This window comes from Sturnus vulgaris, chromosome 20, assembly GCF_052056855.1.
Source record: "Sturnus vulgaris isolate bStuVul1 chromosome 20, bStuVul1.hap1, whole genome shotgun sequence".
Classification (NCBI taxonomy): domain Eukaryota; kingdom Metazoa; phylum Chordata; class Aves; order Passeriformes; family Sturnidae; genus Sturnus; species Sturnus vulgaris.
In genome coordinates, this window is record NC_142262.1 from 7592397 (window position 1) to 7724211 (window position 131815).

The 131815-nt window shown below is 52.1% G+C and overlaps 1 protein-coding gene, 1 long non-coding RNA gene and 1 other non-coding gene across 4 annotated transcripts; all 3 read left to right on the forward strand.

Annotated features, from left to right (window-relative positions):
- Positions 1–227: 227 nt before the first annotated feature.
- On the forward strand, positions 228–66033 carry MGAT5B (alpha-1,6-mannosylglycoprotein 6-beta-N-acetylglucosaminyltransferase B). 2 transcript variants are annotated; one of them, XM_014889131.2, is made up of 17 exons: positions 228–366; positions 6412–6524; positions 23705–23849; positions 34772–34884; positions 35907–35980; positions 37388–37558; positions 38329–38493; positions 39066–39235; positions 48116–48247; positions 50027–50160; positions 51233–51363; positions 53623–53778; positions 55310–55456; positions 57508–57624; positions 63564–63638; positions 64061–64335; positions 65424–66033. In XM_014889131.2, the coding sequence occupies exons 1-17, from the start codon at positions 299–301 to the stop codon at positions 65620–65622; spliced, it is 2385 nt and encodes a 794-aa protein (XP_014744617.1). In that variant the 5' UTR covers positions 228–298; the 3' UTR covers positions 65623–66033. The 2 variants fall into 2 exon arrangements, with proteins under 2 accessions (XP_014744617.1, XP_088032481.1); XM_088176355.1 differs by lacking the exon at positions 228–366 and adding an exon at positions 1831–1886.
- A 52719-nt stretch (positions 66034–118752) lies between these two features.
- LOC148221577 (uncharacterized) lies at positions 118753–120679 on the forward strand. The gene is made up of 2 exons (XR_015807806.1): positions 118753–119418; positions 120246–120679. It is a non-coding gene; the product is annotated as an uncharacterized LOC148221577 (long non-coding RNA).
- LOC148221578 (small Cajal body-specific RNA 16) lies at positions 119466–119621 on the forward strand. The gene has a single exon (XR_015807868.1).
- Positions 120680–131815: the final 11136 nt, after the last annotated feature.

The following is a 131815-nucleotide window of genomic DNA, read 5'->3' on the forward strand; positions in this document are numbered from 1 at the left end:
GTCGCCGCTAGATGGCACGCGGAGCCCGGCGGAGCCCGGCGGAGGCTCCGCGGGGCGGTGCGGGGCGGAGCGGAGCCGCAGCGCGGGGTGCGCGGAGCGGAGCGGAGCCGAGGGGCCCGGCCATGGGCTCGGCCGGCAGCGGGCAGGGGCAAGGGTAGGGCAGGGGGGCCGTGTCCCCCCGGTGCCCCCGCCATGCGCCCCCGCGCAGCCCCGCGCCCCGCCCGCTGAGCCCCGCTCGCTGCCGCCCTCGCTGCCTCTGGGGGGGTGCGGGGCCGCCCCCTGCCCGCAACTTCGAACGATGATCACTGTCAACGCGGATGGCAAGATAATGGTCAGAAGATGCCTCGTCACCTTGAGACCCTTTAGGTAAAGTTGGTGTTTCTCCCTGGCCGCTGCCGCCTCGCCCGGCTCCTGCGCTGGCTGCGGGGGCTGCGGCTGGCCGGGCTCTGTGTGTGTGCCTGGGGCTGCGTGTGTGGGGATGGAGCCCGGCTGGGCACGGCGGGGATCAGGCGGGGATCCAGGCGGGGATCCAGGCAGGGATCCAGGCGGGGATCCAGCAGGGCTGCCCGCGGGGCAGAGTGCGGCTCCTGCAGCTCTCTCTGTGCCGGCTCCCGCTTCCCCCGCCGCCGCTGTCTCCGGGATTATCGCACGGCTGCTCGCCGCCGGCTTTTTTGGGTACCGCTCTCGGAAATGTTGATACTGGGGGGATTCGGTTCCTCTGGTTTAAGCCTGGGGATTTCAGAGCCCACCCTGAACTGTCAGTGGGGCTAGGGTGGATAACCAAACCCGAACCCCTCCGGCTCCGGCACATCCGCACCCACCCATTGCTTTTCCCCTTGCTGTAACTCCCCATTTTTGCTTCCGTACATTCGCTTCCCCTCTCTGGCTTCTTTGCTTCACTGGAGATGTGCATGGGTTGCTCCCGAGACACACGGGAGGTGTTGGCAGGTACGTGGTTTTTGATGGGGAGAGGGACCAAAACCCCTTGGAGATGGAGGGGAACGTGCCAGGGGATGAAGCTCAAGCTGGGGCGAGCCCAGCCCAGCGGTTTCCAGCGCTCCCCGCTGTGTTTGGAGGTTTGGGGTCACCGGAGGGATCTGCTCGCTGCCTTTTTGCTCAGCCCAGGCTGCAGCCCGGCGTGGAGAAGGAGGAACAGGCTGGGCTCGCACGCTCGCCTGCACTCAGGTGTGGAGATGTTGTCTGTCTGTCTGTCCTCGGGAGCTGCTCGGCTCTGCTTTCCTGGAGCGATTCTTGCTGCCGGATCCCTGCTGCCCTGGCACTGGGGAACTTGGCCAAGGGGATGCCACAAAGCGGTGGCCGAGGTGTGAGGGCTCCCACAGCTCAGGTTGGCTCCGGGTTGAGCAGGGAGTGACGCGAGAAGGGCACACTCGCCCCGGGGAATGCTCTTTGCCTGGCTGTTTGCTTTCTCAACTGGGTTTGAATTCCACGGTGAGGAAGTGACTGGAGCATCCCTGTGCCCTGGGCATCGCCCTTGAGACAGGGGAGCCCCATCTCCAGCAGTGGCCTGGGATCAGGGTGGGAGAGCACAGGGAGTGCAGTCCAGGGTGACCACAAAGTCCCGTTAGGGGTGAGGGGTTTGTGGTGGCTGGATGGTCTTTGGTGTCCAGGTGGAGAACTTGCACTGTCCTGGCCGTGTGCCTTGGACTGCTCTCCGGCCAGTACAGACCAGTATTGGTGCCACTGGAACCAGCAGGGTAACCTTGCTAACAGTCAGGCTCCCCCTGTGCAAGAGGAGGAATTCCCAGGACCCTCTCCTTACTGTCCCACAGTGTCCAGGACCTCTGCACCTCCTCCATGCTGCTGTCACGCTGAGTGTGACCCCTGATGTCACAGTCCTGTGTCACCTTGATGCCAGCCCAGCATGGGTGAGTGTTGGCACTGCCCAGCTCCAGCTGTAACCCGTGCAAACCAGCTCTGCTCCCCTAAAAGCAGCACCCCACATCCTCAGCTGAGGGTCAGGGATAACTCCAGGACTGGGAGAAGATCCTGGCAGTCAGGGTGGGTCCTGTAAATCGCTTCCCTGCTGCTGGCTGGGCAAAGCCTCGCTGCTCCAGGGAATCCCGTGGTGCAATCCCCTGCCTGATGTGGATTGCTGCCATCGGAGGAGAGGTGCCGTCGGCAAACAGCACTCAGGAAAGCTGATCCTGTGCACCAAAACATTTCATTAACCACCCTCCAGACACGCTTAGCAAAGCAATGCAGAGCCCTGAGCTGGGAGAGCGCCTGCCGAGAGGGAAGGGGAGAGGGAGCAGATCGGTCTGGAAAAGCACAGGAATGTCCAAGGGTGGCTCTGACTTCATCTCAGCAGAAAAGGGGGGTCTCATTTGTGGTGGTGCCAGTCCAGGCAAGAACTCACCCCGGAGCCCTGGTCCAGCTCGCCCAGCTCTTGGCTCTGTTGTTCTGTTTGCCAGCTGGAAACCAAAGCCAGGCTCTCCGTGGGATGTAACAGTGGTCAGTGAGAGAGTTCACCCTGGTCCCCTGCACGGATCAGGATGCACATGGCTGAGCATTAGTTTGACAGCACTACAGCCCTGTTGGGCTCTGAGCAAAAAGGGTTTGAGGGAGAGGAATCATTTCTTAACCTGACTTCTGCTGTAGGAAAGGTGGCTCAGCTTTTGGGAGTTGAAAACTTGTCTAATAAAAGATGTTACCTGACTCTGTAACCCTTGGCTTTCCCCTGCATCTATGTAGGATTCTCCCTGTTAGTCCCAGCTGGGTGATGTGTCACCATGAGCACAGTCCCAGTGTCACATTCCCAGTGTCACAGTCCCATCCTGCTGAGTGCTGCTGGCCTTCCTCCCCCCACCACATCCCAGCTCAGCACTCACACCCTCCTGGTCACATCCAACTTTCTGTTCCTTGGGCCAAAAATCCTCCATGGCTGGGGCATCACTTGCAATTTTCATTTAAGACTTGAGGAATTTCGCTTTCTTCTCTTTTGGGCACTGAGCCAGAGCCCAGAACTGTGAACATTTCAGTTTGGGGAGGATGTGGAGAGGGACTTGGCACCAGAATTGTGCCTGAGCGATGAATTAAATGTGACATTGGATGACAGGCAAAGCCAGCATCCAGGATAGATATTATTTGGTCCTTGGAACTTCACAGTCTTCAGGGAGTTAGTCTTGACTTTGGGAGAGAGGACCCAGTGCATTTGGACCATCTGAGATCTGTTATGTTTCACCTGTTTTGTATAAATTTGTTTTCTGTATAAGGAGTTTCCACTCAGCTGAGGCTGGGCCAGGCATTTTTATTCACCTGGAGAACATGAGCAAAAGCAAAGGAGTTGGGTTTCTCAGGCTGAGAGTGCAGCCCTGTATCCCCCCCTGCTCCCCGGAGCACTGCTCTGGGCTGGGTCCACTGATCTCCCAAGGACAGCAATTCCAGTAAGGCTCCAAGTCCTACTTTTTTTTCTTTTTCTTTTTCTTTTTTTTTTTTTTAAGGAAAAAAGCATCTTGCATCTCCCCTACTCTCTCTGTAATCCAGTCAAAATGAAAAAGGTTTAGTTTCCTAGGGAGGTGGTAGAGCACAGATTACCTTTGTCTCTTTTTCTTCCCTTCCCCTTTTTCTTTCTGCTCAGTGTTTAACGATCCCTCCTTGCCAGACTATAATTATGAAGATTAAAAAGCATCAACAAGGTGTCGCATAATGATGAAGATATTGTCGATAGGAGCGTGAGAGCAGGATCAGGTCTGAGTATTTATTCAGGTGATGCTTTGTTAAAATGCCCCTTGGGGGAGGGGATACCAGGACAGGGCCATGGTGGGTTTTGTACCAGGAGGACCCTGGGGTGCAGGACTTGGACCCCCTTCAATTTGTTTCTTCTCTTGTCCTCTCCTGCCAGGGAAGTGCCATGGCAGACAGAGTTCCCCAAGGGCAAATTCAGCCCTCCAAAGCCAAGCTGGGTGCAGCAATCCCCTCCAGTGTGTTCCTGAGAGCCTTTCCCAGACCCAGCACTGCACTGGGCTCAGGCTGTGATAATGGCAGTGCACTAATGTCCCCAGATCACCCTCTCTCCAAGCTATTTATGGGACACCACGCTGCTTTGCAGCATCAGGGACGCTCTGCTGCCTCCACAATCACCTCCCTGCTGGAGCTGGACCACAGCTCTCTGAAAACCCTCCTCCCAGGTCTGCTTTGGGCAGGGGCTGAGGTCTGTGTCATGTCTGTGTGCAGATTGCACAGCTCGATGGTTCATCAGCATCTGCTGGGGAGGGGGTGGCTCTGCTCCTCTCTGCTCGTGGGGCTCACCAGCTGTGCCCATAGCCAGGCCTTTAGGGGTGGGAGCCTGGATTAGTGAGTGCACAGTGGTTTATATATCCTGTAGAAACTGCTTTGCACCCCTCCAGAGTGGGAATTTCCCTCATTTGGAAATTAAAGGGACCTGAGCTGGTCCATGCCTGCACAGGGGTGTCAGTGTTTTGATGATGCATCCCCTCTCCCAGGTGGGTCAGCTCTGTCAGGGAGTGTTTGTGGCAGAGCTCCTTAGTGCTGACAAGCCCAGGGTGTTGCTTTTCCCCTTGATTAGGTGGGAGGTGAGAGGGGTGGGGAGCTGTGCTGTGCTGCTTGTCCAGAGCCCAAGGCCAGGTGCCCCTGATCCATGGGGATGGGCAGGAGTTGGGGGCCTGTCTGCTGTGAGCTGATCCTCGTAGAACAGGCAAAGGAAACCTTTTGTTCTTGAGCTGGCTGCTGCTGAGAGCGAGGCTGCCCTGGGTCTGGGCTCAGGTGTGCTGTCTGTGTGACAGCAGCGTCAGAGCTGCCTGGATGGAGGGAGGGAGCTCGTGGGATCCCCTCTGATGCCATGTCTTGCCCAGGAGTCTTTCCAGGCAAGGAAAGCCTGGCCATGCTGTGCTGGGATCTGCCCTGGGAGCTCCTCCACTAGATCTCCCTGGGAAAGCCCAGCCCTTCTTGAGCTGCTTAACCCGGTGCTTGAGCTCCCCACAACATCTCCCAGTCACTAGTGAGGGTTTTGAAGCAGGTCACGATATTGGTTAACCCTCTCCAGCAGCAGATAATTGCAGTGCTGGAGCCCAGAGTTGAAGGTTGGTTCCTACTCCTCTTTGGCTCTGTAGGAATGCTTAGGTGGAGAGCTGTGGGCTCCTTTACACGTGGAAAAGCCTGGTGGCTGTGCTGTGTCTGTGCTGTGTCTGTGTGCAGCTCCGGAGTCCTTAGAGGACGCTGTGAGCTTGTAAAGGGAGTTGGAGGCTCCTGTCCTCTGTGGTTTGTTTCCCTTTGGCTCAGGGATGCTGAGAGGCACCCCAAGGGCTTCCTCAGCTCCCTGTCCCACACAGGATTTACCTGTTGGAAGACAAACCTGGCTGGCTGGGGCTTGTCTTTCCTCTGTCTCCTCCTCGAGATTTCCCCTGGGTTTGGTGGCTGAGATCAAGCTGCTGCTCTGGGAGCTGTCACACTGACACCTGGCACTGGATCTGCCAGGGCTTTTCCCGTGTGTCTGCTGGAGGCTGCTGCACCTCCACGAAGTCTCAGGGATCATGGCAGCGTCTCTGAGCAGTGGAAGGAGGCCAGACATCCATCCCTTGGCACAGAGCACTCTGCTTTACACTCCCTGCTGCACAACCAGGCTGGCACAGAGCTCTTGCCTTCAGCCCTTCCACCCCCAAATGAGTGACTGGCCTGAATTTAGCAGGAGCAGTGCTGGGAGCTCCTGTCCCTCACTGGAGGTGACGTGCAGATGACATCGTGCCCAGTGTGTCCCCTGGCAGCCACTTCCCTGCCAGCCCTGGGGTGGCCCCAGGCCAACTGAGTGCTGTGGGGCAGGTCCCTCCTTGTCCCCTTGTGCACAGGGGACACAATGACACTGCCGGTGGCCCAGTTACAGGGAACAAAAGGCTTTATTTAAAAAACTGAAAGGGTTTTTTTTTAGATCTTTGGGAGGAAAGGAAGGTAAAGATCTCTCTTGAGTCCTCTCTCCCAGAGGAATACAGGTATTGTTTATTGTGGTTCCTGCAGTCTGGGTTGTTGGGCTGGACTTGGTGGAGCAGCCTACAGGCTCTGGCTCAGCTTCCCACAGAAGATGCAAACCCACCCTTGAGTGCAGAGGAGGAGTCCTCAGGGCCTGCCCACTGGAGCAGGCTGCAGGGATTTCAGAGGGGGCTCTCAGGCAAAACCCCCTGCTCAGTGCCAGGGTTTGGGCAGAAGCGTCCTGGGCTCTTGGTGAAGCACACGTGAGGCTGGGGCTGCACAGATGGTCTCTGCCAGGGCTGGGTGGGGTGGGCCAGAAGGATGGAGCTGGGATTGTCCCACACACCCAAAGCCTCTCCTGCTGCTGTGCAAAGGAATTACTCCAGGGGCAGAGGGTGGCGGGGCTGGCCCACCAGGGAGGAGCTGGCTCCTCATCACACTTTGCTCCAGCTCTGCTTTTCTCTCCCGCAGGATTTTCGTGCTGGGCATCGGATTTTTCACCCTGTGCTTCCTGATGACCTCCCTGGGAGGGCAGTTCTCAGCCAAGCGCCTGGGGGACTCCCCCTTCACCATCCGCACCGAAGGTGAGCACGGCGCCGAGCCCAGCCTGTGCCTGGGGCTGCTCCATGGAGCGCCAGGGATGCGGGAGGATGGGGCTCGGATCCTCCATTCCCACAGGTCCTTCCTGGCCCTTTTTTGGGATTATCAGGATGGCTCAGGGTTCTGCTAGCCTCTCTTGCCATGGCAGGGAAGTTTTGCTGTGTGGCTCAAACCTGGCTGTGCTTTCATCCAGAGGTGTGACGTGGTGGGGATGGATGCTGGGATGTAGATGAATGTTGGGATGTGGATGCTGAGCCTGGCTGACAGCACAAAATGGGGAAGCAGTGGGATCAGCCCCTCAGCTGGCAGCACTGTGGGTTGTGTGGGCTGCCCCTGGTCTCATGTGTGGAGGATTTAGCTCAGGTGCTTGGAGGTCTCAGTGGGTTTGAGCACTTGTGGTCTGCAGGGCGTGGAAATTGCTCCTTAGGAAAAGGAAATTAAAAGGCCTTTGTGGGTTTATGCAGGTTTGTAGAAATGTAGAAGAGAGATATTCTAATTTATAACAAGTGTGTGTTATGTTGCATTTAACACCTCTTTTGGCAAGACACGAAGTCAGCTCAGGAGACACTCCTGTGGTGGGACAGCCACGTCCCTTTCTCTGAGAGGACACTGCTGCCATGGATTGAGCTTCCCCTGATTTTTCTCTGAGGTTTCAGTCACCTGAAATGCACAGAAGGAACTGCCCAGCTTGAACTCCCCTGAGCAGGGTGAGATGGGCTTGGTCAGGCCACCGTGGTCTTCTCCTCCTCCATACCAAAACCATGGAAGGATCTGAGCTCCACAGCCTCACCTAGACCTGAGTTTTACAGCCACACCTAGGATGTGATTTTGGAGCATTAAATCCTTTCCTTGGGGTGCTGGAAGAAGTGCCAACTGCTTCCCTACAGGAGGAGAGGGATGGTGTGGTGGTTTCCAGAAGCTGGGTGGTGTTAAACTGCTTACTGACTTTCCCAGAGATGGATTTGCAGCCTGTGGCAGCTGGATTTGTGTTCTCCCTATGGATGGAGGACACTGTGGCTGATTTTCCTCCCCCTCTGCTCCCCTAAGTGTTTCCATCACCAGCTCCATTAAACCCTTTGCTGAGGATTGGTGTTTTCCTGGTGACCTCAGCCTGGAGCAGGTGGCAGGGTCAGTGCTTTTCAGTGTTTCTGCACTTGGTCAGGGTACATGTTCCCATGGGGAAGGTGGGTTTTGTGTTCCTGTCCCCAAGCCAAGCACACATTCCAGGATGGCTGGTGAGTGAAGCCTGGTTTTAGGGGATTTCTTCCTTCTTGGGATAAGAAACAGCAGGAGGAAAGTGGATAGAAGCCCCCAGAACCTTCTCCAAACCTTCTCCAGACCTGTCTTTTGAGGAGATGGGTTGTGAAAAGATTGCTGGGTTTGAAATTAAAGGTGTCACTGTTACAGCTGCCCTCTGTCCAGAGGAGTCCCAGTGCCCCTGAAAAGTTTGTAGAGCACTGAAAGAAGGGCAGAGACACTGACTGGCTGTGGGGCAGCTGAGGTGTGGGGCAGGTTGTGCTGCAAAGAGCAGCAAAGGTTTCCAGAAACCTGCAGAAGCACCTGGGGCCCAGAGGGCTCTAAAGTTGGAGTGAAATAATGGCAAAAAGATCATTACTCAGCTCTTTACCCCCTTCCTGGATGCCTTGGAGTGGCTTTTCCCATCTTGATCCTTGTTATCAATTTAACCCAGTCCTTTGAATCCACTGGCTGCATCCTTGCCTGTCTCGTTTACTGGGAGCAGTGTCAGCACAGCCCTGGAGCTGGGTCAAAACAAATCTCCTTTTTCAGGCCCTCACACCTCAAACCCTCCACACTTAGGGGTTCAGGTGATTAAATCAAGGTGTGTAGATGGGTTCACCCTCTTGCCTGACCCTCTGTGGCTCTGCTGAGAGCTGTGGGCACCAGCCTTGCTGCTTGGGACAGATGCTGCTGTGCTCAGAGCTGGTGCAGGTTGAATGTTGCTTCTGGTAATGCCTGACTGGCCTCATTTAAAGAAGAAAAGAAGTAAATTATGACCTAGGTCCTCTAATTTTTCAAGATTTTGGTCTCTTAGCTTTCTAACTGGGTAAGGCAAATCCTACTTTGTTAGAAAGCTCAAAAATTCGATGCAAATCCAATTTTTTTCCTATATTCAGTGGCTTTGCCAAACAAACTATTGCTTCCAGATGAATTGCTGCACATTTGGCTGTTGCTGTGCTGCTTATTGGGGAAGATGAGCTTCATTCATGGCCTCACACACTGGTTTTAAACACAAAGCATCCTCTCTCCTGCCTCAGGAGGAAGATGCTGGGGGAAGGTTGTGTTCTTTGTCCCTAAAGCTTGGCAGGCACACCCTGAGAGGCTTTTTGTCACTCTTTAACACCTGGTTCAGGCTTTTGGGGTTCAGCCTTTCCTGTCACACTGGTTTGTAGGGACTGGCTGTGCCCCAGGGTGATGTTGCTGCTCCCAGGGGGGAGTAACCCCCAAAGCAGAGTGGGACCAAGACCTCAGGGAATGAGCTGGCCAGGGTCACCACAGACCTCCCTGGGTCACCTGGGAAAGGCTGTGGCTGTTGTGGGGAGGATGTGATGGCTGGAAGGATCAGCTCTCCCAGCCATGGGAAGGGCAGGAGGGGTGATGGCTCCTGGGCCACTGGAGATGGGGAGTCACAGCCCCTGGGGCTGGGGAGTCAAATCCATCCCTGCAGATGTGAGAGCACACCCAGCTGTGGCAGCTGTGGGCAGGTCTGACCCCTCTGTTTGGGAGTCCAGAGGTGTCTCCTGGCCAAGGGGAGGCAGAGCTCCCCTGGAGGAGCGTGGAATGAACATCCAAGTGGGGAGGTGGGAGCAGGAATGGATGTGCTGCTTGTTAGTGCTGTGAATTCTCCAAAGGTCTGTTTGAATAACAAACTGGCATTTAATTAACATGTGTTCTGGATCCCAGGAAACCCGGGAAATATTCCTGGCAGTTATGGTTGCTGTTAAGCACACAGAGCTGGGCTGGAGGGGAGCTCAGAGCAGGTTAATTGTGCTGGGCTGACGAGCTCTGGGTGTGATAGGGAAGGGGAATCTGCACGAACCTGAGCAGGTTCATGGCCAGAGGCTTGGGAAGAGTTCCTGGGTGTGTGGCCTCAGGTCTGCCATGCCCAGGCCTGAGTGTTTCCCTGGAATGGGCTCCTGGTGGGGAAGGAGCCTGGTCCCTGCTGCTGTTCCCTGCTCCACCTGCACTCCTGGAGGTGTCCTTTGGAGCATTATTCATTAATTAATGGATGTGGCAGGGAAACTGCCAACATCCTCCTCCCTGTGCTCTGGGGTGGCTGCTCTGCAGTGGAGCTGGAGAATAAATGGGGTGGGTTTGTGGTGAGTGAGAGTCAGCTCCTGCAGTCCTTCCTGGGGCTGATCCCAGCTTTTGTGGCTGTCTGTGCTGCTCCTTGTCCTGCCAGACCCAGCTCAGGAGAAGCTGCCCATGCCCTTCAGTGCCTGCGGGGTTGGGGTGGCTGCAGAGAGCTGGGGGATGTAAAAAATTAATTTATTTTAAAATCATCTGCATCCAAAAAATCCTTTGGGTTGTGGTTTAATGCTGAAGTTCATAGTTCCTGGTCCAGTTTAGGCTGGGGCTGTTCCTGTTTCTCCCTGAGTGACCTGCCCAGCCCAGCCTTGAGCCTCAGCTATTGCAATTCAAAGGGAGACATGAGAACGCCCCAGCCCTGCCCAGAGCTTTCCTGGCTCCTGAACTGTGAGAGCAGCCAATCATAACCAAAATAAACATAGATGTGAGGCAGGAGCATGAAAAGGAGAAATTGATAATGTCACAGTCCAGAAGTTAATACGATTTAGAATTTGATTTTTGTATGTGAATACCTTTCTTGGAGATTCTCTCCAAAAGCCAAGTTTCTCGGTGTGTGCCAGAAATCATTCCTCAGATGGATTCTCTGCTTGATGATTCGCTGCAGTAGAGGCTTTGCATCTTAACAATAAATAAAAAAAACCCTTCTGAAATGCAAGTTATTTTATCCTAATCCGCTGCTGTCAAGTAAACACAGACAAAGGTTCCTTTGTTTTGAAATGGCCACTGAGAGAATTTGTTCTGCAAACAAAGATGTAGATAAAAAAGGGAAACAGAGAAGTCTATAAATTTTGAATGTGGGAGATGCTTTGGGAAGGGCTCTAAACTCAAGAGATTGAGTTTTCTGTGCCCTCTTCTCTCCTCTTATTTAGAATGTAATATGTTTGATGTTCCTTTTTTTTTCCCCAATCAGCTTTCTTGCAGTTGTTTCACTGCTGGAGTCAGGGGGCAGGAGGCTGATGCTCAAAAAATACCAAATTCTGTAATCATGGTGCTGGGAGGGATTTGGCCCATGGCTGTGCCCCAGGCTGGATTTGGTGGGATGTACATCCCGCTGGTGGAGCTTGCTGCTGTAGGGGATTAGCAGGGGAAAAATAGGTTATTAAGTGTTAAAATGTGATTAGATGTGGCTGGAATATTGCCTGCAGCTGCTGGAGCTGGTTCAAAGAATCAAAAGCCTTTGGATTCCTCTTGCTGTTGGTTCCTGTGGGGTTGGGTATGAGGTGCTGGAGGGATTGGCTGCAAACCCAGGGGAGGTGTAGGACAGGTCCTGATACCCTGAAAGGGCTGGAGCTGAGCTCTGCCCTCGTGCTGGGCTGCTGGTTGTCGTGAGAGGGCTCTGGTTTGATTGCAGCTGACCTTGCTGGGACTTTGCCAGCAGCATTTGAAGCTGTTCACAGGTATCTCTGTGCTTGGGGTCACTGCTGCAGCAGTTCTGGTGCTGAGGTCCTTGAATCCTGCTGCCTTTGGGAAGTGGGGCTTTGCTGAGCGGCTGGAGTTGTGTGTTTGCTGTTCCCATAACTCTTTTTTTTCAACCTGTTCTCAAGAGTTTCCTGCTGCTCAGCTGCAGAGCTCAACACCTGCCTCTCCCCCCCTCCAAAGCGAGCTCCCAGCAGCATCTCCAGCTGCTTTCCTGTGGCTGGCCACAGCTGGGCTCCTGAGCTGGGTTTCCTGCTCTGCTTTGGGAGCAGGATCCCTGGGAATGGGATGAAGGAAGGACAAGGGTGGGGGAGAGCTGATTGCAGAGCACAAGCTGGAAAAGAGAAGCAAGGAGGGGTGAAGCTCAGCCTCTGCAAGGCTGTTGCACCTTGTCCTAGGTTGCTGAGATGTGTTTTGGGGCCTGATCTCAGGGCTGCAGGATATGGACCCTGATGGGGGGGTGATAAGCAGCTTGTGGGCTAGAACAGAGGTTTTCCCAGTCCTACAGCACTGGGACATTGCAGCTGGGCAATGATAACTCAACCTGGAATCTGTCTGGAGGTGGGCAGTGCACCAGCCCCTGCAGGGACTCCCTGTGGCCTGTGACCCAGCAGAGTTGCAGGTCACCAAAGAACAGCTTCTGCTGCAAAAAGATTTGGTCATTCAAGTTCAGGGAATAAAAATAAATGTGGAAAAGAAAAAAAAAACAACGTGGAAGCCTCCCCTTGCTGGCTTGGGGTGTCTTGTCCCACATGCAGACCATGGGGAGCTGAGCACTGGGGCTTCCTTGTGCTGTCAGAATGGCTCTGAATTGCCACGTTGGGCTACAGGACTCTCAGGAGAGATCCAGAGCCAACAGCCGAGGCGTGTGGTGCTGGAGATGGTGTTTAATGTCACCTGGCAGGAATCCTGCCCTGCTCTCCTCAAACCCTCTCAGTAATGCAGCTCCTGGAGTGCTCTGCCTCCCCTGCTGCTGTTGTTGCTCCAGTTCCTGTAGTCTTACCTGCTTAAAGCGATTTCTTCCATCAGTGAGCACAGAAGAGGAGAGAGGGAGATGTTTAGGGCCGTGCAGCACAGCTGAAAGCTTTGATATTTGTGGTTTCTGTTTCTCTCCAGAGCAGGGATGTTGTGGAGGGGTGGGAATAGTGCTGCAGATGACAGTGCTGAAGGTTGCTCAGGGTTTTGTAGGGCATTTTCACCATTTCAGAGCCACAGCACCGTGAAGCAATGGGATCTCTTGTTATTTCAATGCCTTGGATTGCTCCCTGAGGAGCAGAGCAGAGAGGCCAAATAGAAATGTGAGAACCTACATGATCTCCTCAGAGGGGTCCTTTGCTCCTGCTCCCGGCTCTGCTGCTTTTCCTTCTGCTCCAGCAGCGTCCCAGCTGGGTTAGCAGGGCCAGGTAACATCACCATTTGTTCTCACAGAGGATGCAGAAAGGTCAGGCTCGGATTTGCAAACGATCAGAGTGAGCTTGAGTAACTCTGGCATCCCCCCTCGCACTCAGCTGTGCTGGGAGGGGAGGAGGAGGAGGAGGAGGAGGATCGGGATGTGTCCATGATCCTGACCCACTGTGTGCTCTCTCCTTGTGAGGGCTGACAGCAGAGGAGGGCACAGCTCAGTGCAGCTCTATCCTGGCTGCACTGAGATGCTGTTCAGCCCCAGAGAGCTTTAAAATAAAACGCAGATGTGTCACCCTCCCTCCTTCTGGGGATAGGTAATCTTCAGGACCCATTTGCAAATTTGGGTCTCTGCCACTCAGTCTGTGACAGATCCCAGTCTGCTTCTGGGCAGAGCACACAATTCCTCTGAGAGGAGCTTGGGTTGGGCAGAATTTGGGCCAAAAGTTGCTTTGTGGCTTTGGGAACCCCTTTTATTATCTGCTCTGGCTGGAGAGAGCACTCAGGAGCGAGGTCTTGGACTGCTGCCTCCTTGAGACACAGCCCACAGGCTTGTGTTTCCAGGGATGTTCGTGCTCCCTTTGCTTTCAAGAAGTCATGTGAGTTATAAATTTATCTTGCTGCCTTTAACGCTCAGCAGAGGCGACAGGAGAACCAGTTGTGAAGACTCGTGTAAGCAAGTGACAGTGACAGGGGAGGGAGGGAGGGAGCAAGCCGGGCAGGCTCTGCTCAGCAAACTCGCTGCTAATTATTCCCAGTTTCTTCCTGAGTGAGTTCTAACCCTCTCCTGGGCTGCTGGTGTCATGTTTTGATGTTTGCTGAGCAGCCCTGGGTAACTGCAGCTGCTGCAGGAGGAGGGACGAGACTCCTGGCAGGGTTTGCTTGTGTAGAACTCCCTCAAAAGACAGGAGGTTCCCCTGTGGCATCCCCTCTCCCCTCTCTGCCTGTGGGGTTGTTATCAGGCTGTTTTCCCGGGTGCCAGGTGTGGGTCAGTGTGGTGTCACCCCCTCGGCACCAGCTGGGACCTGCAGATCCTGCACATCCCCAGAGCTTCATCCTCCTGCTGCTGCATCCCGAGCTGGGTTAGACTCTCCTGGAGCCTGTGGGTGCCAGCCAGGGGGAAGCCCTGTGGAGGAGCGTGCTGGGCAGCTCTGCAGTGCTTGGGGCTCACTTCCAGCCTCTCTGCATCCGTCCCTTCCAAAGGCACTCCATGAATCCTGGAGCAGCCAGCTGATGCTGGAAGAAGTTGTTTGGTTGGTGCCAAGTGGAGCTGGCTGGTGCTGGGAGCATCTCCTTGGTGAAGAGCTTTGCTGGGAGCTGATGGGTTTTTGATTTCTCCTGGAGCAGCAGGGTTGGCTCTGGGGCTCCCCTGGCAAGGCAGAGCTCCAGCAGCTCCTTCCATTCCCTTCCTTCCTTGTCCAAGCATTGGTGGTGAGGAAAGAGTTCAGGGGGACACCAAAGCCAGGTAGAGGCCAGAGGCAGGGTGAGGGCTTTCTGCCCCAAACATTGCTTTTTGGCAGCTCCTGCTGGATGCTCAGCTGCCCCGAGGGCTCTTTGAAGGAGGTGACACAACACCCACGAGTGACACAGGGGTGTCCTTAACCTGCAGGTTTTTGGGAGCAGACCATTGTTTTGCCTGGGTGGAGGAAATGAGGGTTGACTAAAAGCATGTGGCCTCTCCTTCTTCTGCTGGTGTCCCCACTTCAGCCCCAAGCTCTGCATCCATCCTTAAGTGCACTGTGCTCCCATCCTCAACCCACTCGTGGAAAGGGAGTTAAAGTGGAAAACTTTGCTGCCTTTATTAAATTTGGTGTTGCAGGCAGGGAAATGAGACCTGCTGAAATAATGAAAATAAAAGCGTCCCTGGGGTTCCACATGCCACTGGGGGTTCCTGCCCACTGTGTGGGGATATGCTGGGGGAGCAAAATGCAGTTTGGTGCTTTGCAGGGCACAGAGGGGTAAAGAGAAGTGTCAGGGCTGCTGCTGTAATGGTTAAAGCTTAATCCACCCTGGGAAAATGTCTCTTCCTGAAGAAGTGCCTGTTTCATGCAATTACTGCTCAGAATTGAATGCCTGCAGGCTTAAAGAGAAGAAAAAAATTATGCCACCAAACTTATTGGAAAATGAAAGTGTGAATTCACACGTTTTGAAGTGGGGCAGCAGTGATGAGGACCTTGGAGCAGGGAGGTGTGCTGGCTCCTTCCCTGCTGGCCCTGTGTCAGAGGAGGCAGGAGCAGCATCCTGCTGCCCTGGCACTCTGTTATCTCCATAAGCAGGGACACCCAGGGAATGATTAAATCAATTAATTGATTTTCTATAGCTCATAAGGAAGTCAAATGGCATTTCCATCAACTTGTGATGAGCCTACACCCCACCATGGCCAGGAGGAATGTTAATGGCTCTTTATTCTTTTATTACCCCTTTTCACTCCTAAATCAAAATTCATCCTGAGCCCGGGAGGCAGCAGGTACTTCAGAAAATAAAACTAGCACAGTGGGAACCATAGCAGCCTCTGTAAAAGCTGGGTTTTCCCATTGATTTATTTGTTTCTCTGGCTTAAACGAGAGAGCAGGGCTCAGTTCAGCTTGAGCAGAGATTAGCTGAGGCTCATCCTGCAGCTCTGCCATTGCCCCCCAGCTCTGGGGGCCCTGCTTTGGGCTCTGCTGCTGCTTGGAGGATCCAGCCCCTGGAGATTGATGTGTTTGGAGGAAGGAGATGATTTATCTGCCCCTGGAAGCAGAGTGGCAGGATGCTCAGCACTGTTTGGCCAATCCTTTTGGCTGAAGGATCATTTTGGAAGTGTTAAATGAGTGAGTTCTGCTCTTTCTGAAGCTGAACCCTTTGGGGCAGCTGTGATGTGGCTGTGGGCTCGAGCACTGGATGTGCAGGGCTGGAGGATTGATGGAGCATCCTGGAGCCTTCACTGGCTGGCCTGGGGCTGTGCAAGTGCTGGGTGCATCCTTCCTTTCCTGCCATCCATGGGGCACTCTTGGTAATAGAATTTCCCCTGGATGAGCAATGGGGACCATTAGGAGGAGAACCAGCTGAGTTAAATGCTGGTGCCCTTGGAGACACCTCTTGTAAACACCAAGAACCCAAGTGAAGGTTGGTCCCTGGCTTGTGGCTTTGTGGAGTCACTCTGGGGCTGTCCCTGTCCTGTGGGACCCGTGTGTGCTGCTTTTCCCCTGAAACTGGGGGTCTCAGCTGCAAACCCAGGCTCCAGTTTGCCCCTATCCCAACAGCATCCACCCCAGTGTGGGGTCCAGCCATGCTCTGGTGTCCTCTGGGCTTTGCTACAGCAGCTCCCCTCCATCCATCCCTGTGCTGGAGCCCTTGTGTTTTAGGAAGCAATTTCAAATCGATGTTAATCTTGTAATTTGGAAGCCTGTCCTGCAGTGTGAGGTGTTTGAAGTGCTGCAGAACAGCTTAAAATGCAATTTAAAATCGTGCTGGCTGACAATAGAGAAGCAGCTAAAAACTCCCTGCTGCTGCTTTTTAAAAGAAAAAGTGAAAGGGGGATGAGAAGGAGGAAGAAAGCTGCATTAAAAATACATACTAAAACAAATAAAAGCTGAACTGCAGCATATGCTGGGCTTGTGTGTATTCTTCTCTTCTCCCCCAGCTTCCCAACTCCCCCAGCCCATTTCTAGGGAGCTGATCCAGCTCCTTTTACCTGCAGTGATGGCTCATGGCAGGACTGGTGGCACTGTCCCCATGTCCCAGAGGGGATATTGGATCTCTGGTGTGTGTGTGGTGGGATAAGAAATAATAAAAGTTGGGGGGAACAGCCCTGGGCTCTCCCTTGCAGCAATGAAACGCTCCTGACTGGAAGTATGAGTGTATTGTTCGTTTTCCTGCCTTTTCTAATTTGTATGGAAATAGGGAGCAGACGTGTTTGGGTGGAGCTGCAGGCTGTTCCTGCAGAGTTTCCTTTGGGATGGAAGGGGCAGGGGGAGCTGGATGGATGGAGGAGCATCAGGACCCTCTTCTGCAGGCTCAGCTCAGGGTCCTGCAGCTGCAGAAGGGAGGAACGAGACCCCAGAGCCAGCAGGGCTGGGACAGGGACACCTCAGGGGGGTTTTCTGTAACCAGCCTCCTCCAGGAACCCTCTTGGGGCGTGATGCCAGCAGGAGAAGCTGCAGTGTGTGGGGCAGGGGCTGCAGGAGGGCAGCACAGATGCAGCTCCGTGCTCCTGAGGCTGCTGGTGATGGATCCCAGGGATGTGGCCTGGGATTTGTCCCATTTGTCCCCCTGCTGCCAGGGACCCCAGGAACTGCTGGTGCGAGGGGAAGCAGGGATTTCTCCTGAGCCCAGGGAAAGGTTGCAATTGCTGCTGTCACACCAGCAGGTCCTGCCTGGCCAGGTTGTGGCAGTGTTGGAACCAGTCCCGCAGGGCACAGAGGGTCTGACAGGCTGTGCCTGCCCATGGATACAGAGAGAGAGAGGGAAAACACCCCTGAGGCTGCACATTTACACAGCAGTGCACCGGGGCATGGATAAACCCAGGAGTAGGTGATAGCAGGCAGGTGGGACATAATCTACTTTAGCAGGCAGTGACTTAAGGCTGCCTAATTTGGCTGATGACCAGCGAGCTGCTTTGCTGGCAGGGCTCAGCAGATCGATGGTGCAGCTGCAGCTCTGCTGGGGTGTCCTCTTCACCAGCAGCCCCTGAGCTGCTGCATGGGCACCTCCAGCTCCAGGACAGCTCCCCGTGTGCCTCGTGGTGCTCTCTTCCTTTGGGGCACTGGATAAGCAGGTCTGTGTTTTCTCTGTATAACTCCAGTGAATAAATCTGTAGCAGTTTAACGGCAGATGTGGGTGGATTTGCTGGCAGCAGGAACTGGCTGGGAGCCCATGCTGGGGAATGGGTGCCCTCAAGGGGTGCAGCCACCCCGTGGGACCCTGGAGCAGCTTCCCCAAAGGGATGGAGACAGGAGGTGCCCATTGCTGCCAACCTGAGCCTGGCCTTGGGCTCTCTTGTTTCCAGTTAGTGCTGGGTCTCTGGGCTGTAATTGCAATGGATTATGTGTCAGAGTTAGTCCTTGGCTAGTTGGCTCTTTGGTCTTTTAATCTACTTGAATCAAAATCGATAGTGAAAGTAAATAGAGGAACATCAGAGGGGCAGACAATCGAAGGGCTGGGCTTTGCTCCCTGGGAAAATGCCAGGGTGAGTGTCCTCAGGGGAGGATGGGATCCCCAGGACAGCCCTGGGTACCACCCCGAGGAGCTGGGCACTGAGCTCTGGGGCTGCCTCAGCCCCACTGGAGATCCTCTGCTTTCCTCTGCAATAAATCTGTCCAGATTGTGCTGCCCTTTGGAGGGGTTTAAGTAGCCTGGAGTCGTCCTTTAAAGGAGAAAACCAAAGCAAATTGTGCTTTAGATTGAAATTAATTCCACTGGTATTTTCAATGGACATAGGTAAAATCTCCCTTTCTCTGAGCTGCAGTACCAGCAGGGAATTTGCTGCTGGGGGATGGCCAGGCAGGGCTGGGACAGGCCACAGAAGGGAGGGGGCCAAAAGCCAACTAGGCAGGTTATGGATATTGGGAATAGAGTGTGGGATTGTGCTTTCAGTGTCAGGGAGATGCTTTGGTGCTGTTCACGGGTCTGTGGAGATGTGGGTTGAGGCTGTGCCTTGGTCTCCCCACAGGAGGGCAAGAGAGGCTTTCACTGCCCCTGAAACCACTTGGCTTTGGGTGGAAATGTGTATTTCCCCCCATTTTCTCAGCACGAAGCTGCTGCTGAGCAGGATGGGGCTGAGTGACCCAGGGAGGGGAGCTGCCATCAGGGAGGTTTCAGTCGCTCCAAGTGGCTCAAGGGATGTCGTGGTTTAAGGCCAGATGGAAATGAAGCACCACAAGGCCACTCTGTCCACCCTGCTCCCCCACCCCTGTGGAATGGGGAGGAGGAGTGGAGTAAAACTTGTATGTGGAGAAAAGAAAAGTTTATTAATTGAAAATAAAGTACGATACATTAATAATGGTAAATTATAATGATAACAACAAGGAAATTAGTGATGCACAGTGCAATTGCTCACCACCTACTGACTGATGCCAAAACCCCCTTCTTCCTTCTCTCTCTACTTTATACTCTTACCATGATGTTGTAGGGTCTGGAATATCCCTTTGGTCAGTCTGGGTCCCCTGTCCTGGCTGTGCCACCTCCCAAGCTTCCTCAGCAGCCTGGCAGAGTGAAGAGCAGCAAAGGCCTTGGCTCTGTGTGAGCCCTGCTCAGCAATAACAAAAACATCTCTGTAAAATCAACCCTGTGCTCAGCACAATTCCAAAACACAGCCCCACACCAGCCACTGGGAAAACATTAACTCTACCCCAGCTGAAACCAGCACAAGGGGACATGCACCAAAGTGCTCTTTTTATTTTCCTGAGGGGTTTAACTCCTTTTGAACACCTCAGCCCAGAGCCTGTGTGACAGGGTGACATCCCCCACCCTCCATCCGTGCTTGGGAAGTGCTGGGTGGAGAGGGCTCCCAACGTGAGCAGTGGTGGAGGATGCTCAGGATCCCAAAACATGGGAAAACACAAGGAAATGCCTTCGTGTCTGCTCCTTTCCCTGTGGCACAACCTGGGCTTTGCCAGCACCACTTCACATCACCCTCACTGGTCCCTGTGCTGGACTGCCCAGCAGTGTCCCCTGCCCTGGAGATTTTCCTTTCCCAGCTGCTCCCCACTCCTGCATGGTCAGGGAATCATAGAAATACAGAATATCCTGCCCTGGGAGGGATCCACAAGGATCACTGAGTTCCAGTGAACCTCACCTTTGAATTCAGGTTGGCTCACGGAGCAAAATTCCCCTGAATGCTCATCCTGGCTCCTGTTGTGGAGGTTCCAGTGGCAGCTGCTGGCAGGGGGTGATGCCTGCTCATGGCTGCTTTCACTCCAAGGAGGTATTTTAAAAACAAGTGCATCATTAGTGAGTTCCCTTGGGTTTCAACCCATCCAAATTTGAGCATATTTGTTGTTGACTATTCCACTGGTTTCACAGAGAAGCTATTCCTTCTTCCACAAGATATCACCCTTAGGGGCTGCTTTCCTTTTTTCCCCTGATTTCATCCAATTACTTAGCTGTGTGCTCTTCAGAAGCCCCATAAATAATTCTCCTCCCTCTACTGTGTTTACCAGCGTGTCTCATGAAATCCGGTAAGATATGATTGATTGCAATCATTATTTCCTAGTGCTGCTATGAAAACCTCTGTCAGTTCAGTGATTGCCTGGAAAGCGTGGCTGCCACTCAGGAAAACTGTCAAAACCTTTCATACTTTAACAAACTCCAATTAATCTGTCGGTTGGGTTTACTTGTATTTGCTGTCCCATCATTGCTGATTATCAGGGGAAATTAGAATATTTTTCCTTTCTAATTAGCAGCTTGGTGGCTTTGTTTTTTTTTTTTTAAAGGAAGTGGTTTTCATCACTGTTTAATTTTTCAGAGCTGTTTTACTGGGTTTTTGTGCTGTTAAGGTGGGTTTGGGTTTATCCTGGCTGCCTGCTGTGCTGTGGGTAAAGTCTCCTTGGGGATCTTCATCTCTGGCTTTAGGGAGAAGCCTGAGGTCCTGGGCAGGATCTCCTCCATGCTCTGGATCCCCGTGCCTGGCTCAGGCAGCTGAGCAGCCCTGGGTGGGAGTCTGAGCCTCTGTTTCAGGTTAACAAATTAATCCTGGCTCTTGCATTTTTAAAAGAGTCGCTTCAGCACTTTCCCTCCTTTCTTCTCGTTTTAATGAGACACACTTTCCAAGAGATGTAATAATCATTGCCAAAAATGTCAGGTTGTTGTTAGCTTCCTTAAGCTGTGGAAAAACAACAACAACAACAACAAAGCCCAGGAACAGAAAGAGAGAGGTGTTGATGTGGAAAAGCTTCGACTTCATCTCCGAGTGCCAGGGGAGGGCTGGGGGAGATGTGTCCTGTTTCCTGGCAGGCTGCCCCAAAAGGGAAAGCTGGGATATTTTTTAAATTACTATTTTTAGCTAATATTTGGGATTTTTAAATTTCTTTATTTGAGAAGGAATATCTCAGCTCACTGCTGACAGCAGAGCTCAGAGGTTTTGTTGGAAAGCATCTTGCAATGGCTGGAAACCAGCTGGGAATTGGATGGTGGCAGTGACAGGAGGGGAGATCTCAGGGAAATTTGGGGAAGCCACTGGGAATGTCAGGGGCCAGGCTGGTGGTGGGGTGCAGAGCTGGAGCTTGTGCCTCCAGTTACTGCTGGCTTCTCTGGGATCCACAGGGAAATGGATTTGTGCCCTGGTGGGAATATCCTCATCCCTCATCAGTGATTGGGGAGCAGAGCTGTCTTGTCAGCTGTGCTTCTGTGATGAAATCTTGGAGCAGGTGGCCTTACCTGGACTCTCCATCTCCAGGATTTCCTGCCAGGAAATCTCCATCTCCATCATCTCCATCTCCATCTCCATCTCCATCTCCATCTCCATCTCCATCACCTTCCCAGGCACAATCCTTGTGTCTTCCTAGCAAACCATCACAACCTGACCTCCCCAAACTAGCTGGGATCCAAATCCCCAGGCCAGGATGGATTCCACCCATGGGAATCTGGTGGTTGTGGTTTCAGCTTTTCTGGCCAGCTGTAGGGGTTGGGTCAGGTCCTTTTCCTGACTCCAGCCTCACCCACTGCAGCACAGGAGCATCCAGGAGGGATCAGTAACCACTGCCTTGCTCAAAAACTGAGTTTAAGGTCCAAGCCCTGCCCTACTGGCCATGCTGGCATGTCAGAACAGGAGCAAATTCTGAGTAGAAATCCTCATTTGGGGGATGGTCAGTCCTGGGATGGACAGAGAGTGCTGGGGGCTGCAACCCATGAACACAGCCCAGCTGTGGGAGGGATGTTACTGGAATGGGCTCAGTCTATGGACAGTGGATTTTCTGATTTAAGTGGATTTTTCTGATTTAAGGTCATGTCAGAGCTATTTCCCTTGGCTGTGCCTTTTCCTCATTTCTCAGCTGTGTTTGGGGCAGCCCTTGTCAAAACGGAGCTCCAGCTTCCAAGATTCCATTTTTTTACCCCCATAGCATCTTTTAATTGCAGGTTCGTTAGCGCTGCTGCTGTTCAGTGGGACAGGCTGTGACTTTTCTATCACCCAGGGGACAGGGTGACCTTCCTGGTGGGATGGACAGATGGCTCCTGTGTTCCCAAACCCACCCAGGAAGGTCTGAGGCTGCACAAGACCTTCGAGCAGAAATCACTGATTTCTTACGATGGAACTGAGGGAATGTTTGGGGAATAGCCCAGTTTCAATCTCCATGAATGGTGGTTTGTCCTCTTTTTTTGAGGAATCGCTTTTGCTCTCAATGTTTCTTCTGTTTTGTTAGATAGCGTCAGGAAAAATAATGTGCTGCTGATAATCTCAGCCAAGTGTGGAAGGCAGCCTTTGGCGAGCTCTGGCTGGCCCAGTGTCAGCTCCTTGCAGGGGTTAAGGGCTGGCTCATAACCCTGTGTTGGTGTGCTGTGCAGCTGACAGAGCTGCAGTGATCCGAGGTGATCCCAGAGCCCTGGGCTGAGAGCCTGGCACAGGAGCGTGGGGCTGCAGCTCCAGTGCAGCCTTCCCTGGGAAGCAGCTCCTGGGAGCTGTGGCTGAAGAGTGGGTGGGTGAATTCCTGGGCACTGGGGATGGAGCTGTGCAGCAGCAGGAGCTGTCACTGTGTCCCTGATCCCACCGTGGCCATACCCTGCTCCCATCTGAGCACCCAAACCACCCAGACCCCACACTGAGGCCTCTGTGCTGTTTCATGTGCTCAGTCAGCTCAGAAGCCCGTGCCAGGGCTGTCCCTGGCACTCAATGCCATTGGGATTCCCTGATCCATCCCAGTGCCCTGGCTGTGCCAGGGTAGGGCATCCCAAATTCAATCTGGCTTTGCAAGACTGGTTGTGCATCTGTTTGGGGGTGCATGAGGTGTCCCTAAGTCCTGATGGCCACCCTATGGCCATCTTATGGCCACCCAGGACATCCAGCAGCCCCTCACCTTCCTGGTGCTGCCCCCCTGGCTCCTGCTGCTCCCTAAATTAAATATGTGCTGCCTCTTGGAAAGCCCATGTGAGTGGAACGGCAGAGATAAGCTAAACGGAAGAGGTTCAGGGGATTATGCACTGATTAAGTTATTACCAACGTGAAATGAGCCGAGCTGAGATGAAACAGGAGCTTTATTTTCTGTTCCCTGGCTCTGGGCTCAGGCTGCCTGTCACTAGATGGCAAATCAGGCTGGGAGCTCCAGGATCCCCCTGTGCTTTCCATGTGGCAGCAGGTCAGTGCTGTGCTAACCCATAGGAAACTGTGTTAAATAGAGCTGGGAACTGGGGGCCTTCCCTGCTGGGAGGGGGTTGAGATGCAGCACTCGAGCTATTTCCAGTGCGGGGTCACTCACCCCATTGCAGATCTGGGCAGAAAATTTCTTCTTTTCTGTAACAGGAAAATCTGGTGCTGCTGGGAGGATGTGTTGGGGGAAGACCACATGTTTGATTAGCTTCCCATGCTTTTCCTTAAGCATCCCCTGCAGGCTGCTCTCAAAGGCAGGATGCTGGGCTAGGTGGAGAGTGAAAAATAGAAGTGCCACATGAAAGGCTGTTTGGGTGGTGCGTGGGAATAAAGTCAGTTAGTTTGCCATAAGCCCTTGGGGCAGGCTGGATCAGGTGGATAAGTCAAGAGTTCATGCCTGGTGAGGGGGCTGGATCCAGGCCTGAGATAACCAGTGGCTATCCCGAGCTGGAGCTGGGTTTGGGCAGGGATTTACCCTGCTTGGGCAGGAGGATGGGACTGTGGGGCAGAGCCAGGGAGAGGACACTGGGGACAGCAGGGCACAGAGATCGTCCCCACAGCACCGAGCCCAGCTGTGGGGCTGGGAGCACAGGGGCACGGGCAGCTCTGGGGCTGGAGCCGGGGCAGGGGGTGCCATGGGTGGGGTCTGTCAGTGCCACCCTGGCCGTGTCTCTGTTCTCTGGCTCTGTCAGTGCCACCCTGTCCGTGTGTCTGAGCAGAGCTGCTCTCTGTGTGCTGCAGTGATGGGTGCTCTGGAGTCCCGAGGGCTGCTGCGGAGGATGAGCGACATGCTGGAGATGCTGATGAAGAGGATGGACATCCTGGCCAGGCTGGAGAACAGCACTGACTTCCACAAAGGGGATGAAGCACGATTCCCTCTGGACAGGTCAGTCAGACCCTGTGGAGCAGTGCTGGGAGTGGGAGTTGCAGGAGCAGAATGCCCCAATGTGCTGAGCTGCTCTTGGGGGGGGTGGAGGGGCCCAACGGGACATGGGGCTGGGCAAGATCGTTTTTAGTGTCATTTGCCATGTTTGGAACCTTTTATTTTGGGATTTCTGAACTGAATGTGATTTTTAGGATTAGTGGTCACAGCCCTCTGCTTGCCAGAGCTCAAGAAGCATTTGCACTACACTCTCAGGCACACTGTGTGATTTTTGGGGCTGTCCTGTGCAGGGCCAGGAGCTGGACTCAGTGATCCTTGTGGGTCTCTTCTTATTTGGGATATTCTATGATTCCACGATTTCCTGAAGCAGCTGTCCCAGCTGGAAGTGTGGCAGTGTCTGCACCGAGGGCTGGGGCAGCACCTGGTGTGTGGGATGTGCTCCCTGAGCTCAGGACACTTCTCTGTGGAGCTGGTGGTTGTTTGGAATCCAGGGCTAGCCTTGGAGTTGAGCGAGATTTAAAATGTGCAGAAGGGCTTAAAATGATGCCCTGGCTCCCTGTGGTGCACATCTCAGCTGGCAGTGTGAGAGATGCCATCAGACCTTCCTGTTGTGGCACACTGATTCACTAAAGAGACATTTCCCTGTGCTCTGAGAGACTTTAAACATTCATTGATACTAATTTGAGTGTCAGGCCAAGAGCTGCACGAATGGTAACTGGTGGTGGGGGAGCAGAGATGAAAAACCACAGGGGCAGCACTTGGGACAAACTTGGCGGTGTGGAAAAGATGCCAGTGTGGATTTTGCTCAGGTGGAGCCTCGGGTGACACAGGAGAGGTGGATGGCAGGGGTGTGACATGCAGGGGTCACCCCTGCCCTGTTCTGTGCTGACAGCACAGGAGCTGTGGTGATCCTGCTGGATCCCACATAACATTCCCAGCTCCTGCCATCACTGTGCTTTTCCCTGTTCCCATCAGCATTTCCATCCCTCTCCTTCGCCTTCCTCACAAGCCTCTTTTGTGCCTGTAATGGAAAACAGAGTAAGTGAGCCTGTAATTAAAGGCTGAGCTCTGCCACAGTACCTGCACACCTGAGTTAGAGCTGCACAGGCAGCCGTGGAATGCGTGGTCCTGCCTTTTATGTAGCATCATTTCCAGAACTGAGAAAATATAATTTGCCTCAGCCATGGAAGGTGCTGGGGATTTTGTAATTCCGAGGCTGGCTGGTACCCAAGCGAATGAGATCAGCAATAATCCCAGAGAGGAGTGGACAGGACTATTACAGCCAGCCACTGGAAGGCACTTGTTCACATTTAATGATTTTCTTGGCCAATCTTGTGTTAAAAGAACCAGTAATTTCAGGTGATGGTTGTTTCTCTACACCAGCAGCCAAGAGATAAAAGCATTTCTGTGGGCTGGCAGCAATGGCTGCAGGTGGGGATTTGGTGTTTCAGATCTGCTGTGTAAATGATGACTCCGGGACCATTGCTTTGAGAGACCAGAGAGGGCGGGAGCTGATGGACCCAATCAAAAGAGCCTCAGGTTCTGTGTGTGTGCTCAGAGGGGCCTGAGTGGCTGAGATTACAGATGTCTTAATTTTCAGGAATGGAACGTCAGGGGCAATGAGTTTATCACCTTTTGTTCCTTAGAAACACCCTTAAAGAGAAATCAATTCTCTTCACTTGATTCTGCATCCAAACCCATCTGTGTCCTCCCCTTGTTCTCACCTGGCCTCTGAAGATCTGGTTCTGGTCACAGGGCAGAGATCTCCAGGTGAAGCAGCCACCATGAGGGAGTTTCTGGTGGTTGGGATTTTGCTGTGACAGTCCCTAATGAAGCTCTGGCAGCATTTTCCAAACCTGGAAAGCATCTCCCGAGTTCTCCCTTCCTTCCCTGCAGCCCTGGGTCTGGCTGAGGGCTGTGGCCACAGGAGATGTGGATGTGTTGGAAGTGTTACAGCTCTTCTGGGTCTCACAGGTTTGAGTGGCTCCAGCTCTGCTGCCACATGTGCTGCCTCATCCAGGGTGACCTTTCTTGGCTTGTCCTGGTCCCTGCTGCCCTTTGAGGGGTGCATGAAGCAGCTGGAAGGGCACAGAGCTGCTCTGAGCAGAGCCTGACTCTGTGCTGATTTCACAGCTTCGGGTGCCCTCTGGAGCTGGGCAGAGCATCCCAGGGGGAGTCCAAAGGGATTTGGTGTGGAACCCTGTGGAGTCTGAGTGCTGAGGTCTCTGTCCTTTGAGGATAGCCAGCTGCAGTGCTGGGGACCCCTGTGCTAGGGTGGGATTGGCACCTCCAGCAACTGGGGACCCAGCAGTGACTCCTGAACCCAGACCAGCCCCACAGACACAGCCGGGGGCTGCTCCCCCTTAGCATCCCAGGATTCCACAAGGGCTTGTCTCCTTCCCTCGCTGTCTCTGTCTCTTTGATCACCAGTGACCGACTTGAGGCTGTCAGGGGAAGATAATACAATTAAAGGGTGCTAATTTCAAAGGGATTTTAGTCTTCAAAGCGTCCCTGCTTGGCACGGCTGCTGCCTTCCCGCTCAGAGTGGGCTTTGCGGTTCCAGTTGCCCAAAAGTGGATTAATTCTTGTTTTTACAAAGTGCTCTCCTGCTTAAGGCTGGATCTCCAATGGAATCAGGAGGGCTGGGCTTTGCAGAGCCCCAGTTGAGAGGAAGGAGGTGAAGGCTTTGCTGAGCTTTATGGAATAACCTGTGAGCACTGGACCACTGCAGCAGAGGCTTGGGGGGGCTTTACCCCTTGGAAAGTGCAAGGACAATCTGTAAATACAGGGTGGAATTAATAGCCTGCCTTGGAAAGCCTCCCAGCTTTCCAAGCTGAATGTTGCTCCAAAATCTTTCTTGCTCCCTAAGGTCTGTCTGATCAAATATTCCACAGGTGCCTCCATCTCTAGCCCTCCAGCCCCTCACAATTCTTTAGATAAAACTCTCAGAAAACCCAAATGTCCCAGTCTAATTTTCTTCCCCTTAAAAGAGCTGCCCGAAGGATTTGTGGGATGTCACGCTGGGTAAGGACACAGGCTGCACCTGTGAACCCCAGGTGTTGCTGGATCCCTTCTCCAGCCCTGCCTGGGCTCCCTCCATCCTGTCCACACCCTGCAAGTGCTGGGAAGGGAAGGATGGATTCCCTAACGAGGGCGAGCAGCCTGCCAGTCAGCTGCGGGAAAATCAATACTGCTGTTAATTGAATGCAACCCTCGTAAATCATCCGAGGGGAAGGAAATTAGGAGTACTTATGGAAACCTCCTGGAGAGCTGTTTACTGGGCAAGGGAAACATTAGTTTGCAGGGGAAGTGTTGATCTCTCTCTGAAAAGTGCTTGGGAGGGGAGGAGGGGTTCTGAAGTGCTGACCCAAGTTGGCACCATAACCCAGCAGTGCTGGGCTTTGGAGAAATCCTTTTCCAGGAGCTGGGCTGCCCCTGGCCACCTCATCCCACTGGGATGTGGCAGAGGGGAAGGCTGGGGTCTGCAGCACTGCTATCCCTGGTCATCCCTCTCCCCCACACGGTGGTTAGACTGCAAAGGGTGTTATTTGCTAACGACTGATTAATCTTCAAGCTTAATTACTGCCAAGGCTCAGTTAATTTCCACACACTTTAAGTATTTGTTCTTGTAATCATTACATGACTCCATATTCCCCCAGTAATTAAAAGTCTCGCAATATGACACTAAATGGATGATGTTCCTGCATCCTGCCAGCCTGGCTCTATTAATTCCTGAATTGTTGCTGCTGGTGAGCTGGCTGCAGTGGAATCGCTGCCAGATGCTGTGGTCTCCTGCTGCCCAGGTGAGCCTGGAGCAGTCTTGGACCCCTCTGTGCATTCCCTCCCCATCTCCTCGGCAAACCGAGGGGCTCGGTGGGGGCTGCAGCAAGGGGAGGGGGTGAGAGCTGCTCAGAGCAGCCCAGGTAGGTAAGACCCATCCTGTGGCCCAGCCTGGCTTTGCTGGGTGCTGTTCTGCTGAGCTGAGCTCTGCTGCAAGAGCAGGGGTGCAGCAGGAGCCTTCCTCCCCAGCACTCACCTTCCTCACTGGTCCCACAGCCTGGTCCGTCCTGGCAGAGGTGATGAGCTCCTTCTTCCAGCTCCTGAGGATGTCTCCAGCCTGGCCCTGGATGATTTCAGTGTTACTTGGAGGGGATGGGCACAGTGTGGGGACTCACTGCTGGTCTGGAGTCCCTGTTAGGATCAGGAGAGAATTCAGGCCAGGGCAGCTGAGAGAAATTGTTTTTCTCTGTCTAAGGCAGAGCAGGGAGGTGGCTGTGTGCTGCTAGCAGCTGAGCAGGGTCCATCCATGCATCCCACATTTCCAGAAGGGCTGTGGCCTCATGGAAGAGCCCTACATCCCAAATGGTGCTGGGCATCACCAGCATAGTGACAGAAGTGGTGCCAAGCTATGCCCAGGTCACTCACACCCTCCCCTCCCTCTCCCAGGCTTGCACCTCCCCCAGCACCTCCTGCTCACTTTGCTGAGTCTAATTCAGGCTTTGCCTTCTGATTATTTTGTTTATTTAATTCTTTTCATTTATAATATTTAATTTTTTATTTTATATCATGCCAAAACATTGGCATACCAGGGACACTGGTGATGTGGGGCTGCCTTTACCCTGCAGGGACAATCAGAGCCTGTTAACCTCCATCAGATTCCCTCATTTTGGAGCAGCTGGGAGCAAACAGAGGGATGGACCAGGGGCTTCCCAGCTTGGGGGGCATGGACATGATGGAGGGGGTAGTGGGCAGTGGAAACACAGGCTGCCAAAATGCCCCTGCTAAAATTAAACAGAGCATGAACATCAAATACACAGCTGGCTGAGGAATGGATCTTGCCCCAGGGGTTCCTCTGCCCCAAAGATTCTGATCAAAACCATTGGTTTGGTCTGTTTTAGGCAGGTTCTTCTTAGTCAAGACTGTGAGGCTGGCACTGCCTTCCCAGCTCACTGAAGGTGGTTTCTCCCACCTGCATCAGGCTACTCAAGCCTGTAGGCAAATATATCTGATTTATGCCCCAGCAAAGTGGTGATCCCATAACCCTCCTTTTCATGACCCCTTGTGTTCCCATAAATAAATCCACAGCTGCCTGGGCCTGTGGCTCAGCCCAGTTCTGCTCTGAGGGTCAGAAGGAAAATGAAGGTTTTGGCTCGAGGCTTCAGCTTAGTGCTCTGCTTGGGTAAGATCTCAAAGCACTTTATAGCATTGATAAAATATTTTAATTAATGGTGTTGGTTATACTTTGCTGGCTGTGCTGGTGAACTAAAGGGTTTGGCTGGAAAGCTGGTTTTCATCTTTTTTTTTTCATGAAGTTTATAGCTAGCTCACTGAAATGTCAGTGTCCTCCCCTGGAGTGTGCAGCCGTGGGCTTTGGGTTAGCTCAGGGTCTCTTGGAAAAGTATTTGTGTGAGAAATAGCACCCACAATCAACTGAAATGAAAATAAATGGAAGTACTTTAGTGACTTAAATGCTCCTGTATTTATTCTGTGATTTATTATGTAACTTGGTGTTGGAGCAGTTCAATCAGGGCTCTGCTCATGCATCATCTGGTATTTGCTTCTAATGAGTTTGCAAGCAATGCTCCCATCCCAAGTCATGTTCTCTGGGATATTTTCCCAGGGTGAATTCCCAGTGAGCACAAACATGGCCAGAGTGAACTCGGCTCTTTACTCAGGTGTTCATGGAGGGGAGACTGAGCTGTTTGTGTCACCCTGAGGTAAAAAACATTGGGATGTACAGAGACCCTAGAAATTACACTGGAAGCAAACACTGTCCTCTGATTATTTAAAAAATATTTTTATTTCATTTTAATTTCTCACCCAGCAGCCTGTGAAGGATAAACCCATTTCTCAGAGGTATTTCTCAGACATCCCTGTCCTTGTGTGATGTCAGGAAAGGCACCAAGGATCCCTGTGACCTGGCAGAGCCCTGTGCCTCAGCCCCTGCACTTTTTTCCTCCAGTATGACTCTGAATTTCTCCTGTGCTGATCATAGGCAGAGCTTTGGGCTTTTGCTCTGCTCCCTGGGGGTCTGAGCCTTTCCCAAGTGGGGCAGGACGTGGAACCCTCCCTGCCCCATCACACCCGGGGTGTGCTGCCCTCCCACCACAGGGACCAGCAGCTCAGTCCAAGGCTGCTCATCCGAGCTCAGGGGAACAGCCCTGGAGTGATGAGGATTAAATCCAGGATTACAAGGCTAATAAATATAAACTGCACAGCTGAACCTCCTGAGCAGGGCACCTGCCCCAGCCACTGCTGCCTCTGCTGCTTCACCTCCTGTGCTGGGCTCGTCGGTGTCAGGGGACTGTGACACAAATTTTAGACAGAGCTTCAGCCACCCAATAACCCCCCTGTGTCTGTGTCCTGCCCTCTCCCACATGGACAGCCCTGGCCTCTGGATTTTTGGATACAAGTCATCTCAGAGAAGATGTGGAGATCCACACAATGGGTATGGATCTTCCAAAAATGTTTTTCCTCCAGCATGGAAAAGTTTTACTTGTATTCTCTTAGGTTAGTGGAGCAAAGCTTTTAATTTCTCCATCTTCTTGGACGTTTAAATGACTTTTTTTAGTTATCCAGCACTTACATGAGGGCTTTTCCCCACATCCCTGGGACCCCTCAGCTTTCCAGGCACCGAGTTGGTGACTTCACAGAGCTGGGTGACTCTGAGTGTTTTCCATTGGAGGGGTTGGGGATGAAGGGACAGATGGATGGATGGGAAGAGCAGCCTGAGCCCTCAGGGTGACCTGCTGGAGATGCCCTTGGGGTTCATTTCTCCTGCAGATATCCCAGCTGCTTTAACAGGCAACACCTCACAAGCTGCAGCAGGAACCTGGAGACCAGGAAAGATCCTTTTCCCTTGGCCATCAGCACTGCCTGTGGGATTCCAGCTCCCTGTCCTGGAGGCTGGTGTGGGGCTGGATGTGATTTGTGTCCCCAGAGCAGTGAAACAGCGAGAGCTCAGCACCAGCCCTGCTGCTTTCTGCTCTGCTTTGGGTCTTTGGGCAAAAACTTTAAAAAAATATTTAAAGAGTCAAATGGCAGCACAGACACTGGATGTGAGCAAGTGGAAATCCTTTGGTAAGCTTCTCTGTGCAAATGCTGAATTTGTTGATGTATCATCTTCAGAACATCTGCTTTTCTCTGTCTGTATTGGTCTTCCCAAAGCCATGGCTTTCACAAGTTAATAGCAAGAAATATCGGATGAGCAAGCAAATATGTTTAGGGCTTGTATTATGAAGACAACACACAAAGAAAAAGAGATTCATCTTTTCATAATGCCACTTTTATAAAAGGCAATAAAAATACAGTGGCTTGTAAAGGGATAAACAGGCTGAAACCAAGCTGGTGCTACAGAGCAGGGGACAAGAGCAAAGTGAAGGGAACCAAATTAATGCATAAAAAAGTGTCGGGAAACCCAACCTCGGGCTATATTCTATGGCAAATGATCTGTCAGTGGGGAAAGATACATCTTAATAGCAGTTTTTGAAAGGAGATGAATACTGTATACAGAGCATTATGAGGCACAGTGTGATCTGAATCTTAATCAACAGGGGGAAATATAAATCTGAAAATAATAAAGACGAAATCTATATTGATGGTTAGGAGTAAAAGTACTGTATTTGCTGTAGTAAACGGTTTTAAGGTCCCAGGGAAAAAATTGTTCTAGAAAAGCTGTGGTAATTTAGTGTAGTTTCAATAGCTGGCACAGTGCCAGCCCGTTTTGGTGGCATTTAGTGTGTCGCTGTGGAAAAATTTAAAAAGCAAGAAGGAAAAGGCAGAAAGCTGCTCCCTGGGCAGTGGTGGTGCTGGAAGAAAAGAGAATTTTTTTTTTTCCCACTGGGCTGGCCATCCTGGCTTGGATACAAGCACGTGGTGGGACATTCCTGCTCTGCTGAGTTATCACTGAGCAGAATAAACCACTTACCTTGTCCTTCCTGCTGTCTCCAGTTACTGAAAACAAGGCATCAAACTCCTGTGAGGCACACAGAACCTTTTCACGTGTGAGACACACCTTTAAACACCTTATTTTCTTTTCCCCTGCCTGGGTGACAAATCGCTGTGCTGATAGTTGATGTAACTTATGCTTAACCTGCTTGTCACCTCCTTAATGCCTTACACGAAATTTGCTGCTCCCGTGATGGCCTTGTCACCCAGCAGACACAAACACTGGGACCTGTCAGCTCTCTCACCTGGGAGCGTGCCTCTTCTCCTCAGGCACGAAATCCCTTGCTCAGAGTCACGAGGGTTTGGAGGCAGCCAGCTTGACATGCAAGGCTGAGGAGCATGGGACATCTGAGCCCGGTTCTGTATTTCAAATGGACTTTTCTACCTTTATCCCTCTCCTTTCATACGTGCCAAGAGTCATGGTGGGCATTTTTAGTGTCACTTTCCAGTAATCCTCTGTGTTTTGGGGAAAGCCTTGTGATGCTCACATGTGGTGCCTGGCTTGTTTGGAGGACTGGAGTGTGATGCTCAGAGATAGATTTTGCACCTTAGGGCTTTGAGGTGAAATCTTTGTGTTTGGGGATCAGTTGTAGCTTCACAAGAGCTGGGCAAGCTGGCACAGAGCCTGGGCCAGCTCCATCACCCAGCACTGTGGCTGCCTGGCAGGACTCAGATGGGAGAAAGTCATTTATTTAGGATAATGATCCTGATTTTTGTTGGAACGTTTTTGTGTCTGCCCAGTGCTCAGCCCTGGCTGAGCTGAGGTCTGGAGGTCATCAGTGAGGAGGAGGGGACTGAGGCTGCTGTTGGTTTTCAGGCTCACCTGGTTCCTTGGGTGTTTGGGAGCAAGTGAGGATTGGGATAGATTCTGGGAAGAGGCAGAAGCCACACTGTGAGCTACTCTAAGTGCTCTGAATGGTGAGAGCACTGCTGCTGTGGCTGTGGTCATCCTCCCTCCTTTCCATGAGTGATGGAGAAACCTGGGGAGCATCTTCACCAAGCCCACATCCTTTTCCTGTGGAAAACAGGAGTTTGGGCTCACTGCCTCCAAATTCACTGCATCCATGTGATGTTTCCTCCTAAATTGCCCATCCCAGGTGTTTACTGAGTGCCTCTGCATCACCTGTGGGGTTTGATGGCTGCTTGCTGGTGGAAAAAGGGTTACAGAAATGGGGGTTTGCGAGCTTTCAGAGCAGGACAATTTTATCTCCTCAGAGCCATGCTGACAAGCAGAGCTTATCTCAGGTTGTTTTTGTGCCCATATTTTCCCAGGGCTTCACAAGCAGCTTGCCTGCTGCAGCAGTTACAGCAGGATACCTGGGGTTTATTCTCTGCAAAGGTTGGAAGTGACTCGGGGGCAATGGTGTCCTCTGCATTTAATTATTATTTCTTAAAAGCCCAAGATCAGTGGCTCCCTGTGGAGATATGCAGCCTGAATATTGATGGTCGTAAACCATGCCAGAAGGAAAAATGTGGGCTGCTCGCTGCTGGCAAATGGACTTTAAATCAACAGCCGAAGCAGTGTCGGTTCATAAAACCAGGATTTTTTTAGCCTTGAGGACAGAGGTACTTTAAATCCCAGCCTTCGGGTTCAGTGATCTGCTGGAGAACAAACATAAAACTTCACCACGAAGGGCCTGACATCAGCACATATTTTTTGTGCCACGAGTATTCAAGGTAGCCCTCTTGGTTTTGCTCACTGCATGTGACATTCCCTTGTATTAGAACGACCTCGGCGGCAGCGGGAGGGAAAACTTACAACCCGAATGCTGCAGAAAGGGAAATTATTTACTGGGATAACTGTTTGTGGTGGAAGTGGCAGGAGAGGTGTTGGAGCAGGAGGGCTCACTCCTTGTCAAGCCTGGATGGAATTCCCTTTGCCCTTTTCCAGGTTATTCCAGGTTTTAATTGACCCCCATCCTCTTTACAGGGCTCTGTTTCCCTTTTCACACAGTGTTCCTTAGGTGAGTTCAGTGGAGCTGTTCACCCAGGACACTGTTGATTCCAGGCTGGATTCCATGGAATCTGTCCAAGCTGCTGGGACCTGACCTCAAGCCCTGCTGGGAGGTGCCCGTGGCCTTTGCTGGGGCTGCAATGCCCAGCTCAGCCCTGGCTCCCTGTCCCTGCACAGCGCTGGCTGCTGCTCCTTGCTGGGGTCCTGGAAATGCACTCAGCTGAGTCTCAGAGTCACTGAGGTTGGGAAACACCTCTGGTGTCATCGAGCCCAACCTTTAACCCAGCACTGCCAAGCCCATCACTAACCCCTGGCCCTAAGAACCACATCTGGGGATTTTGGGAACACTTCCCTGGATGATTCCATCACTTCCCTGGGCAGGCTGTTCCAATGCCTGGCCTCACTTCTTTCAGTGAAGAAATGTTTCCTGATATCCAATCCAAACCTCTCCAGCTGCAACTTGAGGCTGTTTTGTCTTGTTCCTTGGGAGGGGAAACTGATCCCCAACTTTGGTGGATGGGCTGGCTCAGGACATCCACATGTCCTGTGTGCTTCTCATCACTCTGCTCCAAGCCCACAAAGTTCCTCAGCCCTCCTCAGCTTTATCTTCTTTTCTCTGTATTTTTATTTTTTTCACCTTTTTTTTCCCCCCAGCACAGCTTCCTACTGCAAGGCCAATAATCACAGCAGAGGATTTTCAAACACAGCACATCTGAAATAAGAAAACACTTTTTTTTGCCAGTCTGTTTAATATTTTCCCCACATAATATGCACAGGTGAATCCATGTTTGACAGCACACTGTAAAAACCGGCAGAATATGTATAAAATACTGATTTAAATAGGTTTTCAATCAAACCTCCTGGAAGGCAGTGACTTCTTTGTTAAATGCTGCACCAGGCATTTCCATGTTTCATCCTGGAGCTAAGTTCAACCCGCTGGCAGCTTCCAAGGGCATGGATTTCACTCTGAGTGTCACCACTGGGAGACATCAAGTTCTCAGGGTTAATTTGGTTTCTCTGCCAGGTTCCAGCCAGCAGCTGGGTTGATGGAGAGGATCCAGGCCATAGCTCAGAATGTGTCAGACATTGCAATAAAGGTGGATCAGATTCTCCGGAACAGCCTCCTCAATGGGAAAGGTGAGTGGGGGTCCCCATGCCCCAAACCCCCTCTGTGGGTTTTGCTGTGCCCCATGGGAAGATCCAACCGTGACAAATTGGGTAAAAGTCCGAGAAATGGAGGCTGGTCTTGAGGCTGCCTTCCTTGGGAAACTCGTGCTTGCCAGGGGGACGAGTGGTGACAAATCTGAGTGGCTGTCAGGAATAAATGCCAGGGAATTATATGCAAAATTAAAGGTGGGGAGCAGTGCCAGCACAAGCACCTGGATGGAAAAATTTGGTGGTTTGGATCCAAATTCACAGGGGCTGGGATTCAGCACCAGCAGAGACATTGCCATCCCACTGTGGCACTGCTGGGAGGGCAGCTGGGCTCTGCAGATGTTTCCCCACAGGCCCGTGTGGTTCTTGGGGTTTAGGCAGAAGATTCTTCCACTGCCTCTTGCACCTCATGCTTTTCACTTGTGGGCAAAGGAGGGCTTAGAAGAGGGGTGGTGGCTTTTATTGACCCAACCATGGAGGGAGAAAAGATCCTGATGCCTTTTTAGCCACTTTATGGCTTATTCTGGAACTCACTCTGGGGGCTGAGTATTCTTCCAGCAGGACAGTTTTTATTGCAAGTTTATAGTGTAAAGTACTTGCCTAGATCCTGCAGCCTGCTTACAAGAGTGGGGATAGGTGGAACTTGGGGTCTGGACCAGGCAGAGGGCACAGGGAAGTGCTGGAAATGGACCTGCTGAGATTTAGGGAAAGAGAATGTTCCCAGCATTGAAGCAGGGTGGTTTCCTCCCTGATTTGGGAAGGATGCTGAAGATGCTTCACATCTTGATGTCCTGCTCCATCCAGTGGGATGGGGCTGTCTGCCAGCCCAGCTGTAGCACCAATGAACATGCCTGGGGGCTGCCAGCCCCATCCCATCCCATCCCATCCCATCCCATCCCATCCCATCCCATCCCATCCCATCCCATCCCAATCTCCTCACAGCATTTCTAGCTGCTCCTCTGTCATGCCCCAGCTCTCCCCATGCCCAAATTGTCTCTCTGCAGTGATGGAAGGCAGGAGAGATCAGTGTGAGGTGCCCAGGGACCCCAAGTACCCGGACTGTGCTGGGAAGGTGGAGGTGAGTTGGGGTTCCCTGTCTGGGAGAGGGTCTCCAGCTGTTGGGAGGGGAAGGCCCCAAAGAAGTGACCCTGGGGTTTAACCTGGGAAGGGCAATGGGAATGGGATGTTTCCCAGAATAAAATGTTTGTTAATATTGGAAAGGTGCAGCCCATTGAAGGAGGAGGAGCAGAGCCAAAGGTGTGGAAAGCAAAGCAGGGCTGTGCTTTGAAGAGAAAACACAAGGGAGGTGTCCAACCTTCTCTGGCAGCCTTTGCTACAGAAATGGGATTGTTTTCCCCCAGTAATACCCTCCCCAAATGCACCTTTAGCTTGAGTGTACAAAGCACTGAAGCCACAGAACCAGCTGGGAGATCACCCTGCCTGCAGCCCTCCCTGCTGCAGTTTGTGTGTTTAGTGCCAGCAGCACAGTGAGGAGGAAGCTCTGTCACATCATCCCTGAATATCTGGAGCATTCCCTGGTGCCTGGGGAATAAGCCCAGCACTGCCCAGAGCAGCACCTCGTTCAGGTGCCCAGGACCTCCATCTCAAATGGGATGTCCTGCCTGACCCAGCCTGCTCTTCACACCAGAATGCAGCCTGGCACTTGGCCCAGAGTGTGATGGCTTTATCAGAGAGCATATTTACATCAGCTAATTAAAAACTTCACCCTTTTCCCTCCTCTTCCCAATCTGCTTCAAGCCCAGGCTTCTGCAGGGCCCAGTCTCCCTGGAAAGGAGTTGAAGGGTATAAGGAAATGATAGGGGGGGCTGGATTTTTCACTTTCACGGGTGTTAGCCATCCTTTCCTTCCACGATTTGAGTAAATTCAGGATGTAATGCAATTGTGGAAGGCTGTAATCCCATCTCCCCTCCTGGTGATTGCTGTGCTTTACAGATTGGGCACAGCAACCTGTCCCTGAGCAGATTTGTTTTTGTAGTTGAATTAGGAAGAGGCTGGCAATAGCCATCGTGGGGGATGATAAATTGCTGCTCTGGTCCCTGGTTATTCTCCTCCATGTGAAATCGTCCCCGGGGACTGCTGGCAGATCTGTCTCCCTGCCCTGCTGCTCCAGGGGCGATGAGATCAGCAGCTCCCAGCAAAGCCAGCCACAATAAATCCCTGTGCTGCATCATTTCCTGGGGATCAATGGCTGTGCCCCCAGGACAGGCTGGAACCAGTGCTAGAAACCCAGGGACCCCCAGCAAACCCTCCTGGCTCTTCCTCTGCCCCACATTCCCTGGAGGCACCGAGTGGGTGAACATCAGCCCTGTGGCACTGGGGCTGGGCTTGCAGCTCTTTTTCCACCCTCTGCCCTTCATTCTTATCTCCCAGACAGAGAAAGGGGATGGAGATCAGAGGTTTCCCATAGCCAGGGCAGCTGGCAGGGCTGGCACATCTCTGTGACATGTTTCCTTGCTCCTTGCAGTGGATGAGGGCCCGCTGGACCTCTGACCCCTGCTATGCGTTTTTTGGCGTGGATGGCACCGAGTGCTCCTTCCTCATCTACCTCAGCGAGGTCGAGTGGTTCTGTCCCCCCCTGCCCTGGCGAAACAGGACAGTGGCTGTGCCCTCACTGCCACCAAAGCCACGGGCACAGGTAAGGTGGGCCCAGCCTGGATTTTTGGGGGGAGGCATCGGCATCGAGGCTGCTGGAAATAAACGTTCAGTGTCAGCAGGGCTGTGATCCCTCTCGTGGGTTTTCATAGAATCGCAGGGTGGTTGGGGCTGGGAGGGATCTTTATGGGCAGGGACACCTTGCAGTAGAACAGGTTGTTCCTAGCCCTGCCCGACCTGGCCTTGAATGTTTGAAGGGATGGAGCATCCACCAGCTCTCTTTGGAACCTGTGCCAGTGTTTTATCACCCTCACCATGAAAAGTTTCCTCTTTACATCTAGTCTGAGTCAACTCTCTTAGTTCAAAGCCATCACTCCTTGTCCTGTTGCAACAAGCCTTGCTAAAAAGTCTGTCCCTGTCTTCTTATAAGCCCCTGTAAGTATTGAAAGGTTGCAAGAAGATCTCTCTGGAGCCTTCTCTTGTCCCGGCTGAACATCCCCAGCTCCCTCAGTCTCTCCTCAGCACAAATGTTTTATCCCTCTGATCAATTTTGTGCCTCCCCTGCACCCACAGCAAGGTCTGTGCCTTTCCTCTGCTGAGGAATCTGGGTTCTCATGAGAACTGGGTGCAGTGGGATCCCTCTGGGATTTGGGCCACGAAGTGGAGGAGCTGTGACGGCTCCAGGGGAGCAGGAAGGGCTCAGATCAGCTCTGCTGAGATGGACAAACCTCCCCCATGCTGCGGGGCAGCCCGGGGGCTCCTCTGGCAGCTGCTTTCCCTACACTCACCATGCAGAGCGTGCTCCTTCCCTAGGCAGCCTTCAGGAGGGACCTGGCTCGCCTGCTGGAGCTCATTGGCACAGGGAAGGAGTCCCTGAGCTTCATGAAGAAGAGGATCAGGCACCTGGCCCAGCAGTGGCTGCGGGCGGCGCGGCGCCTCGAGCAGAAGCTGGCGGGACGGCAGCGGGACCAGAAACACGTACGGGGGTTCTTGGGGAACAGAGGGAAACTGAGCCTGGGACAGCTGGGCTGGGAGCCAGCTGGGAGGAAAATTCATAGGGCTGGTCTCTTGTCCATGGATGTGGTTCCACAGGTATTTGGGATGTGGCACGACTGGTGTTGCTGAGCAATGGGGTGGATTTTGGACATGGGTCCTGGTGGGTGGGGATGGTGTCCAGCTGCCACTGGAGCCTGACTGGTCTCCTCTGAGGACAAGCTGAGGTTCCTGTTGGTGTTTTTGTCGTGTCTTTTCCTTTGGCCCCTGTGTGCTGGGAAATCCAGCCCGTGGTTCACACTGTGATGGACACGGAGAACACGAGCCAGGCCCCGGGACACAGAGTGGCAGCCACAGGGAGCTGCCAAGCTCTGAGCATTGGGTCTGTGCTAACTGGACATAGGTCATTTGTCTCCACACCTGACTGAGCTCCCTGAGTCTTTACAGCCTGCAAAGGAGCTGGGGGAATCAGGGACCATAAGTCATTCTGGGCTGGAAAACCCAAATTGTCCCTTTCCCCAGTGCCCCAGTGCTAACTCCTCTCCTTGTCTCTGCAGATCTTGATCCACATTGGCTTCCTGACAGAGGAGTCAGGGGATGTTTTCAGCCCACGGGTGCTGAAGGGAGGCCCTCTGGGTGAGATGGTGCAGTGGGCTGACATCCTGGCTGCCCTCTTCATGCTGGGACACAGCCTGAGGGTCACCGTGTCCCTGAAGGAGCTGCAGAGGTGGGTGCTGGGTTACATCGAGGTCTGGGTGGAAGCACCAGGTCTGAAAAGGCTGGGGAGGCTCTTTGCCCACCTGCATCTCAGACAGGGCTGGGGCTGTCCTGCATCGTGGCTGGGAGAGATCCCATCCTTCTACATCCCAGGAAAGTGGGGAGGACTGGTGTAAAGGGATGCTTTGTGTGGAGCAGATGTGGACATATCTGGAGCAGGGCTTCAGTGCTGGATGTGAGCAGAATGGTCCCTGCTGCCAGCACACAGCATCACCTGTGTCCCCTGACACCTGCCTGGGGCTGGCCAGGGAGAGCTCCCTTTCCCACCCGGTTCGTCAGGGATGCTCCCTGCTGGGCTGGTGGCCCTGTGGCTGCAGGATGCCGGTGTCCTGCAGGTCACTGGCTCTTCCCACCATGCATGGCTGCACTCAACCCCCGGGGCTTTGCTGCTGCTGTCTGAGCAGTGATTGTGTTTACTTCCTTCCTCCCTCCCTCCCCACCACACGGCACACAGCTGGGGTGGCTGCCAGGTGGAAGCTGCATCCTTTGCCCTTGGTCACCCCCAAATTGTCCCTCCTCAGGAGGTGCTGGGGGTGACTTGGGGACCTGTGGAGGGGTTTGCTGCTGATGGAGGCACTTCCCACAGAGGGATTGACTCTTTCTACCCTGGGTGAGAGTCTCCAAGATGGAGATTAGATGTATTAGATGGGAAAAGAGGGAGAAGCCAACAGTGAGCCCTGTTCCTCTCTGCTGATGCCATTACTGGGCTGGCACTGCTGCCTTCTGTCACCTCCTAAGGTTTGCTCCCCTCCTCTGAGACATCCCAAGTGGAGGGCAAGTACCAGGGAAATTGCAAATTAGATGGGTTATAAATCAAGAAGAGCCTGAAGCTGCCTCGGGGTCTGGGCAGGCTTTGGGAGATGCTAAGCCAGCATCGGCCACATAATGAGCCATACTGGAAAGGGAGTGAAAAAAACAAACAACCCTGGAGAAAAAACAACAAAAAATCTCCAACCCAGCCCCTGCAGCGTTCAGAATTAATGAATGGAATTAGCTCCTAACTAATTAACTAAAAAAAAAAAAAAAAAAAAAAAAAAAAAAAAAAAAAAAAAAAAAATCAAAAATCCCGGTTTTAATGCAAGAGGCAGCATCTCCTCAAAGAGGTGGGAACGATGTGCTAAATAATACCCGGGTACTCAAGGATGAAAGGAGTTAATGGCTGGGAGGGTTGTGTTGTTGTTGTGTGGCTCTTGTTTGTGTTTTCTAATGCCGAACCTCCAGGTGGTTGTTCAGGGAGGGGAAGGAGCTGTCACCTCTCACGGGGTGGTTCTGCAGCACCCATTTCCCTCTGCCAGTGACTGGAGAGAATTTTGCTGTATCCCTGTAGTATTTTGCCTTTGCAGAAGCCTGGGAGCTTCCACATCACCTGGCAGTGATGAAAGCTCCGCTTCTGATTTGGATCTGGATGTGTCCCTTGGGATGCCTGGGAAGGCAGCTCCGTCTCCTCTCCGTGGCAGCTGACATGGGAAGGGAGCGAGCCGGGCTGGGGCTGCACATCCTGCCCTTCTGTGTGTCCCCGCCTCCCCGAGCACTGCTGCGCCGGGCTTTGGTGATATTTGATGTGCTCGGTGCCGATTTGATGGACTGGGGTGGGTGGAGGCAGGACCGGGGGTGTCACCACGTCCCCTCTGTCCCTTTGGAGACCAAGCCCAGCGCTTGGAGGGTCAGCACTGGCACCTTCGTGCAGCCCATCGAGAGATGGGTTAATGTGGTGACACCAGGGGACAGAGGTTCTGTGCCAGGGGAGGGCTCAGTGGTGCCAGCAGTCGCGGTCCGTGCCTGCAGATCTCTCTCACATCCCTGCTCTGGTGCCTCTAAGGAGTGCTGGGAAAAGCTTTTGCCTGACCAGGAGCGAGTGGGAGGCTTAGCAGAACACGTGTAATTAGTCCCGAGGTGTGCTAAGAGTTAATTTGGGCCCTTCTTTAAAGCCTGGAGGGGGTTTTACCTATAGCCACAGCTTTGGGCAGGGTGTGCAGAGAGCCAGGGATGCACAAAGGGCTGGAGCTGGGCTGCAGGGATGCAGCAAAGCTAAATCCCTGTCCCTGGGGAAGGGGCAGCCCAGGCACTCTGATTCCTTATCCCTCCTGTCCCCTGCACCCTCCCAAAGCAGCAAAGATTTGTGCCTCTGTAAACTGGCCCTGAATTTGTCCTCTCCCATTCTGGGTGTCTCCTGCTGACCTTGCAGCAGGACAGGCAGCAGTGTTGGGGTGGGTTTGGGGATATTTTGCTCCAGCAGTGTGAAACGTTGAATCCATCTTTGTGTATTTTTCTTTGGCAACCCCAGCTCTTTTCATGGCTGGGAGCTGTAGCTGCTCCTACCCAGCAAAGCCTCCACTGGAGCCTATAAATTATTCAGCAGAGATTAACCTCTCTCCTGATTTGGTTTTTCTTTTTTTTTTTTTGTCCCTTCAAATTTCTGAGCTGATTTTTCAGCGTGTATTGATCATTGGCAAAGGATCACTGAAAGATTTGCCTTCATACACTTCAGCCAGTGGTTATCTGAGAGCTGTTCATGATTAGCATCTGTATTGATTGCAATGCAGCAGTGCTGAAATTTGGTCTGGATTGGGTCAGGAATGCTGAGGATCAGGAAAATGGAGGAGTAAGGCCCTGGTCAAAAAAGCTGGTGATGGAGGGCTGGGGGGTGAAAACATTTTGGGAGTGTGACCATGTGTGCTGGGCACCTCTGCCTGCCCAGCAGTGAAGGGCAGGAGTGTCAAATGCTTCTTCCTCTGGTTTAGGGACCAGTGCTAATCTGGAACAAAGATAAGGAGCTCAGGGGATCTGCTCAGGTGGGCACTGTCCAAATGTCCCTGAGAGGTCTGAGATCACAGCCATGGAGCTCAGCCCTGGTTTTCTGGGGCCAGTTTATTTGGGTTATCTTTTACCCTCTGCAGACTCTAAAGATCTGTGAATTCCACTGCCGAGTCCTACCAGGGGTTATTTTTTCTCCTGTAGTTGAGCTAAGTGCAGGTGTTTGTTCTCCTTTGAACTCCCAGTGAATTTTTGAGCTGCTTCTGGTCCCTCTGGAGATACAAAGGGTGAAACATGGGGTTATCTGTTCCCTCCCAACCCAAACCATTCCGTGTTTCTATGTGCATCTTCCCGGGAGGAAAATGAATTACCGAGCTGGAGCAGGGAGCCAGGAGCTGTTTTCTCACTGAGATTTGTGCTGGGTGGGCAGCCAGCAACATTTTGAGCCTTGTCTTGAAGCAGGGAGGGAAGAAACATCCGAAATCTGAACGCCAACACTTGATTATTGCTGAAGACCCCTGGTGCTGTGTTGGTAGCCCAAAAGTGCTTTCAGGGAGGTGAGAATCCAGGCCAGTGTTGGTGTTGTTTCTTGCTAGGGGAGGAGTGGGAAGTGCCTGAAAGCTCTGAGCTGGGTTGTTAATGAGGCAGCTCATGAGTAGATGCTGGAAAATTACAAGCAGCACTTTGGAGCAGTGGCTGTGCCCACAAAAATAATCTTGAATAAGTTGAGGCTTTTCCTCTGGGGCACCCAAGCCCTGGGGTCAGGCAGGATCAGGAAGGATCCTCTCAGCCTTTTTCCTGGGGAGAAGCAGCACAAGGGGCACTCCTGGAATCTCACCCTTGAGCCATGGGAGGGGTCACCTTGGCATGTCCAGCTGCTGTTCTGGGGCTAAGGGAGAGGCTGGGGGAGAAGGGGCTGCAGAGCTGTGAGCTGCTGGGGAGCTCAGAAAAGCACTGAAAGGTGCTTTTCTCAATGGTCCCCTCGAAATTAACTGCTCGTAAAGCAGGACAGAAAGTCGAAGAAAATGGGATTTGATGCCTCTCGGGGTCAGGGCTTTACAAAGTGTTCCCAGAGCTTAATTGCTCCTGTGTCAACTTCTGGACTCTTAATTCTAGTTCTGGCAAAGCGCTGGATTTGAAGCACGTGCCTGTATCAGGTGCTGGCAGCCCTTTCCCTGCTGTGGCCAGCGAGTGGTTCGGGTGCTGAGCCACCCCCCTGTGCTGGGGATGGAGCCCTGGAGCTGGGGTGGGACGAGGCTCTGCTCCCACTGCCCCCACTCTCCTCTCAGAGCGATTTTCCTGCACTTTCCATGCTCACCGAGGTGTGCTCAGGCTGCAAAAAGGGCTGCTCGGATGGAAACACCATGTCCAGAAAGCACATTTCTAATTGTCTCCTGGCAGATAAAAGCCATCTTTCGGTCTTGCATCTGTTCACATGAAAACCTGCACCCTGCCCAGGCTCTGGCTTCACTCCCCTCGCCAGCTGGCAAAACCAGTCCTGCTGTTGTGTGGGAGAGAAAGGAACTGCTTGTGGAAGCAGCCAGAAGTGGCTGTGTCTGTGTGATCCTGATGGAGCTGCATGCAAAGGCTGTGCATTGATCAGCTCTGCACCAGTGGGGAGGAACCTTCAGCCTCAAATGGTCACCACGTGCTCCTGGTACTCGAGTCCAGCCTGGCCTTGGACACTCCCAGGGATGGGGCAGCCACAGCTTCTCTGGGCAGCCTCTGCCAGGGCCTCACCACCCTCACAGAGGAGAAATTCTTCCTTTCTTTGGAGCTGATGGGGCAGTGGGACAGCAGGAGAACAGCCCATCTGTCCCAGGGTCTCTCCAGGAGTGAGTGCTCCGTTACTGCTGCTCCCTGCAGGAATCCAAGTATTGATTTCTCCTTTCCTGGGAAGTTCCTTCATATTTGCTGAATCTGTGACCAGAAGGAAGTGTTTGTTCTGGCACCCTCCTGTGCATCTCCAGGTCTTGGAAATTAATAAATGGATTATTGAACTTCCCCTCTGGATGGGTAGGGCTGTATCATACAAGATCAATGATGGGCCAGAGAAACAGTCCAGGTGAAACCATTGCAGGTGCTGAAATTGCTTGGAAATCCTCATTTCTAGTGAGTGCTCATTCCAGCAGGGGGGAGAGCTGAGGGCAGAGGGCAGGCAGCAGGATGTTCATCTTGTGAGCTTAGATTTGCACTTGTTGCTTGTGATGGGGTTGTCACAGACCTGGCCTGGCTCTGGCACCTTTCAGCCCTGGATAACAGCCCAGTGCCTGCTGGGCTCTTGCAGCCAGGGAGGAGGAGAGGGAGCAGCGAGGACACGATCCCTGCTCTGTTCTCAGCATTGCTGATGGCAGCAGATGTGGGCAGAGAAGATGCAATTAAATATAATACAGACTATTGGTCCAGGCTGCCAGGAGATGCCCACGAGATCCATTTAGTGCTGGACTTCTCAGCACCAGGAGTGATAACACGGAAAGAAACGTTGGGTTAATTTGAAAATAGGTCAATGGCATGTAAAGATAACCCTGCAGTCATCTGACTCCAGAGTGCCTGCACTGGAGGGGAGGGGACGGTCCCCTGGCTGATTAAAGTACCTCTGAGAGGAAAATAGCAGGACAAGAAGCTGCTGGAGATTTATTCTGGAGTAGGCACAGCTGGTGGAGGCAGCTGGCGGAGAGGCGAGCTCGGCATCCACTTGGATCGGAGCCGCTGCGGCTGCTCCCTCCCAGAGAGGAGCCGGGGCTCAGCCCTGGTCCGGGATTTGGGGTGGGATGAGCCCCTGGATCATCACCCACAGCTGATCTGGGAGGGAGGGAGGGGAGGTTTCCCCAGGGGCTGGGGTTGTGGTTTCCACAGCAGACCCCTGGGCTGTGCCGGCGGCGAAGGCGGCGTTTGCGCTCATCAATTTTATTTGCGTAATTTCAAGCGCCATTAATAGTACATGGCACGAGGAAAAATCAGGGAAATTGCACTCCAACCATGAGTGAAATTGGGTTTAGTAGAAAATTAGTTGACTTAACTGGCAAATGATGAAAGCCTGAATAACGAATGTTTAAATAAGGAGGAATAAAAAAAAAAAAAAATTCTCCCCCCCCCGCCCCCATCTCAGAGGTGCAGGCTGGATTTGCATGAGTGGAATATTAAAATCAGTGGTTATAAAGTGTTCAGGGAGGATAAGGGGGGGTAAATGAAGAGCTGTTCTGCTCCTGCTCTCAGAGCTATTCCAGCCACGCAGCCATGGCACAGGGAGCATAAATGGATGTGGCAAGTCCTGAGCACCTGGAGAGAGGATGTGTGGCAGATTGCAGTGCTGATGGGAGCTGGGAGAGCCAGACCTGCTCTCCCCAACTGGTGGAAACTTTTTTGAAGGCTTCAGGATGAGTTACACTAATTGCTGCCTCCTGCAGCCCCTCGTCAAGCTTGGTTAGGGCTTCCTTAAATTACAGATTATTTTGTTGTGCAGTGGCTTGTGTGACACATACCAGCTAGAGGATGGCGTGTGCTGCAAGCACAGTGTAATGGTTTGGGGATTTTTAGTTAAATACAAGGTTTATGGATTGGTTCCACCACAGTGCAGGTTGGTGTAAATCACTGTTTGTCTGATGGCTGAGGAAAAAGCAGTGCTGTGTGAGCAAATGTGTTGTTTAGAATTCCATCTCTACAAAATCCTGGCTTAAAAATTCCCCTCCAGCCTTCCCGGGAGGTTGAGTCTCCTTGGTGCCCTATTTATTGTACCGAGGTGGCTGTGGGAGGTGAGAGCCTTTCTATTCCTGCCAGCTCCCCAATCAGTCCTGTCGTGTAAAATTGTGCATAAAAGTGACAAAACTGCAACCTGTTCCCCCTGCGGCGTCCCCAGCCAGGCTGCCCTGAGCTGATGCTGAGATTCCTTGTGACAAGAGCAATGAAGCAGCTGCAAAAGCAGCTCTTTGTCTTAAACTGAAATTCTCTGTTTTTTTCCTGGCTTTAGCCACCGAGGTTGTTCCATATTTACTCATTTTCTGGAGTTCCTGTCATGGTCAGAAGTTTGGGGTGACCCTTCAGGGGTGTCAGGTTGGGATGGAGCTGGAAGAAGGATCTTGGTGCTCAGTGCTCAAGGATTTGGAACCACATCAGAATCATAGAAAAGTCTGAGTTCAGAGGAACCTTTTAAAGTTCTTCTGGCCCAAACCCCTGCAGTGACTGGGGCATCTTCCACCACATCAGGTTCAGAAAAAGAGGGAGGTGTGGCCAGGAGCCAACCAAGAGCCCTTTATCCTATTTCTTGTGGCCAACAAATTTCTGGCTCTGTGTGGTCCCTTCTGATATGAATGAGAGACTGGAGAAAAAATACTTGTGATAATTGTGTCCCTTGGCCTTTCCTGGATGAGAAAGCCATTGGTTTCCTCTGGAAACAGCCATGGGATTGGTAGGTGAAATGCTGAAGGGCTCAGCAAGGTGAGGACCTTATGGAAGTGCTCCTCAGAGGATGGATCTTGGGGTTGGGGTCCATTTGAGCTTCAGCTGAGGAACAGGTAAACCCCAGGTAGGGCTGGAAAGGAAATTCTCAGGTTCAGAAGGGAAAATGCAGAGAAATTAAGAGAACCAGTAAGAGAGGTCGCAGAGAAGGAACGATTCAAAGTCTAGGAGTGTAAAACCTGACCAGAACTTTTATTCCTTAAAGAAGAGAAAATACCTACAGGCATGGCTGGGATAAATTCCCATCTCCAAATAGGGGTTCAGAGTAAGTGAAGAGCCCAGAAGAAAACAAAGACAGATGTCCTGGCAGGCAGGAGCTAAGGGTGAGATTTCACAGTGTCTGAGCTCAGCCTTGTGAAATAAAACAGGAATTCCTCAGCCTTGTTGGAAGGACTGAGAATGAAACAGGACAACTGCGTGGTGGGAGTGAGACAGCCTGGGTGGACCAAATCAGCTCAGTAGTTTGGTTTTCCATGAGGATGCTGCTGCTTTTTGGGTGTGAGTGGAGTTAGGAGGATGAGGAATTATCATCTTTAGGAGGAAAAACAAAAATACAAGAGCATTAAAACTGCAGGGTGAATCAGCCTCTGAGCAAACTGGCACTGGGAAATCACAAGTACAAGCAACATGGATTTTTGAGAAACCTGCTGAAGCTGGAAGGTGTCACAGGGTTGTTTTTTTTCTGAGAAGGAGGAAACATGGTCCAGACAAGCAGATGGGCTGTCAGGCTGACATCAGTGGTACACTTGGTGGAACAGCTTTGGAGAGAGGGATTCATCAGTTCACAGAGGTAATTGGAAATGGAACAGCACAGGTTTAGCAGCCCTGTATCTTGCTGGATTAATCACATTTCACCCTGGCAGCCAGGTAGCTGATGGTGTTGATAAAGAGATTGCAGTCAGTCGAGTTTATCTGGATTTTTATAATGCATTTTATCCACTGGGGGAGGGAAGAGGGGCTGAGTGTGGCTGTTTGTAAGGAACTGGCTGGAAACCCCCAGAGTGAGACCCAGGGCCCAACTGCCTCTGTTTTATGGAATTATTTCCTAAATGGGACCAAAAGTGAGAAATACAAATGAAATGTGCCCAACATCCAAGGACAGGCATTGCCAGCAGAGTCAAGGAGAAGCTGAGAGTGCTCTGGGATGTGGGGGGTAAGGACTGGAATAAGAGAAACATTCCAGGGTGTGCTGGGAGGGATGTGGAGCTGAGAACAGGGAGCTTTAGGCTCAGCTGGGAGCCTTGCAGACAGAGAGGAGAGGAAAAATGTGGCTTGACAAGTCTGTCACTGGTGTGACTGCAATGAAAGTAAACGAAATCTGGTGTCTTCAACGAGAGAGGTCCCAGGGAGGGTGTGTGGTGACTGGGATGCTGGTGATCCCTGGCTGGGAATGCTGTGTCTCACAGCCCATGTGTGAGGAGCAGAAACTCATCTGGAGCAGGTGCAAAGATGGGGAGGGACCAGGATTCTCCAGATCTTTGGCCTGGGAAATGAAAACTGGGGTGAGGAGAACCATCTGCCTCCCCCTCCATCAAAGAGGAGCTGTTTGATGGCTCCTGCTCAGTGCCCAGCAGGGAAAGGAGTGCTGGTGCTGGGGGCTGATCCCTCCTGTTCTCCCCAGTCACTTAGGGGTGCCTCCAGGACGGGGGAACTGCCCCCTGACCAGTCCCCTGCCTTTTGACCTGATTTACACCGACTACCACGGCCTCCAGCAGATGAAGCAGCACATGGGGCTCTCCTTTAAGAAATACAGGTAAGCAAAGCCACTGCCTGCTCCTCTTCTTCAGTTCATTAATTAGCAAGCAGAGACTAATGCTACTGACCAATCCTAGGAGGCAGACCCTTTGATTTTATGTTTGATTTTTGCCTGGCTGGTGCCTTGCTGTGTCCCCTGCTGCCACAGCACGGGGCATTGTGAGCCTCACGTATTTAGGATGAAACCTCATTAAAAGAGAGAGAGTTGGGGAAAGACCAAACCCTGCATGTGCCTGCAGTGTATTGATGTGTGCCAGGGGTGGGCACAGCATGGAGGGGAGTGTGAGCCTTGGGAATTTGTAAAGGAGCCTGGCCCTGGCTCTTTGAGCATCAAGACAAATGCCATCATCTCCTGGTACATCACCAGCCAGGAAAATCTGTGATTTAATTTAGTGCTGATAGACCTGCTATTTATTATGTTTTTCCCCATCTCTTCCACTATCCTACACAATTTTATTAGAGAGAAAAATGACAAGCTGCGTTATTGCTTTTATTATAAATGCATTTGCTCTCACATCCAGCTTGTTTTGCTCTTCCCTTGCTTGTTGTTCCTCTTCTCTCCTCAGCCTTGTGCTGGTAGTGCCTGCCTCAGCATTCCCAGGATATTGGGAAAAGCATTAATAAGCATTTGGGAGGTTCATCATTCTGGCAGCTGTCAGGGTCCTGCAGAGTGACATTGTCCTGCATGGAGCAGTGTTGGGAAGGATGAATTAGGGAAACCTTATAAATACGAGTGCCTAGCAAAAGACTGAGAATATGGAAAATATAAGCGAAATAGAAATTATAGCAATTTTCAACTGTGTGGCTGAAAGCAACTGAATGCCTGAAGGCCCCTTTGTTTAGACAATGTTAGATGCTGCCAATACCAAAAAGCAAAGAGACATCCTCCCCAGGCATGGCAGGAAGGGTCCCAGATAAAATTTAGAGATAAGAAAAGCAGTAAAACATGGTAATACAGTGATTCCTATAGGTTGCATGCAAATGTTAGAGAATTTGTATCTTGTATTAGATTGGTTAGTGGAAATTAGAATATTGAACATAGAAGAAGATTTCATGTATTGTAAACGGGAAAATCGCTCTCTTATGCTCTTACTCTCTTTGCTCTTGCTTTCTTAAGCTCTCTCCTCTTGCTCTATCCCTCTGTCCATCCTGCTCTGAGCTGTGGGGCAGTTCCCAGCAGGGCCGTATATATACCCACGCCCTACGAAATAAACTGCATGTGGGACACATATTGAGAAAGTAAGAAAATGACAGCCTGAAAAATATTCCAGGCTGGACCTTCTCAGCTCTGTTCCCAGCCCATAAGCTGGTCCAGCTCAAGGCTAGGGAGAATTTCTCCCAGGGTGATCATTTGGTCAAAATAAAAAGAAATTAATAACAAAGATAGAAGCCCTGTTGTGGTGTGCGCCCAGGCCCTGGCAATGGGGTGTCTTCTCTCTGAACCAATCACCTTTTCTCTACTCTTGGAGTTGCAGTCATGCTATAAAACCAAGAGTGTTTCTGAATAAACTTGGCTCTTTCTTCCTGTCATGAAAGACAACCATGTAGCTGTGCTTGCACACACTGCAAGCTGCACTTAAAGGGTTCAAACCCCTTCCCACGGCTACAACTGCAAACTTTAAGACCGGAATAAAGAGAGCGCCCGAGTTTGTCCCGACCGTCGCAAGGCAGCGTTTCCCGCAGAGCAGAGCAGAGCAGGGAAGGGCTCCTTGGGATGTGCTGCTCCTGTCGGGGGGTGCAGGGGTGCAGGTGTGCTGAGGCTGTGCGTGCCCTGCAGGTGCCGTGTGCGGGTCATCGACACGTTTGGCACGGAGCCAGCCTACAACCACGAGGAGTACGCCACGCTGCGCGGCTACCGCACCAACTGGGGCTACTGGAACCTGCAGCCCACGCAGTTCATGACCATGTTCCGTGAGTGGGGATGCCTGCAGAGCCTTTGCCTTTAAAAGGGATGGGTTTCTCTCCCCGGTTTGAATTTGCTGGGCTTGATGTTGGGATCTGGGATTTCCTAGAGGAGAGAATGAAGTAGGGATTTATTAAAGGGCTCCAACACGTACACCTTGGGGAGTGCCAAAAACCTCGCAGAGGCTACGCCCAAGATGGACAAGAGTCACAAGTTTTTCAGACAGATATAAGTTTGATCTATCTGCATATCAGGGATTAATCCTCCAATTGCATCTTCAGGTAATGAAATCACATTCCCCCAGTTTGCTCCCCCACAATTCACTTTTGAGGCCTGAGGCTGTGATGGTGTCCTTGGATCTCAGGCCTGGAAGGATTGTTTAGTCTGACCAAAATGTGAAGAGAGCTTGCTAACACTCTGTATGGAGTTCAGAGTTATACACTAATCCAATACCAGATCAGAAAAATACAAAAGTTAAAACTTAAGGCACCTGCCAGGGCGGTTCTGGGGCTCTGAGATCCTCCACGAGGTGATGCTCAGGCAGTGTCCTCCTCCCTGGCTCTGTTCCTGCTTCCCCTGCCTGCAAGGAGCTCCTGCTGGGCCACAGAAAGATCCAGGGAGAGAGACCAGGCTCCTTCCCCTGGTGCAGCACAGTCAGGGCACAGCCAGCAGCTTCCAGCTGGGGTGGTGCTGGTTGCAGAGCCTGGTTTGAGTTCAGCTGGGATTCTGAAGGTGAGAGCAGCTCAGGGATTGGGATTTGCCTGTGGCATGGATGGGAGATGTGCATGTCTGAAAGGAGCCCCGTGTCCCTCTGGCTGCTGGGTGACTCAAGTGTTGCTTTTTCCTGGCTGGGTAAAGCCCCTCTGGCAGCCTTAAAAGCCCCTCACTGTGTGCAGAGCTGCTCCAGTGGGTTCTGAAGCCTGGATTTCATGACCTGCTTGGATAGGAACTCAAGCTCCATTTTCCTCCATGCTCCAGCAAGGCTCTGGAGCCAGGCTCATCTCAGGCTGTATCCCCAACCCTGGGGACATCCCAAAAAACATCTGTCCAGCCCTTGTCTCCTTCCCTTGGTGCCCACAGCTCACACCCCTGACAACTCCTTCATGGGCTTCGTGTCAGAGGAGCTCAACCAGACTGAGAGGCAGCTCATCAAGGCCAACAAAGTGAGCAGCATGGCTGTGGTGTATGGCAAGGAGGCCAGCATCTGGAAGGTGAGTGTCCTTGGGCTCCTGGGGACAAGCCAGGCAGGCAGGGTAGGGATAGGCAGGGCTGGGAGGCAGCCCCAGCCTCTGGTTCTCCCCCCGAGCTGTTAAGGTGCAGATCTGGGTGTGTTTGTGGAGGATCATCCTTGTCCTGGTCCTGGGGGAGTGATGGGACACATCCAGAGCCTCCATCAAACAGGGAGAGGCTGCTGGGATGCCATTCCCTGCTCCTTGCTCTGGGTGATGCCACCTCCCAGCAGGCTCCGAGGCTGAGGATTTCATATTGATGATTTTATATAATTAATTATAATGATTGCCACTAATTAATTGCAGTGATTGCTGCATTATGATGGGGATAGTTGTGTCTGCTTTCAAGCACTCTGTGAAAAGGGGTCGTGCTCCCCGAGCCTGGAACACCTGGGGGACAGGGGTGGGTCACTGCATGGGGACAGCCCCTCCAGCCCCCAAAACATCCCCTTGCATCTCCAGAGGGGCTGTGCATGCTCCCCCCATCTAATCCAGAGCTAGCAAGCTGCTTTTCCTTCCAGGGCTGTAAAAAGGAGTTAATTCTCATTGTCTGTTGATTTATTTCTATTTTTCCCTCTGTGCACCGCCCGGGGCTGCTCCAGTTGCAGGTACTGTACCACACCAGCTGCTGCTGGGCTTTGCCTCTGCGCCTCTTCTCGGGAGAGAAAAGGTTTTTGTCGGAGTCGACTTTGCCTTGCCGTGGGCTTGGTCCTCTGGAGCTGCTGGGGCCGATGTGGGTTGATGCAGTGGGGGCTCTACCTCCTCCCCTTCGCAGCTTTCCTGATTAGCAGCTGCTAATTAGCAGGGATGCTTGTGGTGAGCCAGGATCCAGCCAAGCCCTCTCCTGTTTACTGGGTTTGTGGGTTTTCCATCACTCCCCAAGTCTGAGAGCGAATCCCCCCCTGCCTCTGCCTGGCTCGGGGGCTCCCTGAAGCCCTCCTGAAACACTAAATCTCATTTGAGGAGAACTGCAACATCTTGTCTTATTTTTCTACCATTCTCCTGCCCTTTCTTACCCAGAAGTTTCCTTGGAGCTTAGTTAAGGTAATTTGGGAAGGCACTGAAGAGAGTTCAAACCCCAGAATGAACATTTCCCTCCACCCCAGCTGCTACAGGCATTTGCTGCTTTGAGTCAGAACTCACAAACAACATCAGCTTTCCCCAAACTGCATATTTGGGGTCATTTATTCCTGGGTGAAGAGGCTGGGGTTGAGCCTTGCTGGTTCTTTGAGGCCAGGCTGCCTGGCCTTTGCTTCCCATCTTGTACCACTCAGTGGAATAAAAAAGGGCCTAGAGGGTTTTTTTTCCTTATTTTGAGTGTTTTTGAGGTGTAGAAAGGCAAAGACCACCTCCATATTCAGGAGCCAGCTTATTTACCAGCCTTGGACCAAACACCCTCTCCAGAGCAGGATGTTTTTGACATTTAGAAACGTTTTATTGAACCTCCCTTCCCTTTATTTCTCATTTCCTACCCCTCTGAACTTCTCGCCTCTGGCTCACAATAGGAGCAGAAGTTTTAATAAACTGGGAAAGCCTCAGAGCCTTGGAGAATTCCAGAGATCCATGACTGAGGGCAGAAATACAACATTTGAGGAGGCTTTAAGGCAACATACAGAGTTTTCTCAAATTCCCTATTTATAACTCCTTATTCTCCCTGGTTTTTGCTCTTTTGGGGATGCTGCAGCACTGGAAAATCCAGCGTCCAAAGGATGGGCCCTTTGTGGTTTTTCCAAGCAAAAAAAAATTCTGCAGTAGAGAAATTGTTAAAATGAAAGTCTGCTTTGGAGCAAAAAGAGGGAAGCCTCCAAGAGAAGAAAATTGATTACCCCCTTCATTTCCCAGGTAGTGAAACAGGATTAAATCTGGATGAGAAAACCCTTGGAACTTGTTACTTGGAATAAGGGGCTATTAGCAAACTCTGGTCTTTGCAGACTTTCTGAACCCTCTGAAACCTTTAATTCAGCAGCTCCAGAGTGGAAGGTGCCCTTGGAGGGGACAGGCAAGGCAGGAAGCTGATGATCAGAGTGATGGATCCTGCAGCCATTCGGGCTCCCCAGGAGCCTGGGGCAGTCCAGGATGTGTTTCCAAGGAATGAGGAGGGGCTGGTGGGGGTTTTGCACTGCCTGAAGCATGGCAGGTGCTCTGGGACAGCAGTTTGACTTAAAACCCTCTCCCCATAACCACGGGTTTGAGGTCGGACCCATCCTTTGGTGTAGTTCACATGTCTGCCCTCCTTCCCAGGGCAAGGAGAAGTTCCTGGCCATCCTCAACAAGTACATGGAGATCCATGGCACGGTTTATTACGAGACACAGAGGCCACCCGAGGTGCCAGCGTTCGTGAAGAACCACGGGCTGCTGCCCCAGCACGAGTTCCAGCAGCTGCTGAGGAAGGCAAAGGTGGGTGAGGGCATCCCAGGACCCTGACCCCATTACCTGTGCTCCTCCCAGCCCGGCAGGCACTCCCAGATGGGATAATTAACCATGAGCCTCTCAGCCACGATAATTAGGCAGGAACCGAGCAGAGCACATTGCAGATCAAGATGTGTCTGATGAGTTTCTCCTTGCAGACAGTCCACAGGCAGAGCACAAAGTTTCCTCATTAATTTATTCATTGCTGAGTGGGGTGGGCTGTGGATTTTTTTGCTTTTCACCTTATAGCTGTGATAAAAATAAACGAGATTGTTGGAGTGTGTGGGTGTTGGGTGCATCCCTGTCGCCTTCAGCTGGTGCCTGGGGGAAATATTCCTGATTTACCAGCCCAAACAGCTTTGGCAAAGCAATGCTGCTCCATGCAGGCCCAAAGTGATGGCTGTGAGCACCACGGGGGAACTTGCTGGACACTCCATGTGCAAAGTGGGCTGTGGTTGATGGAAAAGGGGGAATTTTGAGCCCAGTTTGTTGAAGCCCATTAGAGGCTTAGTGTGCAGGAGCAGACAGCAGAGCAGGGATGCTGGTGGGTTTGTCTGGGAGGTTTCCTCTCGGTGGGACATCCAAATGTCACTGTTAGCTGTGTGATTAGTAATGGAATGATGAAAGTAAGACACAGCGACACGGTCTCCTTTCAAAATAAAAAAAGGACGACTTTATTATAACACTGTATTCCTTTATAAACACTAGATCGCAGAACCAAAAAATAAAATCAAACTCATTGGTCCAAAGAAGACAACACCCCCTGTAAACACGCTTTCACCAAAAAAACATGTTTCTCACACATCCCTGCTGTCACAAGGCCAGATGTTAGCCTGAGAAAACTCAGACTGCTCTTTTCCCTGTACAGCACAGTTTCCCTGTGTGGAAAATCTCTCTCCAGCACTGTGTTTCTGCTTTGCAGCTGTTATAAATGAGAGACAAAAGTCTCGATATTCAGCAAAATTTTAGATTGCTTTATTTGATATAGAAAGAGCAAGCAGGGCTGGGGAACGTGAGGGGTCACCACCCACTCCACGCTCCACCCAACCTCGGTTTGCAGCCTCTTCTTATACTGTGGGTTCTCGTTGTTCACAAATTCACAAAGCCTTCGGGTGATAATCAGTCACAGATTGCCATCCGGCCCTTGTAGGTGACCACCAGGGATGTTCTGGAGGTCTGGTCTTTGTAGATAACCACCAGAGAAGTTCTGGGAGTCAGGTTTTTGGGATAGGCAGCATTGATCAGACAAAGGCAGGAAGGGCTTTTTGGGAAGTCTGATTTCGCAAGCTGGTAGCCGATACAACTTATTTGAAAAACATAACATAATATAACATAATGTAATGTAACATAATACAACATAATACAACATAACATAACAAGGTGATTTTAAACAGAATTATTTAACCATGTAATTTCCTTTATCTAGTGTCCATGCTTCACTTCAGAGCTGAGTATTCTGGTTTATACAAACCCCAACGCTTTTGTGATTAACACCAATCTTTTATCAATTATCACACAGCTCTTCATTGGCTTTGGGTTCCCCTACGAGGGCCCGGCGCCGCTGGAGGCCATCGCCAACGGCTGCGTGTTCCTGCAGGCGCGCTTCAACCCGCCCCACAGCTCCCTCAACCACGAGTTCTTCCGTGGGAAACCCACCTCCAGAGAGGCAAGTGTGCTCCGGGGGCTCCCCCGGGACACCCCCTTTGCACCAGGGCTTGGGACAGCCTGGGGAAGGGCAGCTGCCACGCTGGGGTTGGTTTGTGTTTGGGGTAAGATTTCCTCTGTGGGTGTCTGCAGATGGGGTCTCCTGTAGGAGCTGGGAGGAGGGATGCAGGGCTCCAGACTGGCTCTTTAAAATGCTGTTTATTGTACCCAGAGGATACAGCAATTCAGGGGTCCTGGGTGACAGGAGCCCAGCCCAGCTGGTCAGCCACAGCTGTAGCTGAAGCCCCTCTAGTTCTGGTTCCAATGCATTCTATACTTTTCTTTACAGAGCATCTTAATACACAACAACCAATCAATACCTTTACTATTACCTATAGCCTATCATAACTACTAACATTACCATATCCATGGTACTATTTTCTAATCACAAATAGTTAATATGTTACAGTTTAAGCTAGGAGTTGTTTTTCAGTTTTCTTGCCGTGGAAAATTCTGAGACCTATTTTTCTACTTGCAACATGGCATTTTTGTTTGCCTGTGAAATCTTTTTGCTTGATAAAAACATTTTCTGTTTGAGGTGGATTTATCTTTTGCTCTAAGTCATAAAAACCCCTTCCAACTCACTTACCCTTTGCTTTCTAGTTATCCAGTAAGACTGGCTCAGCAATTCTTTTCTTCTATATCAAAACTATCATTTCCATTCCTTCAGATTCTACATTCAAAGATCTTTCTATTATACATACACATCTCTGAGAGCTTCCTATCAAATCCCTATCCATCCCAACAGTCCCTATTTGGGGATTTGCCTTGAATGGAAGGGGCTCTGCTGTAGGTTTGGGGTTTCCAAGGAGAAGGAGGTGCAGGAGCAGACCCCCAGCTCCTTCCCCACATCCTGCTCCCAACCCAGGCACTGCTGCCCTGCTCATCCCTTTGTCCTCCCAGAGGGACACCAGGACCTGCACAGAGTGGCAGGGCTATGAAATCCCTCCCAGGCTTGCCCATCGCTGGGAATTCAATCTAAGTAGAGCAGGAACTCTTTAAAAGTTAAAGGCTTGAGAAAATTGCCTCTTTTATTATTAATAAAGTGGATAATGCAGTGCAAGGCTCCCTTGTGGAGCAGGGAGAGAGCTGGGGGGGTGCAGCTGGACTGGGCAGTCCTGCCCCCCCGATTGCCCCGTGCACCCCCCAAATTTGGTGTTCACCCCCATTCGGGTGGGGCTGGGGCTCTAGCTCAGCCTGGGGCCGGGGGAGGGCTGTGAAATGCCTCAGGGTGTTTATGTGCCAGAGGGGAAGGAGGTGATCAATCTGCCGGGAAAGAAATGAGGAAGGCCAGCGATGAGGAGGATAAAACACACAGCTCTTCTCCTCCAGCTGGCAGGGGTTCAGGGGTGCCCACAAAACACCTCCTCTGCTCCTCAGCAACCTCTCTCTTCCCTTCCCAGGGGAGATGAGGGCTGGAAAGGCACCTCAGGGCTGGAACAAAAGACGTAGATCCCCAAAAATCACCTGGGTGGGCAGCCCAGGGAAAAGCCAGGACGTCAGTAGCTGTGGAGTGCCAGTGTGTGGGCTGCCTGTGGCACCAGGGTGATGCAGCTTCCAGCACTGCTCTCTCTCAGTGCCAGACTTGCCCAGCCTTCAGTGGCAATGAATTTTCTCCCTGCCTTGTTTCTGGAGCTGGCAAACCTGGACGTGTGGTGTCTTCACACTCCTTTCCTGTTTTGGTGCCTTTTCACCATCCAGACCCACAGAATGGCCCAGGTCAAGATTAAATTGTCAGCGTGTTACAGAGATGGAGACATTCCATGCTGCAAAAGGAATTCAGTGTTGTTGGGAATGGGACATCCCAACCCAGTGGGAATTATTGCACATCGTCCTGAGGCTGGGGAGCCCCTGGATTCAGAGGAAACCTTCCTCCAGCCCTCCCTATTGCAGTGGGTTACACCCCAGTGTGTCCGTGAGGCTGCTGCTCCTCTCTGCCATCCAGCTGCGAGCAGGAAGCAGCAGCCATTGCAGCAGGGATTGCAGGATGCAGCTGGCACTGCTGTGTTTCAGGTGTCCTCCCAACACCCATATGCTGAAGACTTCATAGGGAAGCCCCACGTGTGGACTGTTGACTACAACAACTCCGAGGAGTTCGAGGCTGCCATCAAAACCATCATGAGGACACAGGTATGGCCTGGAGCACTTCTGGGGTGACCTCCCTGCTGCTGGGTTTGGACAAGCAGCAGCAGATTTTGGAGCCTGGCTCTCTTCTTCAGACATTAATTTCTTTTCCTTTCTCCTTTGGATTTTTTCCTGCAGCCCCAGGGGCACACACTTTGCTTTGGCACCGAGCATTGCAGGTGTTTCTCCAGGGCAGAGCTGTGCCTTTGAGGGATCCCCTGGGAATCCTGTGGGTGTGCCTGGAGCAAGGGGAGGCTGAGAGAAGGTTTGGGAGCAGGAGGCTGAGTTTGCTGGAGGTGCAGAGCAGTTCTGGGAGCTGGTGTGATAACAAAGATTAACCCAGAGAGCCACAGCCCTGTGCAGCTGCCTTTCCCCCATTTCACTGATCATTACCTTTGGATGGAGCGAATCGATGGGAATAACTTCAGGAGCTGCCTCTGTGAGGGATGTAAGGGAGGGGAGAAGCCCAGGGAAGGCAGCACTCCTGCTGTGCCCACTCTGGAAACGCTCCCTCATGAATATTTACCTCCCACCCTGTGGCAGGAGCCTTTCAAGTTGTCCAAATTATTAAAGCCAGTTTTCCTGGCGGGGAGGAAAGTGCTGATAGCCATTTTGCTGGCAATTTGCTTCAGCTGGGATGAGCCCTCCTCTCTGGAGGACAGGGATGTGCTGTGGAGCCCAGGCTCAGGGCTCAGGGTGTGATGCTGGTCAGAGAAGGGTCACCCTTGCTTTTCCCTGCATTAGAGGCTGCAGTGGTGGGTGCCTGTGGCAGTCTGGGGACCTGATTCAGGTGATGCCATCACCCTGTGTCTCACCTCCTCGAGGGTGATTACTGCAGCTCTCCACCTCACACTCATTTCCTCTGTGAGTTCGTAAAGACTGATCAGACCCAACTTAGGAAAACAGTTGTTGTTTTGCACATTCATTCCCGTATCTCGATTAGAATTAAATTAAAAATAATGACATCCCTGCTGCTGTGCTGCCAGGCCAGCTGTCAGAGCTTGACCCTCCACCATCTGGGCTGGAGACAGCCCTGAAGTGAAGGAATGGCTGTGGGTGGGAGGCTGGGAGCTGTTTTGGGAGAGAGGAGGAAATTTTCTGTTTTTTCCAGCAGAGAAGGAAGAAAACAGTGAAGCCTGGTGCTGCTAAAATAATTAAAGAATGGCGAGACTGAGGATGGAGGGAAGGGCTGTGCTGCTGCAGTGCTGACTGGATGTGCACCAGGGCATTTCGGTGCTTAATGGTCCGGTTAAAAATCCCAGGATTTTAGGGAAAGGTTTGGTGGCTTGATGGGCACTGGGCACTGGTGGCCAGCACTGGGCACTCACTGGAGTGTGCTGCTGCTGTGCCCATCCCCAAACCAAGCTCCTGTCTCAGCTCTTCTCCTCATTCCCACTCTGGGATCAGGACCCCCACCCTGTAGTGCCCTCCCACAAAGCATCCCAACCTCTGGGATCACCCTCATCTGCTGGAAGTCCTAAATTTGCCTCAGATGGACCCTCCAGTCACTGAGGCCCCATTTGCATTGTGACACCAGGTCACTCTGGAGAGGAGGGATTCCTTCCCACCAAGGAGTTAATCCACAGTTCACCTCTCTGGGGTTTTAAAGATGTGTAAATCCTCCCAGACAGAGCAGGGAGTGAGTGTGAATAACTTACAGCATCCTGTCCCCCCCCACCTCCCTTTTTATCTTTTAAATAGAAAGGTCTGCTTTATTAGAGATGCTGTCAAGGCAATTAAGCCTAAAAATTGACCTACCTTACAGGTTTAAAAGCCTTATTACAGGCTTTGGCTCCAGGAATCCATGGGTACCTTGTCTTTAAAATACTGTTTGTTACAGCAGGAACTGAAACAAGGGCATTAGCAGGAGGAGCAGCAGAAAGAGGGTAGCTGGGCAATTTAGTGTTCCTGTTCCCAGCCTGTTACTGGAGTTTGGAGAAATTATTTTACTGACTCTTTTTTTTCCCCCCCCGAAGGCAAAATGGGGTGTTCTGTTATTGGCATATCTAATAAATTTGTCTGTGTTTCAGAATAACCACCATCAATTTATTTTTTTTTCTGTCAAAACATTTCATTTCAAAATTACTGGAATGAAATAGTATGGTTTTGTTTCCCATCTGCCTGCCTTTGTTTGGAAATACCCTGCCAATTTATTGAAAGGAATGCTGGATCTGAAATGATGCATTTCCCTTTGCTTCACCAACTCAGACAGATTGAACCTGAAACACAACATTTTCCCCCTCCCTGATGGGTGAAAACATTGGAAATTGAAAACTGACCTGAAATTGATTTTATTGAGGGGTTTTTTTTGTCGTCATATGACTGAAAAATCACATACCCCACAGATGTTTTACATCTTCTAGGCCAGTGCTCAGTAAGACATTTTTGGGGATCTTGTGGGAAGACTGGCTCTGCCATTGGGTGGAAGCTGTGCTGAGGACCAGGGACTGGGAGCTGGGAGCCTGGCTGGGAATTTGGGAGCTGCTTCATTACCTGGCAGTAATTCTGGTGTGGTTGAGCTGACAACAAGCTCGCCCTGCTTTGCTCCAAGGGGGAATTTGCTGATTCTCAGCAATATTTCAGTGTCACTGCAGCACCCCGGTTTCTCCTGCTGAGCCCAGGGCTGCAGTTTGGGGCAGGCTGTGCCATCCCACAGCTCCTGCTGGGCTGGCAGAGCTCCCCAAGCTCAGGGCTGGCTGCTGCCTTTGTGCAAGCAGAGCAGTTGGGATGCAGCCTGCGTCCCTCCCAACCTAGTTCTGCCTGAAAGAAACTTCTTCCTTCTGGAGGCAGAGCTGAATCATGCCTGGGACGTGGCTTGGGTTTGCAATCTGTGTTTTTCTCCCCCAAGAACAGTCCTTGTGCTGCCCTCTCTCATCCTTTTGGAGGTGACACCCGTTCCAGGTCACCCTCCAGCTGCTGGGCAAGGTTTTTGGCAGGTTGTGTCTCTGCCATTCGTCTCACTTGGAGCACTTCTGGGTTTCCCTGATGTTTGCATCCCTGACCTATTTATAAGGAGAATTAAAACTAGGGAAGCACCAAACCCCTCTACCCCAGAGATCAAATCTCAGCACAGGGACAAGTGGTGTCCCCTTGGGAAAGGTGATGCTGGAGGCTCGTCCCAGTGATGGATTCCATCTGTTATCCTGGGATTAGAGGCTGGAAAAGGAGAGAGGTTTGCAGGCACCACCATTTTCTGGGCCTTCATCTTTTCCCATTGTCAAAACCAGTCCTCACACAAGCAATTTAATAGACCCAATATTCTGGTGTAGTGAAGGGAGAAGGCTTCATTATATTAAAGTCAAACATACAGGACTATAATGGAAAATTATACATTTCAGACTATGCCTGAAAGAGCGGCACATTAAACATCACAGTGAAAATAGCTGGTTAAAATGTTCCAGCCTGCTGTTACGTGCCAGCACAGAATTGCATTATTTTTCTACTTATTTGTCTGATGACGTTCAGATTTTTTTCTGCCCTGCTCTCTTTCCCTTTTGAATGAAGGAGGCTTCATTCTCCCTTCCAGCTGGAGGCTCTAAACCCGGGGCTCTGTGGTGGCATTCCCATGGGACACCAGTAACTCCTGCTTGGCTGATGGAGGGAGCACTGGGGCTGGGCAGCTCTGGCTCTGTGTTCCCCACCCGAGGAAAGGATGGCAAAGTCCATCTTACCAACCCCTCCATTCCCTCCCCTGATATCCAGTGCATCGTTCTGCAGTGGGATGCAGTGATCCCCACCTCAGAACCCTCCTCTTCTTCCTCCTCCTCCTCCTCCTTCCCAGAGTTCTGGGGACACCCTGAGCTCCCGACGTGAGGAGTGCCATGAACAGCGTGGCTGTTGAGAAGAGGCCGAGCCCGTCAGATTTTAATTAAACAATTATCTTCTCGAAATTGGCATTTTCTCAGTCCTGAGTGCACGAGCTGAATCCTAACAAAACCTGGAGAGGGGAGCAGAGGGAAGTGAGAGCCTTTGGGGGACCCCCTGAGAGGGAGAGGGGCTGGAGGAGCAGGGGCTGCAGTGGGCTCCAGCCCATTCCTGATGCCCAGGGATCCCACAGGGCCCTGGGAGCCTGTGGAGAGCTGGGGTTGCACCCGGAGCATCACCTCTGGGTACAGGTGCAGGCACAAGGAGGCTTTGTGTGATGTGCTGCAGCTTTTTGGGGGATGAGTCTGTTCCTGGAATTATGTCTGCACCATGCCTGGCAAAAGGGGGTCCTGGGAAAAGCCCCCCATGAAAGCAGTGCTGAGACAGCACTGGTGGTGCTGAGCAAGGTTTGTCTCCTCCAAAACGGCTCTGAAACCAAGACAGGCAATTCTGCTTTGAGAGGCTCTGCCCCAGTTAACTGAGAGCCCATCAGGAATTCAGAGGCAGGATTGGTGCCTGTCACTGTGTCAGCCCTGATTAGTGTGCACATCTGTAATTAGATGAAGCAGCTGTGATTTCCAGCCTGGCTGAGATATCAGGTGGGATATTTATGGCAGGGAGATGCTTAGAGGGCTCTCAGCAGACTGAGCCTTTGAGCTTGGTTTTGACAGGTACTTCAAAAGGAAATCGCTATTTTGGAGGTGCAGAGCTCAGAAAATAGAAGCAGCAGTGTTTTCTGGATTAATTATCTTCGGGTGGTTTTGCTTATAATCCTTCTGAATAAAACTCTGCAGAGATACACAGGGGGAAAGGAGGTGCCAGGACTGGCCCCTTCCAGGCACCAACCCTGCACCTCATGTAACATCTCTCTGGAAAAATATGTCTTCCCAGGGCAGAAGGTTCCTTAAAAATAATTTGTTCCAGAGGGAAGAGAGACATCAGTCACAGCCCTTGTGGCAATGCTCTTCCCGTGGGGAAAATCACTACAGACCTGGGGGCAGTGGTCAGTGCTGAGGGCAGGGAGCCTGGCTGCCTGCTCCTGAATGTTCCTGAATGTTCCTGGCTGTTCCTGGCTGTTCCTGCCTGCTCCTGCCTGCCTTGGAACCTGTGTCACCACAGTGCCAGGGACAAGCTCACGTGGGGACACTGCTGAGCCACCAAGTGTCTCTGAGGTGACTCCCAGAACAGGGAGGGCAGGCAGAATCTCCTGGAGACCAGGAGCATTTTGTAACCCACAAAATATGAAAATATGCCATGGTTTGAGCACTGCTGACTCTGTAAATAGCAGTTCTGGACGTGGAGGTGCAGGGACAGCACTGACATCCATGTGGGCACCAGTGTTTGCTCCATCCCAGTGCTCACCCGGCTCCTGCCTCCCTGCCACATCCCAGCCAGTGCCAGCAGGGACCACCAAGCCCCTGGGACTGGCAGAGATGGCTTCCACCCCATCAGAGCCACCTGCAGTGGGCAGCAGACCCTCAGTGACATGGCAGTGGGAAAAGGGAGATGTTTTTCCCTGGATTGGGCATAGCCAGTCCCAGCCCTGCCCTTTCCTGGCCAGTTTTGTGGTCAGAGCCTGGACCTTCCTGTCTGAGTGGTCAGAGATGTGCTGAGGTCAGGGGAGCAGAGGATGCCAGACCAGCCCTGGGGCAGCACTGAGATGCTCTTGCTCTGGATTAGCTTGGCATCTTTTCCAATTCTACCTCTGTATTGTAAGATTGCTCCTCCCTTGCCCACAGCTGCAGAGTGTTTCTTGGGCTGAAACAGTTCATGCTTTAGTTTGAAGTGATCTATTGGATAAAAACTGATTTTATAACTTGCTAGAAGTGGAGAAAAGGGAGACCTAAGTGGAACAGGGTGATTTCACCAGTAGGTTGAACCCAAATCCTCTCTCTTTATCACTTCATGGCTTGTGAGGTTTCTCCAGCCCTAGGATTCTTCTCTGCTTTCTTTGGTGGACAGACACCAAAAGAGTCGTGGGCTTTGGAGGGTGGGAGAGCCCTGCCCAAGGTTCTGCTGTCTCAGGGGCAGGGCAAAGCTGTCCCCACCTGCTGCCTGTGCTCTGCTCTTGCCCTTCACAGGTGGACCCTTACCTGCCTTACGAGTACACCTGCGAGGGGATGCTGGAGCGGATCCACGCCTACATTCAGCACCAGGTTGGGGAGAATCCCTGTCCTCTCATCTCTGTCCTCATGGCCAACTTTCCCTCTTCTCCCTGGGAAGCATCCCTGTTGTCCCATGGGCATTGTGCAGCCAGTGCCCTGATTGTAGAGAGCACCAGGAGATGAGGCTGGGGGAGGTTTGTCATGGACCAAAGGTACTGGGGGTTGGTGGAGGACACCTGGGGGTGCTGGGGCTGGGTCAGGGCCTTTCTGCTGCAGAGTATGAGGCAGCACTGGGAGAAGAAGAGGTGAGAGGAGGTTCATCCTCCACAGCAGGAGATGCCAGCTATGCATGCAGGTGACCTCGACCTGACGAGCAAAGTCATCATCCCAAGTGTCCTCCTGTCCCACCAGCAGCCTCCCTTCCCCACTGTTAACATCTCAGGGCACTGACCCGTTGTGTTCTCTGCCACCAGGATTTCTGCACCACATCATCTGTTCCTCCGTCTCCCAAGACCAAGAGTCCTGCTATGCAAAGCCCTCCGAGCCCGCTGGCCCTGTCCCCCAACTCCACACACCTGGTGTGGTCACCCAGAGCTGGGTGGGCGCCCCAGGCGTGGCCCCCGGTGGCCTCTCTGCAGGTGTGGGTGTCGGAGCCCCAGCACACGTGCACCCAGACGTGCCGGCAGCACGGGCTGGTGTGCGAGCCCACCTTCTTCAGGTTCCTCAACAAGGAGGAGGTGTTTCTGCAGTGAGTCGGGGCTTTCTCAGCGAGCCTGTGGGGGGCCACCAGCCAGGACATGTTCCCTTTGCTTCCCCCATCCCTTGCACCCATTTTCCTCATGTTACCCCTCCCAAAATGCCAGTGATGAGCAGTGCAAGGCAGGGCCCAGCTTCACTCCTCAGCAGGCAACAACAGCGTTTCCAGGCATGGCTCTGCCTTTTCCCAACCCCTTTCCTCTCCACCTCCCGCATGCTCTCTCCCTTCCTCTGCTTTTTAAAGTCTCTCTCTATAAAACCGCATTTTGAACACACAGTGGTGAAGTTTTAATAGAGTATAAATCTGCCACTGGCTCCTTGCTGCTCTCTGGGCAATTAAAATGCGAGCGTTGCCGGTGCTGTCACGCTGGTCAGGCGGGCGCCGCGCGTCCCACTGACATTTTTATGTGATAAATTAGAGCTGGGGCCTGCCTTTCACTCCTTCCCCCTGCACATCCTCCTCCAGACCTTAAAACGAACTGGCTCAGGGACTCATTGGTTGAGAAGGGTTGGTGGGAGGGCAATGCTGGTGTTGCTGCTCTGTCTGGGAGGGGACGGGTGTTAAAATCCACGCTGGGCATTTCTGCTGCTCCTCGGCGCTTTTGCTGATGCCTGCCCCAGTTTTCTGGCTAATTCCAGCTAACAGGGAGCATTTGGGCAGTCACTGATCCCCTGTCCCCTCCAGGGAATGTTACCTGTAGTAGGAGGTGTCCATGGAGAGTGGACAGAGCTGTTGGTCAGCAAGGGGCTCTAAGAAAGCCACTGAACATCATGAGCTGGGAGGGACCCACAAGGATCAATGAGTCCAACTCCCAAGATTTGGGTGGGGTGTTGTGGGTGATTCTGTGGGTGGGGACAATCTCTGGGCTGCAGGGTGGAGTTGCCAGGGTCTCCCTGCGTGGCGTGCTGGGCTGGTGACGAGCGCTCAGGCGTAGCCGAGGGGTGTCAAACACACATCAGCAAAGATCTGCACCACCCTTAGCAAAGGAACCACCCCAGGAAAGACAAGAGACAAAAACCCTTCAGTGACCCCGCCAGCAGGGCACTCACCTCACCTGAGCACCCTTCTTTGTCCCCCAGGCTCAGCATCGTGTGCGACAGCACCGAGTACGAGATGAACCACCTGTACCCCGCGGTGGCCGAGAACGTCCACGAGTGCTACCTCCAGAAGGAGCCGCTGCTCTTCAGCTGCGCCGGCTACAACACCAAATACCGGCGCCTGTGCCCCTGCCGCGACTTCCGCCAAGGACAGGTGGCTCTGTGCAGGGACTGCTTGTGACAGGGACACGGGCACCGCGTGGGACACACACGGGAACCGCGTGGCTTTTCCTCAGGAGCTGGGACAGGTCCCTCCCGGCGGGTGAGCCGGGGCTGTCAGACTCTGGGGGTTGTTTCGTCCACCAGCCAACTGTGAATGAGCGTGTCCTGAACTTTGGAGTCATTTCCTTCCCGAGGAGCATCGTCCGACCGCGTCCGAACCCACCTGGACCTGGTGGCACTGGGATGGGGTGGTGGGGAGAGAGGGGCTGGGGACACCCTTCCCCTCCTATGGCAATGGGACAAGCCACCAGCAGACTGCAGTTTCAGGGTTTTCATCTTCTTCAAGCATCCTAAGTTGTTTTATTTATTGATTTTTTTTTTTTTAACCCTCACCCTGACAAGTGGTAAATTAAAGGGGAATCCACACCCAGCCCTTCTGTGGGAGTTCTTGGGGAGAGCTGCACTGGTGGTGCAGGGGTGATGCTGGTGATGCTGGGAGGACAAAGCACAAGGAGAGTGGCTGGGTTAGATGGACACACTGGGGCTTTCACCCCTGGTACCCCCAGGAAGAGCTGAACAGTGAAGGGTGGGATGGGGCTGGGGTGGGCTCCTGGGAAAGCTGCTGGTCCCTGGGCAGGGCAGAGGTGCCCAAAGTGATCCCTGCAGCCTCCAGGCTGCTCCTCACCCTGCTGGGCCATGCACAGAGCTGAACATCCCCCCAGGGATGGTTGGAGGTGGTGGCGAGGGCACAGGGGCTGCTCAGGATTCAGGGCAGAGGGGGAGGATGAGCTGCAGCACCCAAAATTAATTCCTGGTGGGCACTGACCGAGGGCAGAGCAGCTGAAGAGCAGCACCTTGAGTCTGTGTGCCCCAGATGTGCCAGCACAGAGGTGAGCTCCAAGCAACCTTCTTCCACAGAACTCTTTGCTTCTTCAATTTTCCCTGGTGCTGTTCCTCTTGCTTTGAGGGTGGTTCCCCCCCATAGCCGATGTTTCCCCTCCTGTCACGTCCCCTGGCTGGGCTGGTGCTGCCTGGGGTGACCTGGTTTGTTTTTGTAGGGTTGCTCACCAGGGGCAGGTGTTGCTGTAAGGTTGGTGCTCAGCCCTGCTGCTGTTTGCAAGGTTGAATGGGGACATCCCTGCATGCCATGAAACGTGTGGCTGGAAAATCAGGGGCTGGAAACTCCTTCTCAGCCCTTCCTGTGTGGAATTGCTCCTGGGCTGGCTGGTGAGGGAGGCTGGTGGGGCAGCAGCCTGAGCTGGCACTGTCACTGCAGGATTGTCCCCTGTGGCTCACAGTGACTGATGGAGAGCAGTGGCAGGGTGAGTGCATGAGGTGTGCCCTGTGACCCAGCCACTCCCTGGAGCTGTGTCACACCCTGGCACCTCCAGCCTGTCCTCCCCAGGCCAGCTTTTGGGAGAAACTCCCATTCCTTCATCTGTGCTGCAGCACTGGGCAGAGCCCAGCTGCCCTCACCATGTCCCTGCTGTGCCACCACAGGGTGCTGTGTCCTCTGGGCACCCCCCATGGCCACATCCTGCCCTGGATGAGCTGGAGACACTGCCATTATCCCAGAGCAATTTATCATCTTCAGCTCCAAACTGCGTGGGCAGCCTCCATCCTGCCTGTGACGCCAGCCCAGGGGAAGGATTGATTAAGTAATTTTTGTGTCTTGCAACCAGCGTGTGTCTAAATAAAAGCAGCACGAGCCTCTCTTTGCAGAGATGAGCAGCAGCACCTCTCCACAGCACCTTTCATCTCCTGCTCAAAGCATCCCCTGGCACAGGCTGCTGCCAGTGCTGGCTGGGCAGGAGCTGGCCTGGGACAGGCACGGGGGGGTTTGCCAGCAGGAACCACCAGCAGGTCACTTCCCAGGCTGGTAAAAACCACATAAACCCGGATTTTATAGGAGATCTAAGCAAGTTTTAAAGACCAAGAGGCTCGGGATGCCTCGTGAGGCAGCACTAGTTACACATCAGCTCCCTGGGCAGCTTTTTCCACTGTTTCTGCTCAGCTGCTTTTAAAATAGCCTTCACCTTTCAGCAGTGCAGCGCTGCCTCCCACTGCAGAGAGCCCCAATTATCCCCTGGCAGGAGCATTTTTCTCCAGGCTGAAATAAAAGGTGGCTGGCTCACCCTTGCTGCTGTCATGGGGAATAATGATGTGTCTGGAACCTTGCTGGATCTCAAGTCAGCCTGTAAATTTGGGTGATGGGGCTGAGGGAGGCTCTGCTGTTGCTTATTGTCGTGTCTCTGCCCCATTAGTGGGCACTGAGTCCTGCTCAGGGGCTGCCTGGGGAAAAAGCTTCTCCTTTGGGCTGTTGGTGATGGAGCAGCACTCGTGGATGTCGGATGGGACCAGAGTGTGGGTGCTGGGGCAGCCCCTGCTGCCTCGTCCCACATGCCTTGGTCTGTAAAACCCCATGTTGGGGCAAGCTGGGGGTTGGGCTGCTTTGGGAATGCCAGTGCAGGGTGTTAACATCACTTTTGGGTGCAGAATTAGCATCAAAATATTTGTTGTGTGGGGTGTGTGTGTGCCAGGGGCGTTGCAGGTCTCGAACCTGGTCTCCCTGGCCAGGACTCATTTCCATTTGGAAGGGAGATCTGAGGATACAAATACCAAATTCACAATTTATTAAGCAGGAGCATGAAAGAGATTTGAAGGGAAGCAGAGCCACTGCCATATGAAAGAGGTTCTAATTCCCACAGCTAATTGCAAAGAATAAATCCCCAGTGGGGAGGGGGGAAAAGAAAGGGAAATGGTGTCAAAACTATGAATAAATCCAAACGAAATGAAAAGAGGAGTTGTCAGCTGCAGTCTCCGGTGCTGCTGGATGGGACAGTTTGTTTAACAGAGTGAGTGCATGGGGAGCCCCTGGAGTCCCCTCAGGGTGGGGTTGGACATTTGATGGCATCTCTGGTGGCATCCAGCCAGCAGAGCCTCCTGGAATGTCTTGGATTTTTTTCCTAACCTGCTTTCTGGCAGCTGTGAAACCAGGACAGGCGTGTCAAAAGAATGATATTGTTCTGGAAATCCATTTTCCTTACCTAGAAATGAAGCCAGGGGCGATTTATGTTTCTGAGCTTCACTCTTCTTCTAAGTAATTCCACCCAGAACTTTCTTTATGGAATTGATGGGGTTTTGTTTTCTACCCCCCCCCCCCACCCCGTTTGTAATGTTGCTGGCATCAAACCCTTCCCCTGCCAGTGCAGTGGGGGCTGTGGGGAGAGGATGGGTGGTCCCTGCCCTGGTGTCCCCTCTCAGCATCCCGGGACCCCTCTCAGCATCCCAGGGCTCCTCTCAGCATCCCAGGGCTCCTCTCAGCATCCCAGGGCTCCTCTCAGCATCCCAGGACCCCTTTCAGCATCCCGGGACCCCTCTCAGCATCCCGGGGTCCCTCTCAGCATCCCGGGACCCCTCTCAGCATCCCGGGACCCCTTTCCCTGCACAGCTCCTGCCCTGCAGAGCCAGCCCGGAGCAGCGATCGGGGCTGTAAATCCCAGCCGGGGGAGGTCACGGTGCTGCTCCGCTCTTATCTGGGGCTTTATTAGCAAATCGTTAAAGGAGCTTTTCCCTCCTGATCCTCTGCTTATCAGCGGCTGGGTAAAACGGCAAATCGCATCCCTGATGTGGACGGTCCGGGCAAGAGAAACCCATTTATTTCCCCTAACGGGTTTATCAGCAGATCAAGGAGCTGCTGAAGATGTAAGCACCGCGGTTATTTCCCCAGGTGATGGATCTTGCTGCCACACAGCTCCGGGAGCCTGGCAGGGATGGCTGATGGACCCGTGCTCGGCGCTGCTGCCTCATGGATTTCAAGGTCTTGCTTTAATTGAGTCCTGTCTCCCTGATGTCAGGGATTTTTCCTACTTTTTTTCTTTTACTTTTCATTTTCTTTTTAAATATTATTTTTCCCCCTTTAGGATGACTTTCCCAAAATATACGAACACATTTAATCTCCTGTCCCTTTCCCTCATCTCTCCCTCCCTGTGGCAAATCCAGAGCTGTAAAGAAGGTGAACAAATTGAAAATCTGTCCTCAGACTTACTGGGTGAAAAAAGCAGCAAAACCTTCTGCCGTTTTTTATTTCTCTTTCTTTTTCATCCTTTATTTATCTTGTAGAAGGGACGTGGACTGGGGGTGAAAGTCCTTTCCAGAGTTGTGGGGCTGAGCATTCCCGTTTTTATCAGCTCCAGCAGTGGTGCCCAGTGACACTCATTGTGGCTCGTTAGTTGGAAAGCCATTAAAACTCGGGATCGATATTTTCTCGGGAGAGATAAGGCCCATTCAATATTATTCCCCGAGGCAGAGAAATACCGAGAGCCATCCCCAGAGCAGAGCAGAAATGCTGAGGGAGCACTTTGTCCTGCCAGTGCCTGGGGAGGGGACAGGATGGGACATCCCCCAGCCCAGGGAATGTGGAATCCAGGACTCAGCCCTCAGCATCCAGGTCTTCTGGAGAAGGGAAAAATTAAATTTGGGGAGGATGGGGAGAGAGGGGAATGTTTGGTGGGGTTTGGCATCCAGCCAGGGCTCCTTGGCACTGCTGCCTGCAAAGGGCATCAGGAGGGCAAAAATGAATGAATGAATGAAGTGTCCATTCCCAACCCCTGGCTGCTGGCTCTGGAATGCCAGAGGAAAGGGGCTGTGGGTGTTCAGCCATCTCCTCTCCATCTCTCAGAGGGCTCCCACCACCCTTCACCCTCTGAACTGAGGTTCCAGTAGAGACCAGTAAGAAACAGGAGAGAAAAGTTTGTTTTTAGTGTTAGAGAGAGCTGCCAGAGGTATCAGCTTCTCTCTAAATATAAACCAGAAAACAGGAAATAACGATCTGTCCTAATTTAGTGCCTTTCATCTGCGGATTCAAAGCATCTGACAGCATCACTAAGAAATAAGGGAAGACTTCACAACCTGCATGGAAAAGCAGCCACTCCAGAGCTTTGTGTGCAGCTTTTTGCTGAATGTTGCATTGCAACCTTTCACTCTCCAGCCCCAATTCCTTCTCAAATTCCCCCAGTTTGCTGTCACTGGGACCTGGGAACTCAGCCTGGGAATGAGTGATGTTCTTGCAGCTTGACACCGTGCACAGCTGGCTCAGAGCCACCGAGCGTGGAGGAGTGTTTATTTAATGAATTAATTGAATTAATTAATTTTCAGGAGAGTGCTGAGAAAGATGATGGGGAGCTCCAGCAGCTCTGTCAGCTGTCTGGCTGTGCAGCAGTGGGAGCAGGGCAGGATCCATACGTGGAACTGGGAGCACAGCAGCCTGGGCAGTGCTGGGGCAGATGGGAGTCACAGAATCGTGGGAGGGTTTGGGTTGGAAGGGGCCTTTAAAGCTCATCTAATTCTACCTCTGCCATGGGCAGGACACTTTTCACTATCCAGGGTGCTCCAAACCTCATCCAGCCTGGCCTTGGACACTTCCAGGGATGGAGCAGCCACAGCTTCTCTGGGAACCTGTGCCAGGGCCTCCCCACCCTCACTATAAATAATTTTTCCTTATATTCAGTCTGAAATGACCCTGTTTGAGTTTAAAACTGCCACCCTTGTCTTATCACAACAGCCCCTGCTAAAAACCCTGTCCTTATCTTTCCTCTCAGCTCCTTCAGGCCCTGGAAGGGCTCTGAGCTCTCCCTGGAGCCTTCCCTTTTCCAGGTCACCCCCAGCTCTGCCAGCCTGGCTCCAGAGCAGAGGGGCTCCAGCCCTTGGGGCATCTCCATGGCCTCCTCTGGACTCACAGAACCCAGCCCTGTCCTTCTCCAGAAGCTGTAGGTGGGGAGATCCTGGTCTGTACTTAGGGAAAGGCACCCCCAGCTGCCCTGGCTGCTGCACAGAGCCTGGGCACTGGAACTGCTGCTTCTGGAACTGCTGCTTCTGGAACTGCTGCTTCTCCCTTTCCTGGCATTCCCAGTCCTGCCCATGGAGCCCCTGGGTGTGATTTGCCCCGTGTCCCTCGCTCTCACCAAGTCTGGCACATCAGGATTTCCTCGCATGGTTTGCCCTGGAAACAAAGGAGAATGTTCCAGCAGATTTACCTGCAAGGTTCCTCAGCCACCAGACCCTCAGGGCATCAGCAAGAAGATGTTCCTTGGCTGTCCCCAGGCTCTTGTGACATTCCTGCCCCTCTGCAAAGGCTCTGAGGTCTGAGCCCCCTCGGTTCCTGTCCCCACCCTTTGCCATCTCTGCCTCTGGGTCAGGCTGTGGCTGGGTGCTAAAGTGGAGCCCCTCTGGCTGTCACCAGCAGTGCCAGTGCCACCACAATCTCTGTGTCACCACACAGCAGGGACAGTCCTCTGCCCTTCCAGCTGTGCCCAGCTGTGGCCAGGCCGGGACTGGGTTTGGGAACAAGAAGTTCGTAAAAAAAACTGAGATGCAACAGATTTCTATACTTAATTAACTCACCAGATTAATCCCAATTAGGAGCTGTAATTGGGGTTATAATGGTTAATCATCTTTCCCCCCAAGCCACAGCTGCACTGTCTCTTAACTGCATTATAAAGGGGAGGTTCAGTGACACCAGAGCTGCCACCCAGGCACCCCTGGGGGGAAGGGATTGGGTCTGGGCCCCTCCACCTGCTGCTCCCCAGGGTGGGGGACAGGTGAGGGGACACCACTGTGTGACCCGGTGTCCCCCTGACTGAATTTCATCATCACCACTTTTGCAAGAACGCTGCGAATTTGGCCGCTCGTGCTCCTGTTTGAGCAGGTTCCTTCCAGAAAACCAAAGTGCAGGGACATTTCAGGGACTTCCCCACTGCTGCTTTGTGCTGCAAAGATCCTGAAAGAGCTGGAAACATCTGCTCGTCCTTCTTTTTCTGGGCACATCAACCAAGCAGTGCCAGGTTGGCCTCAGCAGGGATATGGAGCAGCCCTTTCCTCCTGCTTTGTTCTGGATCACAGGAGAGGCTCTGGACCCCTCACATCCCAGGGGCAGCTCAGGATTGTGCCCAGCCCTGCCTCCAAACCCTCCTTGATTCACTTCTGCTCCTTAAATCCCAGCCAGTAAACTCCTAAATCTCTTCCCTGCACCCCTCTCCTGCTCATGAAGCTCCTGTGGGAGCATCCCAGCCTTTGCTGTTACCTTGGGGAATTTGCTTCCAGAGCCATGGGATGTAAAATCCCCACACCTGCCTGGCTCCTCCCCGGGCACTGGCAAAGATGCTGCCAATGCTCTATTGAAAATTGGCCAGGAGGCTGAAAGATGAACTGCTGGAGAGGCTTCTCCCCAAAGGCTGGCTCCCAGCATGGCCACAAGGGAATTTTGGATGCCCAGTGTCCTGGATGCATCAAGGCAGTCAGACAAAGCTCCATTAAATACCCCAGAAAGGACAAATTCACGGACAAAATCACACTGCCAATATTCAGCAGCACAGAAAATAGAGGATTATGCTCCTTACATTTGGCTCAGCATCATCCAAAGCTGCAGAGAATTGTGCACCACAGATCCCAGGGTTATCTTCCTTGGAAGCCTGTTCTGCTGCAGAGGAAGGGCAATGCTCCTCCTCCTCCTCCTCCTCCTCCTCCTCCTCCTCCTCTGGCCGCCCCAGCACAGGCAGAGCTTTCTCACCTGCCCACCCCCAGCTCCTCCATCGCCCACCAGGGGCTCAGCCGGTTTTGTAGCTGCTATTTTGACTGGGTGTTTTTGTTGTAAGTGTTGTTGAACAGGAAAAATAAAAACTCGAGGCCCCTGGTGGTATTTTTAGTCCCATATCGATGACTCGCTCAAAAGCCTCAGCAGGACTGTAAAATAAAATTAATCTGCATCTGCCGTGCGTCAGTTTTACAAAGCTTGTCTCCTTCTGCTACAGCAGGGATGGTTTGCAACCCTCGGCTTGGGAGAGAGCCAAGTACCTGCCAGGCAGCCCCAGAACAGCAGACAGAAGTGAGGAACCAGCAGGGATGGGGGTGAGGGGTGGGCAGAGGGAAGGAAATTGGATTCTCATGGAGGGTTGTGCCTCATCCGGCTGCTCAGGGACCCCACAGGCACTGTCGGTGCAGGGAGTGAGCTGCACTGGTGGGACTGGTTTGCTGGCTGGGGAAAACTGGGGGATCTGCTGGGGTGCTCTGGGAACCCCTGGCAGTGCCCCAGCACCCTGGATGGGGAGCAAGAAGAGTTATTGCCATGGAGACTGAGGAGAGAGGTGGAAACCAACTGCCATGGAATCCGGTTTGGGAGTTTAGGGGGGCATCCCACTGGTCAGGGGTGGTGGGGATGGTGATCCGTGTGGCATGGGATGGCTGGGACAGCCTGATGCTTCAAGGCAGGGCTGAGCCCCACTGCATCCCCCACATGGGTTATCGGGGTCAAACTGGAGTAACAAGACCCCAAACTGGGGAACAGAGCTGCCCAAACTGGAGTAATGTGGTGGGGACAGAGCTGCTGGATATTTCTGGGCTCTCAGCCACTCAACCTCCCAGCAGCCAGGCCTGGGAATTGCACAGGAGCACTGAAACAACCTGGAGGGTGGAATTGCAGCACGAGGCATCTCCTGAGAGGAGCTGAGAGGGATGGGATGGAATGGGATGGGATGGGATGGGATGGGATGGGATGGGATGGGATGGGATGGGATGGGATGGGATGGGATGGGGGTCAGCAGGAGGGATGAGGGATGCTCTTGGCTTGGCAGCACTGAGGTGATGGGAACAGCACTGAGCTGCTCCCCACCCAAAACCAGCAAAGCATCTCCTGTTTGGGTTCTGTGTTTGTTTTTCTTCCTGAAATAGGACTTTGGCAAAACAGGAGAGGCCACGACACCCCCGGGCTGAGTCTCTACTTTTCAAGAGGGAGGAGTCCTCGGTGGGCACTGAGGTGGCTTTTGTCACCCTTCCCATGGCCATGCTCCCTGTGCCATGCAGTCCCAAACACTCCAGGATGCCTCTGGCCCTCCCAGCTCTGCCCCTGGCACAGCCCTGGCTGGCACTTGTGGGGTGCTGGGGTCTGAGGGTCACCTGCCCAACACCCCCAGCCCAGGAGGAGCAGCTCTGTGTCCCTTCCCCTCTTTTAGCTCACATCCAGCTGTGCCTCCCTGCCAGCAGCTGGCACAGGGATCCAACATGTGCAGGTTTGAGCATCTCCCCAGGGCTGGTGATTCTCCAGCCTGCCCACTCCCCCATTCCATGGGCGTGGAAACACTCTCTGGCATTTCCAGCCTTTATTCCCTGCTCTGACCCTGCCTGGTCAGACACAGCACTGGCCGTGTCCCCTTGCTCTGGGGTGGGGGAATTGCCACCCCAGACATGTCCTGAAGATGTTTTGGCTGCAAATCCCAGGGCTATTTCCCCTTGGGATGGAATTAATTGATGACAAAGGGATGACCTAGGGGAAGAGGTTTCCTCACAGCTAAAAACACCTCTCTGCCCTTTTCCCTATTGCCAGGGGTCTGGACACTGTAGGATGGGGCCAGCCTGGCCTCCAGGGAGCCCATTCCATGGTGCAGGAAAGGTGGGAGCACCTGGAGCCTATAAAGTGTTGTTAGAGGTGAGATTTGGGCTGTGCTGCTGCAGGTTGGGGGCTCTGGGGTGACCCTGGCTGCAGGAGCAGGGATGGTTTTGGGGACTGAGGCTCCTCTGGGAGTTGATATCCCCACTCCTGTGCCCTGAGGGGAGGGTTGGGGGGTGTTGGCAGCCACAGGGTGATGGTTTAGGGGCTCTCCCCTGGGCTGGGCTGGCTTGTGGCCCAGAACCCCAGGTTTGTCCCCAGGTAGATTGAGGGGCTGTGCCCCCCCAGTGCTGGGCTGGTGCCCAAGAGCTCAGCTTGCCCTTGCTGGAGTTGAACACAGCTCTCATGTTCACTGTAACCTCAGGATGCCCTTTAATTTTTAATGCTTCAATAAAACAGTAATTACAAACACTGGAATTGGTGTTTTTTAAGCAGAAAGTATTAACTTCCCGGGGTTTAATTATTCAGCAGAAATCAAGGAAAGTGGGGCTGGATCCTGCTGGCTCTCCTGGCTTTTCCTGGTCTCCATCTGTTTTGCAGGGAGGAGGGCTGGGGGCAGGACAGAGCCCATCTCTGGTACCTCAGGGCTCCCCAGTGCCTTAAAAATCCAGGGCAGAGGTGCAGGGGGGCACCAATGGGCTGGGCTGGGTCAGGGTGAGGAGAACTCTGGGGGACAGAAGGAATCCCCCCCTCAATGGCTCCTTCTCTATTCCCTGCAGGATTTCCAGCCAGGGATTTCCAGGGCAGGATCACAGCTCTCTGGGAGGTTGGTGACTGCTGGGATCTCAGTTGATGCCACTGGGGTCTGTTCTTGAACCCCAGTGGGGATCCCAGGACAGGTGACACCTCAGGAGGTGACACATCACCCAGTGGCTGCCCCTTGTGACCCCCATCCAGTGCCTGCACCCATCCCCTGGCCAGGAGGGGACTCAGGAGCTCCCGGGCTTTGTTTTCTGGAGTTTTCTGCTGCCTGGGTTTTGCTCTGAATTCCCTGGGAAGGTTTCAGGCTTGTTTTTGATTGCTCCAGCAGGGTGTAGTTTAAAGCACTTGTGGTGGGGAATGGTCTGTGGAGACCAGGAGAGCTCCCAGGGATGCTGAAATACAGCAAAGCAGCTGGAACTTTGCCAGAGCCTGTGGATTCGGGCTGGCTGATTTTGGATCTCCACCCTGCATGGGGTAGCAGTGGGGTTGGGAAAGCTGTGATGGAGGAAGGCAAGGGGTGGAGAAACTGGGATAAAATACCCTAAAATACAGGAGTGGTGGGGATTTGGGGGGGGTCCCTGTGCTGGGATGGGACCCTTTGGGGTTTTCCAGTTTTTTGCACCCACATCTCCCACCTCAGCCCTTTTCCCACATCCACAAAACCCCTTTTCTGTATAAGGCACCTTTTGTATTATCCCATCCCAAGCCACGGTGATGGACTTAGGAGCTGGTGTTGGATGATGATTTAGGGAACCATGCCTGCTGGAAAAGCAAGTTGTTCTTGTTAATATTAATAGTTAACCATAATAACCTGATTGGTGAGCAAACCTGTCTGCAGTGGGGTGGTGAGAAGAGAACAGGGCTCCCCCGAGGTGGGAATGGCTTTGTCATTCTGGGGGATGAGTTGGAGTGAGTGGGGTGGGGATGATGGCTCTGCTGATGAGGTGCTGGGGATGGGGAAGGAACGTGGGCTCATTTGCAAGGGAAATGAAATTATCACCTGCTCTGTGTGCTGTCCTCACAGCACAGAGCCTGATGAGCTGTGGGGGAAGGGGCTGGAGGTGGTGGCCATGAGAGCACCCTGGGGTGGGGTCCCTCTCTGCAGGAGCAAAGCCTCACACAGATGGGGCAGCTGCAGCTCCCTGAGGGGTCTGGGGTCACCCACTGCCCACCCCGAGGAGTGTGGGGTGACCCCCTGCCCACCCTGAGGGGTCTGGGATGACCCCCTGCCCACCCCGAGGGGTCTGGAGTGCTGTCCTGCAGCCCCACGAGGGGTCTGGGGTGATCCCCTGCCCATGGGGTGGCCTTGTTGTCCCCTTTGTCACTGCCCTGCCCAGAGCATCACCTTGCTCTGCTCAGGCTGGATTTAGGGGAGGTGACAGCCCTGGAGGAGGGTGGTGGGTAAGGGGAGGAGATGGTGCTGATCCAGGTGGGATCTCCACTGAAGCAGGGAATCCTGGTGTTGCCCAGGGTTCTCCCACTGTGCTGTCACACGGATTCATGTCCCCAAGTGGGTCTCGTCACGTGGGGTTGTGGCTTTGGCTGGGAATGTGGGGGGATTCTGCCATGGTGGGGCAGCAGGACGGTCCCTTGGGGCACAGGGCAGAGCCTCCTGCTAGGGACAGGGTCTAACCTGCATCCCCCCCGAGCTGGGGGTGCTGCTCTTCCATAATGCAAATATTTTCTCATTCCCATCCCATAAAGAGGCCATCAGTAGTTCCCAGATGGGAACACAATTCTCTGGTCTCTGTTCCTCAGGGGTCTGCTGGCCTGGAAAGAGAAGGGAATTGGGCTGAGAGGAGGGGCAGGGGAGAGGGAAGGGGTGATTTATCTGTCTCACTTGATGAGTTGTGGCAGTGCTGGCCTGGTGAGAGACCTGGCTGCTCCCTGCCAGCTCCACAGAGAGAGTTCACAGCTCTGTCACCCATCACTTGGGGCGTTTTATTCAGGTCCAACTTTGATTTAACTTCACTAGATTATAAAGAACTAAAAGTCATTCCAAGGCACTTCATTCAGAGGGGGAAAAAAAGCCAAAAAGGGGTAGTTTGATGTTGTCAGAATGATTTTCCACTCCTTCAAAATAATCTCACAAAACTGACCCAGATTTTACAAGGCACTCCAACTTTCAAAGACCTGCCTGCCTGTGCAGGAGATGGGTCTGTAAAATTTTTTTTTTTTCTTTCCCCATCAGTAATTTCACAGAACCTGTGCCTTGCCTCATTCCTGTGGGATCCAGTGCTTTGTGGGAAGCACGATCCAGCCTCGTGGCTCATCCCAGAGCTGAAAGCTGCTGCGATGCTCCCAGCAATGAGGTGAGATGCTCTGGGGAGAGGCTGCAGAGTGTCCCCATGTGTGGGAAGAATGAAAACCCCAGGTCACAGCTGGGTGTGACAGCAATGCCCTGCCCCAGCTGCCTTGGGAAGAGCCTGTGGTTGGTTTTGGGGAAGCTCAGGCTGCCTCAGGTGTGGGTGGAGATGGGCAGAGGATGAACAATAATCGGTGATTTCGTGCTCTGAAGCTGCCTGCAGTAGCAGGGAGGGCTGTGAGCTCCCGTTTGGGAGAGGCTGGTTAGCAGGCTGATGGAGAGCCGGGTTAATTGCTGCTTCCTTGTTTATTCAGTTGATTGGTTGGGTGCTGGAGAAGGAGGAAAAGGCAGCCCTGGGCTGAGTATCCAGAGAACAAGCAGAGCTGGCTGGCTCTGTGCCCCAGCCATGGCTGAGGGACCCCTGCTGCCACTGCCTTGGCTGGCCACAGTTGTCCCAATTTTCATGAGTTAATGGTGATCGTGGGTGGGTCTGGGGGCTCATCCTGGGCTCCTGCAGCTGGGGGGACGTGGAGGAGGGGAGAGATGTGGGAGCAATTCCAACAGCTCCCAGGTGAACAGCCCAGCTCAGGCAGGGGTCATGGCAGCAAGCACAGCTCTGGGGAGGTGTGAATGGGCATGGTGAGGGCTGGGGGCATGTCCCAGGCTGCTCTGAGCCCCTCTGCCCCACCTGGGCTGTGTCCTGCTCATGGGAATCCAAGCACTGCCTCCCTAATGGGGATGGAGCCCAGGAGCACCAAGGGGACTTTTGACAATGACATGGAGTGACAGGACAGGGGGGAATGGCTTCGGTTCCAGAGGGCAGGGATGGGTGGGATATTGGGAAGGAATTGTTCCCTGTGAGGATGGTGATTCCCTGGCACAGGGTGCCCAGAGCAGCTGTGGCTGCCCCTGGATCCCTGGCAGTGCCCAAGGCCAGGTTGGACACTGGGGCTTGGAGCAGCCTGGGACAGTGGGAGGTGTCCCTGCCATGGCAGGGGTGGGATGGGATGAGCTTTAGGCTCCCTTCCAACCCAAACCTCTCTGTGATTCTCTGAAAGGATTCTGCCTTTAGCAGATGAAGATGCATGGATGTTTCCAAAGGAGATTGCTGTAGGCAGGTGCAAAGTAGGCAGCTACCTTCCAAAAACAGGGAAGTGGAGAGAGAGAGGAAGATAAAGAGGAGCCAAAGGAAAGCAGGGACTGAGCCAAAAGTGCCTTCTATTTATGATCACACAAGGTCAACAATAATCCCCACAGCTACGAGCACATAAAAATTGATTCTTCCCTGAAGAGATTGATGGATTCATGGTCAGGACATATTCTCTGATCCTGCTGCCCTCGACATAGCTGGGATTTATGGAGATGCTGTGTGTTCCTCTGTAGAGGTCTAAACAGCTTCTCAAAAAGCAACAACTCTCAGTTCTGACCTGGGGTCCTGGGAAGTTGCTGTAAAGAAGGGAAATGCCTCCTCCAGCTGCTGGGCTGTGTATGCACAGGTGAGCAGCTGGGGGCTCAGGCTCTTCATCCTGCCCCAAATCCCAGCCTGAGGTGAGCAGGGTGATGCTCACCCCACACACCCCCCTGCTCCTGCCCAAATTCTTTTATGCTCCTGCACAAAACCTCGGCACCTTGGAGAGGTGACATTCATGGGGGCCACATCCCACCCCAGGCCAGCACAGAGCAGTGTGATGCAGCCCCTGTGAGGCTGAAGGCTCTTTCACTCTCTCCCAGTGCTGCTGTGGGAGGGAAGAAGGGCTGAGCATTTCCAAAGCCTCCATCTCCCTCCCCAGCTCTTCCCAAGCTCATCTTGCTGCTCCCATGTCAGCTGGAAATCTCCTTCACTTCTTCATTTTAAAAATACCAGCTTTGAAAGCCGTGGTATTTGAAACCACTTTGTTCCCCACAAGTGGCAGGAAGCTACCAAACAAAGCCCATTTATTTTTCACAGCCTCATCCCTGCAGCTATTAAATCCTCGGCACTCCTGAATTCCTGGGAAGTTTGCTGGGTAGTGCTGGGTCCTGCGAGCAAAGAGCACACGCTGTAATATCCTGTGAGTGCTTTGTGCCCTGTATCTCCCATCGGGGGAACGAGCAGCTTTAGGTGTGCTCAGAAGGCCTTTCTGCAAGGGCCCCTGCACGGTTTGGATGCACAGAGCGTGTTACATAAACTGTGCCACACAAAGGGATCCCAGTGCTGCAGGTGTGGGAGGTCAGGGAGGGATGGGCTGGCACGGATGTGCAAAGAGAATCGATGCCAGGCTTTTTAACAACCACGCAGGTATCGAGCAAAGCTTTTAAAGGGTCTTTCAGGCAGCACTGGGCTCCCTGTGTGTGATGTGATGGGTTTGCTGTGCTGGCTGCCATGCCCACAGCCTGTTTGGGTTTGTCCTCGCTGTGCCCGGGCTCTCCAAACTGCAGAGCGAGGTTGGACTGTGGCACTGATGGAGCTGCTCTGTGTCCTGCACTCCCTCCCCTGCCAAGGAGGATCCTGCAGGGATTCCTTCACCTCTGGTGTCCGTGCTGCCTCCACCATCCCCTGGTGCTGCTGGACAGAAAGCGCCCCAGTGCTGTGGTGAAAGGGCAGGGAAGGCAGGAAAGAGGGAGAGAGCCCCCAGGGCCAGCTGGAAAGCACCTCGGAGCCAGGAGAGGTGAAAAATGAAGTAACCTGAGCATGGGCAGGAATGTCACGTTCAGAAGCCTCAGTGGGAGATGTCCCTGTGGCTTTGGCAGTGCTGCCACACCCCTGCCAGCTCGGCGTGGGCTCTGCACACCTGGGGCTCGGTGTGCTGGATGGGACCATCCCCATGATGTCCCCTTCCTGTGCCAGGGACCCTCCAAATCTGTCCTCAGGTGGGAGTAGGGCAGCCAGCTGCCTTGATCTCCTCTTTGACCCAAATTCCAGCCTCCTTGGAGCAGTGCTGAGCCTCCTCTGTGAGGCCATGCACACAACCCCTTCCTTGGAGGCTGTTGCCTTCTCCAAGCTTTCCTGGCTCTTGGCTTTGCTGTTGCCTCCCTCCCTGGAGAACATCCTCACACAGGGATCACACATCCAGCTGCCCTTTGGCTCCCTGCTTTTGGGACCTGCTGGGAGGCACAAAGCAGCAGCAAGAGGGAAATGCCAGGGAGCCCCGGGCAGCTCTGGGCTTTGAAATGCTGTGTTTTCTCATCCCCTGGTATCCCCCTGCTCAGAACAAACCCTTCTGCTGCTGAGCAGCAATCCCACACAAATCCTTTGGTATAAAGCTGCTTCCCAGAGGGGGTTTAGCAAACACTGGATGGAGTCTGGTGATGCCTGCTCTCGCTCCCAGTGCATCCCAGCTCCAAAGAACGCTGTATTTTCATCTGCCCTCAGGGAGCAGCTCTGTCAGGGGTGAGCAGAGGTCACCAGTGTGTTCCCTGCCAGGCTGGCAAATGGACTCTTGCTCCCAGTTTAACCTCCTCCTCCTCCCTGCAAGTGAGTAAACAGAGAAACTCTTTTCCCCTTCACCTCCAGCCCTGGCTCCCCCAGCTCTGGCTGCCAGATGGCAGCAGGCAGAGGCTGTTCTGCCCCTCTCTGTGACAGTGTGACAGGCCTGTGTGGCTGCCAGAGGAGGGGAAGCTTTTCCCAAGCCTCTCTCCAGTGCTTTGCACCATCTGCAGCACGAGCCAGGGCTCTGCCTGAATAAGCAGCATCCTTCCCAAATGTAGAACTGGAAGCAAAGGGGAGCTGGGTCAGAGTTAATGGGGGTGTGTGAAGGTGCTGCCTCTCCTGCATGCAGCCAGGGCTCATCTCCAGGGGATTGCCTCTCTTCTCCATCTCCTTTCCCTTTTTCCAATGGCTTTTGATGGGTGTTAAAAGCAGCCTAGCCTCAGAAGATGCTGCACGGAGATTTATAGGTGCTGTAAGTTACCTGCTGCAGGAGCCCTAGCATGGATGTTGGCTGCCTACAAAACATGTTTTACTCATTTTCTTGGAGGTTGTTGCAGCTTCACAGGATTTTGGTGGAGCAGGGAAAGCTCAGTCTGGGCAGGAATGGCCATGGGAAGCTCAGCAGCTGTGAATCCTTGTGGGATGGCTGCTGGTCCCAATGTCACTGCCCTCAGAAGGAAGGGGACACAGAGGGATTTTGCCCATCACCTTCCCCTTGGGGCTGAGCCCACAGCCATGGCCAGCTGTGGGGACGTTCCTGTGTGCTGTCACCCTGAGCCACATGAGGCCATCAGGTCGGGACCACCCAAAGTGGGGAAATCTGGGATTGAGACAATCCCAACAAAACCCCCTTGGCTTATTTCCAGAAGGAAATAATCCAATTTACCCCACTTGTTAAAATTGGATTAATTTTCAAACTGGAATAAGGGGGAAAGCATCCTGAGCTTTCCCCGAGCAGGGAGTGCTCAGGAAATGCTCTGTGTAATGTGGTGGAAGCTGAGAGCTGCCTTCTCTGGAGCTCTGTGAGCAGCAGAGGGACCAGCCCCTGTGCTGCAGAGAGGATGGGGAGCCCTTCCCTGCTGTTTTCCCAGTTTTAAATGAAAGCTGGCAGGCTGCAGGAGGCAGTGATGGTGCCCATGGCAGTGTGCAAAGTGCTGGTTTGGCAGCTCCCACAGGATCCCCAGCTTGAGGGCTGGGACCCATCACAGGAGGAAAAACAAAATCATGTCTATGTCAAAAGCAAGAACTGAATCTGCTCCGCTGATTTCCCAGGTGAGATCTCTGCCAATGTTTAAAAAGGATAAATGAGACGACCTGGATAATTACAGGCCTGTCAGCTCCACTTCGATCCCGGGGAAACTGATGGAGTGGCTGATGTGGGAATTGATTAATAAAGAATTAAAAGAGAATAACATCAGTAAATGAAAGGAAAGGCCTCTGTGTCTATCAACAGGTTGAAGGCAGTAGGATTTGCAGAAGCAGCTTTCTGTGGCACAGCTGCCTGCTTTGGAGGCAGGGGGTTTGTGTGAGGTGCTTCACTTGGAGCACAGAGTGGACATCAGAGTGACCAGCCCAGCAGGGCCACACCTGGATGCCACCATGGGCTGCCAGGTCCCTGTGCCTGTATCTCCATCCCACCCCAGCCTCACCCTGTGGCCCTCTGGACGAGCTGAGCTCCTTTGCAGCATTGCCACATCCTCCTGGCCACGTGTGGCCAGGGCAGAGCTGCTGCCAGGTGAGCAGGGGACAGAAAACACCGGGAAAACGTGTTCCTGCCCTGTTTGTTCCAGCGCCGTGCATCCCCCCGTGTTGTTGTGGCTCCTGGCAGCCGGGGAGGGATGTCAGCATCCATGCAGGATCCATCCCCGTGCCGGCTGCAGCGCTTGCCTGCTTTCCCAGTTGCCATAGGAACAGACGAAGGCCTTTAAAGCATCGCAGTGGGGTGCGTGTCTAGGTCATGCTGTGGAGCAGGCAACCATTTTATAGTGATAATAAATTCAGGGAATTGGGAATTTGGCCGAAGTAGCACGCAAGGAAAGGACTTGAAAAGGCAGAATGGAGATAAATGAATGAAAATAATTTTTGAAGAATGGCCACGCGTTGTGCTAGACCTGACTGAAATCCTTCTCTGGAGTTTAGGCGAGAGGAGCTGGGAACACAGATTGGAAGGAATTATTTGTCCCTGAAGCCTGAAGATAGAAAGGCAAAGGCAGCACCTGAAAGTGTTTAGGGACTGTTGGATTTCAAACCCCTTCGTTATGTTCAGTCCCTGCGCTGCCTGGCTGTGAATTACTGCTGGCCAAAGATTCCCCATCCCTCCATTTGCATGACAGCAACCAGGGAGGCTCCAAATCCTCGGAGATGAGAGCTGGCCAAGCAGAGACAACCCTGTGAAGGTCACCAGGAATCTGCTGGAAACATCTGCACAGGGGGATGGGGGCAGATGGCCGGGGTGAGCTCTGCAGGTCCCTGAGGGTGTCCCCAAGCAGTGCAGGGCTGGGGGGTCTGGGATGTCCCCTGGGATCTTGGGGAGCTCCTGGCTCAGCTGATGGTGGGAGCAGGCTGGATTCTGGACTCTCACCCACTTTCTCAGGCATCACTGATGTTCTCCTGCACTGTGCTGTGGAGCTGCTCTCCTGCTCCAGCCCAGGACCCTGTGTGGGTGCTTCCCACCATCCTGGAAAATTCCCTCCCTTTCATGCCAGCATCCTCCTGTTTTTTTTTCCCCCCAGCCTGGTGAGGCAGAAGCAAAAACTCTCTGCCAAAATGTTCTTTGCTGAGAGAGCCCAACCCATCTGTGTTCACAGCAGCTTTAACACACCCAGTTTCCACTGCAGGAGTGTGGCAGCAGGAGAACACGTGGGCAGTGGGTGTGGGAGGGGGTGGCAGGTCACTGATTTGTGGCAGCAGCGTCCTTGCATGCCCTCACGAGTTGTGGGGTTGAAAATGGGTGGAATCAGGCATATCAGGCAACCTTAGTGTTTTCCCAGCCCTGGGAGCTGTGGGTAAATGCAGAGCCCCTGTTTGCCCCAGCCTGGCACTGCTGGCATGGCACACTGAGCTCTGGGAAGCCCACACAGATGTCCCCTCCCCAATACCTTCTGCATCCTTCCCCTAATCGAGCTGAGATTTGAAACTCGCTTTATGTCACCGTGTCCTGGTGGCTTCGAGCAGCAGAATTTCTCATGCTGATTTAATCACCTTGTTATGTCAAACAAGTTTGGGTTATTTTGGGGATGGCTAAGGGTGCCAGGTTGTACCTCCTGGCAGCACAAGGTTGGTGCTTTGCCTTAGCACTTGTTCTTGGCAAGACAAAGAAAGCCTTGAGCTGGTGCCTCATACGGAAAACAAGGCTCATGTGGGACCTGGGACATCTGGTGCTGGTGCTGCTGCTTTCAGCTGATGCCCAGTTTGGTTTAACAAGGCAACGGGAAGAGCTTGGAAGTGACTGAGCTGGGATGTGGCCAGAGCCCAAGTCAGGCAGGCACCAAAAGCTGCAGCATCCCCTCAAGCAGAGACGTGGCTGTGGGCTCTGCTCCCTCCTGGGGAGCTGCAAAGGGGCTCTGAGCCCTCCCAGACACCAAATCCCTGCTAGGCTGCTCCAGCAGAAGGAATTAGACTGTCCTGATGCTTCCATTGTCCCCTCCACAGCCCTGGGTACCGGGCACCTTTCCATGATGGGGACAAGGGATGAAGCTCGGATGCTCAGGTCTCCTTTTGGAACCATGGTAAGGGACAGATGGAGGGGACAGGGCAGGCACAGCTCTGTGTGGTCCCACTGCAGCAGGCACTGGGCTTCAAAGGGGGCTGGAGACTGGCCCTGCCTCCCCTGGGGTCAGCACAGAGCCTGGGGCACACGGGGACTGCTGTGGGCAGGGGTGGCCCTGTCACCTGGGAGGGTCTGGAGCAGTCCTGTGCCAGCCGTGGAATTATTAAGGGTGGAAGGGACCTCTGAGGCCCTCGTGTCCCAGAGTTAACCCAGCAGATGCTCAGCTCCTGGAGCCAGCCTGGCTGTTGGCATGTGGGTGCCTCTCCCAGAGGAGACAGCAGCGTTTTTAGGATCTCTCTCTGGCCTGGGTGACTTGCTCAGAGATTGCCTCTCCCCCACACCCAGCATCTGCCAAAGCCCTGTTGGGATGCAGCAATCGATGCCAAGACAGGAGGCTGTGCCACATGTGGCTGGGGGAGCTGAAGTGTCCCCACATCCCAAGCAGATGTGACCAGGGAGGCCCTGGGGTGTGGCTGACGGTGGCAGATGCTCCTCTGAATGCCCCTCTGAATGCTCCTCTGAATGCCCCTCTGAATGCCCCTCTGAATGCTCCTCTGAATGCCCCTCTGAATGCCCCTCTGAATGCTCCTCTGAATGCTCCTGCCTCTCCCCAGCCGGGGCTGGGAGCTCTTCCCAAGCAAACAGCACCGTGGGGCACCTCACACTGCTCTCACCCGAGCCCTCTCCTTGGAACAGGAGTAGGGAAGGGGAATGTTTGCTCTATTTCGGGATTTCTGTGCTCCGGAAAGCTTCTCCAACTGCACAGAGTGTCTGCCGCTATTTTGAGGTCCCTTTCCTTCCCTGCCATCCCCAGGGGCTCCTGGCTGAGCAGTGGAATAGAAAACAACACATTATTGCTACGTTTTGCTGAGCTTCTGTGTTTCATATGAAAGAAAGATGCTCTGGCTTGCTGGGGAGCAGGGTGTGCTCTGGAAGTGACTCAAAGCCAGACATGCCAGCAAGGAATTGGATTTTTTCCTGAGTGTCTTCCCAGGATGCTGCCATAGCAGTGGGGAGGTGCCCCACCATGACCCTGCATGCCCTCTGGGCTGCCCCAGGTCCTGCTAAAATCCAAAATTCTCTCTTCAGGTTTGTCTCCATCCACTCCGAAGGGACTCCTCTTCCTCAAGAGCAGTGGGGGTGACCACAGGAGCCTGGCATGGAGGGATGTGAAGCCTTCCTTGGCTCAGAGTTGTGGGAACCCCCCAGGTGGTGGCAAACCCAGGTGCCAGGGGGTCTTGGCATGAATGATTGTGTGGGAATTTGGGATCCTGCATCCCTGGGCTCCCCACAGCATCCTAGCAGTGATGGCAGCAGGAAGGTGGATCCATCTCCCACCCAGGAGGGATGGATTTCCAGCTGGGACACAACTGCTGCCCCTTCTCACCTCATCCTGCTTGTGGCATGGATCTCCCTGCTTGGGAGGATCCCTATTAACATTTTCTACCAAAACTTGCATATCCTACCCATGAAAACCTTGGGAAGGGGTGGATTTGGTGGCTGCAGGATCCCATCTCCCCACTCCAGGGCTCTGGGTCACCCATCAGTGCCTGAACACCATGGGATGTGCAGCAAAACAGAGCATCAGCCACGAGCCTGCTGCTTGTCTGTGCCCCTGGCTCTCCCCAAATCCCAGATTTCTCTCCCTGCCCCCGGGATTCAGGAACCAAGTGCCTTTCCAAGCATGTGGTGTTTGATGGAGCTGGGACTGGGGAGGATTGAGTGACCTGGGCACCTTTGGGCTCTTGTCATTTGGATTTTTTAATCCATTCTGGGCACTTGTAAATTATGGTTTTTTCAATCCATGAGAGCTCAGCACCATCCTGAAGTCCCCTGCCACTGTCCCACCACTTCCAGCTCCATCCCCCAGCATGCAGGGCTGCCCACCCTTCCCAAGCTTTTCCTGGGGTGGAAGGAGCTGAAAGCTGAAAACTCCAGAGATGATTTATTTCAGCCACCTCTTTTAATGATAATTTGAATGAGCAAAGCAGAAAGCTTGGTTTAAATTACCAGCTTTTAATCTTGTTTCTCATTTGTGTGTTTTATTTATTCCCATAATTTGATTCTTTATTGGTAACCACCAACCTGCAGCTTTGATTCTTCTAAAACTCCTGTTTTGCTAAACAGAAGAAAACACTTTGTATGTGGGAGGTTTCTTAAGCAATTATGTAGCTTAATGTACATTTACAGCAATTCTTTGTGTTTGCATTTTATTATGTTATAGGGAATGATGCATTTCTTCTTTATGAGATCATTATTAAGTTTGGACTCACACCGTGTGCCATGGTCTATTTGGATGGAAATTGGCTTTCAATTTAAGATGCCCAAAACCCAGTATCAAAAATGGGTTTTATTAGTTAAATAAAACAATTTAATACGTGCTAGCCACAGATGAAGAAATTAGCTTATCTGAGTGTTCATTTAAAGCTGATTTCCTAAACAAGATAAGCATTATCCACCAGGAGAGAGCTGAGTGCTTTGTTCCCACTTTTCATATTCTTTATGGGTTTAAAATTAATATAATACTTAAGATTTATTTGCAGGCAGGAAAAGGCAAAAGAGCTTTGTCACTTTTGCTCATCCTAAATTCCTAGGGTTTGCAATGACTAAATTACTGGGAAATGTTAATGCAGAAGGAATTTATTTTGCCTGCAGTTTTGGAGGGTAGGGATGCTGGGAGGTGCTGGATCCACCCCTTCAGCACCAAAATTTCCATGGTTTTGGAGCTTCTTTATAGAACTGACAGCAGCCATGTGCTGCCTGATGTTTTTATACAAGTACTTAAATTACAGGAGGGTATGTCTCAACAACAAACTCAATTTTTAATTTAAAAATAATAAAAAAAAGAAGTGTATTTCAGGTACAGAGAAACCACTCTGAAACTGGAAACACTTAAAAATAAAGGTGGAGAGCTGTGGCAGAGCAGGCAGGGAGCACTTCAACCCCCAATCTTTCCAGGCACAGAGAATTATTATTATTTGCCTTGCCACAGTACTGAGTCCAGTCCATAACTTCTCGTTCTCCTTCCCTGGAAGGGGAATTTTTCCCCATTTGCAGGTCAGAGCCGACAGTAATTGCCCACTACTGCCTGCTCAGGGTTCTCACTGTAACAATCCCACACTAAATAAATGGCCCTGTGCTGTTATCAGCAGTTTTCTGCCATCAGCAGTTTTCTGCCCAGCAGATCTGGGGGGTTTTGTTATCTCAAGGAAAAGAATTCCACGGATTGCACATAAACAGGGACAGGGCCATCCTAATAAAGATAATGGATTATGTGCATCATGCCAATAAAAACGCCCCCAGGGTGGGTGAGATCTCCTTTTTGGAGAGGCTGGAGCTGCTCCAGGGCTCATCCTGTGGTGGCTGATGCTGGAACCTCTGAGTGAAGGGGAATTATTTCCAGGGAGGCAATTCCAGTGAGCTCAGGGATGCCAGAGGACCAGCCCTGGTGCCCATCACAAGCTGGGGATGTTTTGGGAGCTCCTCGTGGCTCTGGCTGCAGAGGCACCATCTGCCTCCCTCCCTGGGCATCGCTCCTGCTGCAAAAATTTAATAATGAGGAAAGGCAAAAGAAGGAAAACAGGAAAACAGGAAAACAAGGCCCTTCTGTGCTTGCAGTTCTCCAGCAACTGGCAGCAGTTTCGTGTGGATATATCAGTGATGCTGCTCTATGGGCTCCAGTCCTACTGGCATCATTTTTTTAAAAAATCTCTTTTCCAGAGTAATTGCTGTTTGTTTTGTCATTTCTCAGTGGACAATTACAGTTCAAAAACAAGAGTGCCTTTGAAGATTGCAGCAGGCAAGGCTTCATTAACACACGATTAATGCTCCATCGAAACTCACTTGAACTCCACCTGCCTGGGGCCTGGGACAGAAAAATCTGGCTTTGCAAAGCGAGGATTATTTGATCTATTTAAAATACTCACAGTATGGTCTCCTGGATACATTTCAACGTCAGCAGTTTGGGAGGCTGAAATATCTCCTGTAGGTTTGTGCCGTTACTTATAATTAAAATAAAAAAAATCATGGCGAAGAATAATCCTCTTTTTTTTTTTTTTTCTGGAGAAGGGAAACAGAGAGACAAATCTGGTTTGTCTCAGGATGGAGTCCTTTAACTTGGGATTGAAGTATTAAGAACAGAACAATTTTGGTTCAAACGAGCAACTCCCCAGTCAGGAAGAGCTGGGGTCACCCCACTAAGCCTGCAGGGAGCTGATCCTTTTGGGAATGCATTGGGAGAGTTTCCAAGGCCTGATGGTGCAGTGATGTCAGGTGTGAGAAGAGCTGTTAAAAATAAAAAAGAGAGAAAATCAGGAAGTTTCCTGCTCAGCTCATTTTTATAATATTTAGTGAAAGGGAAGCTCTGGTAAATCAGAGTTTGTGGTGCTCACCACCCATCTGTCCATTCATCCATCTGATGTTACTCTGGTGTTTCATTGCTCATCAGGAATGTTCTTCCTTAATTAATATTATCCATCATCCATGAATGAGGCTGTTTGCTGGGACCTGGTGCTGGGGCTGCTGCCAGAGCTGGGCCCTGCTCCTGACTCTGCTCCCAGCAGGGCTGGGAAGGTTCCACCACCCCAAGCTCAGAGCTCAATAATCACCTCTATGAAAGATGCAAATGTGGCTCTGGACTCACGTCCCAGGGCACAGAGATTTTCCTAAAGGGAAGGAAGGGCTTTCTTTACTATGTGCTGATGCCTTAGGTTTTCAGCTTTTATATTTTTCAGATCCTGTACTGCATTAGTGGATAACTCTGAACTCCATATAAAGTGTTCATTACTGTCTTCACATTTTGGCCAGACAAAACAATCCCTCTGGGCCTGAAACTCAAGGACACCCTACAGCCTCAGCCCTGAAAAACACAAACAAAAGTGAATTGGGGGGAGCAAACTGGGAAATATGACTTCATTACCTGAAGCTGTAATTGGACAATTAACCCCTGATATGCAAACTTATAATTGTCTGAAAAACTCATTACCATTGTCCATTATGGGTGTAGCCTCTGGGAGGTTTCTGGCTGCCCAAGGTCTATTTATTGAAGACCTTAAATAAATACCTACTTTTATTCTTTAATCCTGTTTAGGCCCTGCTCTAGGTAGCCACTCCAGGGCACCGTGCACCCAGGGAAGGTGGCCCTGAGCAGGGAGGTGTTTGCCCACGGTGCTGGCACCCAGCAGTGGTGGGAGCAGGGCAGTGAAGGGTTGCACCCCTGGACATGCTGGGCTGGGATGTTTGTGTCAGGTGAGCTTGGGCACGATGGCACAGCAGCACCAGGGTTTAATTTGTGTGTAGGCACCAGATTTTGGCCACTTTCCTGTGATTTCCAACCCACTCCTATTGCAAAGGGCAACCCTGGAGCCCACTGAGCATCACTGGGCAGGGGATGGAAAAGGAGAAGGGAAAAGGGAGCTGCTGGAAACAGCTGCCATTAAGCCATTCTTGGAAACTGGAGGAGCTTCCTGCAGTCTACCTGAGGAGGCCTGAGAGACTCTGTGCAGCAGGGAGCCAGCAGCCCTGGAATTACACCCTGGAATTACACCCTGGAATTACGGCACAGTAATTGCTTGGTACTTACAGTCCAGGTCTAGAAGATCTCCAAGTCATAACTCATTGGAAAGATATTGAGCTCTCATCACAACGAGGAAATATGGTCTCTAAACAGGCAGCTAATGGTGTGCAATTTATCTGATGGCAAATCACCCACGTTCATTACTCTGCAGCACAGCCAGAAAGAGAAATACAAAATTAGCTGAAGGAGAGAGGGAAGGAGGGAAGGACACATTTCCTTCCAGTGTTCCTTCAAGGTGGCTTTTGGAATTAGGGTGGCAGCTCTTTGTATACCCAGGGCTGCTGCCAGCACAACCCAGCCAGTAAAACCTACTTTATATGCATCTTCCTCCCTGGAGACAGCAAAAATGTTTTCTGCTGTTATTTTCACACTATTCAGAGTTCTTACTGAGAAAAGCCTTAACACTCATCCAGGAAAAACTCGGACTGGTGGAATTTTTATTGTTCTTGCTCATCTTTGCCAGCCAGTGCTGTGGCTCCGGGGTGAACAAAGACCAGATACTCTTTTATGCCTTTCCAGCTCCTGAGCGTCGCCGTGCCGAGGTTGGGAATGCCTTCCAGCTTCCTCTGCTTTACAGTTTCCTTCCTCTCCACTTCTTCTACTCTCTTCCAGGTATTTCTGGCAGAGGAAATGGCTTGCTGACTGCACCAGGCTTTTCCTGAGGGGTGTGTAATGTTTTCCAAGCATTGGTGTGGGTGCCTGGTGAGGGGACTGCTCTGCAGGAGATGCTGGGTGAGGAAGAGCCCAGCCTGGCAGCCCCAGAAAACAACCACAGTGTCTCCATCCACATTCTGGGTGTAATCACACATCTAATTCATCCCTGTGTGGCTTAGGTTTCCCTGGGCAGTCCCGAGTGGAGGTGTCTGAAGCAGATGGGGAGGAGGGGGAAGGTGCAGGGTTTTCAAAGCTGTCAGGGATGCAGGACTGACAGACCACGGACACTTCTCCTTCCTTCCTTCCCCCTCGGGGTGATGCTTAGGGTGGAATCACAGAGTTGTTAAGGCTGGGAAAAATCTCTAAACCCATGGAGTCCGACCATTAACCCAGCACTGCCAGCTCACCACTAACCCACATCCCCTGGCACCACAGCTGCACATCTTTGGAGCTCTTGGCAGGGATGGGGATTCCACCACAGCCCTGGCAGCCTGTTCCAATGCCTGACCTTTCCGTGAAAAAATTGTTCCTAGTATTGAAACAAACCTTCCCTGGTGCAACTTGGAGCTTTTTCCTTTTGTTCTAGACCTTGTTATGTGGTAGGAGAGACTGGCCCCACTTGTCCACAACCTCCTTTCAGGGAGTTGTAGAGCACTTGGAGTTGAAATGTAGCAAAACTCACTGGCTGATCCTGAAAACCCCTCCTCTGTTCCATGAACTGCTGTGAAAAGGCCTGAAGGACTGACCTCTGCCCAATACCTGCCCAGGATCCATCCCCCAGCAGCAGCCCCTGGGATCACTGAGAATTTGCAGGTTGCACACTGAGAGAAAAAAAAAAATGCTAATTTTAGTTTGCAGAGCAAGTGCCTTCATCAATTAATTATCCTTCATTGTGGAGTTATGGAGGACAGTTGGGAAAAAAGCTGTAGCACTTGTTAACTCTTAATTTGCCTTTTCTAGACAATCAGAGGGACACAGTGGCTTGGAGGATGTCGGATTGAGGTTGCTGTGGATTTTACCTCCTGTTTTTCAATGGCCAACAGGAAGTTATAAACCCCTGAAATAACCTTGATTTCTTGGGAGGGGATGCTTTGCTTCAAAGAATTCCTTCCATTTCCTCCCAGGGTGACTATGAGAATGATCTAGAAACAATGTGAAATCTGATTTTCTGTTAGTCATACACAAAGCACATCCAAGTCATCGCTTCATGCTTGGAAATTCATCATTTTAATGTGACTGGAGATCCTGTTGCAGTTCTGAGCTGTCACCTGCTGGTGCCAGGGCCAAATCCTTGCTGGGACTTTTGCTGCAGTGGCTCAGCCTTGAGCTCCTCTGTAACCCTGTAATTCGTCTGATCCTGTGCCTGGAAAAGAAACCAACAGCTCAGGGCATGGAAGGGAGGCACCTTTTCCTTCCTTTGCTTGGCCACCATCTGTTTTGCTCTGCCCCTCTCCTGAGAGGTGCCTGCTATTTTCTGCTTTTCATCCCCTTTCCTCAGATTCCCAAACAATTCCCACCACCTTCCCCTGGGACAGGTGCATTTCAGTGATGGACAAATGTCCTTGGAGTCAGAGATGGGAATTAATTTTAAATATATTTTGGTGATGGACAGACTCCCTCAGAGTCCAGAGCTGGGAATTAATAAATGAGGTTAAATCTGGGGGCAATTCTAACAGACTTTTCTTGGGGAATTTCCTGGCAGGGCTGGCTGCTGGCAGGAATCCTGCTTGGTTTGGGTCACCACCAGCTGGGGACGTGATGATCCACATGGCACCAGCCAAGCTGCCCCAAAGGCTTCCCCACCCCACAGCAAAGACCTCCAAATTCCATCCCCATCTCAAAAATTCCTGCATCACTTTTAATCCCCCAGGACTGGGGCTAAGAGACATCAGCAAGGGGTGGTGGCCTGGGCTTGTGGGGAGCAGAGGGGCAGCCCAGGCCCTGGGGACTGCTGGGGAAGGCAGAGGGATGGGTGGTGGCTGTGTCCCCTCGTCCCAGGAGAGCTGGAGTGGATTCAGAATGGGAGCAATGATTTGCAGTGTATGCCAAGCCAGGAACATTAAGAATAAATCACTCATAACTGGGAAGACGATAATAACAGAAGCCTCTGGGGAAATCTGTACTGCTGAACAGCATATTTTATTATTTTTTTCTTTTTTCACTTGAAGTCACTTAATGAACCCTCATGTTGAAATCTTCAGAAAGACTCACCTTAGGGGGTATTGGGAAATATTGATAAATAGTGTTTGGCACTCCTGGGGCTCTCAGTGCCTGGCACTGATATTGTCACAGCAGATGGACTGGATGCCTCCAGCTTTTGCTTTGCCACCCTCTAAGGCTCTTCCTACCTGCAAGGGGCAGGCAAGGTCCAGCAAAGGTCAGCAACCCCCATCCCAGCACTCAGCCTAATTCCCAGGGAAATGAGCTGTTAGCTCAGGAAGATCCATTTAATCCCAAACTTCCCCAAGAAACAAAATATTAGCAGTAAAACAGCTTCCACTCTTTATTTGCAGGTAATTTACAGCCCACACTGTGAGACAGTGCAATATTTGCAAGCAATTAAGGAGAGGATGACTCAACAACAGCCACCTCGGGTCAGATTTTCAAGTGTTCATGGTTGGTAATTAAGAAGGGATTTGGGAAGCAGGGGCTGCTGGCACTGCCCTGTCCTGGGAGCTCATCAGGCCTTGGGGACTCGGGGCAGATTTGCCACTGGAGGAAAAGGAATATTTATTAGAGATGGGAGGGATGGTCCCAGGGAGCTGTAGGCAGAGATGATCAGTGCAAGGGGAATTTTTGGATGGGGTTTGGGGTGGTTCAAGCCAAGCCTTGCCAGGGCAGGGGGATGAAGGTGAAGGGGCTGTGCTGGCTCTGGCATGAGCAGGATGGACACGGGGGGAATTTCCATGAAATCCTTGGGGCAGCTGCCCAGGCTGGGCTGCAGGAAAAGAGCAGGAGCTGTTCAGCCTGGCTCACAGCGAGCACAGCCCAGGACCCTGCCAGCAATGTCAGCACGGGTGACACAGGTGACACAGGTGACCCCGGGATGCTCCAGACCGCAGCCAGCTCTGCCCTCCCCCAGCTCTGCTCTGCTGCCCGAGCTCATCACCCCAGGAGCACGGAGAGGAAGTGTCAGACTCACATTTCCATCCCCCAGCAGGTTTCTCTGAACTGGGGATGTGTGACAAAGCACCACAGAGGCTGTGACAGTGCAGAGCTGCCGTGGGGGCTGAGCAGGGAAACTGAGGCATAGTCACCTTGGTGTGACCCAGCAGAGCTGTGCCAGCAGCATCCCCTGGGTGTCACCAGGGCCACCAGGAGAAAATCCATGCATTGTTCCATTCATCAGCCACAGCAAGTTGAGAATAAAAATATTCCAAGGTGAGGTAATGTCCTGTGACACTGTGTAAGTTAATTTATAAGAGAATTAACTGCGTTTAGAAGAGAGGATGGAACTTTCTCCAGGGCCAGTCATCCCCAGTCAGAGCAGTGTGGCTGCTGGTGGGATGGGGGGGCCCCATCTGCTCCTCTTCCACCCTGCCCATCCCATCTCCCACAGCTCCTCAGTCCTTTAGACAGCTCCCTTTGCTCCTCTGATGCTCATTCTCCAGCTAACCTTGCTCCACAAAATGATTCTCTTTAGCACCTGCTTCTCCTCATCACTGCCTGCAGCGGCCAAACAACACCCTCGGAAGAGATGGGGGCTGGAAAGGGAAGAAATGGGGTGGGACCAACATGGAAACACCAGCTGGGGGAGGCAGCTGGGCTGGGGAAGGGTTAATGGCCCCTCCCTGACTCAGAGAGCTGTAAAAGGGAGGGGAATGGGGTTTGCATCTCCTTTCTGCCAAAGGCAGGTGCTGCTGGTGAGCAGAGCAGGTTAAGGGCTCTCCCATAGCTCTATCCCAGCCCCACATTCCCGAGGAGCTTTGGTGCTGCTGGAGCATCCTGGTGCCTCCAGCTGGAGCCGTCACCATCCCTGGCACACATCTGCCTCTGGAAATGTGGAAACTTGTCTGTGGAAACATGGGAAGACCCCGGGTGATGGCTCAGGAGCAGGGGAGAAAGCAAACACACACAGAAGGGAACCTGCCTTGCTCTGCCTCGAGGCCCCTTCTGTCAACAAACAGCATTTCACAGCCAGGGATAAAATGCTGGAATAAATCACAGCAGCCAGCAGAGTGGGTACAGCTCCCTGGCCACAGCAGGAGGGCAGGGACATTGTCACTGTCGGGCTCAGCTCAAGGGCTGTCCCCAGTGAGGTGGCTTTGTGCCATTCTCCTGGGGCCCTGCTTTCCAGGCAGCTGGTCCATGGCCCTTGCCTGGCAACTTCCAGTGATTGCAGGAAATCCCAGAGCCAGTCCATACAAGAGCTGCTGATTTAACAGTTTTGCCATAAACCATTCTTCATTATCTGGTTTTCACTGGGTGACCCAGGCCCTGTTGAAGAAGTGCTATTTCTTCTGCAGTCAGCTGTATTTTAATGAGTTACATTGTGGGTAAAACACCCCCAGAGAAAATCCATGCATTGTTCCATTCATCAGCCACAGCAAGTTGAGAATAAAAATATTCCAAGGTGAGGTAATGTACTGTGACACTGTGTAAGTTAATTTATAAGAGAATTAACTGTGTTTAGAAGAGAGGATGGAACTTTCTCCAGTCAGCCAGGGTTGGAGCAGCCCTAAAATGAAACGTACTCGTAGGAAAAAAACCAGTTCTTCCTTAAAAGATGGGTTCATTTTGGCAAACTTTTCGGGTTTTTTTTTAAAGTTCAGGTGCTAAAAGTGTAAGTGGAGGTGCAGCTCCCTGAGCTGATGCAGCCAGGGCACTTCTGCTGCTTTGCTGATTCCCATCGGCTGGAGCTCTGCTGCCCTGCCTGGTGCCCTCCCGGCTGTCACTGAAGCGATGCTAAGGAGAGCTCTGGGATGGGGGAGGCTGCCAAAGCCTTTCCCGGGCTCTGGCATCCCCGTGGAGCTGCCCTGGGATGCTCAGAGCAGTCCCAGCTGCTCCAGGGGCTCTTGGGCTTCTCCCGGCAAATCTCGCAGGAATTTGGCCACCACGAGCCCCCCTTTGGCTTTGAGGTCCCCGAGCAGGGAGGGGACACGAGCACTGCTGTGTGTCCTGCGTGGGCAAAGCGAGCTGCAGGCTGTGGGTGCCAGCTGGAAAAGGCCTGGGATGCCTTTTATCTCCTGGGATTATCCCAGGAGATTTCCACACTGGTTTTTGCAGCTGCTCTTCCCTGAGTGCCTTTGGGACAAGGGATCTCTGCTGGGAAAGTCCTGGCACCTCCAGGGGCTCTTGTCCCCTCCCCATCAGGTCCTGATGGCTGCAGCCAGAGACAGGGACACATCCCCAGGTGACACCTGGCTGGGGACACACATCACACCTTGCTGGGGGTGATCCCAGCTCTGGGGGGCTTTGGCTGCAGGGATTCCCTGGTCCTGCACACCTGATCTCCCACCAGCAACGATGGATGCAGCCAGGAAGGACCCTCCAGGTCTTTGATTCCGATGAATGTTTGCAATTTTCCCCCCTTATGTGGCAGCTTTCTCCTCAGCTCTGCAGAAGCAGCGAGGAGTCTCTATTCTGTAGCTATTTTTCACCATAATGATTTATAATAGATGACGAAAATGAAAGTGCTGGAGGAAGAGAGGCCCAGTCTGGGCACTCGGATGGCCCTAATGAAGTCCCATCCAAGTTCCCATTTGTTGTCAAGCTATTAATTCTCTCCCCAATTCAGTCCCCAAATTACTTTCCCGAGAACTGAATCTAAATATGAAAATCAATTAAGAAGGGAACGAGTAGCTACATCTGGGAGAGGAGGCAAATATAATGACAAATCACCTGGTTCCTTTCGAGCATGCAAATTAACATTTAGAGTGTATTTTGAGGAAGGGGAGCTTGGAAATGCTGCTTCACAGAAACTGCTAGATCAATTTTCCAAGCCTGAGTGCTGGAGATTCTTCAAAGTTACTGAGGGCTCTGTCTTGGGATAAAAATAAAAAAAAGGCAAGAAATCAATGCTGATAATTAATTTAGCAGAATCTATTCGTTCTTTCTCCTTCCAGTCAATGCAAAGAGAAAATCTTGCAGGAGCTGAATTTTACATTTCCACAGAGATTGTGCTGGGACAAAATGAATAAACGCTCATAAATTAGTTCAAAAGCTCTGCTATGTTGTTGAAGTGGGGCTTTTTAATTAACTGGAGGAATTTGTCATCACTTTCCCCCTGCCCTTGCAAGGGGAAGCGAGTGCCATCCAGTGAGCCTGGGCAGCCCAGCCCTCCCGAGACCCAGCAGCTCCAGACAGGAATGTGGAAGAGCTTTAAGCTGTGATTTTTTTTTTTTTTTTTTTTTGTTTTAGGTCCAGTTTAATCTGGTGCTCGGTTTGATGTGCACCTGCTGCATTGAAAAGCCCAGAATCCACACTGGGAACTCATGTCCCAGCCAGGATCCTGCTGGTGTCCTGCAAACAGGAGTTTGTGGGATTCAGACTTTTTAGTAGGGCTTGTGACAGGAGAGGAATGATGTTTTAAAACTAAAAGAGGGTTGATTCAGACTAGATATAAGGAGGAAATTTATTTATGTTGAGGGTGGTGAAGCACTGGCACATTTGTGTTTCTGTAAATAGTTTGGGTTTTTGTAGGGTTTCTACACAGTTTAGAGGAGCCTCAGTAAATATTTTAGGAGGTTGCAGGATTGGTAGATAGCCCAGGAGGGTTGCAGGGTTACCAGAGGGGCTGGGCTGGGATCCTGGAGCAGGGGCAGAGCAGCAGCACATCCTGTGCTCTGTCCAGCATCAGGCAGAGAGGAGCCACGTTTTAATTATTCAAAACTCATCTTCCCTCCCATTAGCAGCAAATGGGAAGTGGATGGATTTTGGTAATGAATCCCCAGGAGGGTACTCGAGTTTAAAGCAAAACCTGTCCAGTTAAATTTATCCTGTGGAAGTGGATTTAAACAATCTGATCCTCCAAATTCAGTTTGGTGGTATTGCCAGAGAGAAGGGCTGGGCAAAAATGTGAAAGTGGAAAATAAGAGGGGGAAATGGTCCTGGGCAGGTTTTGCCTTTGGTCTCAGTGTCAGCAGAGATGGGGATGAGGGGAGCTGGGGACACAGGGCTGAGCATCCCATGGATTCACCTGTGGAGCTGCCTGGGAAAGGGGAAGGTGTGGTTTGGGGTTTCAAAGCTGTTCAGTGAGCAGTGTGCCGTGCCCAGACCATGCTGGGGCTGGAGCAGGAACGTGTCCCTGCAATGCCAACAGGGACAAAGCCCGGGGTGCCTGTGCAACAGGGGATGTGTCAAAAACCAGGGCTGCTGAGAGGAGTTTGCCATGGTCATTGCAGGTGTTCAGCCCTTCCTCCATCTGCAAATGGTTGATGAGCTGATTGATTTCCATGGAAATATCCTGTGTATCTTGATTAATGCATGGCAGACTCAGGGGTTTGCTGTCTGTGGGGTTTGGGGCCCATCCCAGGAGCCCCAAGGGTGACATCCCTGGGATGCTGGCCAGCAAATCCAGGTTTTGCCCAGTACTCAGGGACTGAAACATAAGGTTTTGCACATATACGAAACAAAACTTGCAGTTTTCACTTTGTTTGTGTAAGAACATGGGGATTTTTCTCCCTGTGGCCCAGGGATGTGGGATGTGCTTCTGGACCCCAGCTCACTGTTATCACTTTGATAACATCCAGGAAGAATTAATGCACAATATAAAAATCTAAATCCATCAAAACAGTTTATTTTCAGCCTGGATGTCCCAGTGAGGAATAGCAGCTGCTCATAGATTTCCACCCTTTATGAGGATATGAAATCAGACTCAGATGCTTTGCTCCAAGCTGGGAAAAAACCCTGCTGTGCCAGGCAGCTGAACCTTCTCAGTGTTGGAAAAGAGAAAAAATCACTGGTGCTTTAGAGCAAGGGATGGTTTCTGGGACAGGAAGGACAGCAGAGGAAAGGTTCATTTGTTATCCTTGTCATGGATTTTATTAACAAAGGTCTATTGTAGGCATTTTTCTCTTTCTGCTTGCTCATTGTTTTTCCTTAGGAGTGGCTGAGCTGTTCTTCCCTGATCAGGTAATGAGGTGCAGGGAGCAAACCCCATTAATCAGAGCTGGAGAATGGGAACAGGGACATTGCCCATTCAGCCTCTTTTAAACCCTCAGTGCTACATCAGCCCAGAACAAACCATCACCCCCAGTCCAGCAGGAGCCTGAGCCCCCCAGGACTGGTCCCAGTGCCCTCTGGTCCCAGTTCACTCCATGCAAACCCCCACGAGCTCCAGGGCCATGTTTGGCAGCAGAACTGAGCTGTTATTTTCCCTCCCTCACGAACAAATGACTGCCCTGGTGGATGATGTTTCTGTGGTGGGTACTGGCCATGATCCGAGTGGGGCAGGCAATCATGTTCAATCCTTTCCTTCTCAGATCAAGGCTCGTCCCAGTGACTCCCAGCTCCAGGCTGGAGCAGCAGCTTGGAGCTCCAGAGGGGTTGGATGCTCTTTGCTCCAGGTTTTCCAGCCCTGTCCACCCTCCCCAGGGCTTCTGAGATGCCTCTGCCTCACCACCGGCAGCTGCTTGAAATGAAGGAATTTCTATTTCCTCTGTCTTGAAAAAACATCCATGATTTATCTGAAGAGAGGATGATCATGGGTTAAGGTTTTATTGGACAGCTCAGTTGCTGTGTCTGTGTTTGGAGCTTCTGTGAGTTCTGCCCCCAGTTTGATTATCATCAAACCCCAGCACGTTTGTCATGGGGAAGGAGAACATCAACTGACATTTTCAGGCCAGGGCCAAATTCATCACTTGTCAGGCAGCTCTGCAGCCGTGCCTGTGCCTTTGCTGGGAACATGGAGGGGATGCTCTCAAACCAAGCGGGTTCCTGTGGGGAACAAGCTGATCCCACACTGCCTGACGTGTTCCCTGTCCCGTCTGCCACTGTCCCTTTGTCCAGTTTGTGTCCCAGCACATCTCGTCCAGACAAACCCCGGGGGCAGAGCCCGTGGGAGCTGTCACAGGAGTTCCTGAGCTGGATTTCTCCAGCCTGGCAGGGATCCTGTCCGTGCATGGGGATGCTCTGGGCTCTGCAGGGACACGGCTCATGCCCAGATGTCCAGAGGCTTTTCATGCTCTCCGTGGCCCCAGCAGCAATGGAAATGGGTGTCTGGAGGCTGAGCCAGCTCGTGCTTTGTTTTCCCTGCACACAAAGCCAAGGCAAAGACAAAATTCACCCAGGAGGTGTCACCAGGGCTGGCAGAACCCACAGGGGCAGGACTCTCCCCAGATCAGTTTTATCCTTTTTTCCTGCACCACCCATCCCAGAGGGCCCATACAAAGCAGTTTTGGTATCTTGCCACACTCAAAGGAACCCAAGATAGTTCTGAGCCCCCTTCCTCCCCTGCTGCTCCCATCCTGACCCCGACTTGCTGCAGGATCCTCATGGGGAAGGAGCACACACAGACCTCAATATTGCCCTGAGGTGAGCAGCAGGAGAGGAAAGTGGGGATGAAACATCCTCTTAACAGCCTAAATATTACATGCCAGACAGCACAGGGCCTGGAAAGGCAGAGAATTTATTGGAAAAGACATTGTCAAGCTGAATAGCATCACAGGGAGAGGCACTGGGGCTTGGCATCTTGGTAGCAGCAGCAAAGTCTTGCTTTGGAGGAGCTGCTGCTCCTTCACTCCTATTTTGGCAGGTCAGTTCCCACTGATTTTGGGGAGCGTTGGATGGGTGCAGGAGTGTTGGGTGGGTGTTTTATCCAGCCTGCAGCCTGGCTGGATCTGCTCCTTCTAGGGCTGCAGGAAGTGGCAGCTCTGGGATTTGTCCCCAGGTGAGTGACACGTCCTCCGTCTGTGGTAGCAGTGTGGAGGGGTGAGTGTTGTTCACACTCAAAAAAGCAGAAAATAAGAGATGTGTAAAGACTTGGTAAGAGGTCAGCATTGGGTGAACACTCCTCTCCCCTGGGGGAATCCCTCTGCTAAAGCCCTGGGGTGATGCTCCTGCTGCAGCCAGTCAGTGCCTGCCCTGATCCAGGGTGATGCCAGCCCCAGGGGAAATTTTTAACCTCATTTTAACACTTCCCTGGCTGCTATTCACAGCAATCACAGCACTTCTGGTGCAGCAAAGATGTTCCAAGTGGGCTCTGTCTCTCCCCTTTGCTCTGCCTCACCCTCACCCCCTCCCAGCCTGCTCCCTGGGCACACTGGGGCTGAAATTCCTGATCCCTCTCCTCATCTCCAGGCTCTGCAAGGGGAAAATGGTTTGATAGTTCAGCCCTCAGCTCAAGCAGCTCAGTGCTAACAGCAAATGGTTCTGTTTACCATTGGGACAATGGCTCAGGTTGATCATCAGGAAGAGTTTTTTCATGGAAAAAGTGATCAAGCATTGGGATGGGCTGCCCAGGGAGAGAATGGATTCACCACCCCTGGAGATGTTTAAAAAGCAACTGAACATGGCACATGGTGGTATGGTCTGGTTGGCAGTGTGCACATCAGGCAAATGATCCATGATCTTGGAGTTCTTTTGAAGCCTAAACAATTCTGTGAAACGATTCCAGGGCCCAGGATCAGGAGCACTGACCTAATCCCATCCTTATCTGTGCCTCATTGTGCCATGTGTGGGACCTTTCTGGAGGGACAATCTCAGCCTCTCCCTCTTTTCCTGCTTCATCTGAGCATTGCTCCTGACTCTCCCACTGTCCAATGTCCCCTCACAGTCAGGAAAACCTTCCCCTGCCAGCTCTGAGGTGCTGTGGGGCATTCAGGCAGTGTCAGACTCCAGTCCAGAGGGTTTTACCTGCCACATGAACCTTTTCTAGGGTTTTCTCTCTGGTCCATCCAGCTCTCAGCCATCACTGTCCATCATTTTGGGCACCAGGGGCTCTCAGGAGGGAGAGGGAGTGGGGGCACAGAGAAGAGCAGCAGCTGCTGAGAGCACAGGCAGGGCCTGTACTGGGTGCTGCATCCAGAGAAAATGCTCAGGGCTGTAAATGCCTCCCTGAGCCTTTGAAATGTGTTTGCTCCAGCTGCCTTTGGACCTCTCCTCTGGGCCGGTGCTTGGGCAAACACGCTGGGCAAACAGGGACATGAGCAGGGAGCAGCACTGGAATTGGCTGGAGCAGCCCTTGGGGAAGGAGTCTGGGGGAGCTGGGATGCTGGGGACAGCAGGATGAAGCAGTCAGGGTCATGGGGGTCCTTCATTCCTTCAGTTCCTGCTGCAGCAAGGTCCCCACACGACTCAGAGCACCCAGAGCAGCTGGGTGAGGAGGAAGAACCTCCCAGCTGCTGAGCCTTCCCTGCAAGAGCTCTGCAAACAGCAAGAGATGAGGTTTACCCAATTAATAACTGCGTGTGCTGATGGTATTTGCTCAGCTGTGCCCGTGTTTCTTGCTGACTCAGAGGCAGGGGGGCTCTGTGGCTTGGGCTCCCCGTGGGTCACGCCAGGAATGGAACCTGCAGCTCCATCCCTGCAATCCCCCCAGGGCTGGCACTGCCTGCTGAGCTCCTTCTGCTCTGGAATAGCAGCCAGAGCCCACCCAAACACCAGCCCAGACCCCAGGGTAGTGAAGTGATAAAAGCCCAGCCTGGTGTGCTCAAGCTCCCTGAGCTCTTTCCCCACCCTTGGGAAGATCTGTCCTGCAGGGATGAGGTGCCAGGGCATTGCTCAGCCTGGATGTTAGGGCATGCTGACATTTCCCTGTGCCAAGAGCTCACCCCTTCACCCCACACACCCTCAGTTAGCCCCATCCAGAGCAGGGAGTGGGGGCTGAGTGCCAGCAGGGCTGTGGGTTTTGGCTCTGTGCTGAAGCTGGATCCTGCTGGGGGAGGATGGGAGGTGAATAAACCTGAGCAGCACCACCAGTGCTGCTGGGGTTCAAAGCTCTGCCTAAAACCCCTCTCAGGGAAACCACAAAAACCCAGCTTAAGTGGCCCCTTCACATGGAGAGAGCCCAAATGAAGCATCTGCACCCAGTCTGGGTGGAATGATGGAAAACCAGGGGCTCTCAGGATCCCACTGGGATCCAGCACCCACTTCAGCCCCAAACCAGTCCCTTTCCTGCCTGTCCTGCCTCCTGCTTGGGTTTCACTCAGGAAGTGCAGCCCCAGGCTGCAGTGCTGTGACCCCTTCTGAGTATATCTGTCCTGTATCATAGCCAGAAATTCCCATTTTTCCCACTATAAATAGCATTTATGTGTGTGTGTGCATTTATAGATATAGAGACAGCTCTGCAAGCTGATACCCAATCCTGCAGTGCTGGGTTAGCAGTTGGACTTGATGATCTTTAAGGTCCTTCCCAACCTTAACTTTTCTGTGCTTCCATAATTATATACATTTTTATATAAATAAAATAGATTTGCAAGCTGATATCCAATCATGCAGTGCTGGGTTAACAGTTGCACTCAATGATCTTAAAGGTCCTTTCCAACCTAAATGATTCTCTGCTTCCATGATTAAATCTGTATCTATATCTATATCTATATATCTCTATCTATATATCTGTATTTATATAAATAAGCACAGTTACAAGTTGATATCCAGTCATGCAGTGCTGGGTTAATGGTTGCACTTGATTTTAAAGGTCTTTTCCAACCTAAATCATTCTGTGCATCCATGTACTGAAGAAAATACCAGTGGGATTTTGCAGTAGGGGAAAGTGAGGCCCAAGCTGGCTGTCATGTACCTGAAGAAATCAGTGTTCCTCACATGAATTCAGTAATTCAGGGAAGGGATGGATCACCCTGACTGCCTTTGTGCCAGCCCTGCTCTGGATTTCAGAGCAAACTGCTCATTTCTTTCCCAACTATTCTCCAATATATGAAAAATGAGATCTGCATTGGGCTCTTGTAGGGGTGAAAGGCACTGGTGTGAGTTGGGATTAAAGTTTTGCTTTGGTTGGTTTTGCTTCTTCCTTTATTTCCACGAGGGATGACAGCACAAGCACCGTGGCTGCAAAGGCAGAGCTTGCCTGGAGAAAATCCAGCCTGCTTTGACACTCTGTTGCCCTGAATGACAAGAATGAAATTAAAAAGGGAGAGAAAAAAAAAAAAAAAAAAGGGGGGGAAAAATGGAAAGAAAGAAATTCCAGCAGGCACTGCTCCTGCTCTGGCATTGCTAATCCAACAGCTGAAGGTTTATTTGTACTGACTAAGCTGAAGTGAGCAACTTAATTCCCTTTTAATTCCCTTCCGAAGGCTTCAAAAAGCCTAATAGCCGTTTTCCTGCTTGCTGGGAACTCTGAGGCAGCCCCCAGCCCCCCAGGCTCTGTGGATTCTGGGATGTGGCTGGAATTTTATCAGCTCTTCCCAAGATTGGGTGGCATGGAGCCTGGATCAGGGCTGGGATGGAACAGGGCTGGGATGGAACAGGGATGGGATGGAACAGGGATGGGATGGAACAGGGCTGGGATGGAACAGGGATGGGGTGGAACAGGGATGGGATGGAACAGGGATGGGATGGAGCTGTTGGGATGGAGCAGGGATCAGATGGAGCTTCCCAGTGTTCCATCCATCCATCCATCCATCCATCCATCCATCCATCCATCCATCCATCCATCCATCCTTCCTTCCTTCCTGGTGCTTTTTGCATTATTCAGGCAGCCAGGGCAGGGCTCTGCCAGGGGGGCTCAGGGGTGACCTCGTTCTGTCCCCCTGCCACAGGGCCACCCTGAAATGTCAGCCAGGACTTGGCCAAACGTGTCTCCCAAAGCCTCCCCCGGCCCCTGTGGCTCCAAAAGCATTTTGGGGTGGGGTGGTGAACACACTGCAAATCCCACTGGGGTTTACAGCATCCCTGTGAGCACCTTCAGCCCTGCTGTGCATGTGGCAGAGCTGGTTTTTACCTGGAAGAGCTGCCCAGGGTTCATTTTACCCTGACAGCCCAGAGCTCAGAGCCACCCAAACCCCCACCCATGCACATACTGCCTAAAAATCCTGGGAAATACAGGAGAACACCCCCTCTCACTCTGCCCTCAGTTGGTGATTCCAGCCCAGCAAACCTCTCTCCATCCACCCCCAGTGGGTCCAAGGCAACCTTTACCTGTAAGAACCTCTTCAGCCAGCAAACCATGAAAAAAAATAAAGATCAAGCTGAAAAATAAAAATCAAACAGAACCAAAATTTTAAAAATAAGATCAAAGAAACTGAAATTTTTTAAAGAGTGGAGGCTTTCAAAAGGATTTCGGAGTTTGGGCCCTATACAACAGTGGCTGCTCTTCTGTAGCTCTCTGAATCTTGGAACATATTTGGAAGAACAGAAATGGAATTGGAAATTGAGCTTTTTATATTTGAGGGATGAATGCCAGGTGTGGAAACAAAGGGAGCCCCAGACTGGCAAGAGAATGGGAGTTTTACCCTCCTGTACCATTTAATGTGAACCTTCAGCCCACAACAAGAAACTGTTGAGTACTTGATGGAAAGCACTTTCTTTTACTAGAAAATGGAAATTGCAGGGGGATATTTGCTGGGAAAAGGTGATCTTGAAGGGGAAAGCTGGGGAATTACTTCAAACTCTGTCTAAATAGTCATCCACTGGTGATGTGAAACTCATTGGGAGGTTGCCACTGATGTGTCATAATTCAATGAGCACAGAATCAAATCTCTCTGCTTGGTAACATCCCCATTCCTCATTTTCCATGAAAACAAGGCAAATTTGCTATTTATTTGTTATGTGTCAGTGCAGTGAGTGAGCCCAGCCCGCTGGGGAGGGGACAGGTCCCAGGTGGATGTGGCAGTCAGGGGCAGCAGCAAAGCTCCTGAGGAGAGGGAGGATGCAGGTTCAGCTCGGGGGGGGGGGGGGGGGTCAGGTTTGGGGCTGCCCTGTGCCCTGGAGCATCCCAGCCTGGCTCGGAGCTGGGACGTGTCTCATCCTCTGGGAGAAACCCAAATAATCCCTCACGTGTGGGGCAAAGCCGATTGCAAAGGAAAGGAAAGGATCTGGCAGGCTCAGAGGATGTTAGGAGGGTGTTAAACAGGGGTGGGTGATTTTAGGGGATGTTAAACAGGGGTGGGTGATTTTAGGGGATGTTAAGCAGGGGTGGGTGATTTTAGGGGGGAGGTTAAATGGCCTGTGCATTCTTGCTGGTGACAGGATTTTGGGGACAGTGCAGGCTCAGGCTGGGGGCACAGGTGACCCCACAGCTCACTCCATGCCAACAAGGTGTGGGCAGCACACCCTGCAAAGAAAGGCCCTGATTTCCTTCCCCTGCTGTTTCCACACCCCTTTTATTGCCTAACCAGGAGTAGCTGCCTGCATGGATGGGGGATGGTCCCTGCTCAGTGCCAGGGATGGGGAGCTGGGACTTCTGAACCCTTCTCTGGACACAACTGCAAAACAATGCCTGGGGGTGGCAGGTCACACCGGGTGTCCCCAAGTGCTGCAGAATAGCTTCTTCCCTTCTTTCCTTCTTTCCTTCTTTCCTTCTTCCCTTCCCTTCCCTTCCCATCCCATCCCAGTCTCCGCTGACATCTAGTGGCAGTGAGGGCTCAGAGCTGAAGCCACCCGGAGATCTCAGCCTTTCCTGCGGGTTCCCATCCTCGCTGTCACCTCCTGTCCCCTGCCCCGGGGACAGCCACCCCCGGCACACACCGAGCGGGGACCCGGGGAACAGCGTCCCTGCCACCACCTGGGCTCTGCAGGTGGGGACGCTGAACAGGGAGGGGGGGCCTGGTTCGAGCCTGATTCCGTCCTCTTATCCTGAATCAAAGGGGGAAATGAATGGAGGAGAAGCCTCAAACTCGCTCGTGCGAAGGATGTTTGCTAATCCGAGGCACTCAGCAGGAGGCTAAAATATTCCAGCGTGAAAAGGCTTTTCAAATGTACGGTCCAGGAGGAAATCGCTTGGTCCAGAGCTTTTTAAATCGCACAGCAAACCCTCGGTGGCTGCAGTTCCCCTGCTGCGCTGCCCTTTTCCCATTCCTCGGCAGTGGGAGCATCCTGAGCCAGGGAGGGCTTGAAATGTGCTGCTCTCAGGGGGTCTCACACTTTTCCCGTCAGAAGGAATGAAAGTTTTGGCAGGATGGGTCAGCTTTGATCTGCTCGAATTGAGATAAAAGCTGCAAAATGGGAGAGGGTTAAAAAAGAATAAAGAAGAAGTAGCAGGGGAGGGATCTGTGAAGAGTTGGGGCTGTTGAGGGCAGAGGGGCTGCACAGAGGGGTTTCTCTCGATGGAGGTGGGTGACACATCCCCTGGTCCTGTCACCCCACCAAGGACAAGGGATGCACCTGCCAGCCCAGTTTGTAAAAGCTGAGCTGGTGCATCCACCAGTGCAACCCAGCCTCACACCCGCACTGGTGGAAGGGCTGGAGCTGGCTCTTGCTGCCTCATTTTACCACCTCCTCCTCCAAAAAAAAAAAAAAAAATGCAACTTGATTAACTTTGTTACAGCACAAACAGAATTTTGTGCTGCGTGTAATCCCCACCGCTCTGAATTTCCCTCCCGAAGTGCCACGGAGCCCAGCACAGCCTCCCCCGCTGCTGAGAATCGCTCGTACAGGAACAAATTATTTGATAGAGATCTCCCTGGGCTTTTTTTTCTTCCCACCGAGCATCCTTATCGCTGCCCGGGTGTTGTGTGCGCGCAGGGAAGCGATTCCTTGCCATTCATCCGCTGGAGATGGGGTCGATGCCTGCCCTGGGAGGAGCATCAGAGCACAATGCTCCAGCCATCCCTTTTCTGCTCAGCCACGAGAGCAATTAGCGCCTCAAAAGCTCCGTTCCCATCTCCACAGCAGGAGGGGCAGAGCAAGGGGAGCCGGGTATAATTGTAAAGGGAAAAGTGGAAGTCTCGGAGAGCTGGACTCCCCTCCCTGCTCAAGACTCCTGATCTACAGACGTACCTAATCTAATTTTGCTGGTTTTCAAGTAAATTAACTCCTGGGCCGGTCTGTAGCAGAGTGGCTCTGTTAAATAATTTCTGTCCCAGGAGGAAATGGTTTGCCAAGGAGGCAGGAGCCAGGAGCAGCTGGCAGGCGCTGATCCCCCTGCTCACCACAGCCAGAGCTCGGCATCCTGTGGCTCGAGGTGTTCCAAGCTCCAAGCTAAATGCTTTTTTAATGGGATAACATAGCCGTGGTATTTATTTGAGGATCATGCTTTGCATGCAGGATGGGCTTTTTTCCTGTTGACTGTTTTTTTTTTCACTTGCCACTGGAAAGAAGAAAATAAAAGCCTGCAATCTCCAGCTGGCAGACACCGAGCAGATAAACTTCAGGTGTCTCCCAGGGCTCCTGGAGGAGTTTTGTCCTCCCTCCTTATCTCCACCTCCAGGTCGCGTCATCCCAGGGATTAGCACAGCTCCTGGGGGGAGCACAGAGGCTGCTGTCCCCTCCCTGCTCCGGGCAGGGCTCCCAGGGTGGGCTGCAATCCCAAACCAAGCAGGCAGCAGCGTTTTTCCCCGTGGTAACCCTTGTCCCAGCTCAGGCACCACGTGCAGACACTGCCAGTGACAACACAGAGCCTGGTCCCTAAACCCATCCTGGCAGAGCATCCCTGGAAGGGCTTGATGAGCATGAAGAAACCAATTCCCCCCATCTCCTCAGATATTGCAGCTCTCAGTGCTAATTATTGTGTGTTTTAATTCACCCATAACTGATACGGTCTTCAAAGCTTAAATATCTTGCTCTAACATTTCCAGTTTTTTATTCCTTTTTTTCCTTTGGACTCCTGCAATGGAGCCCCTGGGACTCCACAGCTCTTGCTTTTTGTTTGCTTTTAATCAGCTTGCTTTTCTTCCCCAAAACAAAGACAAATAACGCTGCCATGGTTTCTCCTTGGAAATTTCTCCACACTGAGGGGAAGAGAGGGAAAGTGTGACTTGTTACAGGCTGAGTTTCCTGATGTATTTCTATGTTTTTGTCTGGTTGGCTGCAAAACAAACAACTCTCTTAATTTAGCTGAGGAATTGAAGGACACAAGTGTAATTTGGGAGTGTTCCAGCCTGTGGGACTGTGGTGAGTAAGTGTGGTGGAAATGATGGATCAGCAGGCCAGGGAGCCTGGTCCTTGTGGCAGAACCATCATGGCAAGAGTGGCACTGGTCGTGGTGTGGGGAAGCTCTGGTCCCTGGGGCAGTGAAACTCCTCTGCAGGTGCTGGGAGGTTGGGTTGTGCTGCTCTGGGTGGCTTGAGGTGGTGCTTGGAGAAAGCTCCCACAGCACCCATGGGTGCTGCTCCTCCTGGCAGCATCCCAGGCAGAGCTGAGTGCCCTGGGGTTACTCCAGAGGATGGATTGCTGTCCCAAGGCACAGCCCCTGTTCCAGCCCTGAGGACAGAGCTGTGGCCATGCCTCCTGCCCAGGCAGGAATGAGGAGTGGCTGCTGAGAGCACCCCTGCCACCACCCAGGGCTCCACAGCTCCGGGGGACAAAACCTCCTCATTCTGCAGCCCAGGTGTGTTGGGAAGGACGAAAATTTAAGGGAGGAGTTTTGCAGATATCCAGAAAGTTCTATAGGAATGAAAGCAAGTTTTGATATAGAAGAAAAGAATTGCTGAGCCAGTTTTACTGGGTAACTAAGAAGGCAAAGAGCAAGTGAGTTGGAAGGGGCTTTTATGACTTAGAGCAAAGGATAAATCCACCTCAAACAAAAGATGTTTTTACCAAACAAAAGGATTTTCACAGGCAAACAAGAAAGCCAATGTTGCAAGTAGAGAAAAGATCTCAGAAATTTCCTCTGCAGAACAAGTCCCAAAGTCTAACATGTAATTACTAACTCCCATGAGTGGCTAGTCACTAACATCATATGGTAATTTTAGCAGTTTGGATAGGTTGTATGTAAATATAAAAGGTGTTGTGTATGATGTTGATTGGTAGTCATGTGTTAAGATGCTCTGTAATTAAAAGTTTATAATTCATTGTAACCAGAGCTAGAGGGGCTTCAGGACACACAGCTTGCCTTTGGCCAGCAGCTCTGGGCTCACCCACCACCCTCAGCTGCTGTGACCTCATCTGTGCAATAAACAGCATTGTAAGAGCTGCCTGAAGCCTCTGTCTCTCCATCAGGCTCAGGTGGGCTCCAGGAGGACGAGGGGCTCATGTGGGCATGGACACAAGGTGATGGAAGGAGATGTTGGAGGTGACTGCCCGGGCACAGCCCGCACAGCCCACACCAGGAGGGCATTTGCAGGGCCCCTTCTCCCTCCTCCTTCCAAAGGATCCAAGTAGAACATTTTGGGTCTTTTTTCTGTTTTTCTCATCTCTGTTCCCTGCTGGAGCTGATTTATCCCTCTGGCTCGCAGAGCTCCATCCGAGAGGGACATGTTTTGCCTTTGTAGAACATGAGATTGCTATAAATTATTGGCTGCTTTGTGACAGCCAGAGCCCGACACAGCTCATAAAACTTTCTGGCCATGATATTGCTCCTGAACCTGGCACCAGGCTGCTGGTGGTGAGCTGGCACAGACCCAAAGGAAGGGGCTGGAGCTCCAGGGATGTGTTGTTCTCCAGTGTGACACCCCCAGCCTTGTCCTGAAGTCACCCATGGGCTTTACGAGTGCATGGAGCTTCAGGAGGAAGAGCTCTGTCCTTGCTGCCACCTGTGCCTCTGGATAGCCCCTCTTGCTCCAGCTGTGCAGGGGATGGTGCAGGGAATGCTCCCAGACTCTGGACAGAGGTGCCCAGGGACAGGACAAGGAGCAGTGGCCATGAACTGAAGCACAAGAAGTCTCACCTTCCACACGAGGAAGAATTCTTTCCATGGAGGGGGCAGAGCCCTGGAACAGCTGCACAGGGAGGTTGTGGGATCTCCAATTCTGGGGACATTCCAAACCCACCTGGATGTATTTCCATGTCCCCTGTTCCAGGTGACCCTGCCTTGGCAGCAGGGTTGGACTGAGTGACCTCCAGAGGGCCCTTCCAACCCTGACTGCTCTGGAATTCTGATTCTGTACCACCCCTGGGCACCCCTCCACTGTGGACAGGTGGGCAAAGAATTCAACAGCGTGTGTTTCCAAGGCTTGCAGGTGTAGTAGTAGTAGTTCTTATTATTATTGTTATTATTATTGTTATTATTATTATTATCCAAGCACAGAACCAGTGAGGTTAAAACCCAGCTGTCTCAAGGTGAGATTGCTGCCTGTTCACTTTATTATCCATAAGTGATGTGTGCAGGAGGGCAGTGGGAAGCAAAGGGGGCCTCTTGAGTGTCACAAAAACTGGACTTTTAATTTAAAACTACCCTTTCCTGTTGGAGTGTCTCTCCTGCCAGTCCATTTTTTATTCCTGCTACGCAGCAGTGATCAGCAGGTAACAAGGGAGAGAGGAAACGGATGGTCCTGCAGCGCTGTCTGGCCGGTTCCAGTGCTGTAAATTATAGATATATATGGTACAAAGGAGTGCTGGGATATTAATTTCTGTTGTTGGAAATCACAGACCCTCCACTTTAATTTACTGCTAAATAATAAATGACTTTGTGAGATACTCGGCAAAGATAAAGACACCTCGGTAAATCAAACAGCTCATAAGCACTTAGGGCTCAGTCTGTCTTGCATGTGTACTTAAGTGGTTTATATTGTTCTCAGAAAGCAGAAATAAGCAGGCGTTTAACTGATGCTATCTGCCAAAATAAAGGATGAACCCGTGAATCAAATGGTTTCCTGCAAATCCTCATTTGCATTTGAAGAGTGGAATGAAGAGCCTTGCTGTAGGGATCTGGAAATATTTAGGTACAAGGCTCAAACGTGTCCCTCAGGAGCCGTGGGATGCAGGCAGTGGGGGCCACAGTGGGGCTGTCACTGAGAGCAGCAGGTGGGTTTATATAGGATTTGTACGGGGTTTATCCACAGCTCAGCAGGAGCAGGAACAGAGTGCAGGGATAAGTCTGGGAGAAGCCAGGATTTGATCTCTCCTCACCCTGCACCTGTGAAAACACCATCCCATTCTCGTGGCACCTGACACAGTGCAAAGCAAGGTGAGACAGTGGTGGCACTGGGGACCCCAATGTGCAGCGTGGATCTGCCATGGAGAGCCAGATCCCGGCTGGTCCTGCCTCAGTTTCCCTCTTGACATGTAGAGATGGCACCTCCACCTCCCCAGGCTGCCCTACAGCTCTGCCTCCTGGCTCTTTTCTCTCCTCCTTGGCCCACTTGTGCCAGGCAGCAGTGACAGAGCCACCAAAATTGCATCTGCAGGGCAGGCAGGAGCTCGGGGGTGTCTGTAAGGAACTTGGATGCTGGGCTCTGGCAGCCCAGCCCCACAGACCCAGGAAGGCAGCAGCCACAGAGTGCCAGGCTCCAGCTATTTGCAAAGGCAAGTTAGAGTCAAAAAGATGCAATCAGAGTCTGAATTGAAAATAAGATATGGATGTGGCCGATTTTGACATTTATAGCTCGTGTTTATTATGCAAATTGGCCACACTCTATAGGAATGCAGCAGAAGGAGATTGCAAAGGGCACCAACTCATCCTTGACGTCTGTGCTGGAAGTGTTTCCTGTGCATCTGTGGCCCTGCTGAGCAGATTTTTGGGGTGCTGGGGAGGCAGCCAGGGGTGTGGGGCTCTGTGAGCAGTGCCAGTGCCTGGCTGGGGCTGTGGGATCCTTAGGCATGTGGGTTTGGTGAACAAGAGGGTGCCAGAGCAAACCATCTCAGAGCTGATCCCAGGATACAACACAGAGGCATTTCCTCGGGATAATTTCAGCAGCCAGAGCTCTGGCTGTGCCTTGGCCTCGCTCTGAAGGCTACAGGAAGCTCTCAAGTGCTTTGGGGTGTTTTAGAGTGTGGCTGCCTGAGCACAGACTGAGAGATTGCCATGGTCCTTTGTCGAGCCACCTCTGCAGTGCCCAGCTTCCCCCTGCTCCGGGTCTGCTGTGGTTGGAAATGGATATTTACCCCAAAGTGCAGAACACTGCACACCTCAGTGCCAGCCCAGAGCTGTCCCCATCCCACAGGTGTCGTGGCAGGAGCAGCTGAGTGGCTGCTGGTGCTGAGTGCCATCCTGCAGGCACACACAGAGCCAGGAAATGTCATCTCAGAGATCCCAGGAGCCAGCACCCCGTGGCATGGACAATGACAAGGGACAATGGACCCTTGCAGGTGTGCTGGTTTGGAGGGGAGTCTCCAGCCCTCTCTGGGTGTGTTCCAGCTCCGAGGAGAGCCCTGAGGATGCTGCAGGTGTTAATTCATGTGCCTGCCAGCAGAGAGGAGCTCAGGGTGGGCACGTTGTTCTGTGCCTGAGGAGTTTGTCCAGCTCCATGACACAGTGCCTGCTGCTGGCTGTGCTGGCTGTGGAGAGGACAAATCACACCAGGTACAGCTGATGTGAGGGGAGCACAGCCACACAGAGCTGCATCTGGAAGAAATTTTGCCACAATGAGTTATTCTTCAAAAAAAGAAGGCGCTGGTAGGTGGGAGGCAGCGGTGGGGATGAGCTGCAATCAGCTCACTGCTGGCCACAGCAGCGCTCCTCAGCAGGTCACCAGCTCTCTGATTTGTCATCTTCGGAGTGGAGGACACCAGCCCAGCTGGTTCCACTGGCTCATGCACACAAATTGCCCAGCTGGCAGGCTGAGGGCAGAAGAACTTCCAGCTGGGGACAGTGACAAGTGCCTGAGAGAGAAAACAACTTTTCCCAGCACAGCTGGATTTGGTCAGGGATGTTTCTGTACAAGCAAGTCAAGCAAGTGTGTTTGAATAACAATTTATTAGATATACAAACCTCTTCAACCTTCTCTGCAGCAGGGGGCTGGGGACAGAGGAGATGCTGCTGGGAGTAATTCCAGATACAGCTGAGCTCTGTGGAGCAGGGAATTTTGACTTAGTTTTTCAGATGAGGGCAGAGAGCTCTGAGCTTTCAGCTCATCACTGTGGTGGGAGGGACGTGTGCTCCTCGAGTGCCTTGGGCTCAGGTGTCCAGGTGACATGACCAGCCATGGCACTCTTTCCTGAGGGGGGACAGTGCTTTTTGGTCTCTGCTGGATGTGTTTTCCAAGTGGGAGAAGGGCCAGGGGAGCTCACAGCCCATTTCCAAGGCAGCAGGAGCTGGAGCACAGTGATGATCCCTATGAACCAGGGGCACTATGAGATGGTCACTACAGAAAGGACATTGAGGGGCTGGAGAGTGTCCAGAGAGGACAGTGGAGCTGGGGAAGGGTCTGCAACCACAGGTGTTATGAGAGGGAGCTGGGAAGGCTCAGCCTGGAGAAAAGGAGGCTCAGGAGCGACCCTGACAGGAGGGGACAGCCAGAGGGGTCGGGCTCTGCTCCCAGGGAACAGGGACAGGAGGAGAGGGAACGGCCCCAGGCTGGGCCAGGGGAGGTTTAGATCAGCTGTTATGGAAAATTTCTTCACTGAAAGGGTTTTCAAGCCCTGGAACAGACTGCCCAGGATGGAGGAGAGTCACCATCCCTGGAGGGATTTAAAAGGTGTGTGGAAGTGGCACTTGAGGACACGTTTCAGTAGTGAACACAGCGGTGCTGGGTTAATGGTTGGGCTCAGTGATCTTAGAGGTCCCTTCCAAGCTTAACAATTCCATGATTCTCTGAAGTGCCTCAGTGTGAGCAGCCCTGGGAGAAGGAGGAGTTTGGGTGGTGGGAGCAGGTCAGGAGCAGGTACAGAGATACCCACAATACAAACATGCATGAGCCAAGGGCTCAGCTTTATTTCACACTCTTTGGTAAAAAGAAAAACAAAAAAACTTTACCTGTGTTTACTACTTTTTCCTGTTGAACTCCACACCTGAACATGTGAGAACAACTTTCAATATGTGAGCTCTTCTGGCAGAGCAGGGTACCACCCTCAGCCTTTCTGACCTTGTTGAGGAGGACTCAGAGAGGCCCAAAGGGATTTTAAGGGCTTGATGCACTGAAATGCTTCATCCTTTGCAGATTATCTGGCAAAGCTGTGGTGGCAGCAAACCTTCTGCTCTGTGCTTCTGCATTCTGCAAACCTCCAGCTGATGGGGCATCCCAGCTTTGCTCCCAAGGAGGCAGAAAGGCTCCACTCCAGGCACCAGGGTCTCCTCACCCTGGATCCAGTGTCCACTCCTCCCGTGGGATGTTCCACCCGGGGGCAATGGATCAGCTGTGGAAGCCAATGATCCCATCAGGAATATCTGTGGTCTGACACATCCCACACCACAGCAGCGACCCTGAAGGCAGCAGGATCCAAGCCCAGCAGGACCAGGCTCCCAGATCCATGTGCTGTTCACTTTTCCTGACACTGTTGAAAGCCAGGGCAGCTCCAAAGTGGCCGGAGCTGCTCGGGTGTGACGTGGCACCATGGACAAGTACCAAACCCCACATCTGCCAGTGAAAGCATTCTGCTGGAGCACAGCATGAGGAAAGTAAATTACTGTGGAGTAAACTAGAAAATCCATCATTGGTGGGAAGAGGAGGAGGGAACTGGTTGAAGGATCCACGTACAGGACTGTGACAGCAATCAAAAAACAGCCCTTTAAATGTCAAGGGGGCTGAGCGTGGTTTAATAGCAACCAAAACGCTGCCAAGCTGGGTGACGAGGAACAAAGCAGAGGGATGGAGACATCCACCTATTATCTGCTCCCTGGAGGAAGAGAGGAGGGAGATAATTCAGCTTTATGCTTGATCTACTGTGTAAATCTCGGAGAGGTAATGTTTTCCTTTATCAAAAAGGGAAAAAAAAAAAAAAAAGAATGTTTGTTTTCAGCGCTGTCCCTGCCATCAGCCAGGCAGCCTGAGCTCGGCTGTACAAATGAAATACACAATATCAGAGCTGGGCAGAACTGCACCCAGCAGGGATGGAATCCTGCGGGGTGTGGCAGCTGGCCAGCCCCTGGCTCCCTTAGAGGCAAAAGACTGAGTTAAGGGGGGCACAGGGGGATCGGCAGGATGCAGGGTTTGTAGCCACATGTGTGAAATGCTTTTACCTTCACAAATAAAACCCGCGGAAGGCAGTGAAATGCTTTTGTTCTGCACACACGTGCTCTGGGCTGCCCTGGAGGGAATGGGTGGCTGTCCCTGCCCTCAGTGGGTGTTGGGATTGTCCCTCCACTTCCCTGCCAAAGCTGTGGGGTTTGGAGCCCCTCTGGCTCAGGTGTTAAAGCCCCTCTCTCTCTGTGAGATCCAGCACAGCCTGGCTGCCTCATCTGCCCACTGCATTTCGCTTCCAGGGCTCTCCCACCATGCTCTGGGTACTCAGCACTCCTAAAGGATTTCGCTGCAATCACAGTTGGATTTGATGACCTTGGAGGTCTTTTCGAACCTCAAAGATTCTACGAATCTGCAAGAAAAAAGAGAACACTGAGCATTATGACTTCAGCATTAAACCAGCAACGCCTGGAAAGCAGGGCTGTGTTGGGAGAGGGGATGTCCCTCGGCTTGTAAGCGCTGGGCAAGGGGCAGCAGGGAAGGGCTTTGAACTCTGAGAAGCACAAAAGCAGCTTTTGCAAAGTCAGCTCCTCAGATCTGCAGGTATTTGCGTTTTCATTTATCCCCCTGCATCATAATTCCTTGTGCAAAGTAGGGATCGTGCCCTCTGCTTTCACAGGGACTGGGAAGATGCTCCCCGGTGTTTGTAGAACACTCCTGCTGTGTATTTACAAGCGGCAGAAGGAAAATCACACGGAAATGAAGAGTTTAGTATTCAGAGCAGGCTCTGAGCAGTGCAGGCACCCACTCCTGGGCAACCTGAGTGTGGAATTACCTGCTCAGCTGGCTCAGCGTGGGGCCAGGCTGGTGGCACAAACCTGTCCTTGTGTCACTTAATCCCTGTGTTTGGATGTGCCAGCACCCAGAGGCCACACTAATGGGCAAAAAAGAATTTTTGTTTACTGGTGGTGTGGTGCTTGGTTTCCCCAGCTGCTCCCCCCATCCAGCTTTTGCACAGCTTGGACCTGTATGTATATTTTATAAGAGGTCTGCTAAAATGTGTTATTGCAGAAATAAAACTAAACACTGCTTCATTTTTAATGAGCCATCAGGGAGCAGGTTATTGCTTGTGTGTTGGAATGGTTTTCTGCTCCCAGGCTGTTTATACCAAAATGCCTTGGAGGGAAAATTGTGATTAAATTTCTTGAAAGATACCTGTATTTGTGCTGAAAGCCTCTCTCTCTGTCAGGAGTGTGGCTGTCAGAGTCACTGAAAGTGAAGCACAATTCAGCACAAATAGGCAGCCTCGAGAACCACCAGCAGAATATTAAATGAAAATACTGATTTACTCTGTATTAACTGCCCTGTGGTTTCTCCAGCCAAGAATGGCCTCTGAACTCTCTGTATGCAGAGATTTTGCCTTCGGGGGGGATTATAATAATGGAATCGTGGAATGATTTGGATTGAAAAGGATCTAAAAGCCCATCTCATTCCACCCCTGCCATGGGCAGGGACACTTTTCACTGTCCCAGGTGGGACAACCTGGCCTTGGGCACTTCCACGGATGCGCAGGTACAGCTCTGGGCAGTGTGTCAGCATTCTGCCAGGGAGGAATTTCTTTCAGGGACGAATTGCTTCCTTGCTTCTTTTAGTGTAAAACTATTCTGTCTTGTCCTATCGCTACCTTCCTGTGTAAAAAGTCACTCTCCATCTTTTTATAAGCTGCCTTTAGGCCCTGAAGGGGCTCTGAGCTCTCCCTGGAGAGCTCATCTCATCTCCAGGTGGGCACCCCCAGCTCTGCCAGCCTGGCTCCCTTGGAGCACCTCCGTGACTCCCTGCGCACCAGCAGCTCCAAAACCGAACCCAGCCCTGTCGGGCCATTCCCGAGCTGCACGGGGTCCTGTTCTCTGCCGGTCCCGAACCCCACTGCTCTGCTCCCGGCAGTTCCCGGAGGATCCCGGGCTCCTCTCCCGGCAGTTTCCCCCCGGTTTCCCGGCTCCTCTCCCGGCAGTTTCCCGGGTGCCGCTGCAGTCCCAGCTCCCGCCGCATGAGGGCGCTGTCCTTGGCGGACCGTGCCCCGCGCGGCGCTCTGGCCCGCGGCTGCTCTCGGTGCCTTCCGGCCGCGCTTCCGGCCGCGTGGCGCTGAGGGAGGGTCGGGGACATGGCGGGCACGGGGATATAAGGCGTGCTGAAGGAGGGTTGGGGACATGGCGGGCATGGGAGTACTGAAGGAGGGTGGAGGACGTGGCGGGCACGGGGGTACTGAGGGAGGGAGGGAGGGAGGAGGACATGGGGGGCTAGGGGTCGGTGGGGTGGTGTAGGGTGCGGGGCAGGGGCTGCGGGAGATGGAATAGGGAGGGATCTGGAGCTGTGGGTGCAGGAGGGGCTGTAATGCGGGCTCCGGGTAAGCGGGAGGTGACGGGGCATGGGGGGACTCGGGAGTTTGCGTGTCTGGAGCCCTGAAGGGGTGCGGAGTGTGGGGGAAGCGAGGTACTGCAGTGCAGGGTATGGAGGTGTGAGGGCAGCTGGGGGGGCTGGATTAGGGGGTGCAGAGGGGGTGTGGGATGCAGGGTGGAGGGTATTGAGGCACGGGGGAAAGGGTGTGGGGCTGCGAGGGGGCTGGAGGACGGTGTGGAGGCCAAGGGGACAGGGTTTGGGGTGCTGGGGGGCATGTGAGGGGCATGGGATGCAGTGAAGGGGCGTAGTGAGGGCCTGGGGGACAGGTTGTGGGGTTTTGTGATGGGTTGGGGATGGTGTAGAGGGGATGTTGGGGTGTAATGGGAGTAGTGAGGGCCTGGGGGTCAGTTCTGTGGGAGGCTGCAGTGGGGGCTGGGGGAGGCAGGGTTTGGGGGACTGGAACACTGGGGGCCGCAGGGTTTGGGTGTCTGTGGGGGCTTTGGGACTGTGAGGAGGTCGGTAGGAGGGCTGGGGTGCTGTGCAAGGACTCCCCCGGGGTGTGGCTGCTCCCGGGGGAGGTGTTGGGCCCACAGCAGGGTGGGGAGCAGGGGGAGAGCTGAGTGGGGCCAGTGGGGTGGGGAGGGGGCTACAGGGCCAACAGCCAGACCAGGACTTTGTTTTTGCTCTAAGTGTCCCACAGCTTTATGTGTCACTGGGTTTCCTGCTGGGGCTCAGCCCCAGATGGTGGCACGGGTGGGACTCAGTGCTTCCATTCCTGAGGTGAGGGAGCACCAGGTGAGTCGTGGGAGCCCCGTGTGCCCCTCCTGGGCAGGGTGTGGGGTCTGGGCTGGGGAAGGGCTGCTGGGTGGTACCAGCCAGCCTCACCCGTGCCCGAGAGCAGCTCCCAGGTAGGCTCCATGCTGGGCCTCACCTGTGCAGTAACAGGTGTGAACATTCATGAAGCATTTTGATGGTCATGTATGATACTGCATACAACAGCTGCACCCCTAATCCAAGGAAAAACATGGGTTAGATTGGGGCTTGTTAATGTTTACCGAGTCTTCTTTTGAAAATGTTTTGCAAAGTGAAACTGGTGCTCTCTCAGGTATGGAAATGAGAACTTAGGTACTTGATTTATCACTAGATACTGTTTGAGTTGCAACTTTGTTCCCCACGTAGTAGGGAATAGTGGTAAAGTGATTTCTGCACTTGAGCAAATGTAATGCTTTGTTGGAAGATGTGTACTTTGCTCTCTTGTTACGTGTTTGGCTTCTCTCCTGCAGCGGGGGGTTCACCTGGGGACTGTGTGCCCTGGCAAGCGTGGGAAGGGAGAGGGGAAGGCCTGTGCTGGGAACCTGGCACCACAGTGATCCCAGCTCCTGGCAAAAATTCCTTGGCAAAATAAGAAGTGCTTTTCCTGTTTCTTGTTGCTATGGGATGAGTGACCTGGCTTTGGTGTGCTTTTGGGAGTGCTCGTGGTAGAGATACATTTGTGAAAGATTTAGGGAGAGCTAGGGTGGGATGGTGCTCCAGTTAACACTGATCCAGAGGAGATGGGCCTGTGTAGGATGGGGGGGCTCTGGCTGCATTCCTGGCTGAACATCCTGGTTATTTATTTTCAGGTAGCTGGACCAAGAGGTGATTCTGCAGGATGGTGAGAGCTGCTCTTGCAGTTTGGTAATATCTGTGTGGTCTTTTTGGGTTATCACAGAATCATATAAAGGTTTGGACTGGAAGGGACCATAAAGACCTTCCACCCCCTGCCATGGGCAGGGACACCTTCCACTATCCCAGGTTGCCCCAAGCCCTGTCCAGCCTGGCCTTGAACATGTCCAGGGTTCTAGCTACAGCTTCTCTGGGCAACCTGGGCCTCACCACCATCACTAATTCCCAAATACCCATCTAACCCTTCCCTGTGCCTGTTGAAACCACCACCCCTTGTTCTGGCACTCCATGCTCTTGTAAGAAGTCCCCCTCCAGCTTTCCTGTAGGCTATAGAAAGCAATTGTGCCTAATTGGATAGTGAACATGAATAAAATCTATTTTTCAAAGTTGACTTTCTTCTCATTTAGTACTTTTGTGCCTTTCCACAGTAGGCAGGTGTTTCACTGCTGCAGGTGGCTGTGCAGGCAGGCTGAGCCCTGACAGCTGCACTGTCCCTGGGGCTGTCACACCTTGCAGATGTGCAGTGCCCCAGCCCTGCCTGGGGAGCTGTCCGGCAATCGCATCCTGAATTCAGCTCAGCAGTGCTGCGGGATTTAGCAGCACCTCGGTGTGCCGAGCTCCCACCTCCACTAGAGGGTGTGGAGCTCCGCAGAATCCTTTGTTTTCACGGAAAGAAATGGGAAAACTTGGGAGCCTTTCTGTTGTCAGATGCACAGGCTATGGCAGGATTACATCCCTCGGGAGATCCCTGCTCTGTGCCCTGGCAGCAGTTCAGGCTCCTTGTGCATTGCACAACTGCCAGCCAGGCTCAGCATTCCGCGGGCTGTCCCTGGCCAGCCTGCAGCCAGGAGGATTAGCTGGAGTGTGCAGGGGAGGCAGCTCTGCTGTAGGTTGGATCAGGTCCTGCCCAGCTCCTGGATGAGGTTTCCTGGAGGGCTAACTTGCAGATTCCAAGTTCCCTCTCCCTTCTGCTTAGGGAGCAAAATGTATCTAAACAGCAGGGATAAATGTTTCACTTGCACAATTAGATTACTTCTAATTGGCTCCTAGATTTCCCTTCCTAGAGGGAATTTCCACTTGGCCTGCCACATTCCCAAGCCAAGTCCAACACCAGTGTGCTGTGAAATTCCATAGGCCTGTGCTGCTTGCTGGGCTGTGTGCTCCCTGTGCTTGTAGGATGTGCTGCTCAGCTCAAGGTGGCTGTGTTGGCTCCTTGGCCGGGTACAGGAATTCTTCCCTGCTAAATTCTGCCTCCAAGTGTGTTGTTAAGAATGAAAACCTGAGCAGAACTAGATCCAGAAGTGCTTCTGTTCCAGCACTCAGTGCCTGAGGGAGCACCCAGAGGAGAGCTGGGTGTCTGGGTGAGTAGGTGATGCTGTGGCTGGGGCTGTGGAGGAACACAGGCTCACGTCCTGCTGCTGGTACCGTGTGGCTCTGCAGACTTTTTGGGGTTGGATCCATCTGGGAGGGGAGCAGCTCCACAGGCAGGTGGGATGTGCAGCTCTGTGGAATCAGGAGGGCCCGAGGTCTCTGTGTGCTGCCAAGGACATCCAGTCAGAGCCCTGGGCATGGGAAGAGCTAGCTGGCCTCTCCAGGGACCTTCTTGGAAGAATCCTATGGGAAAATGCCCTAGAGAAAAGAGGGGTCCCAGGGAGCTGGGTAATATCCAAGGGTCACTTCTTCCATCAATAACATCCCTATGGGCAAGGAATGCAGCAAAAGGGGTGGGAGAGGGAGAGCTGCAGGGATGGGCATGGAACTCTGTCAGGAGAGACAGGGAGGTGGAAGAAAAGGCAGGTCCCCCAGGATGAATACAGGGATGGTGTCTGAGTGTGCTCATCCACAGCCAGTAGTGCTGATGGGAGGGAGGTCAGAGACTCTGAACCCTGGTGCCAGATGCTGGTACAGAGCCAGCTGTGGAGCAGCAGCCAGGATCATACCCCAGCCAAACAAATCCTCCATCAGCTGAGCGTGAAATGGGTATTTATGTGTATAATGAGGAAGGAGGCAGAGGTGTTTGCACAGGCACCTGTATTATACCTCAGCTGCAGCCAGGCCAAATCCCGAGCACTGGAATCTGGTCAGACCCTGGGGAAGGGGAGCAGGTCCCGTGTGGGCAGGGGAGATGCCCAGGCTGTGGGGAACAAGCTGAGGACAGCTGCCAAGGTGGGTCAGGTTGGTGAGCAATGGGGAAACCTCTTTGTCCTCCAAAGCACAGCCCAGAGAGGCCCTGACTGTGCCTGTGGTGTGTCCCCTCACACTAAGCCTGGCTCTGCTCCAGGGCTGCCTTCTGCTCTCCCCTGCTCTACTCCTGGTGTGTGCTGAGGCTGGAAAAACTTTGAGCTCTGTGCCTGGCTGGACCTTGAGCTGGGGCAGCAATCAGCTCACACTGTCTGTGTTATGTAAGAGTTTGAACTTTGCCTTGTTGGAAGTGGAACTGTCTGGCCTGCTCTGATCTCTGCAGGAATTGTGAGTGTGGAGACTGGGGGCTGTGGCCACTTCTGCTGGGTAAACTGCCTGTTTGGCACCTTCCCTCTCCCCCCACCACCCTCTGAAGATGCTCTGGCAGCTCTCTTGGAGTGTGACATGTGGGAATAGTGCAGCCCAGACCCTTCCTTCTGCTTGGCATCACTCAACCTTGGTGAAGGCTCACCTCTGCTAAAAGGCTGCTTTTAGCTGTTCCCTCAAGAGCTGTTTTTAGGTCTGGCTGTAGCACTGCTCATCCTTCAGCAGCAGCTCAAGTCCTTTGGGCACAGACTGCAGGAAGGACATGTCTGCTGTCTCACTGCCCTGACCCTGGGGAAGGATGAGGCTGGGCTGGCAACTCTCAGCTCCCACCAGAGCCAGGATTGTATGGCAGGAGTTGATGCCAATCACTGTGCTGTGGTGATGAACGGAGGGAGCAATCAAAGAAAGCTTGACAAAACAATTTATTTTTAAGCCATAGATAAGAAATCTGCCATGGCTCCAAGTTGGACCTTGCAGTCAGAGGTGGGCAGGCTTAATTTGACATCTATTTCTTAAATATTTTAAAAGCTGCCTGGAATAAACTGAATGCTTCCGAGTAGTGACCTAAATTCCACTTGCTGTAAATTTCATTAGAAAGTGGATTTGTGTGCCTGCCAGGCTGCTTTGCAGCTTCATTGATCTGCCCAAACCATGTGCTGTGCAAGTGCCTTCCTCAGCAGATTTTTAAAGAGCTCACTGCTGTGTGCTGCCAGCCCAGAATGTGACTCGTTTTCTTTCTTTTCCCTCCTCTTCCTCTTTTTTCTTTTTTTTTTTTTTTTGTTTCCTGGTGCAAATGCATCATTTGTTTACTAATCACGTTGCATCATTAGTTGCACGGAGTCATCCCATCGGCTGTGTGGGCACGGATAGAGCAGCTGGGAAGGAAAATGTCACTCTCTTCAGCTTGCTTGATGTGCTCTGCTCCCAAATCCCCATCCCACGCCACCAAGGCCAAAGACTTTCGCAACCCTGGGAGCTGCCAGCAGCTCTCTGCTCTCCAGCACTGTCACCTGTAGTTCTTACACCCCCTGGAAAAAACCTCCTCCCCTCCTGCTGTCCCCAAAATGCTGTCTATTCCTGTGCAGCCACGGCTTTGGATCTTGTGGGGAAGTGTGATGGTTGCACAGATGGCACAGACTGAGCCTTACTGGGGAAAATAGCCTGGGGAGGTGTGGGACTGCCACACCTGTGGATGCAGGAGCAACATGTGTGTCCCCAGGCCTGAGCAGGGTCACACAGGTGATGCTGAGTACCCTTGCTGTGACAGTGTTTGCAGCACTCCTGCCAGGGGTGAAGGGAGTGGAGAGGGGCCCTGTGCAGCACCACAGGGACACAGGGCTGGTGCAGAACCACAGCTGTCTCTTTTCCATGTTTGGTTTCTCTCCTGCAATGGGGGGGTTCTGACACGGAGCAATTGCCTGGTTGGGCTGAATTACTGAGTGAGGGGAAGGTGATGTGTCCCTGGAGCCCTGAGGTTGGATACCCAGCCCTGCCTGCCCCATGAGAACCCTATTCTGGGGTAGTCCCTCTGCCCCTGGCACTTCTGTTCCTGGGGACCCCCAGACTGGGGAAAGGCTCTATGGCAGTATGAAACCCAAGTTTTGGAAGCCCCATGGCCTTTGCTGTGGGGTTGGGCAGCCTGGCACTGTGTGTAGAGCAGGCAGACTGTGCTGGAAATAAATGCCTAACCCACAGCCCCATCCAGCAGGAATGAAGTGCTGGCACCTGGCAGGAGCTCTGACAGCTCTTCCCAGTTCACAGCACAAGGCAGAGCTGACTTTTGAAGAAGAGCCTTCCTGCCTGAGGACAGTCCCAGCACTGCCAGGCTGGCGTGGAAAACAGCCTTGGCAGCAAGCCCGGGGGTGGGTTTGGGCCAGGAGGGCACACTCGTGTTGAAGGGATGTCTAAGGGGATTGCTTATCACAGAAATGGTCTCCAAAGGGTGATATTACAAAACATTCCCTCAGCTGTCTCCACATACAGAGCCTGTGCAGCTGGGAATATGGGAGGGACTGGAAATACCCCAGACCCACCCAGAGGGGTGTCTAATGTCAAGGATGGTGGTTGGAGAGAAATATCCCCCTATTCTAACCACTGTCTATGACTGAACATTGTGAAGACACATCTGGAGGGGGGTTTGGTTCTTCTCTTGCTGTTTTGGGTGGTGTCTTGGGGCTGTGGAACATGGGACTGTCCCGCCTCCTGATGAGGAAGGGGCTTTCTTGGGCTGAGTTTTGGCTTCCAAGCAGCAGCAGCCTTCCCACTGCCTTCCCTTCCCCTTTGGCTCCCAGCACAGGGGATGCTGAGTGCCAGGATCCTGGCTGTCCTCTGCTCTGGGAGAGGTGCTGCTTCACCTCTGCTGCACAACTGTGTTTTACTTTCAGAAGTTAAACCTGAGCTTGGGCCCCACAGCTTGGGCCAGCACAATCCCATCCCCTCATGCTGTCAGCACCCAGAGCCTTTCCTCATTCTAGCTCTTGATGAGGGGTTTCTCTTGTGATCCCAGGTGGCTTCAGCTGTCCCCAAGCCTCATCTGTCCCCAGCTGCAGAAAAGGCAGGGAGAAAGGACAGTTGGAGGCAACAAGTCTCTTGGCTCTGTCCTGCTTTGCTTTGGGGCAGTGTGGGTGTTTCAGCCCCTTTGAGGGGAGGCTCTGCAGGCTCACCCATCTGGCACCAGGACTGTGCCAGCCTGGCCACGACTGGGTGCTGGGATGGCACCCAGAGCTTCCCTGTGTCATTCCCCTGTCCAGTGCAGCGAGGCTGGAGCAAGTGCAGCTGCACTTGTGAGTGCTGAGCAAAGGGCTGGTCAGGGGGGAGCTGCCAGGGACAGTTGGATTTAAGTGTTGAGAGTGTCACCAAAGCAGCAGTTTCTCTCTGCAAACCATGGGGGCTAATGTGAAAAATGAATTTTGTGTCTATCTCTTTCCTTGTGCTTTCTCATCTCCGCCAACGGAGCTGAAGATGGGAGAGGATTTTTTCCCTATATTTAGCTTTGGAGAAATTGCTATAACTAATCGGCTTTAGGATTCTGAATTCTCTCTTTTATTTTATCTTTTCCTGTCACTAAGACCTTGTCATGTGGCTGTGGACTGCAGCTTGCTGGCTCTCTGTTTGCTGGGCTTTCATGGAGTCAATTAATAACCCGTAAAAATAACATCTCCAGCTGTTCCACTTGCAGCTGCCAGGCTGGAGTCTAATTATGGGGCCTTGGATCCCAAATCCTGCTTTGCATGTAAAAGTGCCAGTGAATAGGAAGCGGCAGAGGAGATGGCAATGCAAAAAAGGAATGTGGTTTGGGGTCTATTTTTAGCCTTTTCAAGCCAAATGTAAAAAGACCCTTAGGCTGCTTGTGTCCTGCTAAATGTGATCACATGCACAGTATTGTTCCCATGGCAAAGCGCAGCAGCCAGGGTGGGTTGGGGGTTATTTTTGGCAATTAACTTGTCTGCATTGCAAACCTCCTTCTGGGTTAGTTTGCACAGTGCCGTGTTGTGGCTCACGTCCATGTGCCAATTGGGTTTTTTTGCAATCGGCTCCAGTTCTCTCTGTGCTCCTGAACGTGCCAGTGCAGTGGTGGGGTGGCACACAGCTGCTCCCCCAGGGCATCTCACAGAGTGATTGGTGGTAAAGGCGTGCTCAGCCTCCCTCAGAAAGTCTTTTCCTGCTGACTGCGACACAAAACTCATTTAGCTGGGGCTCTGGTGGATAAGTGAGGGTCTCCCTCTCATATCATCCTGTCTATTGTGCACCCTCACCTGCTTTCCAAGCTGGTTGTCATCTCTGGGTGAACTGCTGGGCAGATTTATCCTCTGCTTCTCTGGAGCCTCTGCTGGGCTGGTTCTGCCTCAACCCCGACCACTGCCACATCCACCTGCCTCTTGCCTCCTCCTGGTTGCTCCAGAACACTCTCTTTTCTTGCTCCCCACAGAAGTGGTGCAGCAAAGGCCCACAAGGGCCCAGGTGCATGGGGGGTGTTGGGGATGGGGCACAAGGAAAGCATTGGGCTCATTTCCAGTCTCTGTCCAAGGAGCTGTCTGGGACCATTTCAGTCCTTTCCATCACTAGGCTCTTGTTTAATTCAGACTCAGTCTGACTGTGACCAAAAGCAAATCAAACAGCTATTCATTAGATAACTTACTTAGTGGTCACACATTAGTCTGTAGCCACCAGCTTGAAGCCATGACTGCAAATAGGCTTTGTGGGCAGGAGACCATCCCCTTTGTCAAAACAAGTTATTTGGAGACTGATCTGAAACCTGCCCCCAGAAACATCTCTGACACCTCTCATTTGCACAGAGATTGCAGAGCCACCCCTGTGACAATGCCACCTCTTCCTTGTCTCCTCGGGCTCCCCGTGACAATCACCAGAGCCAGGAGGTGTTAAACATCTTCTCTCTCAGCCCTTGGGGGATGGAGCCCCACTCTCAGAGGCCATCCCTTCAGCGGAGCTCTGTAACGAGTTCTCTTAACCAGGATAGAGGATGCTATCAATCCATCCAGCCTTGCCTGGCAAAGGGATTGCAGACGTGGCTTTCCATCACGCGCTACATTAGCCAAATTAATTCCAGGACAGCCAGCCAGCGGTGCTGGAGGCCGAGACAGATTAATGCTGCAGCCGTGTCAGGATCAGCAGAGCTGCTGCCTGCACTGTGCCAGCTCCCAGGCTGCAGGCAGCCCTCTGCTCAGCCGTGCCCTCCGCCTCACACCTCTGCGGAGCGCTGAACTCTGCAACCACTGACACAGACAATTCAATTGGAAGGAACATCTGTCTCGGAATTGTGCTCCCATTCAGGCTGCCGCCGCCGCGACGCTCTGACATTTTTTATGTGTCTTGCCTGCTTTCTTTAATCTCCTAAACACAGGCACGCCTGTGGAGCACAGGAAGGTTCCTCTCCCGTGAGATGGAGAAAGAAATTAGCCAGCAGCTCGAGCGTGTATAGCAAATAATGAGATTGCCTTGGATACAGGACCGGAATTCATGCAAAGCATGATGCTAATCGGAGACGATAAGCGGCATTTCTGGGGTCTGCACACAGCGTCACGAAACTTGTGTTTCTTGAGTTCTGAGACACGCATGGACGAAGGCTGCCAGCACAGGCCTGATCCACAGACTGCAAGTTAAAAAATAAACCCTAAAATAGCGATACTGGTAGTTATTTTGGTGTGCAAGTGCCTCATAATGCTTCATTTTCCTCCAGGCACAGGAATAAACTGTGCAGACACAGGCACTGTGATGCAGGAGGAGCAGCAGCCACAAAGGCAACTTGTCCTGACAGAACTCCACTGAAAGGTGCTGTGTTTGCCCACACGATGCAGACCCAGCTCTAGTGGAGTCAGTGTGTCCTTTAAAAGGAGATGGATTTGTGCAATACTTTTAATAGTAAGTAATTGTTTCTTATTACTCCTCTTGTATTAAAAAAGAAAAATAATTATCAACATGTTAGAAGTAAATAGGGACAAAGTCTCTACCCAGTGAGTGATCCAGCAGCTTGATTCAGTACTTGCTGAAGCAGCTGAGAGTATTTGTACTGTCAGATTCATTAAAAGGAGGGGTGGTAAACAGCCTTTGTTTTTATTTTTATGGGAAATTCACTCATCATTTCTGCTGAGCCTTTGGCTGAGACTCCTATTTTTCTAAGAAATGAGTGATCAGATCCTGGCAGCGCTTTCAGTCATTTAAAGAGACAACAGGAAACAGGCTGTTCCCTGGGAGGCAGGTACCAGGGAAGTGGCACATGGACACAAGGGCTGTTTGCAAAGGCAAATAGAAAAGCCCACTGACCCCTTCCTCACTCACAACTCCAACTGTCTAACATTAAGAGCTTGACATCTTCAGCATCAATAAAACACCTCAGCAAATTAGTTATTATGCAAGTGTTTTTCCCTTTCTTTCCTTTACTGGGAAAAAGGTCATGGGGGTGAGTTCTCTTTAGCCTGTGCCATCTCCTGATGTCTAAGATAACCCAGTGGGAGCCCAGAGGGTGTCCCCTGCTCCTCACAGCCCTGTGAAAAAACAGTGCTATCAGGCTTTTAGGTGTTACGAACATCCAACACAGGTACTGGAATAAATGTTGGATCTGATTCTCTATCCAGAATATCCACTCCACCAGCTCCTCACATTTAATTATCTCTGTATGAGCAGCCCCCCCTGCACCACCTGCTCACTTTTGTTTTAGCATCGCTCGGCTCCTGAGCAGCGACACGGAACTCGAGGCAGGGAGCCTTGGATGGGTACAGGCTTTGCAGGAGGAGCATGGCAATGAGGGCTGGGACACGTGCCACATGCTCATCCCACTCATCTATTTTATGAATCAGGACTTGGTCCTATTTGCTAATGTTTGTCTGTGTAACCTTTGCTGTCAATGGGGCCGGTGCTCTGATGTCAGCTGCTGGACTCCGAGCACTGGCAGCTGGTGTCCCTGGCCAGCTCCCAGCCTACAATTCAATTTTCCTACCATTCACTTGAGAAGACAGGAAAAAACATGTTTCTGCCTGTTTGTGGCATCAAGACATAAAGGGCTCCAGTCTGCAAGGTCATTTGAGGCTTTTCTATGGGAAAGCTCAGATAAATCAAATAGTGGTGCAAAGTTAATACACCTTCACTTATGGTGCAATAAGCTACAGTAAACTAAGGCTGGTTTAATCCTGAATAAAAATCCCATCATGGAGTTTAACATCTCCTAGGCATTGTACATTAACAACCCCTCACACAGGCCAGTCTGGAGATATTTTACTCTCATCCCAATCTTGTGAATAGTGGAAAACTACTGCAGAGCTAAAAGCCATTTATTCCTGTAAATAAGGGAACCACCCAGGAAGTGAGGAGCTCTGGTCTCCTTTATCATACTGACTTACTTTGTGACTTTTCCTATGGCATTTTGGGAGCCTCAGTATTTATATTGCCTGTTGGGATTATTAGTGTCTTCCCTGCCGTTATGAAGGGCTTTAAGATCTCCAGAGATACATGGAGAAATTTTTCCTCCACTGTTCCCCCAGTACAGGCTGTCCAGGGAGCTGTAAATATGTACAACTGTAATGGATGGGCATGCTCAAGTCTGTGTCTGGAGGGCTGAACACAGTTACTGTTCAAAGAAGAGGGGTGAAGGAGTTCACTCATCCTCACACCCAGCTTTTACCAGTTTGTCTCTCCCTAGACTGACAAAAGAAAGCAAAAATGGTGACACCTAGTGAAATACCTGTGATGCATTAAATAAAAACTCTGTGAAAACCAGAATCAATGTCCCCAGGGCACAACTCTGTTCCATTAACTGTTTGTCACTCATCATGCTTGTTATTATTTCCATCATGCTGGCAGTGTTATCATTTGGGACCATTTCCATGGCTTTAAAGGTTTAGGAAGCAGGTATTTATTTCAACGCAGCCAGTAGGACATAAAAAATTCCACTGACTCAGACAGGACTGATTTGTTACGGAACAGCTCTTGAAGCATTTTAATGTGTCTGAACCCAAACTCTCATCCCTTTTCCACATATTTTAATTAATGTATGGCTTAGCAGCAAGACCTTGAGTGAACACGTTCTCTCTTGTTGTGAACTGCTGATAATCTCCTCTCTTTAGTACAAGAGCTCTGAAGATGAGACTTGATGGACAGTAAGAAGTCGGGATCACTTCACTTTTCTTCACTGCCTGGGATGCAAACAAAAGAAACCAAAGCAAGTTCCTGCCTGTTGAAATTCCAGGAGCTTGAGCTGCATTCCAGCACGACTGAGGGGTGTTTTGAATCTTTTCTCGTATGCATCAGCACTGCATTACTCCCAAGCAACTGCACTTTCAGTTAGTTATTATTAACAGTAATGGATTGACTACCAATAGTTCTCATTAATTTCCATGGCAATATTGCCTGAATCAAGATAACAGTTTCTTTGAGTTGTGTAACTAAAGTTCATAACGTGAAGGAATGCAATCCAGGGGAAGTGCTCAGATGGAGGGAAGTGACCGACCTTGCATAACCTCCCTAAGGCCAAACTTCCCTTCATAACCAGCACGCTATATTCCTAATTTTCAAAAAATGTGGAACAGTTTGCACTTTCAGCCTATGTCCTCTGGGCTTCATTCTCCAGCATGCCTCACAGCTTTCCTGAAACATTTCACCCACACATTTATACATTACATTTCTCCTAATGATGGATGGCTGGAGCTTCCATAAGAGAAGATGTAACAGGAAAACAAACAACAGCAGAAAAATTTAAACCCACATTACTCTCCTCTTCTTTATCTTGCTAAGATTGTTGTTTCTGCAGAAAACAGCTGAGACTACGGCTGATTTAGACATTAAATTATGGATTTTCCACTTTATCAAAAAACTCCAAATAAAGCTTTTTTTGGTCACCTGGCCATTTGGTGAAGTAGAATAGAGGCAGTCAGTAAGAATTAAAACATTTCCCAGAATGTACAGAGGGAAATGTTATGAACAAAGAGGAATCTGAGTGGGCGTTAATTCCTCGCCCTGCTATGCTGGTAGGATTATATCTCAGGCTTTCAGAGCAGGAAAAGGACGTTGCAGGCATAATGGCATGGGATATCAATCAGATAACTAAATCTAATTACAGTTAACCGGTTAACTCCAGCAACATGAAGGCAACTGGCCGAGTGCCACAACAGAAAGGAGATTCAGAGGAACAATTTCTCAACACATTAAACAACTTCTTGTAAGGACTAGTTCAGATCAGACAAGAGGTTATGCTTGACTAACTTTAAAAGACACGAGGTTTGTATAAGAAAGAATGGTATCTTAATCCCTCATTAGTGGTAACCCCAAATTCAGCTTTCCTAGGGAAAGAATTGCATCAAAATGTCAGGACATGACTCTGAATTTTAGTAGATTTATATTCTGAGGGAGAGAGCCATTAATAAAATATATTGTGGGTAAACAAAATGTCTCAATAGTGCTGCTGAAGGGAGCAGAGACACGGGTTCCTAACTTTCAAGTCCTTATTTCAACACAGTTTGTGATACTCTGGGACTGTAAAAACCACAATTGTACTTCTTGCTTTTAGTGC

Coding starts and splice junctions, on each gene's coding strand:
- MGAT5B (XM_014889131.2), top strand. CDS start 299: ATGATCACTGTCAACGCGGATGGCAAGATAATGGTCAGAAGATGCCTC. Junction 6,525..23,704: donor CTTCACCATCCGCACCGAAG/GTGAGCACGGCG, acceptor TGTGTGCTGCAG/TGATGGGTGCTCTGGAGTCC. Junction 55,457..57,507: donor GGAAACCCACCTCCAGAGAG/GCAAGTGTGCTC, acceptor GCTGTGTTTCAG/GTGTCCTCCCAACACCCATA.